Source organism: Pseudophryne corroboree, chromosome 6, assembly GCF_028390025.1.
Source record: "Pseudophryne corroboree isolate aPseCor3 chromosome 6, aPseCor3.hap2, whole genome shotgun sequence".
NCBI lineage: Eukaryota > Metazoa > Chordata > Amphibia > Anura > Myobatrachidae > Pseudophryne > Pseudophryne corroboree.
This window is the reverse complement of record NC_086449.1, coordinates 364,121,153-364,265,331: the sequence shown is the minus strand read 5'-3', so window position 1 is coordinate 364,265,331 and position 144,179 is coordinate 364,121,153. Positions and strand designations below refer to the sequence as shown.

General features: G+C 46.0%; 1 protein-coding gene across 3 annotated transcripts; it reads left to right on the top strand.

Moving 5' to 3' along the window:
- The first annotated feature begins 29,606 nt into the window (after nt 1-29,606).
- GTF3C6 (general transcription factor IIIC subunit 6) lies at nt 29,607-128,146 on the top strand. 3 transcript variants are annotated; one of them, XM_063926684.1, is made up of 7 exons: nt 29,610-29,813; nt 55,710-55,889; nt 100,218-100,298; nt 114,236-114,299; nt 121,521-121,565; nt 122,562-122,669; nt 126,633-128,146. In XM_063926684.1, exons 2-7 carry the CDS (start codon nt 55,794-55,796, stop codon nt 127,103-127,105), a joined length of 867 nt encoding a protein of 288 aa, XP_063782754.1. In that variant the 5' UTR covers nt 29,610-29,813; nt 55,710-55,793; the 3' UTR covers nt 127,106-128,146. The 3 variants fall into 3 exon arrangements, with proteins under 3 accessions (XP_063782756.1, XP_063782754.1, XP_063782755.1); XM_063926686.1 differs by lacking the exon at nt 100,218-100,298 and having other exon boundaries at nt 29,607-29,813; XM_063926685.1 differs by lacking the exons at nt 29,610-29,813; nt 55,710-55,889 and adding an exon at nt 77,351-77,415.
- The last annotated feature ends 16,033 nt before the right edge of the window (nt 128,147-144,179 follow it).

Here is a 144,179-nt window from a genome sequence, read left to right as displayed (position 1 = left end):
AAGTGCCAGATGTGCCAGATATGCCCCACAGTGCCAGATATGCCCCACAGTGCCAGATATGCCCCACAGTGCCAGATATGCCCCACAGTGCCAGATATGTCCCAAAGTGCCAGATGTGCCAGACATGCCCCACAGTGCCAGATATGCCCCACAGTGCCAGATGTGCCCCACAGTGCCAGATGTGCCCCACAGTGCCAGATATGCCCCACAGTGCCAGGTGTGCCAGATATGCCCCACAGTGCCAGGTGTGCCAGATATGCCCCACAGTGCCAGGTGTGCCCCACAGTGCCAGATATGCCCCACAGTGCCAGGTGTGCCAGATGTGCCCCACAGTGCCAGGTCTGCCAGATATGCCCCACAGTGCCAGGTCTGCCAGATATGCCCCACAGTGCCAGGTGTGCCAGATATGCCCCACAGTGCCAGGTGTGCCAGATATGCCCCACAGTGCTAGATACTTACCCTCCGTCGCTCCCGCGCTGTCTTCTGAAGGAGGGACACAGAGAGCGCAGCGCGCAGCTCTCCTGTGTCCCTCCTGCATCTCCAGCGGCGTGTGTTAAAGGAAGTGCCGGTTCGTGCACTTCCTTTACCACTCAGACGCCGCTGCCGCTGGAGATGCAGGAGGGACACAGGAGAGCCGCGCGCTGCGCTCTCTGTGTCCCTCCTTCAGAAGACAGCGCGGGAGCGACGGAGGGTAAGTATCTAGCACTGTGGGGCATATCTGGCACAGTGGGGCATATCTGGCACTAAAGCTGACTCGAGTATAAGCCGAGGTGGCTTTTTCAGCACAAAAAAAAGTGCTGAAAAAGTCGGCTTATACTCGAGTATATACGGTATATATATATATATATATATATATATATATAGATATATAGATATATATACACATACACATACATTTTGAGAGGTGTACAAAAAAATGTACAGTGTAATAAAATATTTTAATGAGACGAAAACACACAGATAAAATTGTTTTCATAAATTTGCAGAATAATGAAAAGGATGAATGCATGAAGATAATGGGCTGAGGAGGTGATATAAAAAGGAACTATGGTGGTCATTCCGAGTTGTTCGCTCGTTGCCGATTTTCGCTATATTGCGATTAGTCGCTTACTGCGCATGCGCAAGGTTCGCAGAGCGCATGCGGTTAGTTATTTTACACAAAAGTTAGGTATTTTACTCCCGGCATAACGAGGATTTTTCATCGTTCTGGTGATCGTAGTGTGATTGACAGGAAGTGGGTGTTTCTGGGCGGAAACTGGCCGTTTTCTGGGAGTGTGTGAAAAAACGCTGGCGTTTCTGGGAAAAACGCGGGAGTGTCTGAAGAAACGGGGGAGTGTCTGGGCGAACGCTGGGTGTGTTTGTGACGTCAAGCCAGGATCGAAACTGACTGAACTGATCGCAATGGCTGAGTAAGTCTGGAGCTACTCAGAAACTGCTAAGAAATTTCTATTCGCAATTCTGCGAATCTTTCGTTCGCAATTCTGCTAAGCTAAGATACACTCCCAGAGGGCGGCGGCTTAGCGTGTGCAATGCTGCTAAAAGCAGCTAGTGAGCAAACAATTCGGAATGAGGGCCCTTATGCATACTTGCCTAGTTTCAAAAAATCCTTTCTGGGACATTGTGTAATCAATACCTACCAGCGTGGTGGTAAAGTGGAATATGGTCAGGATCCCGGCAGTGGAAATTACCGATGCCAGAATCCTGACACTACTCAGAATTCCGGCACCATGATCCCGACATTGATCACTATCCCAGATCACTATTCGGAATCCCGAACGTTGATTACATGGGACACCGGAGAGGTAAGCCGCGGGGGAAGGGAGGTTAGGTATAGGCAACAGGAGTGTTGGGTTAGGATTAGGGGGGCTAGGGATCAGGGTTAGCTTAGTTAATTAGTTTATGTCTGTATTTTAAACATCGGGATGCCGCAGTGGGTATTTTCTCAGCTGGCAACCCACCCGTCAGGAACCCGATACCAACCCGTTAAAGTGAATGTGCCCTGGCATGACATACATGCAAAAGTAAATGAGCCCCACAGCAGTTATAGATTTATATGTAGAAAGAGCACTCACCAGTCTCCTTATAAATACAATGAACACATTTTATTTACTCATATAAAGTCACATCCAAAAAAGTTACTTTTTTGGATGTGACATGTGAGTAAATAAAATTTGATTGTTGGAATTATAAGAAGACTGGTGAGTACTCCCTCTATACATGACTATAATATGGCCTCATGTGGAATGGATTAACTGTGATGCCTGCACCCAAGCATTAAAGATTAATGAATTTTGTGAGTGCCCCTATATACCTTAGATCTTATTATTGTTATATCTATCTATCTATCTATCTATCTATCTATCTATATATATATATCTATATATATATATATATATATATATATATAAAGTAGGTAGCTTCAAAAGAGACAGAGGCACTCCTTGGACTTGTAATAAGTTGCAACCGCAAACAAGTTATGACTCTAAGATTATAACTTGTTTGCGGCTGCTACTTATTACAAGTCCAAGGAGTGCCTCTGTTTCTTTTGAAGCTACCTACTTATGGATATACCATGCTGAGGACACCCAGGCAAATTGCATAAAAGAGTGGAGTACCGGTCTTTTGGACGTATATACTGTATATATACAGTGCATCCGCAAAGTATTCACAGCGCTTCACTTTTTCCACATTTTGTTATGTTACAGCCTTATTCCAAAATGGAATAAAGTCCTTTTTCCCCTCAAATTTCTATACACAATACCCCATAATGACAACGTGGAAATGTTTTTTTGGGACTTTTTGCAAATTTATTACAAATAAAAAATGAAGAATTCACATGTACATAAGTATTCACAGCCTTTGCTCAATACTTTGTTGATGCACCTTTGGCAGCAATTGCAGCCTCAAGTTTTTTTGAATATGATGCCACAAGCTTGGCACACCTATCTTTGGGCAGCTGCACCATTCCTCTTTGCAGCACCTCTCAAGCTCCATTAGGTTGGATGGGAAGCGTCGGTGCACAGCCATTTTCAGATCTCTCCAGAGATGTTCAATCGGATTCAAGTCTGGGCACTGGCTGGGTCACTCAAGGACATTCACAGAGTTGTCCTGAAACCACTCCTTTGATATCTTGGCTGTGTGCTTAGGGTCGTTGTCCTGCTGAAAGATGAACCATCGCCCCACTCTGAGGTCAAGAGCGCTCTGGAGCAGGTTTTCATCAAGGATATCTCTGTACATTGCTGCATTCATCTTTCCCTCTACCCTGACTAGTCTCCCAGTTTCTGCCGCTGAAAAACATCCCCACAGCATGATGCTGCCACCACCATGCTTCACTGTAGGAATGGTACTGGCCTGGTGATGAGCTGTGCCTGGTTTTCTCCAAACATGACGCCTGGCATTCACGCCAAAGTGTTCAATCTTTGTCTCATCAGACCAGAGAATTTTGTTTCTCATGGTCAGAAAGTCCTTCAGGTGCATTTTGGCAAACTCCAGGCAGGCTGCCATGAGCTTTTTACTAAGGAGTGGCTTCCCTCTGGCCACTCTACCATACAGGTCTGATTGGTGGATTGCTGTAGAGATGGTTGTCCTTCTGGAAGGTTTTCCTCTCTCTACAGAGGAATGCTGTAGCTCTGACAGAGTGATCATCGGGCTCTTGGTCACCTCCCTGACTAGGGCCCTTCTCCCACGATCACTCAGTTAAGACGGCCGGCCAGCTCTAGGAAGAGTCCTGGTGGTTCCTAACTTCTCCATTTATGGATGATGGAGGCCACTGTGCTCATTGTGACCTTCAAAGCAGCAGATATTTTTCTGTACCCTTCCCCAGATTTGTGCCTCGAGACAGTTCTGTCTCGGTGGACTACAGACAATTACTTTGACTTCATGCTTGGTTTGTGCTCAGACATGCACTGTCAAGTGTGGGACCTTATATAGACAGGTGTGTGTCTTTCCAAATCATGTCCAATCAACTGAATTTACCACAGGTGGACTCCAATTAAGCTGTAGGAACATCTCAAGAATGATCAGTGGAAACAGGATGCACCTGAGCTCAATCTTGAGCTTCATGGCAAAGGCTGTGAATACTTATGTGATTTCTTAGTTTTTTATTTTTAATAAATTTGCAAAACTCTCCAAAAAAACCCCTGAGGGAATGAGGGTAAAAAATTGAATGTATTCCATTTCGGAATTAGGCTGTAACATAACAAAATATGGAAAAAGTGAAGCGCTGTGAATACTTTCTGGATGCACTGTTTTTTTTAGATGTATTAGTGATTCATACTTAGAAATCTATATACCTCCAATAATGTGTATTGGATATATATTTTTGTTGCTGGCTCTATTGTAATGGAATTTAGACTGTTAGGACTGGAGATTAGACTAGCGCTTGAGTGAAAAATATTACTGATTGACAGTGCTGTTATCTTCAATTGTGGGCAGTGACATTGTGAGTGGCAGTACTGGCTAACATGTGAGTTATTTTCCACGTAATGTGTGCAGTATGATGACTAGCAACCTAGGTGCGCTCTGATTGTCTGGCGAAAGTAGAATGTGGCATTCTAACATAAGGGCGGAAGTGATGTCCGGTTCGGTCCCAGCCGACGGCACATACCCTGGAGCGCTCGGACGCTAGTTGGTAAAGGTAGTTTGCTGGTTATTAAGAGATGTTTTTGCTGGCTAAATGCCAAGACTAGTACTGAGTTAAACAGTGTGCATTACATTAGGACTTATTTTGATTAAGTAATGTAACACGTGTGATGTCACTTCCGGTGATGTTCCCCGTGGTTAGAGGTGGGAATTTGAAGCAGGATAAAGATGTCTAAGGTATAAGGGTATGGTGTTTGTTCGTGGTGGTTGATTTGGACATGCTGTAAAGTCTTGATAAAGGCCACTGAGGTTAGCCGAAACGTCAACTTTATATAATAAATTTCTGTGATTTTTTGCATCTATTCTTGAAGACTGATGAGTGCACTTCATCTACCCACACTGTGTGTGTGTGTGTGTGTGTGTGTGTGTGTGTGTGTGTGTGTGTGTGTGTGTGTGTGTTACAGTTGTTGCTCAATAAGATCTAGTTGATGAAATCAGACTGTCACTTTTCACATAAGTAGCCTTGAGAAACCTTATTTGATAATGCATGTAGCCATAGGGATCACTGTATCTTAAAACTAAAGAACGGAAATGGGAACGGAAATGGCACTGATGATCCCATTTGAGTGTCCATATCTCTGGTTTCTTTATCAGTTTTTTCCTTTTTAATTTTTGCAAGTACATAACAGCTACATACAGTAATGAGGGTAAAGTTCAATCGGGGACATTGCTAGACACAGGGAGTCAGGGAGATTGTTACTATTTCACAGTGATGTGCGGTGAGATAAGGCAGAGCCTTTCCTGTCATCCTAATGTATACACAAGAGTTTTGACTATATAAAGTATATGAAATATACAAAGAATTTATCAGTAATATCTTCTCTGTATTATTGTGATCATTGTTATAGTCAAAACTCTGGAGTAAAAAGTCTATTGCAGGTGAGGCAGCGTACCGGGTCCCAAGTCTTCTGTTGCCGGCCCTGGTAAAATGCTAACAACCATTATTTTCACATCAATAACCATTTTCATCATAGAACAATTTTTGAATGATTTGCAGAGGGTAGAATAAGCATAAGTATCTGACATGCAGTGATTAAAAGTCAGCATCCATTATTCACACAAGACATAAATTGCTATCTTGGAGGTTCCATATTCAGTAACATATATGGTATCTGTTGGTAAGTTCGCCAATGCGACTGTATAGGGTATTAGACTAATTTCTCCATAGCATTATGCATTTAGAATAAAACCAGTGATATCTTGAGTAATGCGGGCTGTGACAGGTGTATCAAAAATAAATTACTTGAAGTCAGGTCACATATATAACCACTATTCAGGATATTAAATGTTTATTCCTGCAGTGTGAAAGTGGGTATTTATTCCCCTTCAGCAAATGCTGTTTACTAAGTATATTGGTCTATTTTGTACTGGGTATAAGAGGTCTGTAGTAAATGTCACAGTACGTGTGCACAGTCTGGAATGAATTATGGTTATGTAATGGATGACGTGGTCTGTGTGTATAGCAATGTAATGGTTGTCAGCTGTGTGTGATTGTAAATGTGTTTGTTGATAAGATGTGTATAAAATTAGATAAGTTAGTCAGTGGGTGAATGTGGACGTGGGTCACTGATTCCAGTAGTCAGCGCTGCCGTTTATTTTCTGGGAAGTCAGTGAGGGGAGCATCCATCTATCTCCTGAGTCAACCGCATATAACATGTGTTTTGCCTTCCTGGCTTGATCACATGGCCGCCACCATGTGATGGTGACAGGTTGTTCTATGGGTCCAGTGTACAGCAAAGACATGGTACAATAGCATCGAATTACAGATGGGAGTAGTCCTCTGACTAGTTTCACCTCTAGGAAGGCTTTATCGCTCTTTGAAAAAGCCCCCTCAAAGGCAAAACTAGTCAAAGGACTGCTCCTATCTGGCGTTCGGTGCTGTTGTACATGGCTGAGGAGGCACTGGCTAGCAGCAGAGACAGATTTACACATAATATATGAACCAAGGGGTTCTTGTGTACATTATACACAAGTGCAGAGGTATAAACTCCTAGAAATTTGTTGCATTTTGATCAGAGATGTGTGGAAAAGGTAGACTCACCTGTCATAGACTTTTACTCCAGAGTTTTGACTATAAAAATTATTAGAATAATACAAAGAAGATATTTCTAACATATTCTTTTTATTTTCCATATATTTTAAACAGTCAAAACTCTGGTGCAACCGTTAGTATGACATGCCTCACCTCACCGCACGCCACTGGTACCACCTCCGTGCTGTACATTGGACCCAGAGAACAATGTGTCACCACTGGTTTGCATTTATGCTGCTGCAGGACTGGTTTGTTAGCTCACATCATCACTATTTCCCTTGATCCTATTGGTACAGAGCTTACACTCTTGGGGATTGTGCTCCGCATGGATTTCCACTATCTCATTATACAGGTAATCTGAGACATATACACCATTTTGGAGCATATAATATAACCAGTAAGCAGCATTATGATTTTGATTAGTCCATCACCTGTTGCAGATATACGGACAGTTTTTATTTTGTATACAGACAGAGATTCTATTTACTGATCCCATTAATTTTAAACAGCGGATTATTGAACACCTTATTTTAGATATTGATATTAATATGAGAACTCTATTTGTTATATGTTGTGTGAATTGTTGCAAAGTATTACCTTTGTTCTCACATTATAAGCACAGCACCACTCTATTGCTTGTATACTGTTCACTTTCTTTGTTAAAAAGGTATTTTATTAAGTGCCCACAAATGCATTATCAAGGTGCTACAGCTGGTTTTATTATATGTTGTATATTATATTCAGAGGCGTAACTAGGGTTTTCAGAGCCCAGGGCAAGATGAGGAGTGGCACCCCCCCCCTCCCCCCCCCAAAAAAAAAAACCCCACACACAAAAAGAAGTATGTGCGCGCACCGAAGGCGCGCACCAGAAAAATGGGCATGGAAAATGGGGCGTGCCAACATGACTATCACCTACCCCGTGTCGCCTCTCACCACACTGTCACCTACCCCTTGTTTTGTCTCTCAGCACACCTTCATTCAATTTTTGCACAGTACGCATGCAGAGTCCCCTTTTTACACAGTGCCAGATACACAATTGCCCCACAGTGCCAGATACACAGTGCCCCACAGTGCCAGATACACAGTGACAGATACAGCACCCCACAGTGCCAGATACATATTGCCCCACAGTGCCAGATACAATGCCCCACAGTGCCAGATACAATGCCCCACAGTGCCAGATACAAAGCCCCACAGTGCCAGATACAATGCCCCACAGTGCCAGATACATGCCCACAGTGCCCTGGCCGGCGGCGGCGCCCCCCTCTGCTGGGCCTGCCAAGGCACTCAGGTCACGTGCCCCACTCGCCCTGCCTTAATTACGCCTCTGATTATATTTAATGTCTTTATTAAGTAATATTTTTACCTCATACGGTCATTCATTAGTGCTTGGACCTGTAGGTTTTTGACTAGTTTACATCAAATTATTGATGCTTTTGGTGGTTGTTCACACATCGCTGCTTTATGTTGGCTTATAAATAATAAAATCTGTTTTAGGCTATTTGTCACGTGAGATCAAATTATTACATTTACTAACTGTTAGGACTTGATGATGACTAGATGACGCTTAATTAAGTTCCACTTAGTGAAAGGACAGATTTGAGAAGTGAGTGTACTCTTTTCATATACCTGTAAATAAATCGACCTGTGTTTTATGATGTTCCTAAGTGAGCCTTTCTGACTGTATCCTTGTCACGATCCGGGTATCTGGACGCCATTACTTACCCTTCAGATGCCTCCTAAGGCGGGCTCAGCGTTCCAGGACCAGATTCCGCTGTTCCTGAGTTTCCACATGCAGAGTGTCAGAGTGGTGTTTTCATCAGCCGCGGCCTCCGCTGTGCCCGCGTGGTTAAATGTGCATCTATCAGCCTGGCGTCTCCTGTCTCCGGTGGCCGGCGCCGCCATTACTGTTTCCCAGACCACATGGATTACAAACCAAACTTCCCTCCAAGTGTCTGCATGGGCGCAGCCATCTTGGATTCTGTCATCTGATCATTTCCACCAATCTGCTGTTTGTATTGTTGATTTGCATAATTGCCTAGCCAACCCCTTCCTTGCTGCAGGTATAAGTAAGCTGTGCCTGAGCAAGGAAGACGTCAGTGCTTTGGTTGTCAAACCTAGTTCCTGTTTGTCTCTCTTCTATGATTGTCTTCCAGGTTCCAGCTCCTGTCTCAAGACTTCCACCATAGAGACCCGCACCAGCATTCCACCTGCGGTGTAGCCTGACTCTCCAATCCAATGTGGATTCATCTGTTTCCAGCTACAACACTACCTGCTTCCAGCCTCAGCTTCCAGCAGAATACAGCTTCCCTTAAAGGGCCGGTGTCCTTTCTACACTTTACCACTCTCCACCGGAATTATTATTTCTCCGCTCTCAAGTTCTACATTTCAGTTCACATTTCATCGCTCCCAAAGTTCATTTATTATTTAACTGGTTCCAGCCAGTATCCACTCCGTGCTAACAACAGTCTGGTTCCAGCCAGTATCCACAGCAGCTGTTTTACCTTCAGCAACCCAGCTCTTCCTGGAACACCAGCTGGTACAATCCTGGGTTATCTCCATTGCTACAGCCGGGCCTGGTAAGGACTTTCCATCTAGAAGATCATAAGAACTATCTCACACTACCAGTGCTCTGTGGCTCCTGCCATGCTGTAGTACTCAGGAACTGTATTTATTCTTTGCTGACTTTTACGTTTTCTTTTATTGCTGCTGTGATGCGGAGTTGTCATAATAAACATCATTGACTTTTATCTAAGTTGTCGTGGTCACGCCTTCGGGCAGTTATTATTCATGTTACTTACATGTCCAGGGGTCTGATACAACCTCCCAGGTTCCGGTACATCTCAGCCCCTACAACTGAGGCTGCCTCCCGTCAGCTCAGGCCCTCAGTTGTGACAGTAAGCACTGACCTAATGAATCCAGCCGGAGGCCAGGATCAAGCGGCCAGGCCGATGCAAGAACTGGCAGCCCGACTAGAACATCAGGAGGCTGCACAGGGCCACATCATCCGCTGTCTCCAGGATCTCTCTACTCGGCTGGATGGGATTCAGACCACTCTCCGTGGATCAGGCGCGTCTGGTGCGTCAACCACAGTGACTCCAGCTATAACCCCACCCACCTTACCCATTCCTGCTCCACGTCTTCATCTTCCAACGCCAGCAAAATTTGACGGATCTCCAAGATTCTGCAGGGGATTTCTCAACCAGTGTGAGATTCAGTTTGAGCTACAACCTGGCAATTTCCCCAGTGACCGTACAAAAATTGCCTACATTATTTCTCTTCTCAGTGGCTCAGCCCTCGATTGGGCATCACCGTTATGGGAGAGGTCCGACACCCTGCTATCTTCTTACACTGCATTCGTGTCAACATTCAGGCGCATCTTCGACGAGCCAGGCCGGGTAACTTCAGCTTCGTCTGAGATTCTCCGTTTACGCCAGGGATCACGTACTGTAGGACAATATCTTATACAGTTCCAGATCCTGGCATCCGAACTGGCATGGAACGACGAGGCCCTGTATGCTGCATTCTGGCATGGTTTATCCGAGCGTATTAAAGATGAGTTAGCTACCAGAGACTTACCCTCCAAGTTAGATGAGTTAATCTCACTTTGTACGAAAGTTGACTTACGTTTCAGAGAGAGAGCAACTGAGCGTGGAAGATCATCTGCTCCAAAATCTTCTGCTCCTCCTCCTCGCCAACTGTCACCAACTAAAGATGAACCCATGCAAATTGGCCGTTCCCGTTTAACTCCTGCTGAGCGCCGAAGACGTCTCTCCGAGTTTCTCTGTTTGTACTGTGCAGCTCCGTCTCACACCATTAATGCCTGTCCCAAACGTCCGGGAAACTCCAAATCCTAGCTCGCCAAGGAGAGGGCCGGCTAGGAGTAATGATCTCCTCTCCATCTCCTCAAGATTGTAACCTCCCAGTCTCGCTTCAAGTTGCTCAACGTTATCAGAACGTCATTGCCCTCCTGGATTCCGGAGCAGCTGGGAACTTTATTACCGAAGCCTATGTTAAACGGTGGTCCCTACCCACCGAGAGACTTCCTTCGTCCTTTTCCTTAACTGCTGTGGATGGCAGTAAAATTTTTGATACAGTTATTTCTCTAAGGACTCTACCAGTTCGTCTGAGAGTGGGAGTTCTTCATTCCGAACTTATTTCACTTTTAGTGATTCCAAGAGCCACACATCCTGTGGTCCTGGGCCTTCCATGGCTCCGTCTTCACAATCCTACAATTGATTGGACGACTACGCAAATCCTGGCATGGGGTTCCTCCTGTACTAAGACATGTTTGTTTAAAGTGTTGCCTGTCTGTTCCTCCTCCCCCAGGTCGTCTGATGTTCCACCTCCTCCATATCAAGATTTCACGGATGTGTTCAGTAAAGCTTCTGCTGATATCCTTCCCCCTCATAGAGAATGGGACTGCCCGATTGATCTCGTTCCAGGGAAGGTTCCACCTCGAGGCCGAACTTATCCGTTGTCTCTCCCCGAGACGCATTCTATGGAGGAATACATAAAAGAGAACCTAGCAAAGGGGTTCATTCGACCTTCTTCTTCTCCAGCCGGCGCAGGCTTCTTTTTTGTAAAGAAGAAAGATGGTGGTCTGCGGCCGTGCATCGACTACAGAGGTTTGAACGACATTACCATCAAGAACCGTTATCCTTTACCCCTGATTACTGAGCTCTTTGACAGAGTTAGCGGAGCTACCATCTTTACAAAGCTGGACCTGAGAGGTGCATACAATCTCATCCGGATCCGTGAGGGTGACGAGTGGAAGACCGCATTTAACACCCGTGACGGACATTATGAGTACCTCGTCATGCCCTTCGGATTGAGCAATGCTCCAGCTGTCTTCCAGCATTTCGTCAATGAGATCTTCAGAGACATTCTATACCGTCATGTCGTGGTCTATCTAGATGATATCCTCATTTTTGCCAACAATTTAGAGGAACATCGTTTCTGGGTAAAGGAGGTTCTGTCCCGTCTCCGTGTCAATCGTCTCTACTGCAAATTAGAGAAATGCGTCTTTGAAGTCAAGTCCATTCCGTTTCTAGGGTACATTGTGTCCGGTTCCGGACTAGAGATGGATCCTGAGAAACTACAAGCAATCCAGAATTGGCCAGTACCCTTAACCCTCAAAGGGGTCCAGAGGTTCTTAGGGTTCGCCAATTATTACCGAAAGTTTATACGAGACTTTTCCACCATTGTGGCGCCTATTACTGCTTTCACCAAGAAGGGTGCTAACCCGTCCAAGTGGTCTGAAGAAGCCATGCAAGCTTTTCATCTTTTAAAACAGAGGTTCATCTCTGCACCTGTCCTGAAACAGCCTGACGTCGACTCTCCTTTCATCTTAGAGGTGGATGCCTCCTCCGTTGGAGTAGGAGCGGTGTTATCTCAGAGGGCTAAAGATGGTCATTTACATCCTTGCAGTTTCTTCTCACGGAAGTTCTCCCCAGCGGAGCGCAACTATGCCATTGGCGACCAGGAGTTGCTAGCCATCAAGCTCGCTCTAGAGGAGTGGAGATATCTGTTGGAGGGAGCTTCTCATTCAATCACCATCCTTACAGACCACAAGAACCTTCTATATCTAAAAGGCGCACAATGTCTCAACCCTCGTCAGGCCAGATGGGCACTTTTCTTTTCCAGGTTCGACTTTAAACTCCAGTTCTGTCCGGGCTCTCAGAATCGCAAGGCCGATGCCCTTTCCCGCTCATGGGAGCAAGAAAATGAGTCAGAGTCTTCAGACAAGCATCCTATTATAAATCCGTTGGCATTCTCCACGGTAGGGATGGACTCTACGCCCCCATCAGGGAAAAGTTTTGTGAAGCCGACACTAAGGAAGAAGCTCATGCATTGGGCCCATGCTTCCCGTTTTGCCGGACATACAGGTATCCAAAAAACCCTGGAGTTTATCTCTAGGTCCTATTGGTGGCCAACTCTGAAAAAGGACGTTTTGGAGTTTATTGCATCTTGCCCAAAGTGTGCTCAACATAAAGTATCCCGCCAGTCGCCTGCGGGGCAACTGGTTCCACTATCTGTTCCCCGTCGACCATGGACCCATTTGTCGATGGATTTTATTACAGATTTGCCCATGTGCAACAAGTTCAATACCATCTGGGTGGTAGTTGACCGGTTCACCAAGATGGCACACTTCATTCCTCTCACCGGTCTTCCGTCAGCTTCCAAGTTGGCTCAAGTATTCATACAAGAGATCTTCCGACTCCACGGTCTTCCAGAAGAAATTATCTCAGATCGAGGAGTTCAATTCACAGCCAAATTCTGGCGAAGTTTATGTCAAGTCCTCCAAGTCAAGTTAAAGTTTTCCACGGCTTACCATCCTCAGACCAATGGTCAAACTGAGAGGGTGAATCAGGACTTGGAGGCCTTCCTCCGCATCTATGTGTCCTCCTCTCAAGATGACTGGGTTCAATTACTTCCCTGGGCCGAGTTCTGTCATAACAACCAGTATCATTCTTCATCTTCTTCAACACCATTCTTCACCAACTTTGGATTCCACCCTAAAGTCCCTGAGTTCCAACCGCTTCCAGCAACTTCTGTTCCCGCAGTGGATATCACCTTGCATCAGTTTGCCAATATCTGGAAGAGCGTACGATCAGCTCTGCTCAAGGCATCGTTCAGGTACAAGAAGTTTGCGGATAAGAAGCGTCGAGCAGTTCCTGCTCTCAAGGTGGGTGATCGGGTATGGTTATCCACGAAGAATTTGAGGTTAAGAGTTCCCAGTATGAAGTTTGCACCTCGCTACATCGGTCCTTTTAAAATTGATCAAGTCATCAATCCTGTTGCTTACAGACTCCAGTTACCTCCCTTCTTAAAAATACCCAGGACATTCCATGTTTCCCTGTTGAAACCGCTAATCTTGAATCGGTTTCATTCCTCACTTCCACCAACTCCGAAAGTCCAAACTCAACGAGGCGTTGAGTATGAAGTGGCCAAGATCCTGGACTCACGTCACCGTTACGGTCAACTTCAGTATCTCATTGACTGGAAGGGCTATGGTCCTGAAGAACGCTCTTGGACCAATGCCTCTGACGTCCATGCTCCTGCCTTGGTCCGAAATTTCCACGCAAAGTTTCCTTTAAAGCCTAAGAAGTGTCCTGGGGCCACTCCTAAAGGGGGGGGTGCTGTCACGATCCGGGTATCTGGACGCCATTACTTACCCTTCAGATGCCTCCTAAGGCGGGCTCAGCGTTCCAGGACCAGATTCCGCTGTTCCTGAGTTTCCACATGCAGAGTGTCAGAGTGGTGTTTTCATCAGCCGCGGCCTCCGCTGTGCCCGCGTGGTTAAATGTGCATCTATCAGCCTGGCGTCTCCTGTCTCCGGTGGCCGGCGCCGCCATTACTGTTTCCCAGACCACATGGATTACAAACCAAACTTCCCTCCAAGTGTCTGCATGGGCGCAGCCATCTTGGATTCTGTCATCTGATCATTTCCACCAATCTGCTGTTTGTATTGTTGATTTGCATAATTGCCTAGCCAACCCCTTCCTTGCTGCAGGTATAAGTAAGCTGTGCCTGAGCAAGGAAGACGTCAGTGCTTTGGTTGTCAAACCTAGTTCCTGTTTGTCTCTCTTCTATGATTGTCTTCCAGGTTCCAGCTCCTGTCTCAAGACTTCCACCATAGAGACCCGCACCAGCATTCCACCTGCGGTGTAGCCTGACTCTCCAATCCAATGTGGATTCATCTGTTTCCAGCTACAACACTACCTGCTTCCAGCCTCAGCTTCCAGCAGAATACAGCTTCCCTTAAAGGGCCGGTGTCCTTTCTACACTTTACCACTCTCCACCGGAATTATTATTTCTCCGCTCTCAAGTTCTACATTTCAGTTCACATTTCATCGCTCCCAAAGTTCATTTATTATTTAACTGGTTCCAGCCAGTATCCACTCCGTGCTAACAACAGTCTGGTTCCAGCCAGTATCCACAGCAGCTGTTTTACCTTCAGCAACCCAGCTCTTCCTGGAACACCAGCTGGTACAATCCTGGGTTATCTCCATTGCTACAGCCGGGCCTGGTAAGGACTTTCCATCTAGAAGATCATAAGAACTATCTCACACTACCAGTGCTCTGTGGCTCCTGCCATGCTGTAGTACTCAGGAACTGTATTTATTCTTTGCTGACTTTTACGTTTTCTTTTATTGCTGCTGTGATGCGGAGTTGTCATAATAAACATCATTGACTTTTATCTAAGTTGTCGTGGTCACGCCTTCGGGCAGTTATTATTCATGTTACTTACATGTCCAGGGGTCTGATACAACCTCCCAGGTTCCGGTACATCTCAGCCCCTACAACTGAGGCTGCCTCCCGTCAGCTCAGGCCCTCAGTTGTGACAATCCTCTTCTTACCTATAAAGTGGTAGATAGTCATGCAGGGTACAATTTCAATGCATCCGGGTGCTGTGCTGTTGCACTGCAGAATGTCTTTAGTACGTGAGCGTCCAACGTATCCATAAGGCCCCCGAAGTACTAGGAATCAACGATTAGCCAGTCGTGGAAAGAACAGCTCAGCCTCACCTAATTAGAAGAGGGGACAGACATTTTTGTTACATATTCTTGAAAAGAATAATGTATCAGAATATAATGCACTGATTTCTTTACCTGCATCTTCCTATGTGCGGTACTACAGAATCCTTGTGGTGCCATATGAATAAAATGTAATACTAAAAATAATAAAATGAAGTAGTGTTCGATACATTCTGATATGTGTGTGTTGTATTGTACAGAATTAATGTGTTGTATAGGTATGCTGTCAGCATACTGATGGACGGAATCCCGGCTGTCACAATGCCGCCGCCGGGTTCTCGTCAGGGGCATCATACCGCCGCCGGAATACCGGCGAGGTAAGTGATTCCCCCTCTGTGGGTGTCCACGACACCCATAGAGGGAGAATAGAACCTGTGGCGAGCAAAGCTATTCTCCCTCTTCGTTGCCCTCAACCCCCGTCAATATCAATAGTCCTGTAGAGGGGCAGAGTGTGATGGAACAGGCAGAAGAAAATCCTAAATAGGTATACTAATGCACTAGGCTGTGTGCTTAGGCAGTCTGTGTAAGTGCTACCAAATATGCTTTCTCCACAGAGTAAGACTAGAAGAAGTATTACTAGACTTACAGCTAAAGATGGATTTTACAGCAACATTTGAATAAGAGGAAAATCATTCTTAACTGGCATTACTGTCTTTACCACAATATAGTCAGTCGGGCAGACATTCAGATATGCATCATTACAAGCACAAAGAGAAATTCTTCAAGAACGCCACTGGACTTTGAAAGATGTTTCTTTCTCAGATTTCTGTCCATTAACACGTATGATGTCTTTTCTTCTCTGTATTGGTCATATAAACAAACTGAATCAGTGTAACAGGAGAAATTAGAATAATAAGTCACAGAAACTTCTGATTAAAGTAAGACTATATTTATATATCTGCAATGCTGGGCATACACTATATGGCTGATCCGCCAGATAATTGAACAGTGTATGCTCATAATCGTTTCCCTTTTCTGTATAACTTAGCCCCGTCACTTTGCATACAATAAGCACCCATATAAGATATAAGGTATATAACCCCGGTTTGCCGTTAAGAACCTGGCAGGGCCTTATTGTGATAGGACATATAGCCTTGTTAATAGGGAGGATAAGTGTGAACTTGGCTTATTTTTATTTATACTTATATTTAAATTTTAAATGTAGCACTAATACGCTGTATAATTTACACTACTATTTTTTTCACATTTATTGTATTCTTGCAGAACCCGGCGCGCAAGCGCATTGGCAAACGGCACGGGTTGCTATGGACACCACGGCCGGGACCCAATCGATACGTCACAACTGCGGGACACCGGAAGCGGGCGGGCGCCTTCGCGTGACGAGGAGTCCACGAGACGCCGGAAGTTCCCCGGCAACCGGCAGCGGTGACGGCGCGGGTGAAGCTCCTCCTCACTGTGGGTGACACGGATCTTTAAAAGGTAAGGCTTTTCCTTCTTTACACTGCACACACCTTGACAAAGGGGCTACGGGCCCCGAAACGTTGGCTTTTGTGATGTTTATTTGAATTATACTACTACCATTTGAAAGACCTGGAGTGACGCCGTCTTTTTTCTGAATACATGTCTTAATCAACACGGAGGGCACCCAGGCAATTTGCATCAGCAGGACCAGGAGTGCCGGGCACCATTGGTACAAATATATATATATATATATATATATATATATATATATATACTGTAAGGATTATATCTCTGAACCACCTCGATTTGATGACCCCTTAGGTACCCGTGAGAGTAACTCTTAACACAAAGAGTAAGCACGCAGCTGTAGTTAAGAATCACTCTGTTTATTGTAAAAATTACAGCGTACTATATAGATAAGAAACATGGGTGTATACAATATGTGCAAGCATATGATTGGATAAATAGAAGTAGCATACGACATTACATGCAGGATATTTAGTAACACACAGAAGTAGAAGTAGCAGGTTTGATCTGGTATGTAACTGTCCTTGAAGATAAGACACAAACAAGCCTTATATTGTATGAACAGACAAGGGCATCCTGTAGAGAGTGCGTACGTGTCTATTCAAGCACATAACAGTTCATATAGCATGTTTAACCCTTCAATCCCCTCTTAGAATCATATATTTATATAACATGATTCTTTACATGGAGCTTTTTATTTCTATATTCAGTTAGGTATTGCTTATAGGCTGCAGGGGAGTTAGGAGGGATTGTAAGGACGGCTTTATACATAAGCGAGTTTTCAATACCTTTTGTGGCGAGTTTTCTGCAGCAGGGTATAATGCAAAAGAAAACAACACAAAAAATTGCTATCACAATCAATATGTAGATTCCTAGTTGAACAAGACCCTGTTTCCAATTTTCAAACCAATCAAAGTATTGGCTCCAGGGGTTGTCAATACCAGAATTTCTTTTTTAGCTCTATGGATAAATCATCTAGTTTTTTTATGGCTAGGGTAACTTTACCATTTGGCCCTGTGTTGTCAGGGATAAAGGTACAACATCCTTCTACCTGTTTTATGTAGACACAAACTCCACCCTTTTCAGCCAGTATCATGTCTAAGGCCATACGGTTTTGGAATGTCATTTGAGAGGTGGCTTCTAATTGTTCAGCTATACCTTTGAGTGCAACTTTGGTATCATTAATGAATCTCTGTTGGTTATAGTAGATATAATTGATCCATGCAACATTTTTATTGGCAGTTATTATAGGGATTAAGGATTCAAATCCTGCAGCTACTTCATCTCTAGCTTTGAATTCGTCTGGCACCCCTCTTGGGACCCCAATAGTGTCAATATAAACATGTGGATCGAAGCTACCTATTGGAGTTTCCCTTTTTCTTCTATGTGTGGGAGCAGTGTTTGAGGTAGGGGAACCTTCATTAGTTGGGAGTATGTGTAATGGCATAATTATTTTGGCTAAGGCACATTGACCTTTCCATGGGATATTTAATCTAGTTCTGAGTTTTAAATCTCCACAGATATAATAAATGTCCCCTAGGGACTTGGTTTGATTAACTAGGATGGTGTTACGTGTTTCTGAGCAGTATCCAGGAGGAAAATTTTTAAAATCCTTGCCAGAGTGGCTAGTGGAGTTGTAGCAGGTGTAGTTACCTGGGTATATGGTTATTGTGTTACCAGGGTTGGGGGTTTTTGAGAGTATGGGGTATTCCTTTTTCCACATTTCACATTGGCTGTCATTGGTTTTGGTGCCGTTGTAAAGGCTGAAAAAACAACTTTCTTGTTCTAGGGGTATATTAAGGGGCACGGTGCCTAGGTGAGGCCTAGATCTGCCACAAACATAGCAGTTACTTTTATTATGTTTATTGGCGCTATATTTCATCCATTCTAACCAGAAATTGATGTCAGAGAAACCAGTTTCAATAGCTAGGATGTCTTCAAAGGTGGGATTGTTAATGGCTATCATATCCTTGAAGGTAGCTATATGAGGCCTTAGGGGTTTACCTTGGGGGATAGCCTTAGACTGATACGCTGGATTGTTAAACATGTCCCATAAATGAAAGCTTTGCCTTTCGCTATAGTACCCTGTTCCCCACCATATTCCAACTACATAGGTACCTTTATCTGCTCTGCTGGGGCGTTCTATGTTTAATCTGAACCTATATGCACTTGGGCCCTCGTCCATCTTAAAGATAGACATTCTAGAGAGTAGAGGTATTCCACCAGGTTGGCTCCATCTATTTAAGGCATCTGATGGTCTGTACCCCCAGTCAATTCCTGTGTTCCACCCCACAGATCCCCAGGAATCACAGTTGTATACCCACCATGAATCAGTAACACAAATATAAACTGTCTCAGATATTCCTGATTTTCTTTTTTTGTGTATAGAGTGTTTTGCTTCAGCAAGCTTGGAGAACATAAAGTAATCTAAGACATAGGTGGCTACGTGTGTGTTGGAGGAGTTATACCATAAGGTGGTCACCCCTTCCTTTTGTGAGATGTCAACCTCAGTTCTACAGGGAAGTGTTAGGACTGTGATGAGGGTTAGGATAACACATGCCCAGCGGGGTCCGTGGTTCACAATCATCTTCTCCATGTGTGAGGTCATCTTGGTTGGAGGTCAGGGCTGTCTGCCCCCGTTAGTACCTCTCCTCGTTGGAGGTCAGGGCTGTCTGCCCCCGTTAGTACCTCTCCTGGACTTGCTTCGCGGTTTGGGCTGGGTATCTTCTTTACTCAGGATGCATGGATCCAGGTGGGCCCCTCCTCAGTAAGGACAGCTGTTCTGGTCACTGCTACAACTTCTGTCTCTGGACCATAGGCAAAATCTCCTGGACCTTTGTTCCTGGGGAGCACTTTCACAATGACCTTGTCTCCGACCTGGAAAGGATGTGCTGGTTCCTGTGGGTTAGAAGGATTTTTACAAGCAACCTTATGTTCAATCTCATCTAGTTTTGTTATGAGGGACCTGACGTATTCTTCCCTTATGAGCTCTAAGTCTCCTTCCTGTACTACTAATGGTTTCTTAGCCCAGGGTGTGGGGAAGGGTCTTCCCATGAGTATTTCAAAAGGTGAATAACCTAGGGTTTTCTGGGGAGTCATTCTGATTTCTGCTAGTATGATAGGGAGGGCTTGCTTGAGGTATACATGGTTTCCCCTCTTTGCAGATTAATCCTGTTTTAGGATTATTCTGCATTATTGGAAACAACCAATCAGCTAAATCTTTGGGGGAGGCAGAAACTTGGAGTTCAGTAAATAGATACTGATCATCTATCATGGGTGGGGTCATGACGGCCATGGCTTGGTATGTGGAGTCATTTGGTCTAGCACAAGAGCCGTCAACAGAAACATGGTCAGAGCCAGGAACAGGTATGGGGGACATGTCCAGTCTGGGAGATGTCTCAGTCTCTATGGTCAGACAGCAGTCATGGTCGTCGGGCAAGTCATCTTGGGGACCTTTGAGACCAAGAAGAGCGTTTAGAATAGGGGCAGGACCTGAAGTTGTATTAGCATACTTGATGGTGAGGGAGGGATTTCCCAGCAATTGTACTTCATAGCCACTAAGGCGTTGGGCAGACATGTGTTGTGTATGTAATCCTTTAAGAATGGCCAAAACATCATGGGTTGTGTGAAGTACAGTGGTGTGTCCTAGGGTGAGTGTAGTTGCCATTTCAGCTACCATTGCACAGGCCGCTAGTGCCCGAAGACAGGCAGGCATACCTTGGACCGACACAGGCATTACTTTGGAAAAGAATGCCACGGGGTGCAGCTTGCCTCCATGAAATTGAGTCAGTACCCCCGCCATGGTTTTACAGTTGTCCCTTGCATATAAATGAAACGGCAGTACATAGTTTGGGAGGCCCAGTGCCGGACTTTTTACCAACATACATTTTAGACTTTCATATGCAGTTAACATTTCTTGTGACCATTGAATCTGTTTAGGTTTGTCATTGAGAGTGGCTTGTCTCAAGATATTGTCATAGTAGGAACAATCAGATATCCACTGTCTGCAATAATTAATCATGCCCAGAAAGGATAGCATTTCCTTCTGAGTAGTTGGGGTGACCAGGCCCAATACAGACTGAATGCGTTGTGGACTGATTTTCCTTTCTCCCTCTGTGAGTACAAAACCCAAATAATCGACATGCTTTTTACACCATTGCATTTTTGTTTTAGACACATTCACAGAGCCAGTTTAACAGTGATATACCATCCTCTCGGCAGGCCTCCTCCGTTTGACTACAGAGAAGCAGATCATCTGCATACTGTAGCAGGACAGAACCATAGGGGGGGTGCCAGGGAACTGCTTGCCCTCAAAAGAAAAAGCAAAAAGTAATTGTGTCTGAGGGTCCACTGGTATGCTGAAAAATGCATTTTTTTAAATCAATTACTGGGAAAAATGCAGCGTGTACAGGGATGGCTGAGATGAGTGAGTTTACATCAGGTACAATAGGTGCAATGGGAACAATTAGCTGATTAATTGCCCTAAGATCTTGTACAAACCTTATAGTCCCATCTGATTTAGCTACAGGGTTAACTGGTGTGCAGTATGGGGATACTACATGTTTGAGAATGCCTTGCTTTAAAAATTGTTGTACCATGGGTCTAAGACCCTCTATCTTTTCTTGTGACAAAGGGTACTGTTTGTGGTACACTGGCTGTGAGTCTGGTTTGAGTGTGGCCTTGTATGGTGTGCAAGATATCAGTCCTGTGTCGAAGGGACCTTCTGCCCACACAAGGGGGTCTATTGTATCTAGTTCAGTGGTCTCAGTGAGCACGGGGAAGTGTGGTGAGGTTATGTCCATACCCCCACCAGTAGGGGTGATGGTTATCTGTAGTTCAGTAAGGAGGTCTCTTCCCAGCAAGTTAACTGGACAGTCAGGTATGACAGTGAATGAGTGAGTCCCTATGTAATGTCCCCGTGGTGTGTCAATAGGGATAGGTACAGTGGAGTAAGCTTTTGTGGGTATCCCATTGATTCTTATTGCATGAAAGTCGGGACACCCTCCTCCGGGCCCCGTCAGCGGGGCTGTCCCTACCAGTCAATCTGGAACCTTGGGGGGTCCCTGGGAACGTTGCTAAGGGGGGCAGATTCAGTTGATGGCTGCCTAGGTTTGTTAAGGGGGTAGGCGCAGTCCCTAGCCCAGTGTCCATCCTTGCCACAGTTAAAGCAGGATGTATGTCGTCTGTTTGGAGGTGCAGGGGGACCCCTATTATGTGGGGTGTCCCGCTGGGGGCGAGGGTTCCTGTGTTGCCTCCGGAGGTTCTGAAAACTGTGGGTCAGTACGTTTTGAGTAGTCTTTTTAATGTCAAAACAGCCTGCTGCTTCCTTCTCATATAAATGTTTACTGAATTCCTCAATGTTGTCTGAGGTCCAACTAGAAACACTTTGTTTTACTGTCAAGGTCACAGAAGGCAGCAGGTTGTTTATAAATGTGGAAATAAGTAAGCTGTCAGTATTTACTAGGGTGAGACCTGCTTCCTCTGACCAGCATTTTTTTTAAATCTCTTCCAGAATTCAGTCACATTCTCACTAGGTTTCTGTTTGCAAGCTACTGTTAGGGACGAGCGGGTTTTAAACACTGCGTCCAGATGTTCACTCAGTTCATCCCACTAAATTGTCTAGCCAGGGGTTAACAAGGTAGTAATTTGTAGGGGAGACACGAGCAACATATTCCTTGCAGGTCTCTCCCGGGAGGGGAGGGGGGTATTCAGTCTCTTTACTCTGATCTGATCCCATATTACCAATAAGTAACTAACGTGTCTAAACTGAATTAATAACAATCTTTATCATAAAAAAAAACATAGATTGTTCCAAACACAGTGTCATATAGTGCGTGTACACTTACCACCCACGCAATATATTTCTAAAAGAATTCACAAATAACAGGGAAGGGGAACAATAGTCTATGTATGCATTCAGCTGATCTGATCATAGATCATTGGTAACATGTGGGAGTGCATATTTCCTACACAAACTACCGGGAACAGAAAACAACAACAGTACAACTTGTGATACCAAATGTACGTACACTTACCACCCGTACAATTAATATCTCTGCAATCGTGGACAATGTTATTTGTTACAAATCAACTTTCAAATGTACTTAAAATCACTGTAAACAACAATGTCCTCTGGCACTCAGCGTCCGTGCACTTACCACCCGTTCACTGAGTGTCCTTAATAGAAAAATTACAATATGAGTACTTATAAGACAGACATACAAATATTTAGGTGATCAAATCGAGGAGGCGTTGTTATTTGGACCCCTGGTCCATCTATGGTATCCCGGATACCTGTGCCTTTATAGATTATATGGACCCCTGGTCCTTCTATGGTATCCCTGATACCTTTGCCTTTAAAGATTATATGGACCCCTGGTCCTTCTATGGTATCCCTGATACCTTTATGTGGCGCCCGGCGCCTTTAAGAAAACAAGTTTCTTTTCTGCCAAGTCCCGGACTTGGATTGTATTTCTTGTCACGTGTTCCCGGAACACGAAATGAGTTCAGATCTAGTAGTAATCGCAATCCCTGAACGGAAAAGACAGACAATAAAATTCTCTATCTTACCGGGCAGGGGACGATCGCCTAGATTCCGGCTACGAGCCCCCAAACTGTAAGGATTATATCTCTGAACCACCTCGATTTGATGACCCCTTAGGTACCCGTGAGAGTAACTCTTAACACAAAGAGTAAGCACGCAGCTGTAGTTAAGAATCACTCTGTTTATTGTAAAAATTACAGCGTACTATATAGATAAGAAACATGGGTGTATACAATATGTGCAAGCATATGATTGGATAAATAGAAGTAGCATACGACATTACATGCAGGATATTTAGTAACACACAGAAGTAGAAGTAGCAGGTTTGATCTGGTATGTAACTGTCCTTGAAGATAAGACACAAACAAGCCTTATATTGTATGAACAGACAAGGGCATCCTGTAGAGAGTGCGTACGTGTCTATTCAAGCACATAACAGTTCATATAGCATGTTTAACCCTTCATATACCAAAGAGACATTAGTCTACTGGGTTCTAGAGTCAACGCTATGTCGATTTCTGCTAGACGTGTCCTGTGGAACATGCAATGGACAGGTGATGCCGACTAAAAGAGGCATATGGAAGGTTTACCTTACAAGGCTGAGGAATTGTGTGGAGAAGGGCTCTCGGACCTAGGCCCTCATTCCGAGTTGTTCGCTCGGTAAAAATCTTCGCATCGCAGCGATTTTCCGCTTAATGCGCATGCGCAATGTCCGCACTGCGACTGCGCCAAGTAAATTTGCTATGCACTTAGTAATTTAACTCACGGCTTTTTCATCGTTCTGGCGATCGTAATGTGATTGACAGGAAATGGGTGTTACTGGGCGGAAACAGGCCGTTTTATGGGCGTGTGGGAAAAAACGCTACCGTTTCCGGAAAAAACGCAGGAGTGGCCGGAGAAATGGAGGAGTGTCTGGGCGAACGCTGGGAGTGTTTGTGACGTCAAACCAGGAACGACAAGCACTGAACTGATCGCAGATGCCGAGTAAGTCTGGAGCTACTCAGAAACTGCTACGAGGTGTGTAATCGCAATATTGCGAATACATCGTTCGCATTTTTAAGATGCTAAGATTCACTCCCAGTAGGCGGCGGCTTAGCGTGAGCAACTCTGCTAAAATCGCCTTGCGAGCGAACAACTCGGAATGACCTCCCTAGTCTCCACAGCTATAGCTGGTAATTCTGATCTTTTGCCTTATATTCCCTCACAGCCTAAAAAAGCACAACATTATCAAATGCAGTCCTTTCGGTCGCAGAATAACAAGAAAGTACGAGGAGCGTCCTTTCTTACCAGAGGTAAGGGCACAGGAAACAGCTAGTTCCCAGGAACAGAAGTCCTCCCCGGCCTCTACTACATCCACCGCATGACGCTGGAGCTCCGCTAAGGGAGTCCGTCCCAGTGGGAGCACGTCTTCGACTCTTCAGCCACATCTGAGTTCACTCACAGGTGTATCCCGGGGCAATAAAAATTGTTTCTCAGGGTTACAAGCTGGAATTCGAAAGGTGCTTCCTCGCCTGTTTTTCCTTATCGGACCTACCGGCTTCTCCCCCAGAAAGGGAGATAATATTAAATACAATTCACACATTGTATCTCCAACAGGTGGTGCTCAAGGTTCCCCTCCTGCAACAAGGAAGGCGATATGACTCAACCTTGGCTGTAGTCCCGAAACCGTACGGTTCGGTCAGACCTATTTAAAATTATAATCTCTGAACCTATACGGGAAAAGGTTCAAATTTAAAGTGGAATCGCCCAGAGCGATCATCGCCAGCCTGGAAGGGGGGGATTTGATGGTGTATCTAAACATAAAGGCTGTATACCTTCATGTTCCCATTTATCCACCCCATCAGGCGTACCTGACAATTGCGGTACAGGATTGTCATTACCAATTTCAGGGTAATTGGCGGATATAATGGTGCTCCTATGCAAGCAAGGAGTCACAGTTATCCCATACTTGAACGATCTCCTAATAAGGGCGAGATCAAAAGAGCAGTTGTTGAACAGCGTGTCACTTTCGCGGAAGGTGTCACAGCAACACGGCTGGATTCTCAATTTCTCGAGGTTACAGTTGGTTCCTATGACTCGTCTGCCCTTCTTGGGTATGATTCTGGATACAGACCAGAAATTGGTTTACCTTCAGATAGAGAAGGCCCAGGAACTCATGACTCTAGTCAGGGACCTATTGAAACCAAGACAGGTGTCAGTGCATCACTGCACTCGAGTCCTGGGAAAAACATTCCCTTCGGCAGGTTCCATGCGAGGACTTCAAATGGGACCTACTTGACAAGTGGTCCGGGTCACATCTACAGATTCATCAGTTGATCACCCTATCCCCCAGGGCCAGGGTATCTCTCCTGTGGTGGCTGCAGAGTGCTCAACTTCTAGAGGGCCGCAGATTCGGCATTCAGGACTGGATCCTGGTGACCACGGACGCGAGCCTCCGAGGCTGGGGAGCAGTCACACAGGGAAGAAATTTCCAAGGTCTTTGGTCAAGTCAAGATACTTGTCTTCACATCAACATATTGGAACTAAGGGCCATATACAACGCCCTACGTCAAGCGGAGACCTTTCTTCGCGACCAACCAGTTCTGATCCAGTCAGACAACGTCACCGCAGTAGCTCATGTAAACCGCCAAGGCGGCACAAGGAGCAGAGTGGCGATGGCGGAAGCCACCAGAATTCTTCGCTGGGCGGAGAATCATGTAAGAGCACTGTCAACAGGGTTCATTCCGGAAGTGAACAACTGGGAAGCAGACTTCCTCACCAGACATACGTCCTGGAGAGTGGAGACTTCATCAGGGAGTCTTCGCACAGATTGCAGTTCGGTGGGGACTGCCACAGATAGACATGATGGCGTCTCGCCTCAACAAGAAGCTGCAGAGTTATTGCGCCTGGTCAAGAGACCCTGAGGCAGTAGCGGTAGACGCCCTAGTGACACCGTGGGTGTTCCAGTCAGTCTATGTATTTCCTCCTCTTCCTCTCATACCCAAGGGATGAGAATAATAAGAAAAAGGAGGAGTGAGAACAATCCTCATTGTTCCAGATTGGCCACGAAGGATCTGGTATCCGGATCTGCAGGAAATGCTTACAGAAGATCCGTGGCCTCTTTCTCTAAGGCAGGACCTGTTGCAACAGGGCCCATGTCTGTTCCAAGACTTACCGCGGCTGCGTTTGACGGCATGGTGGTTGAACGCCGGATCCTAGCGGAAAAAGGCATTCCGGATGAGGTAATTCCTACGCTGATAAAGGCTAGGAAGGACGTGACATCTAAACATTATCACCGTATATGGCGAAAATATGTTTCTTGGTGTGAGGCCAGGAATGCTCCTACGGAAGAATTCCATCTGGGCCGTTTCCTTCACTTCCTACAAACTGGAGTGAATTTGGGCCTAAAACTTAGGCTCCATTAAGGTTCAGAATTCGGCCATATCCATTTTCTTTCAAAAAGAATTGGCTTCTCTCCCAGAAGTTCAGACTTTTGTGAAGGGAGTGCTGCATTTTCAGCCTCCTTTTGTACCTCTGGTGGAGCCCTGGGACCTTAACGTGGTGTTAAGTTTCCTTAAGTCACACTGGTTTGAACCACCTAAAACGGTAGAGTTAAAATATCTCACTTGGAAGGTGGTCATGTTATTAGCCTTGGCTTCGGCTAGGCAAGTGTCGGAATTGGCGGCTTTGTCTCATAAAAGCCCCTTTCTGGTTTTCCATGTCGATAGAGCGGAGTTGCGGACACGTCCTCAATTCCTGCCTAAGGTGGTATCATCCTTTCATATGAACCAGCCTATTGTGGTGCCTGTGGCTACGCGTGACTTGGAGGACTCCAAGTCCCTGGATGTGGTCAGGGCTTTGAAAATTTACGTAGCCAGAACGGCTAGAGTCAGAAAAACAGAATCACTGTTTGTCCTGTATGCTGCCAACAAGCTTGGCGCTTCTGCTGCAAAGCAGACTATTGCCCGCTGGATTTGTAACACCATTCAGCAGGCTCATTCTACGGCTGGATTGCCGTTGCCTAAATCGGTTAGGGCCCATTTCACTAGGAAGGTGGGCTCTTCTTGGGTGGCTGCCCGAGGGGTCTCGGCATTACAGTTGTGCCGAGCTGCTACTTGGTTGGGTTCAAACACTTTTGCTAAGTTCTACAAGTTTGATACCCTGGCTGAGGAGGACCTCTTGTTTGCTCAATCGGTGCTGCAGAGTCATCCGCACTCTCCCGCCCGTTTGGGAGCTTTGGTATAATCCCCATGGTCCTTACGGAGTCCCCAGCATCCACTAGGACGTTAGAGAAAATAAGATTTTACTTACCGGTAAATCTATTTCTGGTAGTCCGTAGTGGATGCTGGGCGCCCGTCCCAAGTGCGGACTTCTTCTGCAATGCTTGTATATAGTTATTGCTTCAATAAGGGTTATGTTATGGTTGCATCAGGGGTTGACCTGATGTTCTGTTATTTGTCATACTGTTGACTGGTTGTTATAAACTCATGTTATACGGTGTGATTGGTGTGACTGGTATGAGTCTTGCCCTGGATTACCAAAATCCTTTCCTTGTACTGTCAGCTCTTCTAGGCACAGTTTCTCTAACTGAGGTCTGGAGGAGGGGCATAGAGGGAGGAGCCAGTGCACACCAGGAACTAAATTCTTTCTTAAAGTGCCCATGTCTCCTGCGGAGCCCGTCTATCCCCATGGTCCTTACGGAGTCCCCAGCATCCTCTACGGACTACGAGAAAAAGATTTACCGGTAGGTTTAAAATCTTATTTTTCTGTTTAAAATGGACTGGATGGAGGCGCTTTTACATTAAAAAAATGAAGTGGAAGGGTTGTTTTCACTCTGGGAATTGTACATAGACACACTCCCACTCACAACTAGAAACCAGATACATTATAGTCTTAAAGATACCACCTGGTATCTAACCAGAATGATATCACATGATCCCCTGATTGCCTTGACGTGAGGAGGAGAGGGGTTCTCACTTTCTGCATATTCACCTCCATCGGGCTTCAAGACTCGCAGCCCTACTTTTGTATGTTTATATATATATACCTTTGAGATATTGTTATTAACAGTTATTGATTTTTACTAATGTATAACAAATTTTACTCAGAATCAAGAGATACATACTACTTGACCATTACTGTTTAGCTCAATGTTACAGGTCTATCTGACTCACCCTTCCGCTACGAGGGTTTGGACTAACGTATGACATCTGCTTTGTTCCCCCTCTGTAACCAGATCTGTCAAAATTGCATTGTAACCAATGTTGTTTATTTTATCAATTTTATGTTGCCTCAATAAAAAGATTAAAAAAAAAAAAAAAAGTCCAGGAGCAGAGCATTCTGTCCCTCCTGGAGGGTCATGTTGGGAGGTATGGCCATGTGTGACGTCACGCGGCCACCCCGAACATGCCCGTTTCTGATGCCATGGCGCCACAACACCACGTAGGCGCCGTCCTGCGAACGCCTCTGCTTGTAAATCAGACAGAGGCATTCACATCAATGTGATCCCATTGGCTGTCCTGCGCAGATCGGGACCGGCATGTGCACACTGGCCCGAAAATGGTGTAATCCAAGCTGAATAGGGCTCATAAGGGCCCTACACATTTGGCGATCCGCCGACGGCGGATACAGCCGACCCAGAGGCGGGGGGGGGGGGGGGGGGGGGTTAGTGAAGTTTCTTCACTCCTCCCGTCACCTGGCTTCATAGCAGTGCAGGCAAATATGGACGATCTCCATATTGGCCTGCACGCACAGACGACGGGGCACCAGCGATGATCGAGCGCGGGGCCGCGCATTGTTCATCGCTGGTGCCTCCACACTCAAAGATATGAACGGGATCTCGTTCATTAATGAGATCTTTCATATTTATCTTCGAGTATTATTTTCCATTGTGTAGGGCCTAATAGACTGCTACATAGAGCTATGTAATGATGTGCAGCTGCAGGATCTCTGCGTCTAGCACCCCTCACTGCAGCAATCATTTATTATCACTATTATACATAACTGTAATAAAGATATTACTCACAGCTTCTGTTTACAAGAATACTTTAGCTGTACAGTATATTCGGTCTCCTGGCTAATCTACGTGCTTCCATCAATTCAAAACAGTCCCCTCCAGTATTCTTCGAGCGCTACAAATTGTCTTTAAACCCAGAGCACCTTAAGGTGATTGCTGCATGTGCCATTTCGCGCTATTTTTATCAATTTATAGTAATGCTCAGTGCTTTTATTCTACGAGAAAAAATTGGCGGCAGTAACAATACACGTTGAGGAAACGTATTATCGGGCTACCATATGGCGTGCAATACTTATATACCGCCAGTAATAGCGCAGGCGGCGCGCAGCCTGTACGCAATACGCGCGTTCATGAGAACTGTCACCCCTTAACCGCCAGCCAATCAGACACCTCTCACACCAGTAGCCGCTTCCGCTGTGGGCGGAAGTTAACAAAAGCAGAGAGCGAGGTATGGGCAGCTAGTAAACAGAACAGCGTGCTTCACACGCGTGCTGGGTATTATAGCAGTACGCGATTCGTGTCTCCTCTGCTGCTGTGGAACCACTGCTTCCAGAATGTCCTGCTTGTTGTAATTCCAAAAAAAGCTGGAGATACAAGATGCCTATGCGCTAGGTATGTTTCTGATCAGTAAGTGTGCGTATGCTGTGGGTGTTGGTGCGCTAGATTGTGGCGTGTTTAATATATGTCATGCTGTGTGTATCCAGCACCGTATAGTGTGCAAATGCTACAGTAATAAGTAACAATTGTCAGCTATCACACTGTTGTTATGATAGCATAGCTTTCTTTTTTTATTATCACAGCAACTGGGTGTTTGGTTTTTTTTTTTGTTTGGTCCCTATTTGAAAAAATAATGGGGCAGATGTATTAATCTGGAGAAGGGATAAAGTAAGGTGATAACGCACCAGTCAGTCATTACAGATTTGAAAAATGACAGGAGCTGATTGTCTGGTGTGTTATCACCGTGCACTTATCACTGCTTTATCACTTCTACAGACTTAATACATCTGCCCCAGTGTGTGAATGTGCTGTACAGTCGGCAGCTATAGAGCAATAGCTATGTGTAATAATGTACAGGATGGAGTCATCACATAGACAGATTCTTAATTTACTGTTCATGAAATGTCATGGTTTCTGCAGATTATATACTCTGCCTCCTGTGTACTAGAGCACAGCTCTAAGGGGTCTATTCATGAACAAATGCGTTGTTTTGGTCTTACCACCAAACATCACATTTTTATGTGTGAGCTTTTACCATATCTTTTCTCTATCGTCCTAGTGGATGCTGGGGTTCCTGAAAGGACCATGGGGAATAGCGGCTCCGCAGGAGACAGGGCACAAAAAGTAAAGCTTTAGGATCAGGTGGTGTGCACTGGCTCCTCCCCCTATGACCCTCCTCCAAGCCTCAGTTAGGTTTTTGTGCCCGGCCGAGAAGGGTGCAATCTAGGTGGCTCTCCTAAAGAGCTGCTTAGAAAAGTTTAGCTTAGGTTTTTTATTTTACAGTGAGTCCTGCTGGCAACAGGATCACTGCATCGAGGGACTTAGGGGAGAAGAAGTGAACTCACCTGCGTGCAGGATGGATTGGCTTCTTTGGCTACTGGACATTAGCTCCAGAGGGACGATCACAGGTACAGCCTGGATGGTCACCGGAGCCTCGCCGCCGGCCCCCTTGCAGATGCTGAAAAGAGAAGAAGGTCCAAAATCGGCGGCAGAAGACTCCTCAGTCTTCTTAAGGTAGCGCACAGCACTGCAGCTGTGCGCCATTGCTCTCAGCACACTTCACACGGCAGTCACTGAGGGTGCAGGGCACTGGGGGGGGGCGCCCTGGGCAGCAATGAAAATCCTTTTTTTTGGCAAAAAATACCTCACATATAGCCTCCGGGGCTATATGGAGATATTTAACCCCTGCCAGAATCCATTTTTAAGCGGGAGACGAGCCCGCCGAAAAGGGGGCGGGGCCTATCTCCTCAGCACACAGCGCCATTTCCTCACACAGTTCCGCTGGTCAGGAAGGCTCCCAGGCTCTCCCCTGCACTGCACTACAGAAACAGGGTTAAATCAAGAGAGGGGGGGCAAAATTTGGCGAAATTGTGATTTTATAAAAGCAGCTATAAGGGAGCACTTATTATAAGGCTATCCCTGTAAAATATAGCGCTTTGGTGTGTGCTGGCAAACTCTCCCTCTGTCTCCCCAAGGGGCTAGTGGGGTCCTGTCCTCTATCAGAGCATTCCCTGTGTGTGTGTGCTATATGTCGGTACGTGTGTGTCGACATGTATGAGGACGATGTTGGTGAGGAGGCGGAGCAAATTGCCTGTAATGGTGATGTCACTCTCTAGGGAGTCGACACCGGAATGGATGGCTTATTTATGGAAATTACGTGACAATGTCAACACGCTGCAAGCCGGTTGACGACATGAGAGGGCCGGCGAACAAATTAGTATCTGTCCAGGCGTCTCAAACACCGTCAGGGGCTGTAAAATGCCCATTTACCTCAGTCGGTCGACACAGACCCAGACACGGACACTGATTTCAGTGTCGACGGTGAAGAAACAAACGTATTTTCTTTTAGGGCCACACGTTAAGGGCAGTGAAGGAGGTGTTACATATTTCTGATACTCCAAGTACCACAAAAAAGGGTATTATGTGTGAGGTGAAAAAACTACCTGTAGTTTTTCCTGAATCAGATAAATTAAATGAAGTGTGTGATGATGCGTGGGTTTCCCCCGATAGAAAATTATTGGCGGTATACCCTTTCCCGCCAGAAGTTAAGGCGCGGTGGGAAACACCCCTCAGGGTGGATAAGGCGCTCACACGCTTATCAGAACAAGTGGCGGTACCATCTACGGATAGGGCCGTACTTAAGGAGCCAGCTGATAGGAGGCTGAAAAATATCCTAAAAAGTATACACACACATGCTGGTGTTATACTGCGACCAGCGATCGCCTCAGCCTGGATGTGCAGAGCTGAGGTGGCTTGGTCGGATTCTCTGACTAAAAATATTGATACCTTTGACAGGGACAGTATTTTATTGACTATAGAGCATTTAAAGGATGCATTTCTATATATGCGAGATGCGCAGAGGGATATTTGCACTCTGGCATCAAGAGTAAATGCGATGTCCATATCTGCAAGAAGATGTTTATGGACACGACAGTGGTCAGGTGATGCAGATTCCAAACGGCACAAAGATGTATTGCCGTATAAAGGGGAGGAGTTATTTGGGGTCGGTCCATGGGACCTGGTGGCCAGGGCAACTGCTGGAAAATCCACCGTTTTTTACCCTAAGTCACATCTCTGCAGAAAAAGACACCGTCTTTTCAGCCTCAGTCCTTTCGTCCCTATAAGAGTCATATCTGCCCAGGGATAGAGGAAAGGGAAGAAGACTGCAGCAGGCAGCCCATTCCCAGGAACAGAAGCCCTCCACCGCTTCTACCAAGTTCTCAGCATGACGCTGGGACCGTACAGGACCCCTGGATCCTACAAGTAGTATCCAAGGGGTACAGATTGGAATATCGAGAGGTTTCCCCCCTCGCAGGTTCCTGTAGTCTGCTGTACCAATGTCTCCCTCTGACAGGGAGGCAGTATTGAAAACAATTCACAAGCTGTATTCCCAGCAGGTGATAATAAAATTACCCCTCCGACAACAAGGAAAGGGGTATTACTCCACACTATATGGTGGTACTGAAGGCTAGGTGAGACCTATTCTAAATCTGAAAAATTTGAACAATTACAAGGGTTCAAATCCAGATGGAGTCACTCAGAGCAGTGATAGCAAAGAACAAGGGGACTATATGGTGTCCCGGGACATCAGGGATGCTTACCTCCATGTCCCAAAATTTGCCTTTTCTCACCAAGGGTACCTCAGGTTCGTGGTACAGAACTGTCACTATCAGTTTCAAGACGATGCCGTTGGATTGTCCAAGGCACCCCGGGTCCTTACCAAGGTAATGACCGAAAGGAGGATTCGTCTTCAAAGAAAATGGACGACCTCCTGATAAGAACAAGGTCCAGAGAACAGTTGGAGGTCGGAGTAGCACTATCTCAAGTAGTTCTACGACAGCACGGGTGGATTCTAAATATTCCAAAACCGCAGTTGTTCCGAGTCCGACGACACGTCTGCTGGTCCTAGGGATGATTCTGGACACAGTCCAGGAAAAGGTGTTTCTCCCAGAGGAGAAAGCCAGGGAGTTATCCGAGCTAATCGGGATCCTCCTAAAACCAGGAAAAGTGTCAGTGCATCATTGCACAAGAGTCCTGGTAAAAATGGTGGCTTATTACGAAGCGCTTCCATTCGGCAGATTTCACGCAAGAACTCTTCAGTGGGATCTGCTGGACAAATGGTCCGGATCGCATCTTCAGATGCATCAGCGGATAACCCTATATCCAAGGACAAGGGTGTCTCTCCTGTGGTGATTACAGAGTGCTCATCTTCTAGAGGGCCGCAGATTCGGCATTCAGGATTGGATGCTCGTGACCACGGAGGCCAGCCTGAGAGGCTGGGGAGCAGTCACACAAGGAGTGTGATCAAGTCTGGAGAATTCTCTCCACATAAATATACTGGAGCTAAGAACAAATTTATAATGCTCTAAGCTTAGCAAGACCTCTGCTTCAAGGTCAGCCGGTATTGATCCAGTGGGATAACATCACGGCAGTCGCCCACGTAAACAGAAAGGGCGGCACAAGAAGCAGGAGGGCAGTGACAAAACTGCAAGGATTTTTCGCTAGGCGGAAAATCATGTGATAGCACTGTCAGCAGTGTTCATTCCAGGAGTGGACGACTGGGAAGCAGACTTCCTCAGCAGGCACGACCTCCACCCGGGAGAGTGGGAACTTCATCGGGAAGTTTTCCGCATGATTGTGAACCGTTGGGAAAGACCAAAGGTGGACATGATGGCGTCCCGCCCGAACAAAAAAATGGGACAGGTATTGCGCCAGGTCACGAGACCTTCAAGCGATAGCTGTGGACGTCCTGGTAACACCGTGGGTGTAACAGTCGGTGTATGTGTTCCCTTCTCTGCTTCTCATAACCAAGGTATTGAGAATTATAAGACATAGAGGAGTAAGAACTATATTCGTGGCTCCGGATTGGCCAAGAGGGACTTGGTAACCGGAACTTCAAGAGATGCTCACAGAGGACTAATGGCCCCGGGAGCTAAGAAGGGATTTGCTTTCAGCAAGTACCATGTCTGTTCCAAGAGGAACCGTGGCATCGGCCTTTAAGAAAGGACCTGCTCCAGCAGGGACCTTGTCTATTCCAAGACTTACCGCGACTGCGTTTGACGGCATGGCGGTTTGAACGCCGGATCCTAAGGGAAAAGGCATTCCGGAAGAGGTCATACCTACCCTGGTCAAAGCCAGGAAGGAGGTGACCGCACAACGTTATCACCACATGTGGTAAAAATATGTTGCGTGGGTGAGGCCAGGAGGGCCCCACGAAAAAAATTTTAACTAGGTCGATTTCTGCACTTCCTGCAAACAGGAGTGTCTATGAGCCTCAAATTGGGGTCCATTAAGGTTCAAGTTTCGGCCCTATAGATTTTCTTCCAGAAAGAATTGGCTTCAGTTCCTGAAGTCCAGACGTTTGTCAAGGGAGTATTGCATATACAGCCCTTGTGTGCCTCCAGTGGCACCGTGGGATCTCAACGTAGTGTTGGGATTCCTCAAATCATATTGGTTTGAACCACTCAAATCTGTGGATTTGAAATATCTCACATGAAAAGTGACCATGCTGTTGGCCCTGGCCTCGGCCAGGCGATTGTCAAAATTGGCGGTTTTGTCTTACAAAAGCCCATATTTGATTTTCCATCCGGACAGGGCAGAACTGCGGACTCGTCCCCAGTTTCTTCCTAAGGTGGTGTCAGCGTTTCACCTGAAACAACCTATTGTGGTGCCTGCGGCTACTAGGGACTTGGAGGACTCCAAGTTGCTAGACGTTGTCAGGGCCCTGAAAATATATATATATATATATATATATATATATATATATATATATATATATATATATATATATATATATATATATATATATATATATATATATATATATATATATATATATATATATATATATATATTATATATATATATATATATAATATATATATATATATTTCCAGGACGGCTGGAGTCAGAAAGTCTGACTTGCTGTTTATATTGTAGGCACCCAAAAAGCTGGGTGCTCCTGCTTCTAAGCAGACTATTGCTCGTTGGATTTGTAGTACAATTCAGCTTGCACATTCTGTGGCAGGCCTGCCACAGCCAAAATCTGTAAATGCCCATTCCACAAGGAAGGTGGGCTCATCTTGGGCGGCTGCCCGAGGGGTCTCTGCTTTACAACTTTGCCGAGCAGCTACTTGGTCAGGGGCAAACACGTTTGCTAAATTCTACAAATTTGATACCCTGGCTAAGGAGGACCTGGAGTTCTCTCATTCGGTGCTGCAGAGTCATCCGCACTCTCCCGCCCGTTTGGGAGCTTTGGTATAATCCCCATGGTCCTTTCAGGAACCCCAGCATCCACTAGGACGATAGAGAAAATAAGAATTTACTTACCGATAATTCTATTTCTCGGAGTCCGTAGTGGATGCTGGGCGCCCATCCCAAGTGCGGATTATCTGCAATACTTGTACATAGTTACAAAAATCGGGTTATTATTGTTGTGAGCCATCTTTTCAGAGGCTCCGCTGTTATCATACTGTTAACTGGGTTCAGATCACAGGTTGTACAGTGTGATTGGTGTGGCTGGTATGAGTCTTACCCGGGATTCAAAATCCTTCCTTATTGTGTACGCTCGTCCGGGCACAGTATCCTAACTGAGGCTTGGAGGAGGGTCATAGGGGGAGGAGCCAGTGCACACCACCTGATCCTAAAGCTTTACTTTTTGTGCCCTGTCTCCTGCGGAGCCGCTATTCCCCATGGTCCTTTCAGGAACCCCAGCATCCACTACGGACTCCGAGAAATAGAATTATCGGTAAGTAAATTCTTATTTTCCGCAATTCATTAATCCCTGCCTGTACTCTGTTACGAACTGCTAACCCTCCCGTCCACGATGCCCTCTTCTCTGCTGCTGCCGCGCCTTCTTCGCTGGTCTGTCTCTTGCGCATGCGTCTAGCATAGAAAACGAGCAGCCCGTCAAGTAGTTGCTAAGGAGTTTCCTTACAAGCCGGAAGCAGTGCAAGCTGGGTAAAACGGACGGAGCCGCCAGGACTAGAGCAGAGGAATCCAGGGGAAAGAACAGGGCTTATCGTCGGGCAGGTAGATACACCATCCTCAGGTGGCGAAGCAGCACAGAAGAGCGAAGCGGAAAGCTGGGCTTTCCGCTTTGACATTAATTGCAGATACCATACAAGTGTATGGTACTGTGATTCCAGCACAGAGCAGGGATACTGCTGGAGAAGTAATAACGTTCTCCACGGTAACCTGCGGGAAGTGGAGTAAAGTCCTGTTTTCCGCAAAATGGGGCTTTTCTCTGGCTGGGTCCACAGGATCATCCACAGGATAACATTGGGATATTGTCGAGCGACAGCGAAAATGGCACCAACACGGTCACAAGCTTTCTGGCCTCCCAGGATGCATTGGGGCCTCCACTATATAGTCCCGCCCACTGAATCAGTCAGATCAGTTTTTTGCTTGGTGCGGCAGGAAGCCGCATGGTCACAGGGCTGCTGTGAAAGCAGCCTCAAGTTTTCATTACTTTATTTTTATAGACTTACTGTTTTGGTTTGAGCGACTTCTCTTAATAGCGTCTTAAACGTGTATTAGAAAGAGTCGCTCCAACAACTCCCCACCGGGTCGCAACAACGCTTACCTTCGCGGTACAGTGCTGTCTCGACGGGCGTCTGTGTCGGATGTTCTAGCAGGTCCAGCAGACGTTACCAGGCTGTGGCCGGAGCATGGGGAGACAGTGAGTATATGGACTTCCTCTTACTAGAGGGGTCAGGACACAGCTACGCTGATTTGGTGGAGACTACAAACAGCGTGTTGATGCGCCGAACATCTCGAGTGTGACAGCGCTACGCTCCGGGGATCATAGGCGCCAGGACTAGGTGAGGCCGCGATCCTGGGAGTTTAAGTCAACAGGGGGTTTCGGACGCTCTCCTGGCCGTCCCTCCTCCGAGTTCATGGCCAGTTCCCGCGGGTCTCTCGTTTCATGAACTGAATGACCTCACTTCCGGCTCAGACGCTACCACGAGGGTACTCGGTCGCAGCTTAGACACTGCGGTTGTGTACACTGGATATAAACCCGCCCAGACCGAGTCGCAGGCCTTTAGTGTCTGCATGCACGTGGAGTCGCTCCGTGTCCGTTGGTGAGCTTCCGTGTCCGTTATCAGTTACCAAGAGCGGCAGTGTACACCAGTAGCATCTGAATCCACTCAGCGTCTTTCGAGCGTCTTTGCTTGGATATGGAAGTGTGGTGAGTCTCCCTGTATCCCGCTCCCTGGAGGCAGGGTATACAGTACTAAAAATTCCTTCTACTTCTTAGTGTGCACTGTTAATTTCTCTAACGTCCTAGTGGATGCTGGGACTCCGTCAGGACCATGGGGAATAGCGGGCTCCGAAGGAGACAGGGCACATCTAAAAAAGCTTTTAGGTCACATGGTGCGTACTGGCTCCTCCCCCTATGACCCTCCTCCAAGCCTCAGTTAGGTTTTTGTGCCCGTCCGAGAGGGTGCAATCTAGGTGGCTCTCCTAAAGAGCTGTTTAGAAAAGTTTTTTTTTTAGGTTTCAATCTCAGTGATTCCTGCTGGCAACAGGATCACTGCATCGAGGGACTTAGGGGAGAGATTTCCAACTCACCTGCGTGCAGGATGGATTGGAGTCTTAGGCTACTGGACACTTAGCTCCAGAGGGAGTCGGAACACAGGTCAGCCTGGGGTTCGTCCCGGAGCCGCGCCGCCGATCCCCCTTACAGACGCTGAAGAGACGGCAGAACGGAGGTCCGGAAAGCAGGCGGCAGAAGACTCCTCAGTCTTCTTGAAGGTAGCGCACAGCACGGCAGCTGTGCGCCATTGTTGTCACACGGCTCACTGACTCAGTCACGGAGGGTGCAGGGCGCTGCTGGGGGCGCCCTGGGCAGCAATATAATTACCTTTAGTGGCAAAATAAATACATCACATATAGCCATTAAGGCTATATGTATGTATTTTAACCCAGGCCAGTTTCTTAAAAACCGGGGAAAAGCCCGCCGAAAAAGGGGCGGAGCTTATTCTCCTCAGCACTCAGCGCCATTTTCCTGCTCAGCTCCGCTGGTGAGGAAGGCTCCCAGGTCTCTCCCCTGCACTGCATTACAGAAACAGGGTAACAAAGAGAAGGGGGGCATAAATTGGCGATATTTATATATTAAGAGCGCATATATAGTAAACAACACCTTCTAAGGTTGTTTATATACATTTATAGCGCTTTTGGTGTGTGCTGGCAAACTCTCCCTCTGTCTCCCCAAAGGGCTAGGGGGTCCTGTCTTCGATTAGAGCATTCCCTGTGTGGCTGCTGTGTCGGTACGTGTGTGTCGACATGTATGAGGACGATGTTGGTGTGGAGGCAGAGCAATTGCCGATGATGGTAATGTCACCCCCTAGGGAGTCGACACCGGAATGGATGGCTTTAGTTATGGAATTACGTGATAATGTCAGCACATTACAAAAGTCAGTTGACGAAATAAGACGCCCGGCAAACCAGTTAGTACCGGTTCAGGCGTCTCAGACACCGTCAGGGGCTGTAAAACGTCCTTTACCTCAGTCAGTCGACACGGGTACCGACACAGATGAATCTAGTGTCGACGGTGAAGAAACAAACGTATTTTCCAATAGGGCCACACGTTATATGATCACGGCAATGAAGGAGGCTTTGCAGATCTCTGATACTGCTGGTACCTCAAAAAGGGGTATTATGTGGGGGGTGAAAAAACTACCTGTATTTTTTCCAGAATCAGAGGAATTGAATGACGTGTGTGATGAAGCGTGGGTTAACCCCGATAGAAAACTGCTAATTTCCAAGAAGTTATTGGCATTATACCCTTTCCCACCAGAGGTTAGGGCGCGCTGGGAAACACCCCCTAGGGTGGATAAGGCGCTCACACGTTTATCAAAGCAAGTGGCGTTGCCGTCTCCTGATACGGCCGCCCTCAAGGATCCAGCAGATAGGAGGCTGGAAACTACACTGAAGAGTATATACACACATACTGGTGTTATACTGCGACCGGCAATAGCCTCAGCCTGGATGTGCAGTGCTGGGGTAGTGTGGTTGGATTCTCTGACTGAAAATATTGATACCCTGGATAGGGACAGTATTTTATTTGACTCTAGAGCAATTAAAGGATGCTTTCCTTTATATGCGAGATGCTCAGAGGGATGTTTGTACTCTAGCATCAAGAGTAAGCGCGATGTCCATATCTGCCAGAAGAAGTTTATGGACGCGACAGTGGTCAGGTGATGCGGATTCCAAGAGGCATACGGAAGTATTGCCATATAAAGGAGAGGAATTGTTTGGGGTCGGTCTTTCGGACCTGGTGGCCACGGCAACTGCCGGCAAATCCACTTTTTTACCTCAGACCCCCTCCCAACAGAAAAAGACACCGTCTTTTCAGCCGCAGTCCTTTCGCTCCTATAAAAAGCGACCAAAAGGACAGTCTTATCTGCCGCGAGGCAGAGGAAAGGGTAAGAAAGGGCAGCAAGCAGCCCCTGCCCAGGAACAGAAGCCCGCCCCGGCTTCTACAAAGCCATCAGCATGACGCTGGGGCTTTACAAGCGGACTCAGGAACGGTGGGGGGTCGACTCAAGATTTTCAGCAATCAATGGGTTCACTCACAAGTGGACCCGTGGGTCCTGCAGATAGTATCTCAGGGTTACATGCTGGAGTTCGAAAGGTCTCCCCCTCGCCGGTTCCTAAAGTCTGCTTTACCAACGTCTCCCTCAGAAAGGACGTCGGTTTTGGAAGCCATTCACAAGCTGTATTCTCAGCAGGTGATAGTCAAGGTACCCCTCCTACAACAGGGAAAGGGGTATTATTCCACACTATTTGTGGTACCGAAACCGGACGGTTCGGTAAGGCCTATTCTAAATCTGAAATCCTTGAACCTGTACATAAAGAAATTCAAGTTCAAGATGGAGTCACTCAGAGCAGTGATAGCGAATCTGGAAGAAGGAGACTTCATGGTGTCCTTGGACATAAAAGATGCTTATCTACATGTCCCGATTTACCCCTCACACCAAGGGTATCTCAGGTTCGTGATACAAGACTGTCATTATCAGTTTCAAACGCTGCCGTTTGGGTTGTCCACGGCCCCTCGGGTCTTTACCAAGGTAATGACCGAAATGATGGTTCTTCTACGAAGAAAAGGCGTATTAATTATCCCTTACTTGGACGATCTCCTGATAAGGGCAAAGTCCAGAGAACAGCTGGAAGTCGGTGTAGCGCTAACACAAGTAGTGCTTCAGCAACACGGGTGGATTCTAAATCTTCCAAAATCTCAATTGACCCCGACAACACATCTGCTGTTCCTGGGCATGATTCTGGACACGGTTCAGAAAAAGGTATTTCTCCCGGAAGAGAAAGCAAGGGAGTTATCCGAACTTGTCAAGAACCTCCTAAAACCAGGAACTGTGTCAGTACATCAATGCACAAGAGTCCTGGGAAAGATGGTGGCTTCGTACGAAGCGATTCCATTCGGCAGATTCCATGCACGAACATTTCAGTGGGATCTGCTGGACAAATGGTCCGGATCGCATCTGCACATGCATCAGCGGATAACACTGTCACCGAGAACAAGGTTGTCTCTCCTGTGGTGGTTGCAGACTGCCCATCTGTTAGTGGGCCGCAGATTCGGCATACAGGACTGGGTCCTGGTGACTACGGATGCCAGCCTACGAGGTTGGGGAGCAGTCACAAAGGGAAGAAACTTCCAGGGCGTGTGGTCAAACCTGGAGACGTCTCTTCACATAAATATACTGGAGCTAAGAGCGATCTACAATGCTCTAAGCCTGGCAAAATCGCTGCTTCAGGGTCAGCCGGTGTTGATCCAGTCCGACAACATCACGGCAGTCGCCCACGTAAACCGACAAGGCGGCACGAGAAGCAGGAGTGCAATGGCAGAAGCTGCAAGGATTCTGCGCTGGGCGGAGAATCATGTCGTAGCACTGTCAGCAGTGTTCATCCCGGGAGTGGACAACTGGGAAGCAGATTTCCTCAGCAGACACGACCTTCACCCGGGAGAGTGGGGACTTCATCCAGAAGTTTTCCACATGATTGTGAACCGTTGGGAAAAACCAAAGGTGGACATGATGGCGTCTCGCCTCAACAAAAAATTGGACAGGTATTGCGCCAGGTCAAGAGACCCTCAGGCAATAGCTGTGGACGCTCTGGTAACACCGTGGGTGTACCAGTCAGTGTATGTGTTCCCTCCTCTGCCTCTCATACCAAAGGTACTGAGAATTATACGGAAAAGAGGAGTAAGAACAATACTGGTAGCTCCGGACTGGCCAAGAAGAACTTGGTATCCGGAACTTCAAGAGATGCTCACGGAGGATCCGTGGCCTCTACCTCTAAGAAGGGATCTGCTTCAGCAGGGACCTTGTATGTTCCAAGACTTACCGCGGCTGCGTTTGACGGCATGGCGGTTGAACGCCGGATTCTAAAAGAGAAGGGCATTCCTGAGGAAGTTATTCCTACTTTAATTAAAGCCAGGAAAGAAGTGACCGCACAACATTATCACCGCATTTGGAGAAAATATGTTGCGTGGTGTGAGGCCAAGAAGGCTCCAACGGAAGAATTTCAATTGGGTCGATTCTTACATTTCCTGCAAGCAGGATTGTCTATGGGCCTCAAATTGGGGTCCATTAAAGTTCAAATTTCGGCCTTATCAATTTTCTTCCAGAAGGAATTGGCGTCAGTGCCTGAAGTACAAACTTTTGTCAAAGGTGTACTACATATACAACCCCCAATAGTGCCTCCAGTGGCACCGTGGGATTTGAACGTGGTTCTAAATTTTCTCAAATCTCATTGGTTTGAGCCTTTAAAATCGATAGATTTAAAATACCTTACATGGAAGGTAACCATGCTGTTGGCCCTGGCTTCAGCCAGGAGAGTTTCGGAGTTGGCAGCTTTGTCATACAAAAGCCCATATCTGATATTCCATTCGGACAGGGCAGAATTGAGGACACGTCCTCAATTTCTCCCTAAGGTGGTTTCGGCATTTCACTTGAACCAGCCTATTGTGGTGCCTGCGGCTACTAGCGACTTGGAGGACTCCAAGTTACTGGACGTTGTCAGAGCATTAAAAATATATATTTCAAGGACAGCTGGAGTCAGAAAATCTGACTCGTTGTTTACATTGTATGCACCCAACAAGTTGGGTGCTCCTGCGTCTAAACAGACGATTGCACGTTGGATATGTAGTACAATCCAACTTGCACATTCTGTGGCAGGCCTGCCACAGCCTAAATCTGTAAAGGCCCATTCCACAAGGAAAGTGGGCTCATCCTGGGCGGCTGCCCGAGGAGTCTCGGCATTACAACTTTGCCGAGCAGCTACGTGGTCAGGGGAGAACACGTTTGTAAAATTTTACAAATTTGATACTCTGGCTAAAGAGGACCTGGAGTTCTCTCATTCGGTGCTGCAGAGTCATCCGCACTCTCCCGCCCGTTTGGGAGCTTTGGTATAATCCCCATGGTCCTGACGGAGTCCCAGCATCCACTAGGACGTTAGAGAAAATAAGAATTTACTTACCGATAATTCTATTTCTCATAGTCCGTAGTGGATGCTGGGCGCCCATCCCAAGTGCGGATTGTCTGCAATGCTTGTACATAGTTATTGTTACAAAAATCGGGTTATTACTGTTGTTGTGAGCCATCTGTTCAGAGGCTACTTCGTTTGTGTTATCATACTGTTAACTGGGTTCAGATCACAAGTTGTACGGTGTGATTGGTGTGGCTGGTATGAGTCTTACCCGGGATTCAAGATCCTTCCTTATTGTGTACGCCTGTCCGGGGACAGTACCTAACTGAGGCTTGGAGGAGGGTCATAGGGGGAGGAGCCAGTACGCACCATGTGACCTAAAAGCTTTTTTAGATGTGCCCTGTCTCCTGCGGAGCCCGCTATTCCCCATGGTCCTGACTGAGTCCCAGCATCCACTACGGACTATGAGAAATAGAATTATCGGTAAGTAAATTCTTATTTTTTAGTACCTATTGCATATGAGACCTGTATATTACTGTGTTTTCTGCATGTTATGTTGAAAAAGAACCAGTTAAACAGAAGTACAATTTTCCTACTTATGTATAAGTTATTATGGAGGTTGTATTCTCATATGACAATGTCTAATGCTTTAACATGTGACTGACTGCTAGTATGTGTGCTGACTTTTCTGTGTAATGTCAGTCCTGTTCTGACCCTCAAATCAGGTGCACTGTGGTCAGATTGATTTCACCTCTATATACTGATTAATGGGTGTGGTTCAGTCACAAAATTGTGTAGTCAATATCAGAAAAAATGTCTGTGAGCGGCAAAAGTGATGAGGAGAATTTGTCAAGCACTCCTACAGCCCTAACATGCTTATCTTGTAAGTCAGGGTTAATTGATATGATTCAATTGGTCACTTATGAGGGTTTGTGTGCAAACTGTTTAGCTTTTCAGCGAAGTAAAAAACAGGAGTTAGTTCAACCTCCAGTAGAGCCACCATGGAATATGTTCGCAAAGACTCTGTCTTCAATAGCGGACAGGTTAGCTCCAGTAGCACCACCTCAAGGGTTAGGTTACACTATGAACCCATACATGCAGCTCCCTTCCTATGGTTTGGTTCCAGTAGCCTCTACAAGCAACCAAGGGGTAGGTAAGACTAAGACAGATACGTCTGTATGGCAGACTACACAAGAGGATACATCGGATGATGATGCGGAAACAATAGATTCAACTCCGTATGATGATCAGTCGCAGAGCTTTAGTTCAGATGATGTAGCTGAACTCATTAATGCAGTAAAGGCTGTGCTTTCTCTGGAAGAACCAGCCAAGACAGCGTTAAAAGCAAAAGCACCTGTATTCAAACGAACAAAGTCAGTGAAAGCTGAATTTCCAGCGTCAGAGGAGTTGACGGAAATGATGGATGAGTCTTGGGCAGCGCCCGGTAAAAAGTATAAGATTCCTAGGAGATGGGATTCTTATTATCCATTTCCTGCTGGAGATTGTTCGAAGAGAGAAGTTCCTCCAAAAGTAGATGCACATGTTCTGCGACTCGTGCACAAATCTGCTTTGCCACTGTCATCTACCTCTTTGAATGATGTCACAGACAGGAGGGTAGAGAGCCTATTGAAAAATATTTTTTCTCTTGTGGGTGCAGTGGTAAGACCTGCTATGGCTTCGGCCTGGGTAGCAAAGGCAATGGGCGAATGGATAGAGGAACTAGAGAATGACATCCCCTCTCCTACTAGGGAGCAAGAGGATCGTCTTTGCTGTTTAAGACAATCTGCCCAGTATTTAGAAGAAGCAGCCATTGATGTAGGCACTGTTGCTTCTAAAGCTTCAGCCCTGGCAGTAGTCGCTTGCAGAGCAGTCTGGCTACGGACCTGGAAGGCAGATGCGGAGTCCAAGAAGGAATTGGAAGCATTGCCTTTCGTGGGTAATATATTATTTGGAAAACCTTTATCGGATATCCTAGAGTCAGAGGCTGAATCGAAGAAGGTCAGATTTCCGGCTACCTACAACCCTAAGTCCAAGGGTTTAAAATTTCGCTCATTTCGCTGGCAAAGCAAAGCGAAAGGTAAAGAGGAGCCTAAACAACCCCAGTTTAAATCCAGGGGTAGGAAGCAGTGGGCTAGCAAAAAGCCAGCTTCCAAACCTGAACAAAAGCCCTCAGCCTGAAGAGACGGGCCTCCGCCTGGAGGATTCCAGGGTTGGGGGCCGACTCCTGCAATTTGCACACACATGGCAACCGTCAACAACAGATGCCTGGGTGCAGAAGGTAGTATCTCAGGGGTATGGGTTCCCATTCAGGAGGCAGCCTCCTCAAAGATTTTTTTGCACCAGCCCGTCTCGTATAGAGTCGAAGGCCAATGCCCTGCAAGAAGCAGTCCAAAAATTACTGCAGTCAGGTGTGATTGTCCCAGTACCTCCATCACAAAAGGGACAGGGGTATTACTCCAATCTGTTTCTAATCCAGAAACCAAATGGGTCATATCGACCAATTCTAAATCTGAAGATGTTGAACAATTACATATGGATCCCGAAGTTCCACATGGAGACGTTACGCTCCATAATGTTGACTATGGAACCGGGAGACTATATGGTATCTCTGGATGTGCGGGATGCTTACCCACATGTGCCTATAGCACTATCACATCAGTGTTACCTCAGGTTTGCCATCCTCAAGGAACACTTCCAGTTCCAAGCTCTGCCCTTCGGGCTAGCTACAGCACCCAGGGTGTTTACCAAGATCATGGTGGTTATGGCAGCTTGTCTGCGCAAACAAGGGATAAGGATATTCCCATACCTAGACGACCTATTAATCTTAGCACAGTCGCAAGATTTACTGTTGAGCCATCTCCATCAGACGATAGTTTGTTTACAGAGACACGGGTGGCTCATAAATTGGGAGAAGTCGTCCCTGAATCCATCACAGCGGATGGTTAATTTGGGAGCCATATTGGATTCAGACCTACAGAGAGTTCTCTTACCAGAGAAGAAAATAGTCAAGGTGCAGGTCATGGCTCAGGAAGCGTTGCAAGCCCAGACAATGTCAGTCCATGCAGCAATGCGACTGTTGGGTCTGATGGTATCAACGTTCGACATGGTGGAATATGCGCAATTCCACTCCAGACCATTGCAGCATCTCATTTTGACAAAATGGAACGGAAATCATCAAACAATAAAGAAGCAGATGATAAAGATTCCAGTAAATGTAAAAAGGTCTCTAGCATGGTGGCTACAGACAGACCATTTAAACAAGGGGAGACCCTTTTGGATAAAAGAGTGGCAAGTCCTGACGACAGATGCCAGCCTGCAAGGTTGGGGGGCGGTACTCGGAAGCCTATGGTTCCAGGGAAAATGGACCGCAAGGGAAAGTCGCCTGCTGATAAATCTGTTAGCAATAAGAGCCATTTACTTGGCCCTAGTTCAGGCAAAGGACAATCTACAAGGAAGACCAGTCCAGATCCGCTCAGACAATGCGACGGCAGTAGCATACCTAAATCATCAAGGAGGGACTCACAGCAAGAGTCTGATGGAGGAAGTAACTCCCATTCTAAAGTGGGCAGAACTCCATCTCCCAGCATTGTCAGCAGTATTTGTCCCGGGTGTACTAAATTGGGAAGCGGATTTTCTCAGTCCGCACACCATTCAGGAAACCGAATGGGCACTACACCCAGAAGTGTTTCAGACACTGGTGAACAGATGGGGTCTACCGGAGATGGACCTTATGGCGTCTCGTCTAAACAACAAAGTTCCGAGGTACGGATCAAGAACAAGGGACCCAGGAGCAGTCCTGGTAGACGCACTGTCGGTAGAATGGAGGTTTCAGCTGGCATATCTGTTCCCTCCAATATCTCTGTTACCCAGAGTAGTGAGAAAGATAAAACGGGCAAAAGGGGCAATCATTCTAATAGCTCCAGCTTGGCCAAGAAGGCATTGGTACACAGATCTGTGGAGAATGTCCGTGGAAGCACCGATACTGCTCCCTCAACGTCCAGATCTGTTAATGCAGGGTCCTTGTTGTCACAGTCATCTGGATCGCCTGTCTTTGACGGCGTGGCTGTTGAAACCTCTATCTTAGAGGCTAAAGGATTTTCAAAGCAAGTAATCCAAACCATGCTTAGAGCAAGAAAGCCTTCTTCGGCCCGTGTATATCATAGAATATGGCAAGCCTATATTCATTGGTGTTCTGGAAAAAATTACAATCCAAGAGCCTTTAAAGTAGCTAGAATTTTGGATTTTCTGCAGGCAGGATTGGATAAGGGGTTGAAGGTTGCTTCCTTGAGGGTGCAAGTCTCAGCGTTGACTGTATGGTTTCAGCAGAAGATTGCTGACCTACAGGATGTACGTACGTTTTTCCAAGGAGTAGTACATATTCAACCTCCATTTGTTCCTCCTGCAGCTCCCTGGGATTTGAATTTAGTTCTTAAATTTCTCCAGGGTCCTTTGTTTGAACCACTTGAGAGAGCGGATCTTAAGTGGTTAACGATTAAAGTTCTTTTTTTACTGGCAATGGCGTCAGCCAGAAGAGTGTCAGATTTAGGAGCATTATCATGTAAGTCTCCTTTCCTAAGTTTTTTTCCAGACAGAGCAGTTCTCAGAACGAGATCTAGTTATCTTCCAAAGGTGGTGTCAAAGTTTCACCTGAATGAAGAGATTGTAGTCCCAGCTTTTCAGGTATCGGGACTATCTGCGGGAGAAGCGTCACTGGACGTGGTCCGGTCTTTAAAAATCTATATAGATCGTACTAGTGCCATCAGGAAAACAGATTCCCTCTTCATCCTCTACGGATTCCATAGGAGAGGTTGGCCTGCTAGTAAACAGACGCTGGCGAGATGGCTCCGAGTGGTAATATCTGAAGCTTATTCTCATGCAGATCTCCCTATTCCGGCTAATGTCTCTGCACACTCTACACGTAAGGTAGGTCCTTCTTGGGCAGCACAACAGGGTGCATCAGCAGAACAGATATGTAAGGCAGCCACATGGTCTTCCATAAACACATTCATCAGACATTATGCCTTGGATACTTTTGCCTCTCATGACGCAGACTTCGGGCGAAAGGTCCTCCTGTGCAATCAGGAGCGTCCCCACCACTAAAATGGCTTTGGGAATCCCAATGTTATCCTGTGGATAATCCTGTGGACCCAGCCAGAGAAATAAACGTTATGGTAAGAACTTACCGTTGATAACGTGATTTCTCTTATGTCCACAGGTATCCACAGGGATCCCACCCGGACGCATCTGATTTGAGGATCTAGACAAACACTAAAAACCTCTTCCTTCTTGTATGGAAGGGTGTGCATGTGTGTTCTTATCGCCTGTACAGGTCTCTACCTAATGTTCCTGCCTATAATCGCTGTGGAAAGAACTGATCTGACCGAGTCAGTGGGCGGGACTATATAGTGGAGGCCCCAATGCATCCTGGGAGGCCAGAAAGCTCGTGACCGTGTTGGTGCCATTTTCGCTGTCGCTCGACAATATCCCAATGTTATCCTGTGGATACCTGTGGACATAAGAGAAATCACGTTATCAACGGTAAGTTTTTACCATAACGTTTATTTCTCTGCTTCATGAATAGCCCCATTTTGTGGTAAACAGGGCTTTACTCCGCTTCCCGCAGTGCATAGAGCGAGTTACCGCGGAGAACATTACTTCTCCAGTGGTATCCCAGCTTTGTGCTGGAATCGCAGTACCATACACTTGTATGGTATCTGCAATTCATGTAGAAGCAGAAAGCTCTGCTTTCCGCTGCTCTCCTCTGTGCCACTTCGCCACCAGAGGATGGCGTAGTATCTACCTGCCTGACGCTAAGCCTGTTCTTTCCCCTGGATTCCCCTGCGTCGGTACTGGCTGCTCGGTCCCGCAAGCTCCACTCCTTTTTACCTAGCTCGCACTGCTTCCGGCTTGTGAGGAATCTCCTGAGCAACTACTTGACAGGCAGCTCGCCAAGCGTGAGGTGCGCATGCGCAGGAGACAGATCGGCGAAGCAGGTGTCTCCGCAGCAGAGAAGAGGGCATCGTAGATGGGCAGTTTAGCATTACGCAACAGAGTTCAGGCAGGGATTTATGAATTGCGGTAAAGATAAGCTAAAAACCCAGAAATACAAATGCGATGCTTGGTGATAAGTAACGGGCCCCATACACTAGGACGATAATGCACAATTTCATCCGATTTGGGCATACGGCCCGATATATTGGATGAAATCGGGCATTTTGGAGGTGTTTCTGATATGATCCGATGCGCGTTCCCGTGAGCATAGGATCAAATCCTCCAGATTAAATGTGCTGCACATTCAATCATGTCCGACCCCGCAGGCATGGCTGGGATCGCCCAGGATCACCCAAGATACATTGTATGCTAAAGGACAGCATACGATGTATCTTGGGTGATCACCTGCGACATGTCAGACGGACATGTCGCGTAAGTGTATGGGGCACTTTAGACCAAAACATCGCATTTGTACATGAATAAACCCCTAAGTGAGCAATTAATGCGTCATGATAACGTACTTCTAATGGGACAGTATAACAACTCTGCGTACTAACTTAAACTGAGCGGGATTGGCAATGCACTATATCCTAATCATGAGATAATGTGTCTGATTAATTAGTCCTGTTCATCAGAGGATTTCAGCATGTCATTTGGTATCTAGTGGTTTCCTTTCTATTGGCTAAACATCAGTCTAATGATGATGATGTGTGAATTACCAAACACTTAGAATATCAGTGTAATTAATACCTTTTATGACCAGACTACATTGCAGTTTTGGTATGTATCAGTTAAAACAAGTATATTTTTCAGGATATATTTCAAATCACTATCAATTTACAGTGCGCAAAGGTTAAAAATGGGGGTTGTACTTAAAAGTTTACAATTTTTGTGATCATCTATCTTATCTGACTTTCCCATTGTTACGCACACCCATGTTTATGTATAAACAGTGGCTCTATAATTGGTGACAGACATGAATTTGAAGTGTGAATTTAATTGTTTATACACAGTAGTGCTCGCTAGTAATGAAAATAACGTGTTCTGGGAGACTTGACCTGAAATATGTTCCAGTGCAAAATGGCTAACCCTATACAGCCGTAAACTTTCTAGCAACTAATGCATGTATGTAACTTGCGGTTGAACCAAAGTAAATTTCTCTGACGTCCTAGTGGATGCTGGGAACTCCGTAAGGACCATGGGGAATAGACGGGCTCCGCAGGAGACTGGGCACTCTAAAAGAAAGATTAGGTACTATCTGGTGTGCACTGGCTCCTCCCACCATGACCCTCCTCCAGACCTCAGTTAGATTTCTGTGCCCGGCCGAGCTGGATGCACACTAGGGGCTCTCCTGAGCTCCTAGAAAGAAAGTTTATTTTAGGTTTTTTATTTTACAGTGAGACCTGCTGGCAACAGGCTCACTACATCGAGGGACTAAGGGGAGAAGAAGCGAACCTACCTGCTTGCAGCTAGCTTGGGTTTCTTAGGCTACTGGACACCATTAGCTCCAGAGGGATTGACCGCATGGAACTGGCCTTGGTGTTCGTTCCCGGAGCCGCGCCGCCATCCCCCTTACAGAGCCAGAAGCAAGAAGAGGTCCGGAAAATCGGCGGCAGAAGACTTCGGTCTTCACCAAGATAGCGCACAGCACTGCAGCTGTGCGCCATTGCTCCTCCTGCACACTTCACACTCCGGTCACTGAGGGTGCAGGGCGCTGGGGGGGGGGGGGGGGCGCCCTGAGGGCAATATGACACCTTGGCTGGCAAATCTACATCATATATAGTCCTAGAGGCTATATAGATGTAAAATTACCCCTGCCAGTATTCCAGAAAAAGCGGGAGAAAGTCAGTTGAAAAAGGGGTGGGGCTTCTCCCTCAGCACACTGGCGCCATTTTCTCTTCACAGTGCAGCTGGAAGACAGCTCCCCAGGCTCTCCCCTGTAGTTTTCAGGCTCAAAGGGTTAAAAAGAGGGGGGGCACAAAATTTAGGCGCAATATTGTATATACAAGCAGCTATTGGGAAAAATTCACTCAATATAGTGTTAATCCCAAAATTATATAGCGCTCTGGTGTGTGCTGGCATACTCTCTCTCTGTCTCCCCAAAGGGCTGTGTGGGGTCCTGTCCTCAGTCAGAGCATTCCCTGTGTGTGTGTGTGTGTGTGTGTGTGTGTGTGTGTGTGTGCGGTGTGTCGGTACGGCTGTGTCGACACGTTTGATGAGGAGGCTTATGTGATGGCAGAGCAGATGCCGATAAATGTGATGTCGCCCCCTGTGGGGCCGACACCAGAGTGGATGGATAGGTGGAAGGTATAAACCGACAGTGTCAACTCCTTACATAAAAGGCTGGATGACGTAACAGCTATGGGGCAGCCGGCTTCTCAGCCCGCGCCTGCCCAGGCGTCTCAAAGGCCATCAGGTGCTCAAAAACGCCCGCTCCCTCAGATGGCAGACACAGATGTCGACACGGAGTCTGACTCCAGTGTCGACGAGGTTGAGACATATACACAATCCACTAGGAACATCCGTTACATGATCCCGGCAATAAAAAATGTGTTACACATTTCTGACATTAACCCAAGTACCACTAAAAAAGGGTTTTATGTTTGGGGAGAAAAAGCAAGCAGTGTTTTGTTCCCCCATCAAATGAGTGAATGAAGTGTGAAAAAGCGTGGGTTCCCCCGATAAGAAACTGGTAATTTCTAAAAAGTTACTGATGGCGTACCCTTTCCCGCCAGAGGATAAGTTACGCTGGGAGATATCCCCTAGGGTGGATAAGGCGCTCACACGTTTGTCAAAAAAGGTGGCACTGCCGTCTTAGGATACGGCCACTTTGAAGGTACCTGCTGATAAAAAGCAGGAGGCTATCCTGAAGTCTGTATTTACACACTCGGGTACTAGACTGAGACCTGCAGATAGTGCTGCTGCAGCGTGGTCTGTAACCCTGTCAAACAGGGATACTATTTTGCGAACATAAGACGTCGTCTTATATATGAGGGATGCACAGAGGGCTATTTTGCCGGCTGGCATCCAGAATTAATGCAATGTCCATTCTGTCAGGAGGGTATTAGAGACCCGACACTAGACAGGTGATGCTGACTTTAAAAGGCACATAGAGCCTTATAAGGGTGAGGAATTGTTTGGGGATGGTCTCTGGGACCTCGTATCCACAGCAACAGCTGGGAAGGAGAAAAATTTACCTCAGGTTTCCTCACAGCCTAAGAAAGCACTGTATTATCAGGTACAGTCCTTTCGGCTTCAGAAAAGCAAGCGGGTAAAAGGCGCTTCCTTTCTGCACAGAGACGAGGGAAGAGGGAAAAAGCTGCACCAGTCAGCCAGTTCCCAGAATCAAAATTCTTCCCCCGCTTCCTCTGAGTCCACCGCATGACGCGGGGGCTCCACAGGCGTAGCCAGGTACGGTGGGGGGCCGCCTCAAAAATTTCAGCGATCAGTGGGCTCGCTCACAGGTGGATCCCTGGATCCTTCAAGTAGTATCTCAGGGGTACAAGCTGGAATTCGAGGCGTTCCCCCCCCCCCCCCCCCCCCCCCCCCCCGCGCCGTTTCCTCAAATCTGCCTTGCCGACAACTCCCTCAGGCAGGGAGGCTGTGCTAGAGGCAATTCACAAGCTGTATTCCCAGCAGGTGATAGTCAAGGTGCCCCTACTTCAACAAGGACGGGGTTACTATTCCACACTGTTTGTGGTACCGAAACCGGACGGTTCGGTGAGACCCATTTTAAATTTGAAATCCTTGAACACATACATAAAAAAATTCAAGTTCAAGATGGAATCGCTCAGGGCGGTTATTGCAAGCCTGGAGGAGGGGGATTACATGGTATCCCTGGACATCAAGGATGCTTACCTACTTGTCCCCATTTACCATCCTCACCAGGAGTACCTCAGATTTGTGGTACAGGATTGCCATTACCAATTCCAAACACAGCCGTTTGGACTGTCCACGGCACCGAGGGTCTTTACCAAGGTAATGGCAGAAATGATGATACTCCTTCGAAAAAAGGAAGTTTTAATTATCCCGTACTTGGACGATCTCCTTATAAAGGCGAGGTCCAAGGAGCAGTTGTTGGTCGGAGTAGCACTATCTCGGGAAGTGCTACAACAGCACGGATGGATTCTATACATTCCAAAGTCACAGCTGGTTCCTACCACACGCCTACTGTTCCTGGGGATGGTTCTGGACACCGAACAGAAAAAAGTGTTTCTCCCGCAGGAGAAAGCCAAGGAGCTGTCATCTTTAGTCAGAGACCTCCTGAAACCAAAACAGGTATCTGTGCATCACTGCACACGAGTCCTGGGAAAAATGGTAGCTTCTTACGAAGCAAAATTCCATTCGGCAGGTTCCATGCAAGAACCTTTCAGTGGGACCTCTTGGACAAGTGGTCGGGATCGCATCTTCAGATGCATCGGCTGATAACCCTGTCTCCAAGGACCAGGGTATCTCTACTGTGGTGGCTGCAGAGTGCTCATCTTCAAGAGGGCCGCAGATTCGGCATACAGGACTGGGTCCTGGTAACCACGGATGCCAGCCTTCGAGGCTGGGGGGCATTCACACAGGGAAGAAATTTCCAAGGACTTTGGTCAAGTCAGGAGTCGTCCCTACACATAAATATTCTGGAACTGAGGGCATTTACAATGCCCTAAGTCTGGCAAGGCCTCTGCTTCAAAACCAGCCGGTACTGATCCAATCAGACAACATCACGGCAGTCGCCCATGTAAACCGACAGGGCGGCACAAGAAGCAGGATGGCGATGGCAGAAGCCACAAGGATTCTCCGATGGGCGGAAAATCACGTCTTAGCACTGTCAGCAGTGTTCATTCCGGGAGTGGACAACTGAGAAGCAGACTTCCTCAGCAGACACGACCTACACCCGGGAGAGTGGGGACTTCATCCAGAAGTCTTCCAACTGTTGGTAAACCGTTGGGAAAGGCCACAGGTGGACATGATGGCGTCCCGCCTAAACAAAAAACTAGATATTGCGCCAGGTCAAGGGACCCTCAGGCAATAGCTGTGGACGCTCTAGTGACACCGTGGGTGTACCAGTCGGTTTATGTATTCCCTCCTCTGCCTCTCATACCAAAGGTACTGAGAATAATAAGAAAACGAGGAGTAAGAACGATTACTCGTGGTTCCGGATGGGCCAAGAAGAGCTTGGTACCCAGAACTTCAAGAAATGATATCGGAGGACCCATGGCCTCTACCGCTCAGACAGGATCTGCTACAGCAGGGGCCCTGTCTGTTCCAAGACTTACCGTGGCTGCGTTTGACGGCATGGCGGTTGAATTCCGGATCCTAAAGGAAAAGGGCATTCCGGAAGAAGTCATTCCTACGCTGATAAAAGCCAGGAAAGAAGTAACCGCAAACCATTATCATCGTATTTGGCGAAAATATGTTGCGTGGTGTGAGGCCAGGAAGGCCCCAACAGAGGAATTTCAGCTGGGTCGTTTTCTGCACTTCCTACAGTCAGGGGTGACTATGGGCCTAAAATTGGGTTCCATTAAGGTCCAGATTTCGGCTCTGTCGATTTTCTTCCAGAAAGAACTGGCTTCACTGCCTGGAGTTCAGACATTTGTAAAGGGAGTGCTACATATTCAGCCCCCTTTTGTGCCTCCTGTGGCACCTTGGGATCTCAACGTGGTGTTGAGTTTCTTAAAATCACATTGGTTTGAGCCACTTAAAACTGTGGATTTGAAATATCTCGCGTGGAAAGTGGTCATGTTATTGGCCTTGGCTACGGCCAGGCGTGTGTCAGAATTGGCGGCTTTGTCATGTAAAAGCCCTTATCTGATTTTCCATATGGATAGGGCAGAATTGAGGACTCGTCCCCAGTTTCTCCCTAAGGTGGTATCCGCTTTTCACTTGAACCAACCTATTGTAGTGCCTGCGGCTACTAGGGACTTGGAAGATTCCAAGTTACTGGACGTAGTCAGGGCCTTAAAAATTTATATTTCCAGGACGGCTGGAGTCGGGAAAACTGACTCACTTTTTATCCTGTAGGCACCCAACAAAATAGGTGCTCCTGCTTCTAAGCAGACTATTGCTCGCTGAATTTGTAGCACAATTCAGCTGGAGCATTCTGCGGCTGGATTGCCGCATCCTAAATCCGTAAAAGCCCATTCCACGAGGAAAGTGGGCTCATCTTGGGCGGCTGCCCGAGGGGTCTCGGCTTTACAATTTTGCAGAGCTGCAACTTGGTCAGGGGCAAACACGTTTGCTAAATTCTACAAAATTGATACCCTGGCTGAGGAGGACCTTGAGTTCTCTTATTCGGTGCTGCAGAGTCATCCGCACTCTCCCGCCCGTTTGGGAGCTTTGGTATAATCACCATGGTCCTTATGGAGTTCCCAGCATCCACTAGGACGTCAGAGAAAATAAGATTTTACTCAACGGTAAATCTATTTCTCGTAGTCCGTAGTGGATGCTGGGCGCCCATCCCAAGTGCGGATTGTCTGCAATACTTGTATGTAGTTATTGCCTAACTAAGGGTTATTGTTGAGCCATCTGTTGAGAGGCTCAGTTATATTTCATACTGTTAACTGGGTGTAGTATCACAAGTTATACGGTGTGGCTGGTATGAGTCTTACCCGGGATTCAAAATCCTTCCTTATTGTGTCAGCTCTTCCGGGCACAGTATCCTAACTGAGGTCTGGAGGAGGGTCATGGTGGGAGGAGCCAGTGCACACCAGATAGTACCTAATCTTTCTTTTAGAGTGCCCAGTCTCCTGCGGAGCCCGTCTATTCCCCATGGTCCTTACGGAGTTCCCAGCATCCACTACGGACTACGAGAAATAGATTTACCGGTGAGTAAAATCGTATTTTTTCTTTCTGCTAACAAACATCAAGGTAATCAAGACCTGTGTAGCTGCTGCCACCTTGTGTCCTGGGACCAGTAACTGCAACTCATTTAGCTGATCATTGCTTTCAAGTATGACTTCCAACAGCAATACATCCTCTCACCTACAACACCTCAGTCAAGAAGCTGTGGGATTGTCTGAAAATGATGAGACTGATGAGGAAGAGGAGGTAAAAGATAATCCTAAAGTGCCAGATACCACATAACACCTGCAGATGTCTTGAGTCCAATTCCAGAAGTCTAGCATTACTTGTATACACAGTAGTATGTTTCTCTTTGCTTCTAGGCTGAATTATTATTATTATTTCTCTAACGTCCTAGTGGATGCTGGGGACTACGTAAGGACCATGGGGAATAGCGGCTCCGCAGGAGACTGGGCACAGCTAAGAAAGAATTAGGACTACCTGGTGTGCACTGGCTCCTCCCACTATGACCCTCCTCCAGACTTCAGTTAGAATCCTGTGCCCGGCCGAGCTGGATGCACACTAGGGGCTCTCCTGAGCTCCTAGAAAGAAAGTAAATGTTAGGTTTTTTATTTTACAGTGAGATCTGCTGGCAACAGACTCACTGCAGCGAGGGACTAAGGGGAGAAGAAGCGAACCTACCTAACTGGTGGTAGCTTGGGCTTCTTAGGCTACTGGACACCATTAGCTCCAGAGGGATCGACCGCATGGAACCGGCCATTGGTGTTCGGTCCCGGAGCCGCGCCGCCGGCCCCCTTACAGAGCCAGAAGCAAGAAGAATCCGGAAAATCGGCAGCAGAAGACATCAGTCTTCACCAAGGTAGCGCACAGCACTGCAGCTGTGCGCCATTGCTCCTCATACACACTTCACACTCCGGTCACTGAAGGTGCAGGGCGCTGGGGGGGGGCGCCCTGAAAAGCAATAAATACACCTTGGCTGGCAAATATATCACAATATGTAGCCCCAGAGGCTATATATGTGATAAATACCCCTGCCAGAATCCATAAAAAAGCAGGAGAAAAGTCAGCGAAAAAGGGGCGGAGCTATCTCCCTCTGCACACTGGCGCCATTTTTCCCTCTCTGTTCCGCTGGAAGGAAGCTCCCTGACTCTCCCCTGCAGTCTACACTACAGAAAAGGGTAAAAAAGAGATGGGGGGCACTAAATTTAGGCGCAAAAGACATATATAGCAGCTATAGGGGATATAATTTAGTTAATCCCTGTATTATATAGCACTCTGGTGTGTGCTGGCATACTCTCTCTCTGTCTCCCCAAAGGGCTTTGTGGGGTCCTGTCTTCTGTCAGAGCATTCCCTGTGTGTGTGCGGTGTGTCGGTACGGCTGTGTCGACATGTTTGATGAGGAGACTTATGTGGAGGAGGAGCAAGTGCCTATAAATGTGTTGTCACCCCCTGCGGGGCAGACACCGGAGTGGATGGACTTGTGGAAGGAATTACGCGAAAGTTTCGACTCCTTACATAAAAAATTTGATGACATGCCAAATGTGGGGCAGCCGGCTTCTCAGTCCGTGCCTGCCCAGACGTCTCAAAAGTCATCAGGGGCTCTAAAACGCCCGCTACCTCAGGTGACAGACACAGATGTCGACACGGATACTGATACCAGTGTCGACGACGAAGAGACTAATGTAATGTCCAATAGGGCCACTCGTTATATGATTGAGGCAATGAAAAATGTTTTACACATTTCTGAGGTGACCCCAGGTACCACAAAAAAGGGTATTATGTTTGGGGAGAAAAAACTACCAGTAGTTTTTCCCCCTTCTGAAGAATTCCCCTGATAAAAAATTTGTAATTTCAAATAAAAAAAAATTACTAATGGCGTACCCTTTCCCGCCAGAGGATAGGTCACGTTGGGAAACACCCCCTAAGGTGGATAAAGCACTTAAGCGCTTATCAAAAAAGGTGGCACTGCCGTCCCAAGATACGGCCGCCCTAAAGGAACCTGCTGACAGACAGCAGGAGGCTCTCCAAAAAGCTATATATACACACACTGGTATTATACTGAGACCAGCTATTGCCTCAGCATGGATGTGCAGTGCGGCAGCTGCATGGTCAGACTCCCTGTCAGAGAACATTGACACCCTAGACAGGGACACTATATTGCTAAACGTAGAGCATATTAAAGACGCTGTCTTTTACATAAGAGATGCACAGAGGGATATTTGCCGGCTGGCATCAAAATAAGTGCACTGTCCATTTGTGCCAGGAGAGGGTTATGGGACCCGGCAGTGGACAGGGGATGCAGATTCCAAAAGGCACATGGAAGTTTTGCCTTATAAGGGTGAGGAGTTGTTCGGGGATGGTCTTTCAGACTTAGTTTCCACAGCAACAGCTGGGAAGTCGGCATTTTTGCCACATGTCTCCTCACAACCAAAGAGAGCACCGTATTATCAGGTGCAGTCCTTTCGCCCCCAAAAGAGCAGACGGGGTAGAGGCGCGTTCTTTCTGCCCAGAGGCAGAGGTAGGGGGAAAAAGCTGCAGCATACAGCCACTTCCCAGGAACAAAAGTCCTCCTCCGCTTCTTCTGTTAAGTCCGCCGCATGACGCTGGAGCTCAGCAGGCGGAGCCAGGTACGGTGGGGGGCCGTCTCAAAAACTTCAGCAATCAGTGGGCTTGCTCACAGGTAGATCCCTGGATCCTTCAAGTGGTATCTCAGGGGTACAGGCTGGAATTCGAGACATCCCCCCCCCCCCCCCCGCCGTTTCCTCAAATCTGCCTTACCAACGACTCCTTCAGAAAGGGAGGCTGTGTTAGAGGCAATCCACAAGCTGTATTCCCAGCAGGTGATAGTCAAGGTGCCCCTACTTCAACAAGGACGGGGTTACTATTCCACAATGTTTGTGGTACCGAAACCGGACGGTTCGGTGAGACCCATTTTAAATTTGAAATCCTTGAACACATATTTTAAAAAAATTCAAGTTCAAGATGGAATCGCTCAGGGCGGTTATTGCAAGCCTGGAAGAGGGAGATTACATGGTATCTCTGGACATCAAGGATGCTTACCTGCATGTCCCCATTTACCATCCTCACCAGGAGTACCTCAGATTTGTGGTACAGGATTGTCATTACCAATTCCAGACGTTGCCGTTCGGCCTGTCCACGGCACCGAGGGTATTTACCAAGGTAATGGCCGAAATTATGATTCTGGACACGGTCCAGAAAAAAGTTTCTCCCAGAGGAGAAAGCCGAGGAGCTGTCGTCTCTAGTGAGAGGCCTCCTGAAACCAAAACAGGTGTCGGTGCATCATTGCACGCGAGTCCTGGGAAAGATGGTAGCTTCCTACGAAGCGATTCCATTCGGCAGGTTCCATGCCAGAACTTTTCAGTGGGACCTGTTGGACCAATGGTCCGGATCGCATCTTCAAATGCATCGGTTGATAACCCTGTCTCCAAGGACCAGGGTGTTTCTGCTGTGGTGGCTGCAGAGTGCTCATCTCAGAGAGGGCCGCAGATTCGGCATACAGGACTGGGTCCTGGTGACCACGGATGCCAGCCTTCGGGGCTGGGGGGCAGTCACTCAGGGAAGAAACTTCCAAGGACTTTGGTCGAGTCAGGAGACTTCCCTACACATAAATGTTCTGGAACTGAGGGCCATTTACAATGCCCTAAGTCAAGCAAAGCCCTGCTTCAAAACCGGCCGGTTCTGATCCAGTCAGACAACATCACGGCGGTCGCCCATGTAAATCGACAGGGCGGCACAAGAAGCAGGGCGGCGATGGCAGAAGCCACAAGGATTCTCCGTTGGGCGGAAAATCACGTGTTAGCACTGTCAGCAGTGTTCATTCCGGGAGTAGACAACTGGGAAGCAGACTTCCTCAGCAGGCACGACCTCCACCCGGGAGAGTGGGGACTTCATCCAGAAGTCTTCCAACTGATTGTAAACCGTTGGGAAAGGCCACAGGTGGACATGATGGCGTCCCGCTTAAACAAAAAGCTGGAAAAATATTGCGCCAGGTCAAGAGACCCTCAGGCGATAGCTGTGGACGCTCTAGTGACTCCGTGGGTGTACCGGTCGGTTTATGTGTTCCCTCCTCTTCCTCTCATACCCAAGGTACTGAGGATAATAAGGAGAAGAGGCGTAAGAACTATACTCATTGTTCCGGATTGGCCAAGAAGAGCTTGGTACCCGGAACTTCAAGAAATGATCTCAGAGGACCCATGGCCTCTGCCGCTCAGACAGGACCTGCTGCTGCAGGGGCCCTGTCTGTTCCAAGACTTACCGCGGCTGCGTTTGACGGCATGGCGGTTGAACGCCGGATCCTAAAAGAAAAGGGTATTCCGGAGGAAGTCATTCCTACGCTTATTAAAGCTAGGAAAGATGTAACCGTACAACATTATCACCGCATATGGCGAAAATATGTTGCGTGGTGTGAGGCCAGGAAGGCCCCAACGGAGGAATTCCAGTTAGGTCGATTTCTGCACTTCCTACAGTCAGGGGTGACTATGGGCCTAAAATTGGGTTCCATTAAGGTCCAGATTTCGGTTCTGTCGATTTTCTTCCAAAAAACTGGCTTCACTGCCTGAAGTTCAGACATTTGTCAAGGGAGTGCTGCATATTCAGCCTCCTTTTGTGCCCCCAGTGGCACCGTGGGACCTCAACGTGGTGTTGGGTTTCCTAAAGTCACATTGGTTTGAGCCACTCAAAACCGTGGATTTAAAATATCTCACGTGGAAAGTGGTCATGCTTTTGGCCTTGGCTTCGGCAAGGCGGGTGTCAGAATTGGCGGCTTTGTCATGTAAAAGCCCTTATTTGATTTTCCATATGGATAGGGCAGAATTGAGGACTCGTCCCCAATTTCTTCCTAAGGTGGTATCCGCTTTTCACTTGAACCAACCTATCGTGGTGCCTGCGGCTACTAGGGACTTGGAGGACTCTAAGTTACTGGACGTAGTCAGGGCCTTGAAAATTTATGTTTCCAGGACGGCTGGAGTCAGGAAGACTGACTCGCTATTTATCCTGTATGCACCAAACAAGATGGGTGCTCCTGCTTCAAAGCAGACTATTGCTCGCTGGATTTGTAGCACAATTCAGCTTGCGCATTCTGTGGCTGGCCTGCCACAGCCTAAATCTGTAAAAGCCCATTCCACGAGGAAAGTGGGCTCTTCTTGGGCGACTGCCCGAGGGGTCTCGGCTTTACAACTTTGCCGAGCTGCTACTTGGTCAGGGGCAAACACGTTTGCAAAATTCTACAAATTTGATACCCTGGCTGAGGAGGACCTTGAGTTCTCTCATTCGGTGCTGCAGAGTCATCCGCACTCTCCCGCCCGTTTGGGAGCTTTGGTATAATCCCCATGGTCCTTACGGAGTCCCCAGCATCCACTAGGACGTCAGAGAAAATAAGATTTTACTCACCGGTAAATCTATTTCTCGTAGTCCGTAGTGGATGCTGGGCGCCCGTCCCAAGTGCGGACTGTCTGCAATACTTGTATATAGTTATTGTTAACTAAAAGGGTTATTGTTGAGCCATCTGTTGAGAGGCTCTGTTATGTTCATACTGTTAACTGGGTATAATATCACGAGTTATACGGTGTGATTGGTGTGGCTGGTATGAGTCTTACCCGGGATTCAAAATCCTTTCCTTATTGTGTCGGCTCTTCCGGGCACAGTATCCTTACTGAAGTCTGGAGGAGGGTCATAGTGGGAGGAGCCAGTGCACACCAGGTAGTCCTAATTCTTTCTTAGCTGTGCCCAGTCTCCTGCGGAGCCGCTATTCCCCATGGTCCTTACGGAGTCCCCAGCGTCCACTACGGACTACGAGAAATAGACTTACCGGTGAGTAAAATCTTATTTTATTATTATTTCTCTTGCGTCCTAGAGGATGCTGGGGACTCCGTAAGGACCATAGGGGGTATAGACGGGCTCCGCAGAAGACATGGGCACTTTAAGACTTTAAATGGGTGTGAACTGGCTCCTCCCTATATGCCCCTCCTCCAGACTCCAGTTAGATCCTGTGCCCAGAGGAGACTGGTCACACACTAGGGGAGCTCTACTGAGTTTCTCTAGAAAATAGACTTTGTTAGGTTTTTTTATTTTCAGGGTGCACTGCCAGCAACAGGCTCCCTGCTTCGGGAGACTGAGGGGAGAGAAGCAGACCCACTTTCCTAGACTGTTGGGCTCTGCTTCTTAGGCTACTGGACACCATTAGCTTCAGAGGGTCTGAACACTGGTGTCGTCTAGCTGTACGTTCTTGGAGCCGCGCCGCCGTCCTCCTCACAGAGCCAGAAGATAGAAGCCGGGTGAGTATAGGAAGCAAGAAGATTCCAGAGGCGGCAGAAGACGTCAGATCTTCGTGAGGTACCGCGCAGCGGTTGTGCTGCACGCCATTGCTCCCACACACACACAAGGCACTACAGGGGTGCAGGGGGGGGGGCGCCCTGGGCAGCAAAATTTACCTCAGATACTAAACTGACATAGTATATACACTGCATAGGCAGAATATACAAACCCCCGCCAGTATAAATAATAGCGGGACCGAAGCCCGCCATTAACGGGGCGGGGCTTCCCTCAGCTCTTACCAGCGCCATTTTCTCCACCGCTTGCTGCAGAGACGCTGCTTCCGGACCCTGCCCTGCTATATACAAGTAACAGGGTGCAAAACGAGGGGAGGGGGCACAACAATTTGGTGCTGATTTTTATATATATATATATATAATATATATATATATATATATATATATATATATATATATATATATATATATATATATATATATATATATATATATATATATATATATATATTATACACACATACGCTTACAGGTCTGAGGTATTGTTAATATTTCAGACTGTGGCGGCGCTGGGTGTGAACTGGCAAACTCCCTCTCTGTCTCTCCAAAGGACCTCCATTGTGGGTCTGTCCCCTATAATTCAGTGTGTTTGGGGGTGTCAGTCAGTATGTGTGTGTCGACATGTCTGAGGTGGAAGGCTCTTCGAGGGAGGAAGCGGAGCAGAATATGGTAATGACTCCGTCGGCACCACCGACTGCTGATTGGGTAGACATGTGTAATGTTTTGAATGCAAGTGTGGCTTTATTGCATAAAAGGTTGTACAAATCTGAGTCTCAGAACCAAGCATGGGGACAATCCATGGATATTGCTGTATCACAGAACCCATTAGGGTCCCAGAAACGTCCCTTTACCCAGATAGCGGACACGGATTCCGACTCCAGTGTCGACTATGATGATGCAAGGTTACACCCAAGGGTGGCCAAGAGTATTCAGTACATGATTATAGCAATAAAAGATGTCTTACATATCACAGATGACCCCACTGTCCCTGACACAAGGGTCTGTATGTTTAAGGAGTAGAAACGTGAGGTAACGTTCCCCCCATCTCATGAACTGAACGCTCTATTTGAAAAGGCTTGGGAAACTCCAGACAAGAGGCTGCAGGTTCCCAAGAGAATTATTATGGCGTATCCTTTCCCCTCACCGGACAGGTTACGGTAGGAATCATCACCTACGGTGGACAAAGCCTTGACGCGGTTATCCAAAAAAGTGGCCCTACCGTTCCCGGACACGGCGACCCTAAAGGATCCTGCGGACCGGAAGCAGGAAACCACTTTAAAATCAATTTATGCGACTCCGGGAGCCCTGCTTAGACCGGCGGTTGCGTCGGCATGGGTGAATAGCGCAATTGCAGGTTGGGCAGATAACTTGTCATCTGACATGGACACCCTCGACAGGGATACTGTTCTGTTAACTTTGGGTCACATCAAGGACGCAGCATTATACCTAAGGGAGGCTGCGAGAGATATTGGCCTCTTGGGATCAAGGGCCAATGCCATGGCAATTTCAGCTAGGAGGTTGCTGTGGACCGGTCTATGGACTGGTGATGCTGACTCCAAGAGACTTATGGAGGCTTTGCCTTACAAAGGTGAAGTTTTGTTTGGGGATGGCCTCGCGGACCTGGTTTCCACAGCTACCGCGGGTAAGTCTTCTTTTTTGCCTTTTGTTCCCCCACAGCAAAAGAAAACGACTCCATACCAGATGCAGTCCTTTCGGTCTCATAAATTCAGAAAGGGGCGTGGATCATCTAGAGGAAGAGGAAAAAGAACACCAGCTATGGCTAGTTCCCAGGAGCAAAAGTCCTCTCCGGCTTCTGCCAAATCCACCGCATGAAGCTGGGGCTCCCCTGCGGGAGTCCGCACCAGTAGGGGCACGTTTTCAGCTCTTCAGCCAGGGCTGGGTTCAGTCGGATCTGGATCCTTGGGTGCTAGGAATTGTGACCCAAGGGAACAAACTGGAGTTCGAAGGCGTGCCTCCACACCGATTTTTCAAATCGGCCTTACCAGCTTCTCTCCCAGAGAGAACAATAGTTTCAGCGGCAGTACAAAAGCTGTGTCAACAGCAAGTTATTATCATGGTTCCCCTGTTACAACAGGGAAAGGGTTTTTATTCAACTCTTTCTCCTTCATCCACTAGGGGCCACTGGAGCGCAGTTACAATGGGGAAATAGTAGGCAGTAATTGGGAGCTGGCACTTTAAAATTCTAATACTGTGGCTAGCTCCTCCCCTACTATCTCCCCTCCAAGCCAGTCTTAGTTAGTGCCCGAGGTGAGCTGGTCACTTGGGTCTTCTCTGAAGAATTTTTTTCTTTTTTTTTTAATTATTTTATTTTTTCTTTCTTGCATGCACAGACTGGCAGCTCTGCCACTGCCAGTCTGCACCGCGGGAGCTGCCGGCGGGGTCCCATCGCAGCTGCGTGCGGCTCGGGATGGGCCCCGGCTGAGGGAGACACTGAGCTCTCCTGAGTTGGCCGGACTCCGCTGCGTGCGGCGCGTGTCGGGGCCGCTCCACCAGCAGAAGATTCCGGCAGCATGGCAGTGGTGAGTATCAAAAAGTGGCCGGACACCGCTGTGCGTTTCGGGGCCACTTCACCACAGAAAAAGTGAGTGTGTGCAATCCTCACCCAACCCCAGCCTCTCCCCCCCCCCCCCCCCCCGTCCCCCCTCCTCTCTTCCCCCCCAGGCTCTCTGCAGGGTTGAGATCACAGGGTGGCAGGGGGGTTTGAAGCTACAGTGATTTTATTATCCCGCTTCAGCAATTGCGGCCCGCAGAGCTCTCTGGCTACGGCAATGGCAGGCGGATACGGAATCCAAAAGGGGGGCAGAAGCGTTGCCCTTTACGGGTGAGTTTGTTTGGTAAGGATCTGGATGCCTGGATCTCTCAGGCCACCGGAGGTAAGTCGACTTATCTTCCATCTGCTGCTCCAGCCACTCGCAGGCCATATAGAGGTCCCTCTTTTCGATCCTTTCGTGCCCCTTCCAGGTTTCGAGGCCAGGCCAGGGGTGGAGCTTCTACCTTCTGTGGCCATAGAGGTAGTGGCGGCAGGGGTAGAGGTTCCGCAACCTCAGCCCAGTCAGAGGTTAAGTCCTCTACCACTGCCACCGCATGACGGGCTTCTCTCCCACCTGGGAGATCACAGGGTGGGAGCTCGTCTGTGGGATTTCAAGGAGGCCTGGATACAGTCCTGCCCAGACGCTTGGGTCCGGGATCTAAATCTAATCACTTGCGGTTACAAGCTCGATTTTCAGGAGCAGCCGCCCCAGCGGTTTTTTACCACTGGTTTGCCAGTTTCCGACAACCAAGGACTTGCCTTACAGGCAGCGGTCCAGAAGCTTCTATCCGCAAGGGTGGTGATCCCTGTTCCCTCTCATCATCAGAAACAGGGCTATTACTCAAGCTCGTTTCTGGTACCGAAGCCGGACGGCTCGGTCAGGCCAATCCTGAACTTGAAAGATCTCAATCCGTATTTGAAGGTATTCAAGTTCAAGATAGGGTCCCTCCAGTCGGTTATTGCGGGGTTGGAAAAAAACGAGTTTCTGGCATCCTTAGGCATCAAGGATGCATACTTGCATGTTCCCATTTGGCCTCCTCATCAGGCTTTTCTCCGGTTCGCAATACAGGACGCTCATTTACAGTTCCAGGCCCTTCCGTTCGGTCTCTCTTCTGCTCCCAGAGTGTTCACAAAGGTCATGATGGCCCTACTTCGGAAGCAGGGTGTGACAATTGTTCCCTATCTGGACGATCTGCTAATAAAAGCAAGCTCAGCAGAACGGTTACTTCAGAATATCCGGATCACACAGGACCTTCTGATGCGACACGGGTGGATCCTGAATTTCCCGAAGTCTCACTTATGCCCTCACAACTGCTGTTGTTTCTGGGGATGATTCTCGACACGGTCCGTCAGAGGGTTTTCCTTCCGCAGGACAAGATACTGTCTCTGCAGACAATGGTAAGATCGATTCTTCGACACCGTCGGGTGTCAGTGTATCTGTGCATTCGCCTTCTGGGAAAGATGGTAGCAGCGTTCGAAGCTCTCCCGTACGGTCTCTTCCACTCTCGACCGTTTCAGCTGTGTATTCTACATCAGTGGTCAGGATCTCATCTGTTCCTTCATCAGCGGGTGACGCTATCTCCAAAGGCACGGTCGTCGCTGCTCTGGTGGCTTCAGTCGACATATCTGTTGGAGGGAAGACGGTTCGGTATATGGGATTGGACTCTCCTCACCACGGACGCCAGTCTGAGAGGTTGGGGGGCAGTGACCCTGGAACATCGGTTTCAGGGGCGCTGGTCAATCCACGAATCCGCTCTCCCCATAAACATTCTCGAGCTAAGAGCGGTGTACAACGCCCTACTTCAGGCACATTACCTACTGAGCGGTCAGAGTTCAGTCCGACAACGCCACGACGGTAGCATACATCAACCGTCAGGGCGGCACTCGCAGCCGTGCGGCGATGAGAGAGGTCACCAACATCCTTCTCTGGGCGGAGAAGTATGCTCTGTCCTTCTCGGCAATATTCATTCCGGGAGTGGACAATTGGGAAGCCGATTATCTAAGCCGCCAGGACATGCACCCGGGAGAGTAGTCACTACACCCCTAGGTGTTTTGGCAACTGGTACGCCGGTGGGGAAAACCCACAGATCGACCTCATGGCGTCCCGCCGGAACCATCAGTTGCCTCTTTATTACTCTCGGACAAGGGACCCGGCGTCGGCGGGCGTGGATGCCCTCACGGCTCCTTGGAATTTCCGGTTCGTTTACCTCTTTCCTCCTTTCCCGCTGTTGCCGAGGGTTCTGCAACGCATCAAGAGGGAAGACTCTCTGGTCCTCCTGGTGGCTCCGGATTGGCCACGCAGGGTTTGGTACTCCACCCTGCACCTGTTGTCGGTGGCCGAGCCTTGGCCCCTGCCACTACGAGACGACCTTCTACAACAGGGTCCTTTTCTTTATCCAGACTTACGCAGGCTACGTTTGACGGCGTGGCTGTTGAGAAAGCCATCTTGAAAAGGAAGGGGATTCCTCGTACAGTTATACCTACTATGCTTCGGGCTAGAAAGTCAGTCACATCTTCTCACTACTACCGCATTTGGAAGGCTTATGTAGCATGGTGTGAACGTCGAGAATTTTCTACTTCTGAGTATAGCTTAGCCCGTCTTCTCCGTTTTTTGCAGGCGGGTTTTTCAGCAGGCCTAAGACTGGGTTCACTAAAAGTGCAGGTCTCTGCTCTTTCGGTTTTCTTCCAGAAAAAGTTAGCCTTGCTGCCTGAGGTTCAGACTTTCTTTCAAGGGGTTCTTCGAATACAGCCTCCCTTCCGTCCTCTGACAGCGCCATGGGACCTCAGTCTGGTCCTGTCTTTTCTGCAGTCTTCATTGTTTGAGCCCCTGGAATCAGTAGAGATAAAATATCTCACCTGGAAGGTGGTTCTTCTCCTGGCGCTGGCTTCAGCTAGACGGGTGTCTGAACTTGGGGCTCTCTCTTGTAGGTCTCCTTACCTGGTGTTTCATGCGGATAGGGCCGAGCTTCGTACTCATATGTCCTTTCTACCTAAGGTGGTGTCTGATTTTCACATCAATCAGCCGCTTGTGGTCCCGGCCCTCTCGGGGGACTCTCCGGATTCGAGATCATTGGACTTTGTAAGGGCGCTCAAGATCTATGTGGATAGGACTTCAGCTATTCGGAAGTCAGATTCATTATTTGTTCTATACGATGCTGCCCGCCGTGGTTGGCCGGCTTCTAAGCAGACCTTGTCTCGATGGATTCGACTGACCATCAGACAAGCTTATTTGGCAGCTTCTCGGGAACCTCCATCTTCCATTTCAGCGCACCCCACGCGCTCTGTGGGACCTTCGTGGGCGGCTGCCCGTGGGGTCTCCATGACTACTTTATGTCGGGCGGCTACTTGGTCGGGCCAACATACGTTTGTCAAATTCTACAAGTTTGACACTTTTGCAGCCTCGGCATCTGTTTGGTCGAGCGGTTTTACAGGACTCTCAGCGCTCTCCCACCCATTTTGGGAGCTCTGGGACGTCCCCATTGTAACTGCGCTCCAGTGGCCCCTAGTGGATGAAGGAGAAATCAGGATTTTGGTACTTACCAATAAATCCCTTTCTCCGATTCCACAGGGGCCACTGGACGCCCGCCCAGCGCTGTTTCCTCCTTGTTTTTTGCTTAACGGTTTGCAGTTCACTATGTAACTGCTTGTTGAGTTCAAGTTAGCCTGTTTTTGGTTAGGTTCTGTTCCAGGTTTGGTTTGTTTTATCCTGGTTTACAGGGCGTCATTAACCTCCTCTACCTTTTTAAGGTTTGTTTATTACAGCTCTCCTCGGGCACAGTTTTACGTAGACTGGCTTGGAGGGGAGATAGTAGGGGAGGAGCTAGCCACAGTATTAGAATTTTAAAGTGCCTGCTCCCAATTACGGCCTATTTCCCCATTGTAACTGCGCTCCAGTGGCCCCTGTGGAATCGGAGAAAGGGATTTATCGGGAAGTACCAAAATCCTGATATTCGTGGTCCCGAAGCCAGACTGCTCGGTCAGACCGATTCTGAACCTAAAATCCCTAAACCTGTATTTGAAGAGATTCAAATTCAAGATGGAATCTCTCCGAGCAGTGATCTCCAGTCTGGACGGGGGGGATTTTATGGTGTCACTAGACATAAAGGATGCATACCTTCATGTCCCCATTTATCCCCCTCATCAGGCATTCCTGAGATTCGCTGTGCAGGATTGTCATTACCAATTTCAGACGTTGCCATTTGGGCTTTCCACGGCCCCGAGGATTTTCACCAAGGTAATGGCAGAAATGACGGTGCTCCTGCGCAAGCAGGGTGTCACAATTATCCCGTATTTGGACGATCTCCTGATAAAAGCGAGATCAAGAGAACAATTACTGAAAAGCGTGGAACTCTCTCTGAGGGTGCTACAACAACACGGCTGGCTTCTAAATTTGCCAAAGTCGCAGTTGGTTCCGACAACTCGGCTGTCGTTTTTGGGCATGATTCTGGATACGGAAAGACAGAGGGTTTTTCTTCCAGTGGAAAAAGCTCAGGAAATCCAGAACATGGTCAAGGATCTGCTGAAACCAAAAAGAGTGTTGATTCATCAATGCACTTGAGTGTTGGGAAAGATGGTGGCGGCCTACGAGGCCATTCCGTTTGGCAGGTACCATGCAAGAACTTTTCAGTGGGACCTACTTAGCAAGTGGTCAGGGTCCCATCTCCAAATGCATCGGATGATGAGCCTGTCCCCCAGGGCCAGGATCTCTCCTGTGGTGGCTCCAGAGTGCTCACCTTCTAGAGGGTCGCAGGTTCGGAATTCAGGATTGGGTTCTCGTGACCACAGACGTGAGCCTCCGAGGATGGGGAGCGGTCACACAGGGAAAAAACTTTCAGGGAATATGGTCAAGCATGGAGGCTTGTCTACACATAAATGTGCTGGAATTAAGGGCCATATACAATGGCCTGAGACAGGCGGAGCATCTTCTTCGCAACCTACCCGTTCTGATCCAGTCAGACAACATCACAGCCGTGGCGCATGTAAATCGACAGGGCGGAACAAGGAGCAGAGCAGCAATGGCGGAAGCCACCAGGATTCTTCGCTGGGCGGAAAATCATGTGAGCGCTCTGTCAGCAGTATTCATTCCAGGAGTGGACAACTGGGAAGCAGACTTCCTCAGCAGGCACGATCTCCATCCAGGAGAGTGGGGACTTCATCAAGAGGTCTTTGCAGAAGTGACAAGTTGCTGGGGACTCCCTCAAATAGACACGATGGCGTCACGCCTCAACAAGAAGCTTCGGACATATTGTTCCAGGTCGAGGGACCCTCAGGCGATAGCAGTGGAGGCGCTAGTAACACCATGGGTGTATCAAGCGGTCTGTGTTCCCTCCACTTCCACTCATCTCAAAAATATTGAGAATCATAAGAAGAACAAAGGTTCAGACGATACTCATTGTTCCAGATTGGCCTCGAAGGGCCTGGTATCCAGATCTTCAGGAAATGCTCACGGAAGATCCTTGGCCTCTCCCTCTCAGAGAGGACCTGTTACAACAGGGGCCGTGTGTGTTCCAGGACTTACCGCGATTACGTTTGACGGCATGGCGGTTGAACACCAGATCCTAGCTAGGAAAGATATTCCAGGGGAAGTCATCCCTACTCTACTAAAAGCTAAGAAGGAGGTAACGGCGAAGCATTATCACCGTATCTGGAGGAAGTATGTGTCTTGGTGTGAATCCAACAATGCTCCTACGGAGGATTTCCAGCTGGGTCGTTTTCTCCATTTTCTACAGACAGGAGTGGATATGGGCCTAAAGTTAGGCTCCATTAAGGTGCAGATTTCGGCCTTATCAATATTCTTTCAGAAGGAATTGGCCTCTCTTCCAGAAGTACAGACTTTTGTGAAGGGAGTACTGCACATCCAACCTCCTTTTGTGCCCCCAGTGGCACCGTGGGACCTTAACGTGGTGTTACAGTTCCTTAAATCACATTGGTTTGAACCTCTTCAAACTGTTGACTTGATATTTCCCACTTGGAAAGTGGTCATGTTATTGGCCTTGGCATCTGCAAGGCGGGTGTCCGAATTGGCAGCCTTGTGTCACAAGAGCCCCTGTCTGATTTTCCATGTAGATAGAGCGGAATTGAGAACTCGTCCTCAATTTCTACCCAAGGTGGTTTCGTCATTTCGCATGAACCAACCTATTGTGGTGCCTGTGGCTACGGATGTCTTGGAGGATTCCAAGTCCCTTGATGTGGTCAGGGCTTTAAAAATCTATGTAGCCAGAACGGCTCGTATTAGGAAAACGGAGGCACTGTTTATCCTATATGTGGCCAACAAGATTGGCACGCCTGCTTCCAAGCAGACTATTGCACGCTGGATCTGTAACACAATTCAGCAGGCTCATTCTACGGCTGGATTGCCGTTACCAAGATCGGTAAAGGCCCATTCCACTAGGAAGGTGGGTTCTTCTTGGGCGGCTGCCCGAGGTGTCTCGGCGTTGCAGCTTTGCCGAGCAGCTACTTGGTCAGGTTCAAACACTTTTGCAAAATTCTATAAATTTGATAACCTGGCTGATGAGGACCTCATGTTTGCTCAATCGGTGCTGCAGAGTCATCCGCACTCTCCCGCCCGGTCTGGAGCTTTGATATAAACCCCATGGTCCTTACGGAGTCCCCAGCATCCTTTAGGACGTAAGAGAAAATAAGATTTTAAACCTACCGGTAAATCTTTTTCTCCTAGTCCGTAGAGGATGCTGGGCTCCCGTCCCAGTGCGGACTGAGATCTGCAATAATTGTACATAGTTATTGATAAGGTTACACAAGGGTTGTGTTACAGTTGAGATCAGGCTGGTGCTGATTTTTGTTGTTCATACTGTTAACTGGTTTGCTTATATACCATGTTGTACGGTGTTTGTGGTGTGAGCTGGTATGTGTATCACCCTTAATTAACAAAATCCTTTTCCTCGTTATGTCCGTCTCCTCTGGGCACAGTTACTATAACTGGAGTCTGGAGGAGGGGCATAGAGGGAGGAGCCAGTTCACGCCCATTTAAATTCTTAAAGTGCCCATGTCTCCTGCAGAGCCCGTCTATACCCCCCATGGTCCTTACGGAGTCCCCAGCATCCTCTACGGACTAGGAGAAAAAGATTTACCGGTAGGTTTAAAATCTTATTTATTATTATATGATTGTGTGAGAACATACTTTCCCTTACGTCCTAGAGGATGCTGGGGTTCCATTTAGTACCATGGGGTATAGATGGGACCACTAGGAGCTACTGGCACTTTAAGAGTTTAATAGTGTGGGCTGGCCCCTCCCTCTATGCCCCTACTTCCAGACTCCGCTTAGAAAATGTGCCTGGAGGAGCCGGTCACAGCTAGGGGAGCTCCTAGGAGTTTTCTTAGTTTTTATTGTTTTCTAGAGTTTATTTTTGCAGGGAGGCTGCTGGCAACAGCCTTCCTGCTTCGTGGGACTTAGGGCGGGGGGGTAGGAACCAACTTAATGGAGAGTTAATGGTTCTCTACCCTGCTGACAGATCACTGAGCTGCTGATCGCAAGGCCACGAGGCGACCGCTCACTCCCGCAGCACGGCCGCCACCCCCTAACAGAGCCAGAAGATTGAAGAGTGGTAAGTACAGCGCCGGCGTCGGTTAGTGGGTCACCGGTGGGTATGGCGGCACAAGGGTTGGAGCGCAGTAGACGCTGGAGGAGCGTCCATAGCCAGCGCATTAACCCTACACTGGTCACATAGTTAACAGGGGCTAATCCTGCTGTTAACACACACAATCCTCAGGCCAGTATAAAGAATAAGTGCGGGAAGCCGCGTGCCATTACAGGGGGCGGGGCTTCCTCTCAGAGCAGATCCAGCACTCACCAATGCCATTTTCTCCCTGCAGATCATAAGGACAGGACGCTGACAGGGAGCGCTGCCCTCCACATAATTCCAGTAATACCTCTGTGGTACCAGGGTGTTATAGACAGGGGGAGAGTGTGATAACCGTACTAACTACCCTATTAAGGATAGTTAGTCAGCGCCGGACTTTTATCATAATAACTGCCTACAGGGACGCAGTGTGGCTGGCTCCTTATACTCTGTGACTCTCGGAAGGTACTCTGGGGGGGAAACTGTCTGACATTTTCCTGTGTGTGTAAGTGTGAATATCCCACATTACCATGTCCAAGGACTCTGTGTCCTGTGCTGCAGAGTGTTGATCTTCTCCTGAGGAGTCTATTCCATGTGCTCAGGACTGCAATATACTTTCTCAGCCATCTGAATTTGAACCCGCATGGATGGATTCTTTAAGGGGAATGATATCTCAGATATCAACAAGGATGTCACATACTGAGAAAGAAACGCATTTTTTGAGAAAATCTGTGGAGGGTTTGAAGTATTCAGCCCCCACTACTTCGTCTCAAACCCCACCTACATACCCGCAAAAACGCCCAGATAATGCACTGATACCGACTCTGATTCAGGGGACGGTGATGGGTATATGCGGGGGGGTGCAACCCTTGCTAAAGGTGTGCAGTTGATGATTGCAGCCATTAGGGATGTTTTGCATATTACTGAGTAGGTACCTGAGCATGAAGAGGAGACTTATTTTAATGTAAATATGAATTCCTCGCTTGCCTCCCTGCTTCTAAGGAGTTAAACTCCTTGTTTGAAAAATCCTGGGAAAACCCCAAAGAAAAAATTCCAGATCCCTAAAAGAATTCTCATTGCTTTCCCCTTCCCTGAAGAGGACAGGAAAAAGTGGGAAAACCCACCTATAGTAGACTCTTCTGTATCTAGGTTGTCTAAAAAGGTGGTTTTACCAGTCCCTGGTTCAACTGCCTAAAAGGAGCCTGCTGACCGCAAGATTGAGACTACGCTCAAATCACTATACACTGCTACAGGCGTGGCTTTAAGGCCCACTGTTACTTGTGCGTGGATTTCTAAAGCCATAGTAAAGTGGTCGGGCACATTACTAGAGGAATTGGATACTATGGCTAGGAGTGACATTGACTTGTTTTTACGTCACATACAGGATTCTGCAGGTTTCATGGTGGAGGCCATGAAGGACATTGGCCTGCTTAATGCTAGGGCTACAGCCATGGCAGTGTTGGCACGCAGAGGACTCTGGCTACCCCAATGGATTGCGGATGCAGAATCCAAGAAATGTGTGGAGAACCTACCCTTCACAGATCAGGCCCTGTTTGGGGATGCACTGGATGCGTGAATATCCACGGCAACTGCGGGTAAGTGGACCTTTATTCCCTCCGCTGCTCCACCGGCTCAGAAATCTTATCCTACTCCTTCACTGCAGTCCTTTCGGACCGCAAAATTTTAAAAATCCAAAGGCTCCCCCACTTCTTTAGAGGAGGTCGGGGAAAATCCAGAAAACCTCCACCAACAGGTTCCCAGGAACAGAAACCAGGTTCTGCTTCCTCAAAATCTTCAGCATGACTGTGGACCTCCCAGCCTGGAGATCTGGCAGGTCGGAGCGAGACTAAGATTTCAGTCACGTTTGGGCGTCATCGTGACTAGACCCCTGGGTAAGGGATATTGCTGCCCAGAGGTACAGACTGGGGTTTCAGGAAATCCCACCTCACAGATTCTTCAAATCAGGCTTACCAGCTTTGCTGACAGAAAGTACTATCCTACAGGAAGCCATTTAAAAGTTTGTATGAACAAATGTCATTGTTCCAGTTCCACCTCACCTAACAGACAAGGGTTATTACTCCAACATGTTTGTGGTTCTGAAATTGGCCGGTTCGGTAAGACCAGTATTGAATCTAAAGTCATTGAACCCCTACTTAAAGGTATTAAAATTCAAGATGGAGTCACTGAGAGCGGTGATCTCTGGTCTGGAGGAGGGGGGAATTCCTGGATATCAAGAATGCGTACCTTCACATGCCACCTCATCAGGCTTACCTACGGTTTGCACTACAGGACTGTCACTATCAGTTCCACACATTGCCATTTGGCCTCTCCACAGCACCAAGGGTATTCAACAAGGTCATGGCGGAGATGATGTTCCTCCTCCGCAAGCAGGGAGTGAACATAATTCCATATCTGGACGATCTACTGATAAAGGCATCTTCCAGGGAGAGACACTTACAGAGTATTGCTCTCTCGACTCAACTACTTCAGGGTCACGGGTGGATCCTGAACCTTCCAAAGTCACATTTGGAGCCGACAAGGAGACTGCCCTTCCTGGGGATGATTCTCGACACAGAAGTGCAGCGGGTGTTTCTACCGGTGGAGAAACCGTTGGTGATCCAATCAATGGTCCGGGATGTCCTGAGGCCAGCCCGGGTATCGGTTCATCAGTGCATTCACCTTCTGGGAAAGATGGTAGCCTCCTACGAGGCTCTACAGTACGGAAGATTTCATGCTCTGTCTTTCCAACTGGATCTCCTAGACAAGTGGTCGGGATCTCACCTACACATGCACCAGCGAATAAGTCTGTCCCGAAAGCAAGGATTTCACTCCTCTAGTGGCTCCAAACTTCTCACCTACATGAGGGACGGAGATTGGGGATTCAGAATTGAATTTTTCTAACCACGGATGCAAGTCTCAGAGGTTGGGGAGCAGTCACCAAAGGGGAGCATTTCCAAGGAAGATGGTCAAGTCAGGAAGCCATGCTTCCAGTCAACATCCTGGAACTAAGGGCCATATACAACGCCCTTCTTCAGGCATCGCATCTTCAAGATCAAGCCATTCAGGTTCAGTCGTACAACGTCACAGCGATGTCCTACGTAAACAGGCAGGGCAGAACGAAGAGCAGAGCTGCGGTTTCAGAAGTAACAAGAATCCTCCTTTGGGCAGAAAGACACGCGGTGGCATTGTCGGCGATCTTCATTCCGGGAGTGGACAACTGGAAAGCGGACTTCCTCAGCAGACACTCTCCATCCAGGAGAATGGGGCCTCCACCCGGAGGTATTCGCAGAGGTAACAAGCCGATGGGGCGTACCTCAGATAGACATGATGGCCTCTCGCCTCAACAAGAAGCTTCGGAGGTACTGTTCCAGGTCACGAGACCCACAAGAAGTGGGTAACTCCGTGGGTGTTCCAGTCAGTGTATGTGTTCCCTCCTCTTCCACTCATCCCAAGGATTCTCAAACTAATAAAAAGAACGAGAGTTCAGGCGATCCTCATTGCTCCAGACTGGCTTGGTACGTGGATCTTCTGGAATTACTGCTGGAGGATCAGAGGCCTCTTCCTCTTTGCGAGGACTTTCTACAACAGGGGCCGTTCGCCTATCAAGACTTACCGCTGCTACGTTTGACGGCATGGAGGTTGAACGCCAAATCTTAGCTCGAAAGGACCTTCCAAACAAGGTCATTACTACTCTGATCCAAGTTAGGAAGGGAGTAACGTCTAAGCGTTGCCATCGGATTTGGAAGAAGTATGTGTCTTGGTGTGAATCCAAGAGGTTTCCAACGGAGTTTCAACTAGGACGTTTTCCCCTCTTTCTGAAAGTGGGTGTGGATGTGGGCCTACTCTTGGGCTCCATAAAGGTCCAGATTTCGGCCTTGTCCATTTTCTTTCAGAAAGAATTGGCTGCTCTCCCTGAGGTTCAGACATTCTTGAAAGGAGTTCTGCACGTCCAACCCCCCTTTGTGCCTCCTACGGCACCATGGCATCTTAATATGGTGCTGCAGTTCCTGCAATCAGATTGGTTCGAACCTTTACAGGAGGTTGACGTGAAGTTTCTTACTTGGAAGGCGGTCACACTGTTTGCATTGTCATCTGCAAGACGTGTGTCGGAATTGTGGCCATTGTCACACAAGCCCCTACTTGATTTTCCATGAAGATAGAGCTGAGCTTAGAACGCGTCAACAATTTCTTCCGATGGTTGTATCGGCTTTTCATATCAACCAACCTACTGTGGTGTCGGTGGCTACTAACACCTCCATTACCTCAAAGTCCTTGGATGTTGTGCGGGCTTTGAAAATATATGTGAAGCGAACTTCTCGTCACAGGAAGTCGGATGCACTATTTGTCCTTTATAATCCCAACAAGATTGGGTGTCCTGCTTCTAAACAGACAATTTCTCGCTGGATCAAGCGCACTATCCAGCATGCATATTCTACGGCTGGACTGCCGTAAAGTGGGTTCTTCCTGGACGGCTGCCCGGGGTGTCTCGGCTCTTCTGCTTTGCCGAGCAGCTTCTTGGTCAGGGTCGAACACGTTTGTTAAGTTCTACAAGTTCGATACTTTGGCCTCTGAGGACCTAAAGTTTGGTCAGTCTGTTCTGCAAGAACCTCAGCACTCTCCCTCCCATACTGGGAGCTTTGGTACATCCCCATGGTACTAAATGGAACCCCAGCATCATCTAGGACGTAAGAGAAAATAGGATTTTATATACCTACCGGTAAATCCTTTTCTCGTAGTCCGTAGAGAATTCTGGGCGCCCGTCCAGTGCTTCGTATTCCTGCATTGTTACTTGGTTAAATATTTTTGGTTCAGCCGTTGCTGAATCATTTCATATTGGTTAGCTTGGCTTTTCTTTCGTTATGTGTGAGCTGTCGTGAATCTCACCACTATCTGTGTATTCCTTCTCTTGAAGTATGTCCGTCTCCTCGGGCACAGTTTCTAGACTGTCTGGTAGGAGGGGCATAGAGGGAGGGGCCAGCCCACACTATTAAACTCTTAAAGTGCCAGTGGCTCCTAGTGGACCCGTCTGTACCCCATGGTACTAAATGGAACCCCAGCATCCTCTACGGACTACGAGAAAAGGATTTACCGGTAGGTATATAAAATCCTATTTTCATAGACATGGGTCCAATACCTTTAATGAAGAGTTATCATGAAATTACAAAATCTGCTTCCTCCCCTCTCTGTGTGTCTATTTCATTTTCAGATTATGCTGTTGCACCTCATTACTGTTATGCCTTACTAATGGAATAATTTAGCAGCAGACGTACTTAACGGACATGCTATACAGCACATACGTAAGCATTCCAAAGGGATTTCCCACTTTAAAAAAACAAACTTCCCAATAATAGTAATTTGGTAGTGAATAAACAGAATTAACTTAATTTCACTTACGTCCTAGAGGATACTGGGCCCCATTTAGTACCATGGGGTATAGACAAGTCCTTTAGTAGCCATGGGCACTTTAAGAATTTGATAATGTGGGCTGGCTCCTCCCTCTATGCCCCTCCTACCAGACTCAGTTTAGAAACTGCACGGAGGAGCCGGTCACGCTGAAGGAAACTCCTGCAGAGTTTTCTGTATTTATTTTCTGTTTGCTATTTTTAGGCAGGGCTGGTTGGCACCAGCCTGCCTGCTTCGTGGGACTTAGGGGGGGAATGGCCCAACCTCTTTAAGGGTTAATGGTCCTGTTCCCTGCTGACAGGACAGTGAGCTCCTGGGGGAACTATTCACAAGCCCCACCAAGCGTACATTGCCGCAGCACGCAGCCAGCCCTAACAGAGCCAGAAGAATGAAGAGTGGTGAGTACTGAGCCGGCGTCCCGGTTAGCGGGGCGCCGGCCATTATGGCAGCATGAGGGTACGGAGATGCGTGGCTTCTAAACGGGGCAGAATGCGTCTCCAGACACAGTACACAACTGCTTCTCAGTACACAGTACCCAAACTGGCAAACACAGCCTTAAAATGGTTCTGCTCCATTTTAAGCACAAAAATTAACTCTGCCAGTATAGAAAAAATGGGAAGACCGTGTGCCATTGAAGGTGCGGGGCTTCACTATGAGAGGATCCAGCAGCTCCCCAGCTCCATTTTCCCTTTGCAGTGATCACAGAAGCTGACTGACGGACGCGCAGCTCCTCCAGTTTGACTCCAAATTACCTCAGCGGTACCAGTGGGTCATAGCAGAGGGGGGAGCGACTATTCGTGTATTAGGTCCCCTATCGGGGTACAGTCTGCGACCCACCTAAGCTTGGCATTAGCGGTAAGGGCTGGCTCCAAACTACTGTGTCAGTCGAAAAATATTGCAGTACAAACTACACACAGATGGCCTCCGCGCGCGTGCTTGCTCTGCCTTGCGTGCACCTATTCGCAGTTTGTGTATGGTCGCTCCCGCGGTCCTGCGTATTAGAGCATGGTATGAGTAATTACGGTAGTGTTTGTAATCGCATGGAAAAGCCATAAAAACACATTACATATTTAATCCAAATAGTGCACAATGTACACATAGTCTCCCTGCACCACACTAGTTTAAATGATATCAGAACAAAGGGATTCACCTTTACAGGATAGGAGGGGACAGAACTAGGTTATAAGGTGGTGTTTGGTATCCAGCTGTAGGGTATATTAAGGGCAATATTCCGGTGTAGGTTTGCAGAAGATCGCACGCTCCTGCGAATAGTTATGTATAGGAGCAGAATATAAATATTAACTGTACTTACTGTACACTTGGTATGCAGCGGGAACCCAGTGGAGACAATCTGCAAGTGCACCTGGAACAGACATCGCCCACCTATTCAAACCGACCTATGACCTCTCCTGTTCTGTAAATGACCATCCCTGTGTCCAATGGACAAAGATTACAGTATCCATTGTGTTAGGTTTTGGACTATTGTATGAAAAGCCAGTTGCATGCCTGGTCTCACAGACTCTGAAGGTCATCTCCCTTGATGACTGAGGACCGGCCGGGAAGCGCAGACGAAACCAAAAATGTATGTACCATTGACTGTAGCCATTTTTCTATTGTATTGTATTGTTGTTTATTGTAACCCCCTTTTCAGCAATTATATGTTGGTGTCGGAACCCAGCATCTTAAATACAAACTGGTGTCGTGTTTCTTTTCCCTTCTAAGGTTATAAGTGTATTTCAGTCACACGTGTAGCTGCTAAGTGCTCACGGAGTATCTTTGGGTGTGTACGCACTTGCGCGTGTACTTTGTACGGCCAGCGCGGCGTTTGTACGCAAAGTACGTACACGGTACCGGGCTTTGTACGCTAATGGTGTAAAAAGTACGTAGGCTAAGGATTGATTATAGCGGCCGCAGCGGCTCCATTTAAAGTGTATTGAAAGTGTCTTTTTAAAGTGTTGCTTTTAGTCCTGTAAGTAAATCAACGTTTACATGTGTCTCCCTGAAGGGCTCATTGTGGGTTACTTCTGCTTTACCTCTTCCTGTGTGTGTGTGTGCTGTCACACTTACATTGTCAGGCAAAGAGTGTGTTTTTTGTACAGCAGAGTGTTCCTCTTCACTACTGGGTACTCAGGGTTCACAGAATAGCGGGGCTGAACCTGAGTGGGTTAATTCTCTTAAAGGAATGATCTCCACTCTTTCTACAAAATTGTCCCGCAATGAGAAAGAGACACAATACTTAAAACAGACTGTGGATGAGTTTATGAACAGAGACGCAGTCCCCAAACGGCGTCTCAATCCCCTCCCAACTGGTACAGACTCGGGTCATTGTTCCAGTTCCACCACCTCTACAAAACAAGGGGTACTATTCCAACTTGTTCGTAGTACCAAAGCCGGACGGTTCGGTAAGACGAATTCTGAACCTCAAGTCTTTTAACCCGTACTTACGAATGTTCAAATTCAAGATGGAGTCTCTGAGAGCGGTTATTTCAGGTCTGTAGGAGGGGGAATTCCTAGTGTCTCTGGATATCAAGGATGCGTACCTTCACATTCCGATCTGGCCACCTAATCAGGCTTATTTCAGGTTTGCACTGCGGGACTGTCCCTACCAGTTCCAGGCCCTGCCATTTGGTCTCTCCACGGCACTGAGTATTCACCAAGATAATGGAAGAGATTATGTTTCTACTCCGCAAACAGGGAGTGAACATAATTCCGTACCTGGACGATCTCCTGATAAAAGCACCGTCCAGGGAAAGGTTGCTGGACAGTATTGCTTTCTCAACCATACTCCTCCAAAATCACGGGTGGATTCTGAACCTTCCGAAATCTCACCTAGAGCCAACACCGGATGCTCCCATTCCTGGGAATGATACTGGACACAGAGTCGCAAAAGGTGTTCCTTCCATTGGATAAGGCATTGGTAATCCAGTCAATGGTTCGGAATGTCCTGAAGCCAACCCGGGTGTCCGTGCATTCACCTTCTGGGGGAAATGGTGGCCTCTTACGAGGCAGTTCAATACGGAAGGTTTCACGCAAGACCCTTCCAGCTCGAGCTGTTGTACAAATGGTCCGGATCGCATCTTCACATGCACCAGAGGATCTGTCTGTCGCCAAAGGCCACAATCTCCCTTCTGTGGTGGCTACAGTCTTCTCAACTCGTTGCAGGATGGAGGTTCGGAATTCAGAACTGGATTCCATTAACCACACACGCTAGCCTCAGAGGTTGGGGAGCAGTCACTCAGGGGGTGCAGTTTCAGGGAAGATGGTCAAGTCAGGTAGTCATCCTTCCAATCAACATTCTGGAACTCGGGGCCATATACAACGCCCTTCTGCAGGCCTCACATCTTCAAGATCGGGCAATTCGGGTCCAGTCGGACAGTGTGACGGCAGTAACATACATAAACCGACAGGGCGGAACGAAAAGCAGAGCAGAGGGTCAAGAATTCTCCTCTGGGCAGAAAACGCTGTGGCATTGTCAGCGGTCTAAATTCCGCGAGTAGACAACAGGGAAGCGGACTTCCTCAGCAGACACGACCTGCACCTGGGGGAGTGGGGCCTTCACCCGGAAGTGTTCAGGTGATTGACAAGTCGATGGGGATATCCACAGATCGACATGATGGCCTCTCATCTCAACAAGAAGCTCAGGCGGAATTGTTCCAGATCGAGAGACCCACAGGAGGTGGCGATAAACTCCCTGACCACTTCATGGGTTCTATCAGATGGTGTATGTGTTTCCTTCACTTCCTCTGATCCCAAGAATTTTAAAACAAATAAAAAGGGAAAAGGTTGAAGCAATACTCATTTCTCCGAACTGGCCAAGAAGGGCCTGGTACGCAGACCTTCTGGAGACGCTCCTCGAAGATCTGTGGCCTCTACCTCTTCGCGAGGATCTCCTGCAACAGGGCCTGTTAATCTATCAGGACTTGCCGTGGCTACGTTTGACGGCATGGAAGTTGAAGGGCTGATTCTAGCCAGAAGAGGGATCCCTAATAAGGTTATCCCGACTATGATCCAAGCCAGGAAGGGGGTAACGTCTAAGCATTACCATACTGTTTGGAAGAAATAAGTCTCTTGGTGTGAGAGCAAAAATTATTCTGCGGTGGAATTTCATCTGGGGCGTTTCCTGGTTTTTGGGGTTGTTGTTTTTTGTTTTTGTTTTTTTTTTTCAGGCGTGGATGTGGGCCTGCATCTGGGCTCCATAAAAGTCCAGGTTTCGGCCTTGTCAATTTTTCTTTCAGAAACAATTGGCTTCCCTGAGGTCCAGACGTTCTTGAAAGGTGTTCTGCACATCCAACCTCCCTTTGTGCCTCCCATGGCACCTTGGGATCTCCATGTGGTGCTGCAGTTCCTCCAATCGGGATGGTTTAAACAGTTACAGGAGGTGGACATAAAATATCTTGCCTTGAAAACCGTCACATTGTTGGCCCTGGCTTCAGCAAGATGTGTGTCGGAGCTGGGGGCTTTGTCTCCCAAAAGTCCCTATTTAATTTTCCTTGAGGACAGAGCTGAACTCTGAACTCGTCAGCAATTTCTTCCTAAAGTGGTGTCCACATTTCACATCAACCAACCTATTGTGGTTCCAGTTGTCACCGACACCTCTGCTGCTTCATAATCTTTGGATGTTGTGAGGGCTTTGAAGGTGTATGTGAAAAGAACAGCTCGTCACAGAAAGACGTACTCGTTGTTTGTTCTTTATAATCCCAATAAGATTGGGTGTCCTGCTTCAAAGCAGACAATTTCACGCTGGATCAGACTTACTATCCAGCATGCTTATTCCACGGCAGGTTTGCAGATTCCAAACTCTGTACAGGTCCACTCTACAAGGACGGTGGGTTCCTCCTTGGCGGCTGCTCGGGGTGTCTCTGCTCTACAGCTCTGCCGAGCAGCTACTTGGTCGGGTTCGAACATGTTTGTTAAGTTCTACAAGTTCGATACTTTGGCCTCCTGGGGACCTTCAGTTTGGTCAATCAGTTCTGCAGGAACCTCAGCACTCTCCCATCCGGTTTGGGAGCTTTGGTATTTCCCCATGGTACTAAATGGATTCACGGTATCCCCTAGGACGTAGGAGAAAATAGGATTTCTCTTACGTCCTAGAGGATGCTGGGGACTCCGTAAGGACCATGGGGTATAGACGGGCTCCGCAGGAGACATGGGCACTCTAAAGACTTTAGAATGGGTGTGCACTGGCTCCTCCCTCTATGCCCCTTCTCCAGACCTCAGTTAGATCCTGTGCCCAGAGGAGACTGGGTGCACTGCAGGGGAGCTCTACTGAGTTTCTCTGAAAAATACTTTTTGTTAGGTTTTTTATTTTCAGGGAGCACTTCTGGCAACAGGCTCTCTGCATCGTGGGACACCATTAGCTCCAGAGGGTCGGAACGCAGGTCTCACCCTCGCCGTTCGTCCCGGAGCTGCGCCGCCGTCCTCCTCACAGAGCCGGAAGATAGAAGCCGGGTGAGTATTGAGAAGAAAGAGGACATCAAAGGCGGCAGAAGACTTCAGATCTTCACTGAGGTAACGCGCAGCGGTAACTATGCGCGCCATTGCTCCCACACATGCACACACAGCGGGCACTGTAAGGGTGAAGGGTGGGCGCCCTGGGCAGCAATATTAACCTCAAGGGACACTGGCATATGGATTAGATACTGCGGAGGCGGTATATTAAAAAAAACCCGCCCCAGTATAAAAAATTTGAGCGGGACCGAAGCCCGCCGCTGAGGGTGGAGTTCGATCCTCCAGCACTAACCAGCGCCATTTTCTCCACAGCACACTGCAGAGAAGCTGGCTCCCCGGACTCTCCCCTGCTGAACACTGTTACAGAGGGCAAAACAGAGGGTGGCACATTTAATTGGCGCAGTGAGTGTACTTATATATATATTTCTGTAAAAGCGCTGTACTAAATGGGATTTTATTCCGGTGGCGCTGGGTGTGTGCTGGCATACTCTGTCTCTCCAAAGGGCCTTATTGGGGGACTGTCTCCATATAGATATATCCCTGAGTGTGTGGGGGTGTCGGTACGTGTGTGTCGGCATGTCTGAAGCGGAAGGCTCATCTAGGGAGGAGGTGGAGCAGATGATTGTGGTGTCTCCGTCGGCAACGCCGACACCCGATTGGTTGGATATGTGGAATGTTTTTAATGCAAATGTGTCTTTATTACATAAGAGATTGGACAAAGCAGAGTCCAGGGATAAAACAGGGAGTCAATCCATGGCTTTGACTGTGTCACAGGGCCCTTCTGGGTCTCAGAAACGTCCACTGTCCCAAGTAGCAGACACTGATACCGACACGGATTCTGACTCCAGTGTCGACTACGATGATGCGAGGTTACACCCAAGGGTGGCCAAAAGTATTCATTATATGATTATTGCAATAAAAGATGTTTTGCATATCACAGATGACCCCTCTGTCCCTGACATGAGGGTATGCATGTTTAAAGAAAAGAAACCTGAGGTAACTTTTCCCCCATCTCATGAGCTGAATGAGTTATTTGAAAAAGCTTGGGAAACTCCAGACAAGAAACTGCAGATTCCCAAGAGAATTCTTACGGCGTATCCTTTCCCGGCGCAGGACAGGTTACGGTGGGAATCCTCACCCAAGGTGGATAAGGCTTTAACACGCTTGTCCAAAAAGGTGGCGCTACCATCCCCAGACACGGCAGCCCTCAAGGATCCTGCTGATCGCAGACAGGAGACTACCCTAAAATCAATGTATACACATACGGGTGCCTTGCTCAGACCGGCAATAGCGTCGGCTTGGGTTTGTAGCGCTGTAGCAGCTTGGGTAGATACCTTGTCAGCTGACATTGATACCATAGATAGGGATACCATTTTATTGACCTTGGCTCACATTAGAGACGCAGTTCAAGAGCCAACGCCATGGCGATTTCTGCTAGGCGAGCCCTGTGGACGCGCCAATGGACGGGTGATGCTGACTCAGTCATATGGAAGTTTTGCCTTACAAGGGTGAGGTTTTATTTGGGGAAGGTCTCGCGGACCTGGTTTCCCAGCTACCGCGGGTAAATCTACTTTTTTTTTTTACTTTTTATGTTCCCCCACAGCAAAAGAAAACACCACAATATCAGATGCAGTCCTTTCGGTCGCATAAGTCTAGAAGAAGTCGGGGCTCTTCCTTCCTCGCCAGAGGCAAGGGTAGAGGGAAAAGAATGCCTGCTACGGCTAGTTCCCAAGAGCAGAAGTCCTCCCTGGCTTCTACTAAATCCACCGCATGACGCTGGGGCTCCTCTGAGGGAGTCCGCGCCGGTGGGGACATGTCTTCGACTCTTCAGCCACGTCTGGGTTCAGTCATTGTATCCCAAGGCTACAAGCTGGAATTCGAATTCGAAGACATGCCTCCTCGCCGGTTTTTCAAATCGGCTTTACCAGCTTCTTCCCCAGAAAGGGAGATAGTTTTAGCTGCAATCCAAAAACTGTCTCAACAAGTGGTTGTTGAGGTTCCCCTAGTTCAACAGGGGTACTATTCAACCCTATTTGTGGTCCCGAAACCGGATGGCTCGGTCAGACCCATTCTAAATTTAAAATCCCTAAACCTGTACTTGAAAAGTTAAAATTCAAGATGGAATCGCTCCGGGCAGTTATCTCCAGCCTGGAAGGGGGGGGGATTTTATGGTGTCACTAGACATAAAGGATGCATACCTTCATGTCCCCATATCCCCCTCATCAGGCGTACCTTAGATTCGCTGTACAGGACTGTCATTACCAGTTTCAGACGTTGCCGTTTGGGCTTTCCACTGCCCCGAGGTTTTTCACCAAGGTAATGGCGGAAATGATGGTGCTCCTGCGCCGGCAGGGAGTCACAATTATCCCGTACTTGGACGATCTCCTGATAAAAGCGAGATTGAGAGATCAGTTGCTGAAAAGCGTGTCGCTCTCCCTGAGAGTGCTGCAGCAACATGGCTGGATTCTGAATCTACCCAAGTCACAGTTGGTTCCAACGACTCTGCTATCTTTCTTAGGCATGATTCTGGACACGGAACAAAAGAGGGTTTTTCTCCCGATGGAAAAAGCCCAGGAACTCCAGAACATGGTCAGAGACCTGTTAAAACCGAAAAGAGTGTCAGTCCATCAATGCACTCGAGTACTGGGAAAAATGGTGGCAACCTACGAGGCCATCCCCTTCGGCAGGTTTCATGCGAGGACATTTCAGTGGGACCTTCTGGACAAGTGGTCCGGGTCCCATCTTCAAATTCATCAGAAAATAAGCCTGTCCCCCAGGGCCAGGGTGTCTCTCCTGTGGTGGCTGCAGAGTGCTCATCTTCTAGAGCAGGGGTTCTCAAACTCTGTCCTCAGGACCCCACACAGTGCATGTTTTGCAGGTAACCCAGCAGGTGCACAGGTGTATTGATTACTCACACATTTTAAAAGGTCCACAGGTGGAGCTAATTATTTCACTTGCAATTCTGTGAGGAGACCTGCAAAACATGCACTGTGTGGGGTCCTGAGGACCGAGTTTGAGAACCTGTGTTCTAGAGGGTCGCAGGTTCGGCATTCAAGACTGGGTTCTGGTGACCACGGACGCGAGCCTCCGAGGATGGGGAGCAGTCACACAAGGAAGAAATTTTCAGGGAACATGGTCAAGCCAGGAGGCTTGTCTACACATCAACATACTGGAATTAAGGGCCATATACAACGGCCTACGACTAGCGGAGAACTACCGGTTCTGATTCAATCAGACGACGTCACAGCCGTGGCTCATGTAAACCGCCAAGGCGGGACAAAGAGCAGAGTGGCAATGGCGGAAGCCACACGGATTCTGCGCTGGGCGGAAAATCACGTAAGCGCTCTGTCAGCAGTCTTCATTCCGGGAGTGGACAACTGGGAAGTAGACTTCCTCAGCAGACACGATCTCCATCCAGGAGAGTGGGGACTTCATCAAGAAGTTTTTGCAGAGATAAGTCTTTGGGGACTTCCTCAAATAGACATGATGGCGTCACGCCTCAACAAGAAGCTTCGGAGGTATTGTGCCAGGTCAAGGGACCCTCAGGCAGTAGCGGTAGACGCCCTGGTGACACCATGGGTGTTTCAGTCGGTCTATGTATTCCCTCCTCTTCCTCTCCTCTCTAAAATATTGAGAATCATAAGAAGAAAAAGAGTGCAGACAATACTCATTGTTCCAGATTGGCCTCGAAAGTATTCAGATCTTCAGGAGATGCTCACAGAAGATCCATGGCCTCTTCCTCTCAGGGAGGACCTGTTACAGCAGGGGCCCTGCGTGTTCCAATACTTACCGCGGTTACGTTTCACGGCATGGCGGTTGAACACCGAATCCTAGCTGGAAAAGGTATTTCGGAGGAAATCATCCCTACTCTGATAAGGGCTAGGAAGAAGGTGACGGCGAAACATTATCACCGTATCTGGAGGAAGTATGTTTCTTGGTGTGAAGCCAAGAATGCTCCTACGGAAGATTTCCACCTGGGCCGTTTTCTCCACTTTTTACAGACAGGAGTGGATATGGGCCTGAAGTTAGGCTCCATTAAGGTACAGATTTCGGCCCGATCTATATTCTTTCAGAAGGAATTAACATAGAAACATAGAATTTGACCGCAGATAAGAACCACTTGGCCCATCTAGTCTGCCCCTTTTTTTTTTTTTTTTTATCCTTTAGGTAATCTCAACCCTTTTTGAACCTTAATTCTTTGTAAGGATATTCATATGCCTATCCCAAGCATGTTTAAATTGCTCTACAGTCTTAGCCTCTACCACCTCTGATGGGAGACTATTCCACTTATCCACTACCCTTTCTGTGAAGTAATTTTTCCTTAAATTTCCCCTGAACCTCCCCCCCCCCCCCCCCCCCTCCAGTTTCAGTGTATTTCCTCGAGTTCTAATATTTCTCTTCCTTTGAAGAATGTTTCCCTCCTGAACTTTAAAACCCTTGATATATTTGAAAGTTTCTATCATGTCCCCCCTTTCCCTTCTCTCCTCCAAACTATACATGTTAAGAGCTTTTAGCCTTTCCGGGTACATTTTGTGATGTAGGCCATGCACCATTTTAGTTGCCCTTCTTTGTACACTCTCTAATGTATTTATATCCTTCTGGAGATATGGTCTCCAGAACTGGACACGGTATTCCAGATGGGGCTGCACCAATGACCTATACAGTGGCATTATCACTTCATTTTTCCTACTACTGATTCCTCTCCCTATGCAACCAAGCATCTGACTTGCCTTTCTCATTGCTTTGTTGCATTGCTTTCCTGCCTTCAAGTCACTTGAAATAGTGACTCCTAAATCCCTTTCCTCCTCAGTAGTTTACATTATAGTACCCTTGATACTATATTTAGCCTTTGGGTTTTTGAGACCCAAGTGCATGATTTTGCATTTTTTAGCATTAAACTGTAAGTTGCCACGTTCTTGACCATTTCTCAAGCCTACCTAGGTCATCAATCATTTGTTTTACCCCTCCCGGTGTCTACCCTGTTGCATATCTTTGTAGCATCTGCAAAAAGGCATACCTTCCCTTCAATACCATCTGCAATGTCACCAACAAAGATATTAAAGAGAATTGGACCAAGTACAGATCCCTGGGGTACTCCACTGGTAACATTTCCCTCCATAGATTGCACTCCATTAACTACAACTGTCTATTTCCTATCCTGCAACCAGGTTCTTATCCATTTAACTGTTTTATAATCCACCCCCACGCTTTCAAGTTTATTTAGCAGTCTGCGATGTGGGACAGTGTCAAATGCCTTACTAAAGTCTAGATATGCTACATCTACAGCTCCCCCTTGATCTATTATTTTTGTCACAGAGTCAAAAAAGTCAATAAGATTTGTTTGGCATGATCTACCACCAGTAAATCTATGCTGTTTTGGATCCTGTAAATGGTTTGATTTAAGATATTCCACAACTCTTTCTTTTAGTTTTCCATTACTTTCCCCACTACTGATGTAAGGCTTACTGGTCTGTAGTTACTTGCTTCTTCCTTGCTTCCACTTTTGTGCAGTGGAACTACATTTGCTCTTTTCCAGTCCTCTGGATTAGCACCTGTATTTAGTGACTGGTTAAATAATTCTGCTAACGGTGTAACCAGCACATCTTTTAGCTCTTTGAGTATCCTTGGGTGTATCCCATCTGGTCCCATTGATTTATCCACTTTTAGTTGTGAAAGTTCTGTTAGGACCTTCTCCTTTGTAAATGTACTTTCAACTACCTTATTTTTATGAATGTCCTTGCAACTTAACTGTGGCCCCATCCCTTCTTCTGTAGTAAATACTGAGCAAAAATAATTATTTAGGTGATCTGCTATTGCCTTGTCACCCTCCACCAAATGCTCACTCTGTCTTAAGTCTTATTATTCCTCCATTTGATTTTCTCCTTTCACTTATATACTTAAAAAAAAGTTTTGCCCCCTTTATCTACTGACTGGGCCATTTTTTCCTCCGCTTCTGCCTTTGCACGTCTGATCACTTTCTTAGCATCCTTCCGTCTGTCAAGATATACCTCTTTGTCATTATTATTTTGAGTCTGTTTGTATTTCCTAAAAGCCATCTTTTTTGCTTTCACACTAGTTGATAGTTCTTTTGTGAACCACACTGGCTTCCTTTTCCTGGTGCTTTTCCTAACCCTTCTGATACAAAGATCAGTTGCACTTAGTATTGCACTTTTCAGTTTTTCCCACCTCTCCTGCACTCCTTCCAAGTTCCACCAGTCCGCCAATGAATCACTTAAACATCTCCCCATTTTTGCAAAATCAGCATTTCTAAAATCCAGCACCTTTGTTTTTCTGTGACAGGAGTTGGATCCTGTCTTTATACTAAACCATACTGCTTGATGATCACTGGATCCCAGGTGCTCACCCACATATATGTCGGATATCCTATCACCATTTGTAAGAATTAAATCTAATATTGAATCTTTGCGAGTGGGCTCCATCACCAATTGCTTGAGAGATGCTCCCTGTAAGGAATGTAGAAATTTGCCACTTGTAGCTGAACTTGCAAAAGACCCCTCCCAATTTACATCAGGTAAATTAAAGTCTCCCATGATTATGACTTCTCCCTTTTAAAGCCATTTTAGTGATGCCCAACAATAGGTTCCTGTCCAAATCCTGCCCCTGGCCTGGTGGTCTATAGATCACCCCAATGCGAATAACATCCTTCTCCCCGGTTTCTATGGTGACCCAAAGGGCCTCAGTTTTGTCTTCAATATTTTGTATTAAAGTAGCATTTATGCTTTTTTTCACATACATTGCTACCCCTCCTCCTATTCTTTCTATTCTATCCTTCCTAAATAAATTGTATCCTGGTATAGCTATGTCCCAGTCATGATTCTCATTGCACCATGACTCTGTAATTGCCACAAAATCCAGGTTATCCCTTGTCATTATCGCAATTAGCTCTGGAATTTTGTCTCCTAAGCTCCTAGCATTTGCACACATAGCTTTAAGAATTTTGCCTGTGCATTTGTTATTAGTAGCCATGTCCAGACTGTACAAAATAAATGACAAGTTTAAAGTTGAAATTACCTGTTTGGGGAAAAAAAATAAAAAAATAAAAAAATAAAAAAAAAATAAAAAAAAAAATATATAAATATATATATATATATATATATATATATATATATATATATATAATATAACGAAAGAGAAGTGGAGGGCGCAGGTATGAGTAAAAGATTCACAATTTCATTTATTTAGAAACAAATGCTCACATACATCTCAGCTTAAAATGTTGCGTTCCGTCCTTCACATAGCAGTCAAGCCACGGATCCGCTCTCTCACACAGCCGGTCTTCCGTCTCTTATCCGAGAAACGCCAGCAGTTGATTTTTCTCACCGGGACTGGGATCAGGTTGTGACCGTCTCTCACCAGCTCCACAGGCCACGCCCAACGCGTTTCGTCTACGGACTTCGTCAGGGGGTGTGGCTATGCATCATCTTACATTTCATTTATACCATCAGAAACACCTGTTTATTATAATCATCTGGGCCTATGCAATCTACAATAATTAAAAGCAACTGGACTAACCAATTATATACACACATATAGATACTAAAACCTTTATACGTTTCCAACACATTTGCTCCCAATTTGATTTCTTTACTAACAAGTTATCATATAGTTACCCGTATAACATTATTTCACAAATCATTGTTTATACAATAATTATCATATAAAAATACATTAACCAGCAGAGAAAATCTAAAAATGTAACAATATAAACACTATAAACAGTACAGATACTCCCAAAATTCGTACATTGACATATTATACCCTGAAAAGAGAGTGAAAAAAGTAATGAATACTAAATAGAATAAGCTGAATAGCATCCATAAAACGGAACATTAATTGGCAATAGATACTTCATAATAAATCCTTTCAATGGGTACCAGCACGCATAACCATTTAAAGATACTACTATTTGTCTCAAGCAGTTTTTTCTTATTAACCCATTCCAACCTACACTTCAATATACCATACAGAACTCAGCTCACAATGAGGCAAAGGGATCAATGATCCGACTACAGTGCCGCAAAGAGCGAGCTATCCACAGTACAACTAATGTAAGAAGGGGGTTATATCATAATTCTCGTTCAATCCTGATGGACTTATTGTTTCTAGCGCATGGATCCAAAAGACCTCCCTCTTACTAAGCTGTTTTAATATATCCCCCCCTCTCTCATCCAGCCTCACATGCTCCAATGCTTTGAAACTGAATTTATTTAAATCACCACCATTACACTTAAGAAAATGCCTCGGAACACTATGTTCCTGGCATTTATTCATAATACTTCTTGTGTGTTCTAACATCCGGATTTTTAACTGGCGCTTTGTTTTACCTATATAGCGTGCCCCACAGGCGCACTCCACCATATATATCACACAGGAGGTTTGACAGTTAATTATTTCTTTAATAACCCAATGCTTACTTTTATCCCTGTTCCAGATTTTCTTTCTTTCTTTACTCACAAAGGAACACATTTTGCATCTACCACAAGGAAAAAAACCAGTGGTTTTCTTCAACCAGGAATCATCTTTTATTCTTGGTAGATTACTAGGTGCCAGGGTACTTTTCAGGTTCCTTGCCTTTCTTAAAACAACCTGAGGTTTTTCTGGTAGCAACCCTTTGAGTACCGGATCTACTAACAGAACATCCCAATGTTTAGCAAGAATATTCTTAATCTCCCTACTTTTAACATTATAACCAGTGACAAATGGTATCAAAGTATTTGTACTTTCATTTTTATTTTTATATGACAGAAGACTATTTCTATCCGCCTTATCTGCTTTTTCCTTACATTTATCTATTAGGTGCAAAGGGTACTTCTTTTCCAGGAATCTATTTTTATATAATGCTATTTGTTGCTCATACATTACTCTATCTGTACAATTACGTCTCACCCTCAGGAACTGAGAGTAGGGTATATTCGAAATCCAGTTTTTATAATGGCAGCTATTGTAATGCACGTAATTATTACTGTCGACCTTTTTTATATATGTATAAGTACTAATAGTATTTCCCGGCTCCCATCCACCAGTGTCAATTACCAAGTCCAGGTACTCTATTTTCTCAGTTTGAAAGTTAGATGTAAATCTTAAATTAAGACCATTATCATTTAAATATAACATAAACGTGTCAAATTCATCTTTACTGCCCCTCCAAACCAATAGTATGTCATCTATATATCTATGGTACGTAACAAGTGATCCAGAAAAAGGGTTATTACTATATATTACCTCATTCTCCCATTTGCCTAAATACAAATTCGCTAGGCTCGGCGCATAGGGCGTCCCCATCGCGCTGCCACGCTGCTGTTTGAAGAACTGACCTTGAAATTTAAAAAAATTATTTTCAAGCACAAATTTTACACATTGGACCAGAAAAATCCTCATCTCTTCTGTAAGAGATAAATCCAGAGTGAGGAAGTGAGGACAACAACAAAAATTTTTTCAGAGAGGAGTGGGAAGGAGAGAGAGGTGGGGGCTGACAGGGATGGAGGATTCTGGCAGTCCGAAAGTGGGTCAAAAAAGGAAAATGCAAGAAGAACCAAGAGAGGGAAGAGAGGAGGTAAAGGAAAACAAACAAAGGAGGCCAAATTAGTAACAGGTATTTTCAATCTATCTGATCACAGATTAACTCCAAGCGAGATCAGATTGCTACAGAAAGGATTATCCTTTGCACCTAACAAAAATCCGAATAGTTTTGAACTGTTTATTGATGCAAATAAATTTATAAGAACACTGACGTTAAAACGTCATTTTGTAAAAAATAAAAGTGGTGTTATAAACAGTTCAAAAGAATCGGAGAATAAAACTGGCCTGAAAGTAGGATCAAACTACTATCCCCTTGAATCTAGAGGAAGTTACCTTGAGACCTTCTCAAAATTAGTGATGAGGGATTTTGATGAATTATGTAAGAATAATGAGAAGTATATGGACAACTTAGGAAGGGACGAGAGGAGTGCCATTAAGTCCTTAGAAAAGAATTTTGACTTAGTCATAAAAATGGCGGATAAGGGGGGGGGAGTAGTATTGATGAATAGAACCGATTATTTGGAGGAAGCTAATAGATTACTTAATGATGATATTACATACTCCAAATTAAAGATGGATCCAAGTGAGAAGGTACTTAATGAATTGAGGACATTATTAAATGTAGGGTTGCAGGATGGATGTATTAGTAATGAAGAGGTTAACTATGTGTACAACTTAAATCCAAGGGTGGCAATATTCTATTTTCTCCCAAAAATCCATAAGCGGCTTGAAAAGCCGCCGGGGAGACCAATAATATCGGGAATAGAGTCTGCCACATCTCGACTTTCCGAATTTGTTGATATACACATAAAAAAATATGTCCCCCAGTTAAAATCATATATACAGGATTCGACACATATATTAAGAATATTGAATAGTATGGAATGGGAAGAGGGTTTATGCTGGTGTACAATTGATGTTGAGTCATTGTACACCAGCATACCCCATAAAGAAGGATTGGAAGCAGTGTATCACTTCCTCACTCTGGATTTATCTCTTACAGAAGAGATGAGGATTTTTCTGGTCCAATGTGTAAAATTTGTGCTTGAAAATAATTTTTTTAAATTTCAAGGTCAGTTCTTCAAACAGCAGCGTGGCAGCGCGATGGGGACGCCCTATGCGCCGAGCCTAGCGAATTTGTATTTAGGCAAATGGGAGAATGAGGTAATATATAGTAATAACCCTTTTTCTGGATCACTTGTTACGTACCATAGATATATAGATGACATACTATTGGTTTGGAGGGGCAGTAAAGATGAATTTGACACGTTTATGTTATATTTAAATGATAATGGTCTTAATTTAAGATTTACATCTAACTTTCAAACTGAGAAAATAGAGTACCTGGACTTGGTAATTGACACTGGTGGATGGGAGCCGGGAAATACTATTAGTACTTATACATATATAAAAAAGGTCGACAGTAATAATTACGTGCATTACAATAGCTGCCATTATAAAAACTGGATTTCGAATATACCCTACTCTCAGTTCCTGAGGGTGAGACGTAATTGTACAGATAGAGTAATGTATGAGCAACAAATAGCATTATATAAAAATAGATTCCTGGAAAAGAAGTACCCTTTGCACCTAATAGATAAATGTAAGGAAAAAGCAGATAAGGCGGATAGAAATAGTCTTCTGTCATATAAAAATAAAAATGAAAGTACAAATACTTTGATACCATTTGTCACTGGTTATAATGTTAAAAGTAGGGAGATTAAGAATATTCTTGCTAAACATTGGGATGTTCTGTTAGTAGATCCGGTACTCAAAGGGTTGCTACCAGAAAAACCTCAGGTTGTTTTAAGAAAGGCAAGGAACCTGAAAAGTACCCTGGCACCTAGTAATCTACCAAGAATAAAAGATGATTCCTGGTTGAAGAAAACCACTGGTTTTTTTCCTTGTGGTAGATGCAAAATGTGTTCCTTTGTGAGTAAAGAAAGAAAGAAAATCTGGAACAGGGATAAAAGTAAGCATTGGGTTATTAAAGAAATAATTAACTGTCAAACCTCCTGTGTGATATATATGGTGGAGTGCGCCTGTGGGGCACGCTATATAGGTAAAACAAAGCGCCAGTTAAAAATCCGGATGTTAGAACACACAAGAAGTATTATGAATAAATGCCAGGAACATAGTGTTCCGAGGCATTTTCTTAAGTGTAATGGTGGTGATTTAAATAAATTCAGTTTCAAAGCATTGGAGCATGTGAGGCTGGATGAGAGAGGGGGGGATATATTAAAACAGCTTAGTAAGAGGGAGGTCTTTTGGATCCATGCGCTAGAAACAATAAGTCCATCAGGATTGAACGAGAATTATGATATAACCCCCTTCTTACATTAGTTGTACTGTGGATAGCTCGCTCTTTGCGGCACTGTAGTCGGATCATTGATCCCTTTGCCTCATTGTGAGCTGAGTTCTGTATGGTATATTGAAGTGTAGGTTGGAATGGGTTAATAAGAAAAAACTGCTTGAGACAAATAGTAGTATCTTTAAATGGTTATGCGTGCTGGTACCCATTGAAAGGATTTATTATGAAGTATCTATTGCCAATTAATGTTCCGTTTTATGGATGCTATTCAGCTTATTCTATTTAGTATTCATTACTTTTTTCACTCTCTTTTCAGGGTATAATATGTCAATGTACGAATTTTGGGAGTATCTGTACTGTTTATAGTGTTTATATTGTTACATTTTTAGATTTTCTCTGCTGGTTAATGTATTTTTATATGATAATTATTGTATAAACAATGATTTGTGAAATAATGTTATACGGGTAACTATATGATAACTTGTTAGTAAAGAAATCAAATTGGGAGCAAATGTGTTGGAAACGTATAAAGGTTTTAGTATCTATATGTGTGTATATAATTGGTTAGTCCAGTTGCTTTTAATTATTGTAGATTGCATAGGCCCAGATGATTATAATAAACAGGTGTTTCTGATGGTATAAATGAAATGTAAGATGATGCATAGCCACACCCCCTGACGAAGTCCGTAGACGAAACGCGTTGGGCGTGGCCTGTGGAGCTGGTGAGAGACGGTCACAACCTGATCCCAGTCCCGGTGAGAAAAATCAACTGCTGGCGTTTCTCGGATAAGAGACGGAAGACCGGCTGTGTGAGAGAGCGGATCCGTGGCTTGACTGCTATGTGAAGGACGGAACGCAACATTTTAAGCTGAGATGTATGTGAGCATTTGTTTCTAAATAAATGAAATTGTGAATCTTTTACTCATACCTGCGCCCTCCACTTCTCTTTCGTTACATGTGTATTGGAATTGGTGGTTACAATTCCTAAACGGAGGAAGCGGCAGCATACATCATTAAGAAAACGGGACATGGGACTTTTCAAATCTTTTATTGGATATGAGAAAAAGGAAAGTGTATCTACTGCGCAGCTCTTTTATTGAAATGCATATATATATATATATATATATATATATAATATTTTTTTTACTAATCAGGAATACACCTCCCTAAATGTAAAGATATAGTACACCTGACCACAATGATCAAAGGAGGTAAACACCAGAGAGCATGCAATAATAAGTTTCATTGTGCAACTTCCCCACACATGCAATGCCAATTACAAACCAATCATTACATCAAAAAACATACATGAGTTTGCATAAAAGAGAGCTGTAGTGAGCAGATTGGGGATGTCTTTTCATAGTGTAAAAAGACAGATAACATTGGTACAGGTGAGAATTCAGATGGTTTTGGTAAGCTATAGCCATAAATTTGAGTAGTTGCGGATGAAGTGGAAAGGTCTAGCAGCGTTCCGAACACAGATTTAAGTTCTAATTATGGGTTACTCAGGCTGGAGTAGTTTGATGTGTAGAGAAACTGGACTCACATTTGTTTGAAAGCTGTCCTTCAGTGGTCCAGATTGTGGATTGATTGTTGTCCTTCTGTTTTCCTTCGGTTTAACATCGGTGTAACGTCGAAATTATTTTTAAATTTGTAGTTATCCTTTGAATAATGTCCTTTGAAGTAATGGCCCACAAGCCTACGGCCTAAGCCTTCCTCATGCTCTTTAAGTAATGGACCAAGCATGTGAATACACTGATTACACCCAAACTCCAATGAACCCTCCCCCAGCAATGACTAATAATAAAAGTTTTAAGAAAACACGCGAACAAACCAACCGAGATTTATCACAGTCATGCCCTCATGCCTATACTCAGGAGATAACATGCCAATTTATCAATAGCAACCCATCATGTGCATAAGTAATCTAATATAAAAGCAGATGCCTTATGCCTATAGCAATACTATAATTCTTAACACCCAATTTGCTAATTACTATTTCAGTGCAATCAGTAGTGATAATCTGCAGCTCTCATTTACAATAAACCTAGACAAGTATATATTCACCAGCAGTTATGAGTGCAATGTTCTGCAGGAGGGTAGAAGATGGAATTACCAGCAGTTATTTGAGTGCAATGTTCTGCAGGAGTGTAGAAGATGGAATTACCTGTTGAAGAAAAGGAAGGAGGAGGAGTCACTTCACAATCCATATCAGTTGAAGAAGTGACCAATATATCTAATAACATCGGTGTAACGTCGAAATTATTTTTATAATTTGTAGTTATCCTTTGAATAATGTCCTTTGAAGTAATGGCCCACAAGCCTACGGCCTAAGCCTTCCTCATGCTCTTTAAGTAATTGGCTTCTCTCCCAGAGGTCCAGACTTTTGTAAAGGGAGTGCTGCACATCCAGCCTCCTTTTGTGCCCCCAGTGGCACCATGGGCCTTAACGTAGTGTTACAGTTCCTTAAGTCACACTGGTTTGAACCTCTTCAAACAGTTGAGTTAAAATTTCTCACTTGGAAAGTGGTCATGTTATTAGCCTTGGCATCTGCGAGGCAGGTGTCCGAATTGGCGGCTTTGTCTCACAAAAGCCCCTATCTGATTTTCCATGTGGATAGAGCAGAGTTGAGAACTCGTCCTCAATTTCTGCCTAAGGTGGTTTCATCGTTTCATATGAACCAACCTATTGTGGTGCCTGTGGCTACGGGGGACTTGGAGGATTCCAAGTCTCCTGATGTAGTCAGGGCCTTAAAAGTTTATGTAGCCAGGACGGCTCGGATTAGGAAAACAGAGGCACTGTTTGTCCTGTTTGCAGCCAACAAGGTTGGCGCCCCTGCTTCTAAGCAGACTATTGTCCGCTGGATCTGTAACACGATTCAGCAGGCTCATTCTACGGTTGGATTGCCGGTACCAAATTCGGTAAAGGCCCATTCCACTAGGAAGGTGGGCTCTTCTTGGGCGGCTGCCCGAGGTGTCTCGGCATTACAACTTTGACGAGCGGCTTCTTGGTCAGGTTCAAACACTTCTGCTAAATTCTACAAGTTTGATACCTTGGCTGAGGAGGACCTCATGTTTGCTCAATCGGTGCTGCAAAGTCATCCGCACTCTCCCGCCCGGTCTGGAGCTTTGGTATAATCCCCATGGTCCTTACGGAGTCCCCAGCATCCTCTAGGACGTAAGAGAAAATAAAATTTTAAACCTACCGGTAAATCTTTTTCTCCTAGTCCGTAGAGGATGCGGGGCGCCCGTCCCAGTGCGGACTAAATTCTGCAAGACTTGTATATAGTTTTTGCTTGCATAAGGGTTATGTTACAGTTTTGATCAGTCTTGGGCTTATGCTGTTTTGTTTCATACTGTTAACTGGTTCGTATATTCCATGTTATACGGTGTGGATGGTGTGGGCTGGTATGAATCTTGTCCTTAGATTAACAAAAATCCTTTTCTCGTACTGTCCGTCTCCTCTGGGCACAGTTTCTCTAACTGTGGTCTGGAGGCGGGGCATAGAGGGAGGAGCCAGTGCACACCCATTCTAAAGTCTTTAGAGTGCCCATGTCTCCTGCGGAGCCCGTCTATACCCCATGGTCCTTACGGAGTCCCCAGCATCCTCTACGGACTAGGAGAAAAAGATTTACCGGTAGGTTTAAAATCATATTTTTAATTACCCACTGGTAAATCCTTTTCTCATAGTCCGTAGGGGATACTGGGCGCCCGCCCGGTGTTTTGTTCTTCCTGTACTGTTACTTTAAGTATTCTGGTTTGGTTCAGCTGTTGCTGTTCCTGTTTTCAAGTAGGGTTAGCATAGCTATCCTCCTTGTTCTGTGTGTGCTGGTTCATATTCTCACCCCTTTCCTTATCTATATCCTTCTCTTAAAGTATGTCCGTCTCCTCGGGCACAGTTTCCTAGACTGAGTCTGGTAGGAGGGGCATAGAGGGAGGAGCCAGCCCACACTATCAAACTTCTATAGTGCCCATGGCTCCTAGTGGACCAGTCTATACCCCATGGTACTAAATGGATTCCCAGTATCCCCTACGGACTACGAGAAAAGGTTTTACTGGTAGGTAATTAAAATCCTATTTTAACAGGATCTTGTACTATCCTGTATCTGTGACCTCTTCTTTGGCACTGCTTAGCTCTCTCCTGATAGTACACTGCATAGCAGAGAAGTCTAGATACATCGCCACTAATTGTAAGGGAGATAATTTACTGAATATATTAAATCAAGTGCAAAACATCTTAAATGTGTAATGCTTACTGTTATGTACTTGGCCCCTAAACTGCTGAAGGTTTTCTCACCTTTGTGTTGACACCATTTTTTGAGACTCGTCCTCTGCCGTTTAGCTCTGTCAGGAGGATGAGCCCCACTTGGCCTTCACAGCAAAGGGGTTAAAGTGATTTACTCTTTTCAAATGTTTCACTTAACCTGTTATCTGTAATGTATACTGATGTCTTCATTTCCCACCATTATGTTCAAGTAGTTCTGCCTCATTATTCTATACTCTGGGCTATATTACACAATGTATGTCTAGAAAAAGAAGCAAATCTAGAGTTATGTCAAGACACTTACACCCCTTTCACACCGCAGCTTTAACCCGGTAAATTGCCGATTTTTAAGACTTCTAAAACGGTTCTAGCTGCGGTGTGAAAGGGCCACCTTGAATTTACCGTTTTCAAAATACCGGTATTTTGAAACGGTTAAAAAGCAGGGTCCTACACGGTTCAGACTCGTTTCATTATGCAGTGTGAAAGGCTCAAACGATATTTCCAAGCCACAGAAGGTGATAGGCTGTCTCCATGTGTGATGTCACCAGGCAGAAGCAGGAAATAAACTGGAGGAAACACATGCGAGTGAAGAAGCATTTTATTATACAGAATACAGTTTAAAATGGCAAATTGGAGTGATGAGGAGGTTAGGGAGCTGCTTAGGATCAGAGGGGATGAAGAAATATGTAGACAAATCACTGGGACAGTGAAGGATGCAGTAATCTACAAAAACATGGTAAAGATGCTTGAAGCTGCTGGGTTCCATCGTACGACTAGCCAAATTATTAATAATTAATTAATAATGTGTGGGCCAGAAAAGTCCATTTATAATGACAACCACTGTTTTCTATGGGTGAAACGGGTTCAGTGTGAAAGGTACCAAAACGGTAATGAAATGGTAATATACTGGTTACAACATGCGATGTGAAGCGGGTTTAACTGCTCAGACCAGTTTGAAGAACCGTTTAAAAAGCAGGGTTTGCGATGTGAAAGCAGCATTAGCTACAGTATTTGATGTCTAATAGAGAAATCGTGGAATCGCACCTACAGTCTATAAAAGTAAAGTAAAACTGACAGCACGTAAGACTGCTTTTATGAAGAAAAAAAAACATATATTTATATTGTTTCTTTCAGGAACAACTGGTGTTAGTCGAGTTAACCGGTATCATCGATTCAGACATTCTTCAAAAATGTGACAATAAATGTAAAATTTTGGTAAGCTGCAATTGTGAGTTTTGTATGTTCATTTTGTTTTACCATGTTCACTTTACATTTCCTTTTTTTTTTTTTTTTTTTTTTTACCATGAAACCGCTTCGAAACTTTTTTATTTTGTCTTTTTATACTGTATTAAGTTTAATAGTTAATCATGCTTATCTACATTTCAAGATTTAGACTACCGTACAGTATATAACTTCTGCTTTATGTAAAAAAAAAATTGCTGGTTGATGTGAAAAGCAGAGCTTAACACATTTTTCTAAAATATAGGAGCCAGAATGAAAGTGTAAGCGCTACACTAGTGCCCCCCCCAAATAACCTGAACTCGCGCTCTCTCGCGCTCTCTCTCTCTCGCGCTCTCTCTCTCTCGCGCTCTCTCTCTCGCGCTCTCTCTCTCTCGCGCTCTCTCTCTCTCGCGCTCTCTCTCTCTCGCGCTCTCTCTCTCTCGCGCTCTCTCTCTCTCTCGCGCTCTCTCTCTCTCTCGCGCTCTCTCTCTCGCGCTCTCTCTCTCGCGCTCTCTCTCTCTCACACCCGCGCAGCTACATTACTGAGCAGTTTTCACCTCGCCTCCCAAGCAAACCAACCCCCACGACCACACAACTAAGGGAGTACCCCCAGGCAAACCAGCCTTCTGGCATATCCCCCAGGCAAACAATCCCCTCCACCGCATCACTACCCCCTCAGATGCTGCAATCCCTGGCCATGCAGAGACCCTCTTATCGGAGAGCTCTTTTTAGCTAGAGTTTGTAGGCTGGGACAGACGGGCACAACGTTCAGCACAGTCCAGGATGGACATTCAGCACATATATTCACGTGCATAAAATGGCTGCTGCAATAAGGCACGCCCATGAATCTCTGCTGGGGCTCACGAGGATCTGCTTCCTCCCTCCCTGCATCATCTGGTAGCCAGGCAGAAAAATTCAGGGGCCATAGTGACCTGGCCCCTGGTATTTGTCATGCCCTGGTGAAAAATATTAGAAAATATTAGTGCTGCAGTAACAAAAGTAGATAAATCTATACCCAACTGCCACAACATTAAAACTACCTCTGTAATATTGTGCAAGTCCCCCTCATGCAACCAAAACGGCTTTCACCCAGACCTCTGAAGGTGTCCTGTGGTATCTGGCAGCAAATCCTTTTAAGTCCTATAAGTTGCTAAGTGGGGTCCCCATGGCTCAGACTTGAGATCTGGGCAATTTGGGGCAGTCAATACCTTGAACTTTGTCCTGCTCCTCAAACCATTACTGAACAATTTTTGCAGTGTGGCCGTATCCATTTCTGCTGAAAGCGGCCACTGCCATAAGTGACTACCGTTGTGATGAATGGGTGTGCTAGGTCTGCAACAATGTTTAGATAGGTGGGACATGTCAAAGTAACATTCACATGACAGGACCTAAGTTTTCCCAACAGAACATTGCCCAAAGCATCACACTGCCTCTGGCAGCTTGCCTTCTTCCCATAATGTATCCTGGTGCCATCTCTTCTCCAGGAAAATGATGCACACGCAATGTGCTACACACATAATGTAAAAGATAACATGACACATCAGGGGTGTAGTATGGTATGCCGGTGGCCGTGCTCCTGGCGGCCAGCATACCGGCGCCGGAATCCCGACCACTAGCATACTGACAGCTGGGTGAGCGCAAATGAGTCCCTTGCGGGCTCACAACGCTGATGGCACGCTATCTATTCTCCCTCCAGGGGGGGCCGTGGACCCCGAAGAGGGAGAAAAGTTGTCGGTGTGCTGGGTGTCGGGATTCCGGCGCCAGTATACTGTGCGCGAGGATCCCAACAGCCGGCAAATTAAATACCACCCCACATCAGACCAGGCCACCTTCTTCTATTCTCCATGGTCCAGTTCTGATGCTCACGTGCCCAATGTTGGCACTTTTGGCTGTGGCCAGGGTGCAGTCTGGCCAGTCTGCAGCTACACAGCCCTGTACACAGCAATCTGAGAATGCAGTATGTGTTCTGACACCTTTCTATCATAGCCAACATGAACTTTTTGAGCAGTTTGTTCAACAGTAACTTTTCTGTGGCATCTGTCCAGATGGGCTAGTCTTCCCTTCCCATGGTTCACTGGTTGTCTTTCTGTGGAAAGTTTTTTTTTTTTTTTTTTTTAATAGGTAGTAACCACTGCATTCCAGGAACACCCCACAAGACCTGCCATTTTGGAGATGCTCTGACCTAGCCATCGAGCCATCACAATTCGCCCCTTGTCAGTGTTGCTCAGATTCTTACACTTGCCCACTTTTCCTGCTTCCAACACTTCAACTTCAAGAATAGAGTCTTCCTTTGCTGCCTAATATATCATGCCCCTTGACAGGTGCCAGATCAATGTTACTCACTCCAGTTGTCAAGGGTTTTAATGTTTTGGCTTATGGGTGTATATCAATGTATATCGATCTGCACTGTAAGAGTGATGCAAAGTCAATGACGTGGTCACTAACAAAGTTGTGATCCAGAAAAAGACAAAATATCCTTAAGGAGAAGGCATAATGGATTAATTGTTTAAAATACTTGGCCCTAATAGCTTTTATGAAGTGTTTTATGCTCCTATCATCAGTTAATGTAAAATAACGATTACATTCCGTTCTCATATGGTGTATCACGGACCCAGGCCGCCCCACTCTCCAGATACACCAATCCGAGAGTTGCGCCAGCACCGTGCAAATCTCTGCTGCCACCAGCACAGACTTTTCAACTTACTACAGACGTTGCAGGCATCTTTAGCTTTACCTGTAACCACAAATCTCAATAGCTCATGAAAAAATAGGTAACATGTAATTCACTTGACTTGTGTTCAAGAACACAGCAGTCAGAAACTCATTTATTTTTTTTATTATAATTAAGAAATATCTTCGGGTTTACAAGGGTAAAAAGATTACAAAGAATTTAAGGCGTTTTAGAAAAGATATACAGGTTACTAGCAGTCTCCATAAACAAAAAGGGAATAAAGAAAATCAGAACCTAATTACTCTTACGTAGTGCATTAAGATCTGTGTGAGGAAGTTTCTCAAAGAAAATAGACATCCATCCAGGCACTGGGAGCCACTTCCATCAGAATGAACAACCCATTGTGTGTGAGAGGGGCATATATAACCCCCTCATAGCTGCGGCCCCCACCCATTCCTTAACTCTCTCAATACTGTGTACCTGGGCTGTGAGAAACCAGATTTACTTTGGTTTCACTTTCAACAGCTGTCTTTCTTTTTAAGTTTCAAGAGACCAGGTTTCTTGACCTGGCCTGGCTTTCTGTAGTTTATAGCTTCTTAGATAAGTCTAATGGGCTCTACACACTAGGCGATAATATTCAAAGATATGAACGATCTTGTTCATTAATGAACGAGTTACCGTTCATATCTTTGAGTGTGGAGGCACCACACTCATTCATCACTGGTGCCCCGTCGCTTGTGCATGCAGATCAATATGGACGATCTCGTCCATATTTGCCTGCACTGCTATGGAGCCGTGGGAAGTGACGAAACTTCATTGCGCCGCCGGGTCGCCCGTCAGCCATATCCGCCGTCGGTCAGCTCAGCAGAAGCGGATCGCGCAATGTGTAGGGCCCATTAGGGCCATAAACTAACCTCTGAATCCCCACTATCCATCAGTGTGTCCTACTCCCATATCTATGTAGCTATGGGTTCACTTAGAGGACAGGCTGGCAACCATGTTGTGTCACAGACTCCATTACAATATACACGTAAACATTACATACAAGTCTTATATCGCTGGATACAAATGAACGTCCCATTTGCCACAGTGTACAATCCACATTAGATGTTCAAATTGGAGGTTCTTCACATACTATTTTACTTTTTTTAATAAGACGAAATCGATGCTGTACTAAACAGAAAACCACCAAAAATGCTAATGATGAAATAAATAGAACCAGGTTTCAGAGCTTAATAATAATAATAATAAAATCAGAATCGCATGTGGCACACAATGCTTCGAAAATAAAAATTAAATTTACCAGTGCTGAATATATTCGTCCCATGTTGATCGTTATCAATCATCAACATTAATGGATCTGTTGTTCTATTTTGTAGTGGATACTATGTAAGTCCGTTATTATTTATTACTTAGTTTAAGGTATTGTCCAGAGAACAGTTGAGATACATACAGCTTTAGTGGCATTATTTTGTGCTGGGACTTAAGTCCTCAAATTATTTCTTATGTTGACATTTTCCAATTCCACAGCTGATTGTAGGGACTGATTCAAAGATGGACGCTATTGCACAGCCGCTGTGAATTTGTACGCAGCTGTTGTACGATATGTTAATTCCACAGAAGGCCTCTAGTGTAAATATATGCCTCTTGATGGCTTCTTTGATCTGCTGCTGTGTCAATAGGCGCAGCATCTGATCATTTGTGTGAACATCGGTCATCTGAGTAATCCTCAAATTACTGAGAATGGCCGATGTTTTCATGCTGCGTCCAAGGATGCAGCCACTGGCCTCTGCATGCCCAGAAAATGTGGTTAACACGTCCTTGTGTTCTAAAACGCAGGCCATCATCGCCCCTTGTAAACACTGCAACCGGTGTTGCAGAAACATCTGCACATGCATAGATCACCTAACATCGGAGATGTACATGAACCATCGAATTTGCACACATCTCTGAATTAAACCCATAGTCCTTTAGGTGACTAAACTTATCCACTTCTTGAGTTCAGGAATGGTATTTATTAATTTTCTTTACAGATGTGTCCTACTACAACTAGCATCAATATGATGTGTGCAGTATGTATATCTGTGTGCAACTGAGTCTACATACGTAGTACAACGGAGTGTAGGGCAAAGCAGTGGCTGTTGCATGTTCTTGACTGCAACTTTGTCCACCTATGAATCAGTCCAGTGTTTCTGGATAGCATTAGAAGTTGTGATAATGTGGCCGGTTTGATCTGTATCTGAGGAGTGTGGAAACAGCATAGTTTGTGATGTTGGTAATATTTATTTTATTGCTGTTCGCAGTAGATTAGCGTCGGTATTTGTTGAATGATATGTTAGGTGATAAGTACTATACTGGATGGGTCTGGGACTCCAGGTCGACACCAATTGGTCGACACACCTTAGGTCGACATGGGCAAAAGGTCGACATGGACAAAGATCGACATGAGTTTTTAATGTTTTTTTGGTGTCGTATTCTTCGGAGTGACCGGGAACCCCAATTTGTGCACTGTCCCCTCGCATGGCTCGCTTCGCTCGCCATGCTTCGGGCATGGTGCCTTCGCTCGGCACAGATTACCGTTCCAATCGTAGTCCACGTGGAGCGTTAAGTATGAAAAGGTTCCAAAAAAGAAAAAAATTGTGAAAAACTTATGTCGACCTTTTGTCCATGTCGACCTAAGGTGTGTCGACAAATTGGCGTCGACCTAAGGTACCGTGTTTCCCCGATAATAAGCCCTACCCCGAAAATAAGCCCTACCCTTGCTTTTGGAAACTGGTCCAAAATAAGCCCTACCCCGAAAATAAGCCCTATCAAAATTCCCATTACCCAAGTCCGTGCCCCCAGCTCCACCCCCGCTAACCCCCTTCACCGCCGCCCTGCTTGAGGGATGCTGTACAGTACTGTATCAGCCGTTGAAGACTCCAGCTCCCAGTCCCAGGGATGCATTGCGCCCTGCGCATGATGTCACCGCGCACATCACGCGGCTTCTGTACACGGCGGGAGCGGAGTAGCAGCGGCGCCGGCGGAAAGCATGAAGAAGAACTGGAAAGTGCTGTAGGTGAGGAGCAGGACTGGGGGCATGGTGGCTGTAAAAGGAGGACTGGGGGCTGTAAAAGCAGGACTGGGGGCATGGTGGCTGTAAAAGGAGGACTGGGGGCTGTAAAAGCAGGACTGGGGGCATGGTGGCTGTAAAAGGAGGACTGGGGGCTGTGAAATTTGCTGTCACTGTTAATTAAAATAAGCTCTACCCCGAAAATAAGCCCTATGGTGTTATTTGTTGAAAAAAATAAAATAAGACCGTGTCTTATTATCGGGGAAACACGGTATGTCAACCTTTTTTGTTGTCGACCTGGAGTCCGGATACCTACTGGCTAATGGTGATTGTTAGTTGAGATATGCGGTTTTAAATAACCGTATCTCCTGCTTTTGCTTCTGTAGCAGGATATATTGGTTTCCACAGAAAAACATCAAGGTGTAGAGTGGATCTTGATCCAGAGGCACAAACAGGCTAAAGCTTTAGGCTGTCCCAGTATACATTGGGGCCTCCTCTATAAACCCCACCTCCAGGCACTGGAGCTCTGTTTCGAGTTGGTGCTTACAGCAGCAGGTCACATAACAGGAGGGCTGCACTGGGCAACCCTGAAAAAGCTTCTAAGAATTCTTCTCTGGGCTGTCAGCGCTGTATGTCAGGGTGACACTTCAGCGCTGCAGCTTCATCACCTCCCAAGCGGCTTGGCATACTCCCGTGGCTTAGTTCCCGGGTACTTGCGGCAGAGACGCTCCAGCTTGGGCACATGGTCGCAGATGCTCTCCTGGTTCGCGTGGCTCCTAAGGGAAGGTAAGAGGGTTCCCCAGGCGGGACCCGTCATTAAATTGCGCTCCGTCTGCGATATAGGAAGACTGGTCGCGGCGGTGGTGTGGACACTGCCTCCAAGCAGGGATACCACTAGACCGCCAGGGCATCTGGGTACAGGTCGGGTGTACTAACACCTTATTTAATAAGATTCAGTACCTGCGGTGGAAGTCCAGCAAAGGGAGGTGGCGCTTGACCTGTAGCCCCTCCCCTGGCCCAGGCCGCCCTCTCTGAGCAGATTTTCCCGCCCTGGTGCTGCCTCACACTATCCCTCCCCCACTCCCTGACTGAAACGCTGGGCGCCATTTTCTGAGCATAGCTGCGGCTGGTCTCCGGGACTACAGGGCAAGGTCCCCTTTTTAAAGCCGCCTGTATACAGTGCTGTGACTTTACAAACACTTGAGTATTCTACATGTCTAGATATAGATAGATATATATATAGATAGTGAGAGAGATTTTATATATATATATATAATATATATATATATATATATATATATATATATATATATTTCTCTGACGTCCTAGTGGATGCTGGGAACTCCGTAAGGACCATGGGGAATAGCGGGCTCCGAAGGAGACTGGGCACTCTAAGAAAGAATTAGGACTACCTGGTGTGCACTGGCTCCTCCCTCTATGCCCCTCCTCCAGACCTCAGTTAGAATCTGTGCCCGGCTCGAGCTGGATGCACACTAGGGGCTCTCCTGAGCTTCTAGAAAAGAAAGTATATTTAGGTTTTTTATTTTCAGTGAGATCTGCTGGCAACAGACTCACTGCTACGAGGGACTTAGGGGAGAGAAGCGAACCTACCTGCTTGCAGCTAGCTTGGGCTTCTAGGCTACTGGACTCCATTAGCTCCAGAGGGATCGAACACAGGCCCAGCCTCGGTCGTCCGGAGCCGCGCCGCCGTCCCCCTTGCAGAGCCAGAAGCAAGAAGAACGTCCAGGAAATCGGCGGCTGAAGACTCCGGTCTTCATTAAGGTAGCGCACAGCACTGCAGCTGTGCGCCATTGCTCCCCATGCACACCTCACACTCCGGTCACTGATGGGTGCAGGGCGCTGGGGGGGGCGCCCTGGGCTGCAATAAGATTTACCTTACATTGGCAAAAAATACACATAATATAGTCATTAAGACTATATATGTGTAAAATCCCCTGCCATATATCCATAAAAAAAGCGGGAGAAGACCGCCGTGAAGGGGGCGGGGCTATCTCCCTCAGCAGACTGGCGCCATTTCCTCTCACAGCTCCGCTGGAAGGACGCTCCCCAGGCTCTCCCCTGCAGTTTCCAGGCTCAATAGGGTAAAAAAGAGAGGGGGGGCACTAAATTTAGGCGCAAATACTATATATATATATATATATATATATATATATATATATATATATATATATATATACACACATAGCTGCTATAGGGTAAAATGACTCATTATAGTGTACATCCCTGTGATTTATAGCGCTGTGGTGTGTGCTGGCATACTCTCTCTCTGTCTCCCCAAAGGACTTTGTGGGGTCCTGTCCTCAGTCAGAGCATTCCCTGTGTGTGTGCGGTGTGTCGGTACGGCTGTGTCGACATGTTTGATGAGGAGGCTTATGTGGAGGCGGAGCAGGTGCCGATAAATGTGATGTCACCCCCTGCGGGGTCGACACCTGAGTGGATGGATATGTGGAAGGAATTACGTGACAGTGTGAACTCCTTACATAAGAGGTTTGATGACATAGCAGATGTGAGACAGCCGGCTTCTCAGTCCGTGCCTGCCCAGGCGTCTCAAAAGCCATCAGGGGCTCAAAAACGCCCGCTACCTCAGATGGCAGACACAGATGTCGACACGGATACTGACTCTAGTGTCGACGACGATGAGACTAGTGTACATTCCAATAGGGCCATCTGTTACATGATTACGGCAATGAAAAATGTGTTGCACATTTCTGACATTAACCCTGGTACCACAAAAAAGGGTATTATGTTTGGGGAGAAAAAGCAACCTGTGGTTTTTCCCCCTTCTGAAGAGTTAAATGAAGTGTGTGATGAAGCGTGGGTTTCCCCCGATAAGAAACTGGTAATTTCCAAAAAGTTACTAAGGGCGTACCCTTTCCCGCCAGAGGATAGGATACGTTGGGAGACATCCCCTAGGGTGGATAAAGCGCTCACACGCTTGTCAAAGAAGGTGGCACTACCGTCTCCGGATACGGCCGCCCTAAAGGAGCCTGTGGATAGAAAGCAGGAGGCTATCCTGAAGTCTGTATATACACACTCAGGTTATACTGAGACCGGCTATTGCTTCAGCATGGATGTGCAGTGCTGCAGCTGCGTGGTCAGATTCCCTGTCTGATAACATTGATACCCTTGACAGGGACACTATATTGCTAACTGTAGAGCATATTAAAGACGTAGTCTTATACATGAGAGATACACAGAGGGATATTTGCCAACTGGCATCTAGAATAAATGCAATGTCCATTTCTGCCAGGAGAGTATTATGGACTCGGCAGTGGACAGGTGATGCGGATTCTAAAAGGCACATGGAGGTTTTGCCTTACAAGGATGAGGAATTGTTTGGGGATGGTCTCTCAGACCTCGTTTCCACAGCGACGGCTGGGAAGTCGACATTTTTACCCCATGTTCCCTCACAGCCAAAGAAAGCACCGTATTATCAGGTACAGTCCTTTCGGCCCCAGAAAGGCAAGCGGGTTAAAGGCGCGTCCTTTCTGCCCAGAGGCAGGGGGAAAAAGCTGCACCAAACAGCAAGTTCCCAGGAACAAAAGTCCTCTCCCGCTTCCTCTAAGTCCACCGCATGACGCTGGGGCTCCACAGGTGGAGCCAGGTGCGGTGGGTGCCCGTCTCCGGAACTTCAGCGACCAGTGGGTTCGCTCACGGGTGGATCCCTGGATTCTACAAGTGGTATCTCAGGGGTACAAGCTGGAATTCGAGACGTCTCCCCCTCGCCGTTTCCTCAAATCAGCCTTGCCAACTACTCCCCCTGACAGGGAGGCGGTGCTGGAGGCGATTCACAAGCTGTACTCCCAACAGGTGATAACCAAAGTACCCCTCCTTCAACAGGGACGGGGTTACTATTCCACAATGTTTGTGGTACCGAAACCGGACGGTTCGGTGAGACCCATTTTAAATTTGAAATCCTTGAACACTTATATAAGAAGGTTCAAGTTCAAAATGGAATCGCTCAGGGCGGTTATTGCAAGCCTGGACGAAGGGGATTACATGGTATCACTGGACATCAAGGATGCTTACCTGCATGTCCCCATTTACCCTCCTCACCAGGAGTACCTCAGATTTGTGGTACAGGACTGTCATTACCAATTCCAGACGTTGCCGTTTTGTCTGTCCACGGCACCGAGGGTATTTACCAAGGTAATGGCCGAAATGATGATACTCCTTCGAAAAAAGGGAGTTATAATTATCCCGTACTTGGACTATCTCCTTATAAAGGCGAGGTCCAGGGAACAGTTGTTGATCGGAGTAGCACTGGCTCGGGAAGTGCTACAACAGCACGGCTGGATCCTGAATATTCCAAAGTCGCAGCTGGTTCCTACAACGCGTCTACTGTTCCTGGGGATGGTTCTGGACACAGAACAGAAAAAGGTGTTTCTCCCGGAGGAGAAGGACAAGGAGTTGTCATCTCTAGTCAGAGACCTCCTAAAACCAAAACAGGTGTCGGTGCACCACTGCACGCGAGTCCTGGGAAAGATGGTAGGTTCTTACGAAGCAATTCCATTCGGAAGGTTCCATGCAAGGATCTTTCAGTGGGATCTGTTGGACAAGTGGTCCGGATCGCATCTTCAGATGCATCGGCTGATAACCCTGTCTCCAAGGACCAGGGTGTCGCTGTTGTGGTGGCTGCAGAGTGCTCATCTTCTAGAGGGCCACAGATTCGGCATACAGGACTGGGTCCTGGTGACCACGGATTCCAGCCTTCGAGGTTGGGGGGCAGTCACACAGGGAAGAAACTTCCAAGGACTATGGATGAGTCAGGAGACTTCCCTACACATAAATATTCTGGAACTAAGGGCCATTTACAATGCCCTAAGTCAGGCAAGACCCCTGCTTCAACACCAGCCGGTGCTGATCCAGTCGGACATCACGGCGGTCGCCCATGTAAACTGTCAGGGCGGCACAAGAAGCAGGATGGCGATGGCAGAAGCCACAAGGATTCTCCGATGGGCGGAAAATCATGTGTTAGCACTGTCAGCAGTGTTCATTCCGGGAGTGGACAACTGGGAAGCAGACTTCCTCAGCAGGCACGACCTCCACCCGGGAGAGTGGGGACTTCATCCAGAAGTCTTCCAAATGATTGTACACCGTTGGGAAAGGCCACAGGTGGACATGATGGCGTCCCGCCTCAACAAAAAGCTATTGCGCCAGGTCAAGGGACCCTCAGGCGATAGCTGTGGACGCTCTAGTGACACCGTGGGTGTACCAGTCGGTTTATGTGTTCCCTCCTCTGCCTCTCATATCCAAGGTACTGAGAATAATAAGAAAGGATTCCAAGTTACTGGACGTAGTCAGGGCCCTGAAAATATGACTCGTTATTTATCCTGTATGCACCCGCTATTTATCCTGTATGCACCCAACAAGCTGGGTGCTCCTGCTTCTAAGCAGACTATTGCTCGCTGGATCTGTAGCACGATTCAACTTGCACATTCTGCGGCTGGACTGCCGCATCCTAAATCTGCATAAGCCCATTCCACGAGGAAAGTGGGCTCTTCTTGGGCGGCTGCCCGAGGGGTCTCGGCTTTACAACTTTGCCGAGCTGCTACTTGGTCGGGTTCAAACACACTTGCAAAATTCTACAAGTTTGATACCCTGGCTGAGGAGGACCTTGAGTTTGCTCATTCGGTGCTGCAGAGTCATCCGCACTCTCCCGCCCGTTTGGGAGCTTTGGTATAATCCCCATGGTCCTTACGGAGTTCCCAGCATCCACTAGGACGTCAGAGAAAATAAGAATTTACTCACCGGTAATTCTATTTCTCGTAGTCCGTAGTGGATGCTGGGCGCCCATCCCAAGTGCGGATTGTCTGCAATACTTGTATATAGTTATTGCCTAACTAAAGGGTTATTGTTATGAGCCATCTGTTCGTGAGGCTCAGTTGTTGTTCATACTGTTAACTGGATATAGTATCACGAGTTGTACGGTGTGATTGGTGTGGCTGGTATGAGTCTTACCCGGGATTCCAAATCCCTTCCTTATTGTGTCAGCTCTTCCGGGCACAGTTTCCCTAACTGAGGTCTGGAGGAGGGGCATAGAGGGAGGAGCCAGTGCACACCAGGTAGTCCTAATTCTTTCTTAGATGTGCCCAGTCTCCTTCGGAGCCCGCTATTCCCCATGGTCCTTACGGAGTTCCCAGCATCCACTACGGACTACGAGAAATAGAATTACCGGTGAGTAAATTCATATATATATATATTAAAAAAAATTCTAGTGCAGTGCAGCTTTATTGTTTAATAATTTCTGCATTGCCTGTGACTGTGTGTTCCTGTATCTGCGTGTGGTTTCACTTTCAGTGTTTCCCAGATATAAAGGTCTCTCTATTCTGTACCCTAAGAGGTTATGTGCGTCTGGGTCTGCTAATATAGTCCGTCACAGTATTTATCCATTTATTTATTGTCCTAGCAGGTATCCAGGATAGGCTGATAGCTTAGGCACTTAAGCTGGTTTACAGGACTGTGCTATAGCTGAAACACTACAGCAGGTCAATAGACCAAAGTTGAAGGAATTTTACCCAGTGGATGTATTACCGAAATTGAAGGAACCGGAAATCCATTGCGATAAAGTGTTGGTTACTGTTGACTGATTGGACTTCTTCATGGACACAGCTAACAGGTTTTATGAACTGCATATTGTCTAAATAGACAAACCATTATCACTGCCACTTAATAGTGCTATTCAGACTGGTTTATGATTATAACCCATTGATGAATTTTGTTTAATCTACCTTTGGGAGAGTGCGCAGGAATAATTTTGTTATTAGTTTTATCTGCCTTTGTGGTATTGGTGCGATCCACACCTGAATCCAGCATCCTCTCTGCAACGAGGTGCGCTAGTGTACTGTTTTTACTAGTAGACCTCATGGCATCTCGACACAATCACAAGGTACCGATCTTCGGACCAGGGATCCTCAAGGCAGCATTTGTGGACGCTCTGGCGATTCCATGGAACTTTCGGCTGCCCTATGTGTTCCCTCCAGTGTCACTCCTGCCCAGGGTACTATGGAAGTTCAAACCAGGAGGAATACTACTTCTAGTCTCTCCTTCAGTGTGGCCTCGAAGGAATTGGTTCTCAGACCTGCAGGGTCTATCAACAGAGAGACCCCTTCTACTTTCGCAGCGCTCGGACCTTCTCGTACAGGGCCCTTGTCTTTACCATGACCTGGCCAGACTGGCTTTGACGGCGTGGCTCTTGAAGCATCACTCCTGAGTGCCAAAGGATTTATTCAGGTTATTCAGACTATGTTGAAAGCCTGCAAACTGGCATCTGCCTGGATTTATTACAGAGTATGGAATTTTACTTCACATGGTGTGCTGATAAGAATTATGATGCATATCAATTCAGACCGTCCAGAATCCTGTTTTTTGTGCAACAAGGCCTTGACCTAGGTCTTCGTCTGGACACCCTCAAGGCTCTCATATCTGCCTTGTCTGTATGGTTTCAGAGAAAAATTGCGTCTATACCTGACTTTCATACTTTCACTCAGGGCGTACTTAGGAGTCAGCCTCCCTATGTCCCTCCTGTGGCTCCGTGGGATTTTACTGTTGTTCTAAAGGCCAAGGAAGAGTCTCCATTTGAACCTCTTGGAGTTGGCGTACCTTAAATGGCTCACAGCCAAGGTCCTGTTTTTGCTGGCTTTTGTCTCTGTGAGACTGGTATCGGACTTGGGCGCTTTTTTCCTGTCGTCCACCCTATTTGATTTTTCAGTGACCGGGCAGTTTTACGAACTCGACTGGGTTATTTGCTTAAGGTGGTGTCATCTTTTCACCTTTAACCAAGGGATTGTGGTTCCGTCCTTTATCTCTTCAGACTTGTCTTCCAAATAGTGTTCTTTGGATCTGGTAAGGGCACTCCGTATTTATGTGGAGAGGACTGCCTCTATCAGGAGGTCAGATTCCCTTTTTGTACTGTTTGTGGAAACCAAACGTGGCTGGCCTGCGAATAAGCAAACCTTTTAAGTTGAATTACTGAGAAAAAAAAAATAACTTTTGCATGATGTTCTAATACTCTGAGTTTCACCTGTATTTCAAGTTTATTTTAATATTTGTCTAAAGTCATTTTCTTTGTATTACTACTAATTTTGCCAGCAGGAGAGTCCTAAATGACCAATGTACATTTGCAAAATTAATCTTTTAGCAAAAGACTTAAAATAAACATTAACCCTGTTTTCTGCTCTAATGCAGGGGATAAACACAGAAAGGCCTTTCTTACAAGTTGATAAATATGTGTTTGCCGGAGAATATGAAGGTAATACGATTTTTTTTTTTTATATTAATTGCCATCACTTCTCACTCTACAGGAGCCTATTACCAATCATTTATCTGTTATGGCATTCTTGTTTTCACAAACACCATAACTGCTGAGCACTATGTACCACAGCCATCTGTTATGGGTCATTTAAAACTAGGCCCTGGTTTACTTTTGTCATTTCCATTCTCTTAACAAAAAGTGTGTAATCACTAATTTATCAGTTCATCTTATCAAGCTATAAAGTCCACATGTATCATTATCCCTATATCCTTGTAGTTCATTTTTATATCGCTCCTATAGCCATTGACCCCCACCACACACGCACTCCTGTTACCATGTACAGTAGATAACTGTAGTGTTGTCCTACTACCTTTGTTTAAAAAATAAAAATGAAAAAAAACAACGAAGAGGGCAGCGCTCCTATAAATCCTAAAAATCAACTGCAAATAAGTCAAGACACGATAGTTATATTTTAAAAAATCTAATATTTTAATATCTACAAATGCAATGTATAAATCCAATTCACAGATATACACAGAATGTTAGCCCTTAAGACTAAATCACGCTGTTTATATATGAAATCTGTGCCAGTTCAAAAAGTCCAAAAGTGTATACAGGTGTAAATCTTGACATATACTCCTATAAACAGTACCTATTTAAAAAGTCACATTAAAATCCACAAATTTATGAAGGTGTCAATGAAGAAATATTCCCTGTGTTAACTACAGGTCCCAGAGTATGCTTACACTTCAGAAGCTAGTGCAGAGCTGGTAATAGAGCCGAGCAATCTAATTTCATACTGCTTAACAGAGGACAGCAGGAGGCAGGTGTATACCTGATAATGAGTGTCCACACACCAATGCAAATGCAGTCTCTTCCCTGGGCACAACAACAGTCTGATGACTTGTGATAGCTCCATATCTAGTCTCCAAGCTCACTCTCCGCTAGAATGCAGCATTTCCGTCACCTGTTAGTGTGGAGAAAGGCAATGACGCCCAGATGCAGCTCCATGGGACTCTTGTGCAGACACACCAATAAGCCCTTCTGGTCTTCCAGAATAAAATATAACAGAATGAAAAGTCTCTGAGGCAGAGATACGGAGCCATCACTGACCCAGTGGCTATTACTAGTCCTCAGACGGCTGCTGTGCCCAGGGAAGAGACCGCATTTGCATTGGTGTGTGGACACTCATTATCGTGTATACTCCTGCACCCTGCTGGCCTTTATTATGCAGTATGAAACCGAATTGATTGGCTCTATTACCAGCTCTCCACTAGCTTCCTTTTTCTTTTTTTCTCTAACGTCCTAAGTGGATGCTGGGGACTCCGTAAGGACCATGGGGAATAGCGGCTCCGCAGGAGACTGGGCACATCTAAAGAAAGCTTTAGGACTATCTGGTGTGCACTGGCTCCTCCCCCTATGACCCTCCTCCAAGCCTCAGTTAGATCTCTGTGCCCGAACGAGAAGGGTGCACACTAGGGGCTCTCCTGAGCTTCTTAGTGAAAGTTTTAGTTTAGGTTTTTTATTCTCAGTGAGACCTGCTGGCAACAGGCTCACTGCATCGAGGGACTAAGGGGAGAAGAAGCGAACTCACCTGCGTGCAGAGTGGATTGGGCTTCTTAGGCTACTGGACATTAGCTCCAGAGGGACGATCACAGGCCCAGCCATGGATGGGTCCCAGAGCCGCGCCGCCGGCCCCCTTACAGAGCCAGAAGACAGAAGAGGTCCGGAAAATCGTCGGCAGAAGACATCCTGTCTTCACCAAGGTAGCGCACAGCACTGCAGCTGTGCGCCATTGCTCCTCAGCACACTTCACACTTCGGTCACTGAGGGTGCAGGGCGCTAGGGGGGGGCGCCCTGAGCAGCAATAAAAACACCTTGGCTGGCGAAAATACATCACATATAGCCCCCAGGGCTATATGGATGATTTTTAACCCCTGCCAGAATCCATAAAAAAGCAGGAGAAAAGTCCGCGAAAAAGGGGCGGAGCCTATCTCCTCAGCACACTGGCGCCATTTTCCCTCACAGCTCAGTTGGAGGGAAGCTCCCCTGGCTCTCCCCTGCAGTCACTACACTACAGAAAGGGTTAAAAAAGAGAGGGGGGCACTAATTAGGCGCAGTATTAACAATACAGCAGCTATAAGGGGAAAAACACTTATATAAGGTTATCCCTGTGTATATATATATATATATATATATATATATATATATATATATATATATATATATATATATATATATATATATATATATATATAGCGCTTTGGTGTGTGCTGGCAAACTCTCCCTCTGTCTCCCCAAAGGGCTAGTGGGGTCCTGTCCTCTCAGAGCATTCCCTGTGTGTGTGCTGTATGTCGGTACGTTTGTGTCGACATGTATGAGGAGAAAAATGATGTGGAGACGGAGCAGATTGCCTGTAATAGTGATGTCACCCCCTAGGGGGTCGACACCTGAGTGGATGAACTGTTGGAAGGAATTACGTGACAGTGTCAGCTCTGTATAAAAGACAGTGGTTGCCATGAGACAGCCGGCTACTCAGCTTGTGCCTGTCCAGACGTCTCATAGGCCGTCAGGGGCTCTAAAGCGCCCGTTACCTCAGATGGCAGATATAGACGCCGACACGGATACTGACTCCAGTGTCGACGGTGAAGAGACAAATGTGACTTCCAGTAGGGCCACACGTTGCATGATTGAGGCAATGAAAAATGTTTTACACATTTCTGATAATACGAGTACCACCAAAAAGGGGTATTATGTTCGGTGAGGAAAAACTACCTGTAGTTTTCCTGAATCTGAGAAATTAAATGAGGTGTGTGATGATGCGTGGTTTTCCCCCGATAACAACTGATAATTTCTAAAATGTTATTGGCATTATATCCTTTCCCGCCAGAGGTTAGGGTGCGTTGGGAAACACCCCCTAGCGTGGATAAAGCGCTCACACGCTTGTAAGGGCTTTACCCGCTCCTGAGATGGCCGCCCTTAAGGATCCTGCTGATAGAAAGCAGGAGGGTATCCTAAAATGTATTTACACACATACTGGTGTTATACTGCGACCAGCAATCGCCTCAGCCTGGATGTGCAGTGCTGGGTTGGCGTGGTCGGATTCCCTGACTGAAAATATTGATACCCTAGATAGGGACAGTATATTTTTGCCTATAGAGCATTTAAAAGATGCATTTCTATATATGCGTTATGCACAGCGGAATATTTGCTGACTGGCATCAAGTCTAAGTGCGTTGTCCATTTCTACCAGTAGAGGGTTATGGACACGTCAGTGGTCAGGTGATGCGTATTCCAAATGGCATTTGGAAGTATTGCCTTAATAAGGGGAGGAGTTATTTGGGGTCGGTCTTTCAGACCTGGTGGCCACGGCAACAGCTGGGAAATCCACGTTTGTACCCCAGGTCGCCTCTCAACATGAGAAGACGCCGTATTATCAGGCGCAGTCTTTTCGTGGACAAGCGGGCAAAATGTTCCTAATTTCTGCCCCGTGACAGAGGGAGAGGAAAAAGGCTGCAGAAATCAGCCAGTTCCCAGGAACAGAAACCCTCTCCCGCCTCTGCCGAGCCCTCAGTATGACGCTGGGGCTTTACAAGCAGAATCAGGCACGGTAGGGGGCCCGTCTCAATGAATTTCAGCGCGCAGTGGGCTCACTCGCGTGATATCTCAGGGGTACAAATTAGAATTCGAGACGTCTCCCCCTCGCCGTTTTCCTAAAGTCGGCTTTACCGATGTCTCCTTCTGACAGGGAGACAGTTTTGGAAGCCATTCACAAGCTGTATTCCCAGCAGGAACGGGGTATTATTCCACACTGTTGTGGTACCGAAGCCGGGCGGCTCGGTGAGACAGATTCTAAATCTAAAATCTTTGAACACTTACATACAGAGGTTCAAATTCAAGATTGAGTCACTCAGAGCAGTGATTGCGAACCTGGAAGAAGGGGACTACATGATGTCTCGGGACATCAAGGATGCTTACCTTCATGTCAAAATTTACCCTTCTCACCAAGGGTACCTCAGGTTTATGGTACAGAACTGTCACTATCAGTTCAGACGCTGCCGTATGGATGGTCCACGGCACCCCGGGTCTTTACCAAGGTAATGGCCGAAATGATGATATTCCTTCGAAGGAAGGGAATTTTAGTTATCCCTTACTTGGACGATTCCCTGATAAGGGTAAGATCCAGGGAACAGTTGGAGGTCGGTGTAGCACTATCTCAGGTAGTGTTGCGGCAGCACGATTGGATTCTCAATATTCCAAAATCGCAGCTGGTTCCGACGACTTGTCTTCTGTTCCTAGGGATGATCCTGGACACAGTCCAGAAAAAGGTGTTTCTCCCGGAGGGGAAAGACAGGGAGTTATCCGAGCTAGTCAGGAACCTCCTAAAACCGAGCCAAGTCTCAGTGCATCAATGCACAAGGGTTCTGGGTAAAATGGTGGCTTCCTACGAAGCAATCCCATTCGGCAGATTCCACGCAAGAACTTTCCAGTGGGACCTGCTGGACAAATGGTCCGGGTCGCATCTTCAGATGCATCAGCGGATAACCCTGTCACCAAGGACAAGGGTGTCCCTCCTGTGGTGGTTGCAGAGTGCTTATCTTCTAGAGGGCCGCAGATTCGGCATTCAGGACTGGGTCCTGGTGACCACGGATGCCAGCCTGCGAGGCTGGGGAGCAGTCACACAGGGAAGGAATATCCAGGGCTTATGGTCAAGCCTGGAGACATCACTTCACATAAATATCCTGAAGCTAAGGGCCATTTACAATGCTCTAAGCTTAGCAAGACCTCTGCTTCAAGGTCAGCCGGTGTTGATCCAGTCGGACAACATCACGGCAGTCACCCACGTAAACAGACAGGGTGGCACAAGAAGCAGGAGGGCAATGGCAGAAGCTGCAAGGATTCTTCGCTGGGCGGAAAATCATGTGATAGCACTGTCAGCAGTATTCATTCCGGGAGTGGACAACTGGGAAGCAGACTTCCTCAGCACGACCTCCACCCGGGAGAGTGGGGACTTCACCCAGAAGTCTTCCACATGATTATAAACCGTTGGGAAAAACTCGACAGGTATTGCGCCAGGTCAAGGGACCCTCAGGCAATAGCTGTAGACGCTCTGGTAACACCGTGGGTGTACCAATCAGTGTAAGTGTTCCCTCCTCTGCCTCTCATACCCAAGGTACTGAGATTGATAAGATGGAGAGGAGTAAGCACTATATTCGTGGCTCCGGATTGGCCAAGAAGGACTTGGTAACCGGAACTTCAAGAGATGCTCACGGAGGATCCTTGGCCTCTACCTCTAAGAAGGGACCTGCTCCAACAAGGACCCTGTCTGTTCCAAGACTTACCGCGGCTGCGTTTGACGGCATGGCGGTTGAACGCCGGATCCTGAAGGAAAAAAGGCATTCCGGATGAAGTCATCCCTATCCTGATCAAAGCCAGGAAGGATGTAACCGCAAAACATTATCACCGCTTTTGGCGAAAATATGTTGCGTGGTGCGAGGCCAGTAAGGCCCGACGGAGGAAATTCAACTGGGTCGATTCCTACATTTCCTGCAAACAGGAGTGTCTATGGGCCTGAAATTGGGGTCCATTAAGGTTCAAATTTCGGCCCTGTCAATTTTCTTCCAAAAAGAACTAGCTTCAGTCCCTGAAGTTCAGACGTTTGTAAAAAGGGGTACTGCATATACAGCCTCCTTTTGTGCCTCCAGTGGCACTTTGGGATCTCAATGTAGTTTTTTGGGTTCCAAAAGTCACATTGGTTTGAACCACTTAAATCTGTGGAGTTAAAATATCTCACATGGAAAGTGGTCATGCTGTTGGCCCTGGCCTGGGCCAGGCGCGTGTCAGAATTGGCGGCTTTATCCTGTAAAAGCCCTTATCTGATTTTCCATTCGGACAGGGCGGAATTGAGGACTCGTCCTCAGTTTCTCCCTAAGGTGGTTTCAGCGTTTCACCTGAACCAACCTATTGTGGTGCCTGCGGCTACTAGGGACTTGGAGGACTCCAAGTTGCTAGACGTTGTCAGGGCCCTGAAAATATGTTTCCAGGACGGCTGGAGTCAGAAAATCTGACTCGCTGTTTATCCTGTATGCACCCAACAAGCTGGGTGCTCCTGCTTCTAAGCAGACTATTGCTCGTTTGATTTATAGTACAATTCAGCTTGCACATTCTGTGGCAGGCCTGCCACAGCCAAAAATCTGTAAATGCCCACTCCACAAGGAAGGTGGGCTCATCTTGGGCGGCTGCCCGAGGGGTCTCGGCTTTACAACTTTGCCGAGCAGCTACTTGGTCAGGAGCAAATACGTTTGTAAAATTCTACAAAATTGATACCCTGGCTGAGGAGGACCTGGAGTTCTCTCAATTGGTGCTGCAGAGTCATCCGCACTCTCCCGCCCGTTTGGGAGCTTTGGTATAATCCCCATGGTCCTTACGGAGTCCCCAGCATCCACTTAGGACGTTAGAATTATCGGTAAGTAAATTCTTATTTTCTCTATTTCTCGTAGTCCGTAGTGGATGCTGGGCGCCCATCCCAAGTGCGGATTGTCTGCAATACTGGTACATAGTTATTGTTACCAAAAAATCGGGTTATTGCTGTAGTGAGCCATCTTTTCTAGAGGCTCCTCTGTTATCATGCTGTTAACTGGGTTCAGATCACAAGTTGTACAGTGTGATTGGTGTGGCTGGTATGAGTCTTACCCGGGATTCAAAATCCTTCCTTATTGTGTACGCTCGTCCGGGCACAGTATCCTAACTGAGGCTTGGAGGAGGGTCATAGGGGGAGGAGCCAGTGCACACCAGATAGTCCTAAAGCTTTCTTTAGATGTGCCCAGTCTCCTGCGGAGCCGCTATTCCCCATGGTCCTTACGGAGTCCCCAGCATCCACTACGGACTATGAGAAATAGAATTATCGGTAAGTAAATTCTTATTTTTTGTGTGTGTTTTGCTTCCATTTTTGTTGAAATTTCACCTATTCAACAGTAGGGGGTTGGCAACAGAGTTCCCCTCTGTGCCCTTTTGCATTTGGTGCCTCAGAATGGGAATTGCAGGCATTCTAGGAAGACCATATGATATGTGGTGTTGGCGGTCAATGACCGGGAGATAACTGCCCTACTCTCTTTTGAGCTATTGCATAATAATCAAACTGAGCCTGCTGGAAGTCAGTGTTCAGAAGTCTAGGTGACTACCAAAATAAAATCTTCATGCTGTTTGCTGTATTTCTAGATGTGCTGGGTACCTGTGTGATCTTTGAAGAAACACCAGACCAAGGTAATTATTTGAATATGAACTCCCTTTTCTCTAATGCTGAGTACACACTGAAGCGACCGCTAATCTTTCCGACTTTACTATTTCCCTTGAGCCCGGAACAAGTGATATTAAGCGTACACACACTGCAGTCTTGCTAACAACTAACTATATATCTCATTGCTTGCTTGCTATTGATTTATTGTTTCTTCTATACACACTAGAACAGAGGTTCTCAAACTCGGTCCTCGGGGGCCCACACAGTGCATGTTTTGCAGGTCTCCTCATAGAATCGCAAGTGAAATAATTAGCTCCACCTGTGGACCTTTTAAAATGTCAGTGAGTAATTAATACACCTGTGCACCTGCTGGGTTACCTGCAAAACATGCACTGTGTGGGCTCCCGAAGACCGAGTTTGAGAACCTCTGCACTAGAACAACCGTCGTTATGATCCCCATAGAAACCTATAGGGACTGCTTGGGATAGCTGCAGATATCTCCCAATACCTGCTGTGTTCCCTCAGACAGACTTCCTTCCACCCTGGTGGCAGTAAGGTGCAGCATACGGTCACCTCTTTCTGCGTTCTCCCTTAATTGCTTATCTTGTGTGGTCGCATGGGATGTTGCCGCAGCCAGCTGACACGGATGCGACCTCACTGCTTCAGTGTATCCCCTAGTTTGCAAAGAGGAGCTGCAGGTCACACCCTATACATATTTTTTTTTTAAAGAAAATATTTACATTTTTTCAAAAATAGGTTTTTAACTTCATTCCATGTAAAATATATTATTTGAAGGCACTTTTGGTGAAAAAAAAAAAAAAGAATAAGTGGTTAAAGACCAGTATTATTTGGACATATGCCAATAGTGTTACTCGTACAAACCTGGACTGTAGTTATAAGCAAACGTTTCTGGGTTCGGTAGTATATTAGTTTACCAACCACGATGGAGTTACTGGTATGTAATATTAAACTTTTCATTTTTTTTTATTTTTTTTTATTTTTTTATGTTATCTTCTCATCAGGTGATGGTGACAATGCAAAAGCACAGCTGAAGTACAAATGCCATACTGTAAAGAAATTGAATATGACCAGAACATTTTTGACAGAAAAGAAAGAAGGGGATGAGGGTGGTGAGTATTTAAGTTGGATATATAGATATAGATAGATAGATATCTCTACCTATCATAATAGAGTTGCCGTCGCTGGCTACTAAATTCAACCCTGCATTTCTCCCAGCCACAAAGCCTTGAATCCTTTTCATAAAACTCCTTGTTTCCTCATGCACAGCTGGTGCCTGTGTCTTAAACTCCCAACAGAAGAAAAGAGATATAGAAAACAAATTAATAATGCAGGTCAAATATTTAATGACCTTAACACGTAAACACAAAAATCAATACTTACATTAAAAATAATAACATACATGACAATAAAACACTATTTTGTGTATTAAAGTGCATAATACCTAAAACTGGTGTAGGGTGGCACACCTACCAGATTGCCGTTGGAAATGGCAATATGAGCAGTCAAATTCTGGGCCCTGAGTTCATCACACTGCTTATTAGATAGAAAATAGCCACAGCAACCGCTCCCCCACTAGGCAGAAAATCACAATCACACCTGCCAGCTAAATGCATTTCAGACCTCCCTGGGTCCTCAATCAGAAGCACCTTCTGATATTTCTGTTAAATGGCGGATGCTGTGGCTATTTTTCATCTGACAAGCGTTGTGACAAAATTGGGGCCAATGGCCATGTGTGCAACCAGCTTAAGACACAGGCATCATCTATGGATGAGAAAACAAGGAGCTTTATCAAAAAGGATTTATAAGGCACTATTATTGATATGACTTGGTTCAGTTTTTATTGGGACTAATTCAGACCTAATCCTAGCAGTAAATTTGTTAGCAGATGGGTAAAACCATGTGCACTGCAGGAGGGGCAGATATAACGTGCAGAAAGTTAGATTTGGGTGGGGTGTGTTCAAACTAAAACCTAAATTGCAGTTTAAAAATAAATATTTACCCTGCACAGAAACAATATAACCCACCCAAATCGAACTCTCTGCACATGTTACATCTCCCCCCCACCCTCCAGTGCACATGGTTTTTCCCATCTGCTAACAAATTTACTGCTACGATCAACTCTGAATTACCCCCATTGTCAGCGCGCAATCTAAGGATGAATCTTTGTGAACACATGGTTTCTGGAAAGCGCCTGTAGGAAAAATTATTATTAACAAATCCTTCTTTGGGATTCCTTTTTATTATTATTATTAATTTTTTTTTTCTTGGCTACACTTTCAGAATGAGTGTGCATGGGCTAAAGATGGGCATGCACTATACAATTATCTGGCAGACCATCTGTCCATTTTGTCTGGTGGGAACAAAAATCTGATACCATATGGGATTAAATGACTAATGCTCCCAAACACTGGAAAATGGACAAAAACTGACGTTCAAACAAGTTAGTTAAATCACAGATTTGATCAATTTTGTATGAACAACAGGTTTTGTCCATTGTCCAGTGTTTGGGAGCAAATGGTTGATTGTCATTTGCTCTTATCCATTACCAGATTTGCATTCCAACCATCCATATTGGACAGTCTGCCAGATAATTGTATGGTGTGTGCCTAGCTTAACTATTACACTGTTGTAACCACAAATACTTCAAACTGCCTCAAAATTACATTGAGACCAATGACAATATACGGTAGTTGTCTGAAATGTCACATTTTTTACGTTAATATAGGAGGAAAATGGGCAAAAAGAAAGAAGGATGGGGTTAGGGAAAAGGGAATGGGGAGAAGTTTATACTGTTATGCATCTATACTTTGCATAGCATCAAGAAGGGGCAACACATCAAACACATAAACTCACTTATTGTACAAAGGACATATAACAATGAACAACATCATTACAGGTGGGAGACGGGGCATAATAACCTATAGGGACTTTTGCAAAGTTGTGTTGTCAAACTAATCTTAAGGCAGTTTGGTACAGTAAGTACCATGTAGTTGATTCAAAGACCCTAGAAATTTTGGATTGGACACTAGACAGGAGAGCATTAATATAAAGTTACCATTTCTTACAAAAACGCTGTACTCCACATTCTTATTTAGAAAAAGTATCTCTTTAATCAAAATGCATAAAGCCCAGGAGGGCAGCCTGCATCTCACTGATCAAATGTGAGTTTCTTTAGCCAGTTATGGTGAAGTATTAATTTGTCTGTTGTGACAATAAGTGAGAATGGAATCAAATGAATAATGCAAGAATCTGCTGTCAATATGGGAAAAATTGCAAACCATAACTATGTAAGATGGAAGGGTAAGTGGAGCATAAACAGTTGATTGATAAAAGCAACACTTTGTTCCAAGAGCCAGATCTCTGGACACACGTGAATCTAGTCTGCATGGGTAGCGTTACACTTCGGGCAGTGACTAGATTCACCTGGGAACATATGCTGACGTGATTGTGAAACATATGTTCTATGAAGAAATGTAAGGTGAACCTTCACTGAAGTAGGGGCAATAATATCTTGAGAATCAGTAAATTTGGGCAAATCCTTGGACCAAGTCAAACTAAGGGAGCTCTGTAATTTAGCTGTATCTTTTGCCACCGAGTAAAGACCTCTAATTCTAAATGTATATGAGGTGAAAAAACCTAAAAGTTCTAAACGTGTCAGTAGGGTGGGAATTGTGGGTAGAAAAGGGGATTTAGATAGCACAAAATACCGTAACTGTAAAGTAGATAGTGAGAGAGAAAATTTGTCCCATAGTTGTTAGAAAGAGAATATGTGGCTCCCGATCAAAGACCTCTGAAATGACTCTGATTCCCTAGCACTTCTATTCAAGAAACCATGCGTTATGTAGAGACGGCAGAAAGTCAGGGTTCCCCCAAATGGGAATGTAACTGGGACTAGTGTAGTTTCTCCATAATTTTTTGTTGACCACCAGTCATGCTGCATAGGTATCTCTGAAAATGAGGTGATTCTGTATGTGAGGGGGGATAAGTGCTCTATAGAGGTAAAGTAGTGCTGCCAGGGCATATGGGGTGAATAAAGCCTCATCTTAGGGCATGTTAGTGATGGCCGCGATTCAACTGCAAATCCTTAATATAACAGAATAAGGTTGCTTGATAAAAAGTTTTGATATTGGGAAGACTCATACCACCCACTGCCTTTGTATTAGATGGAATTGGGATATTTTTTTTACATTTTGATTGCCAGATGAATTTGGGAAATGCCCGGGAGCATGTTAGGACATTTGCTAATGGGAGCATTTTCATACAATAAGCTTGGGGAATATCACCCTTTTCATTAATGGTACACTACCAAGTAGTAATAGGGGTAGGTGTGTTCAGTTGTTTAATTGGGTGAGAATGGTCTGAATAATAGGAGAGAAATGAAAGTCATATAGGCTATAAATCTTATAGGCCCAACACACGATGATCGTTGAACGATATCGTCTAAATTGGATTGGTATGTTGAACGATGACAAACTAACGATTAACGACCACGGGGAAGCGCATCGTTCATCGTCTGTGCCTCCACACTAAACGATATATCGTTCATTTCTGAAAAATATCGTTCTTAAATGTCAGCCAGTGTTTAAGGCCTATAAGCCACGATAAAAATGACAGAGTATTGTCAAGAGTGGTTGGCGATATGAAATTTGATAGCACATGTATTGAAGGGAATTGATGGCAAGAAGGAACTAAAGGCAGGGTCTCAGATTTTGGAGTATTAATGCATCCTGCAAAAGAACTAAATAAGGGAACAGTTTCCATTTAACTGGTGTACATGTTGCTGGGTTAGAGACCAGAAGGATCATATAGTCTGTGCCTTTATGTGATTAAGTATAAGCAGTGTCAGAATAGCACGATAGGAAGACATTAGCTGCATTTATTGAATGCTGCCGATTACACATCAGTTGCTGAGCTGATGCACCTTCTGACTGCTCTCATTTACTTACATATTCCACAATATCAATTTTCCAACCACTTGTGGTTCATGTCAAAATTCAACACATGATGTTTTGGTAGCACACTTAATACTACTCCAAGCATAACTAATTATCAATAATCCTTATCGCATGCAGGAGGAAAAATAGAATGGTTCCATGTTAAAGATGAAAGTTCTCCCAGCTGGCCTCAAATGATATGCAGCTTTGCACAGGGAATTGAAGACCAAGATGAATCTCAAAGTGAAGAAGAAAGCCAAGGACAGTTGGACAGACCAACTGAGGAGACTGTAGAGGCAGACCAGAGCTTTGATTCTGAGGGCAAGAGGCGCTCTAATTCTGAGAAAGGACCTTTTGACTCTGAGGGGAAGAGGTGCTCTGATTCTGAGAAAGGACCTTCTGATTCTGAGAGAGGACCTTCTGACTCTGAGGGGAAGAGGCGCTGTGATTCTGAGAAAGGACCTTCTGACTTTGAGGGGAAAGGATGTTCTGCATCTGAGGGGGAGCAGCATTTTAATAAATTAGACAATGACACAGACATGCCTTTATCTACAGTGGAGCATGACAGACAGTCAGCAAAGGAAGTTAGTTCAGCACAACCAGAAGACTAAATCTGCCAGGATGTGACTCCTTAAAAAGTGCATGAGATTATAGTAAATCACAATGTGTAGTTTTTACTCCTTTTCCTCTTCCTACACAAATCCCATAATATTATGTTCTAATGTCTGCAAAACCTAAACAAGACATACACAAAAAAGTTCTATACTTTTTTTTTTTTTTTTTTTAGATCATTCAAGTTCACTTAAAAGTACATTCTGAAATTGCAGATCCACCAAAAGATGCATTTTGCAGAACATGTAGGAAAGTGGGATATATAGTTGTATTTATATATCGGTCTGATTCCCCTGTAGGCAGTTATGTGCCTTTCTAGACTGAATACAGCAATGTTACCATGAAGATCTCGATCTCAAATTGAGATCAAAGGCAACATCTACTGTATGTAGAATCTGGATTTCCACTTTAGGGTTTGTGTAGAGGAGCATCATGAACACCCCTTTTCCATTACGGAGCACGGGTCACAGCCGGGAGCCTGACACGGGTGCTACCCGGCTGCGGCCCGTGCTCAGCCCCCTTTCCTACTGCGCTCACCAACCCGGCATATTGCCTGGTTGGTGACGTGGCAGGGGTGTCGCTGGAAGATCACATGATCTCCCAGCACCGCCCTTCCATACAGTGTAAACTGGAGCCGTGTCGCATCGACGCGGCCTCCGTTTACACTACAACCCTACCCGGATCATTCCCGTGTCCTACCCGGGTAGGATTCATGGGTCACTTGATCCGGGTTTTTGTGGGTGGACCCTTTTCCACTTGCAAAAAACACGGGTAAATGCGCGCCCCTGTGCATTTACCCGTGTTTTTTGAGCTAGTGGAAAAGGGGTATTAGATGCACTAATCCTGAGTTCTGTGAAGCACTGCTACTGAACGGTTTTGGTAATGGGCAAAAGCTGTTTAGTCTTCTATGTACATAATATTTGACTGGCCACAGCACTGTTTTTGTGAGCACTAAGAAGGCATATATAAAATGGATTGTATACTATTGTGCAAATTGTTTATAATTTTGTAGTATGATAATTAAATGGTGTATAACCGTGTGTTTATAAAGTTTTATTTGGTAAATGCAAAAAATTTCATTATGTACAACAATTAAAAAAACATTTCTATAAAACGATATCCTGTAATGACACTAAAAATGTCTGTTTTACAGAATTATTTCGTCTTTGTATTGTCGTTTCTGTCCGACATTTAATTATGCTACACTGATCAAAATTTAATACAGGTCACGGTTTATGCCAAATGCGGAAATGCGGTATACAGGGAGACTTAAACCCTGCTTCCATATTCAACCATGCTGCTAATAGATGGCTGAGAGAAACATACTCACTAGTGAATACAGCCGCACAGTGACTCTGACTAAACATTAATGTTTAAGTGTCTCAGATGGAAGCAGAAATATCCGTTCATGACTGGAAGCTGGACATGAACTGGGGGTAGGGACAACTAGGGAGAGTCTTATTCCCCACTGCTGACATCAATCCCAGGGATCGCGACCTCTACTAATAACCATGACCTAGGATCCCTGAGGCCTAGCGCTGGTGCCCCCGAGGTGACCGCGTAAGCGACTGCTTGGTAGTCTCCACTGGAGACAGTAAGGCTGCGTTATATGCGTCTTAAACTGCTAACTGGAAAAAGACACCTTACCTTCTCCGGCCGCAGCTTGGGATCGTCAATATGGACTTGCTAGTACATCCAGCTGGTGCCCGCCGAAACACCAGTGTTTACACTGATGTAACCATTGTCGCAACCCAGCTGAGAGTTGTTGAGTATCTTTCTACTATGTGTTTAAGACGTGTAGAAAGACTGCTCCACAAAAGAAAAAATACTATATAAAATAATAAAGATTGTGTCTGCAAAAAGGACAGCCACACAGTTTTCATAGTGGTCCGGCTCCTGCCACAACAAACAAAAAACTGAATGCGGGGTTCTAGGGGGCTGGCCCGTTGCATCTTGGGACTCCAAAAGCTTTTGACCCTTTGGTGCCCATTCCTCAGACGCCACCTATTACCCAAGGTAGATACTGTGGACCCAGGTTGGCGTCTCTGTGGTAAACAGGTCTCACTGCTGCACATTCAGTGGTCTTGCCCTGTCTATGACGTAATTGGAAAGAAATGATGGTCTCATTAGAAAATTAATCTGTATTCGTATGCCAACTTCCCCACTATATACCCTCCTAACTCGACCCATCCCCCGACCAACATTTTTAAATTGATCACTCCTATTTTAAGTACGGCTAAATGCTAAATTGCATCATTGTAGAAATGCACCACTGCTTAGTCACTACCAGCCACCATTAACAATGTGTGGTCAGCTTATAGGATGGAACGTATTTCTTCAGTTAACGACACCTATTCACTTAATAATAAGTGGGGTGATGATGGTGGCTTACAGGGAGCTGGTACTTTAAATAATCTAAGAAGTGAAACAGGCTCCTCCCCCCCCCCCCTCTAACCCCAATCATCCCTCAGTTATGAATTAGCCGAGAAGAGACGGGAACAAGAGAACAGAAACTATACAAGGGAAGAGAGCATATAACAATTAAACACAAGAACAACAAGGAACGCAAGAGAACAGTGACAGGTGGACGGCCAGTGTCCCCTATGGCTTCCGAAAAAGGGATTTATCAGTAAGTACTAAAATCTTCCTTTTTCTGTCAGACACTAAGGGACACTAGCACAACTTCAAGACTATGGGCCCGTCCCAAAGTTTCCCCCCTGGGCGGGAGATCGCTGAGGACCTTGCGAAACAAGATGGCCAAACGTGAAGATGAAGCCACAAAAGTATCAAACTTGTAGAATTTAGCAAATGTATGAATACTGGAAGTGGCTGCACGACTGAGTTGAGATGTGGTAGCCCCCCTACTAGCGGCCCATGAAGACCCAACTGAACATGTAGAGTGGGCAGCAATGGATACTGGCGGTCGCCTAGACTGGTGGAGATAGGCCTGATGAATATTCCCAGCGCTTCTAAAACAAAAATTAATATACAGGTAGTAATTTAAAAATATATATTTATTATTTTGAAAAGAAAAAATTATCCTTAGGCATATAATACAAATATACAATGGTTTTTAGAGTATTAATAACTAAATATACGATATAAGAAAAAGAGGAAAAAATTAATGTACAAATGAACAATACAGTCCCTAATTCTTATTGGGTTAAAAATAAATTATAATAAAAAGAACATAATTTTTTATTTTATTTTTGTATATATGAGTATGTTTGGTCCTAAGATTGATGTATGTTCCTAATACCGGTATACATAAACAATTGGACACTAGACAACATATAAGTAGAGTAAAGAAATTGAATAGAATAGAAGAGATATCAATTAAAATAAATAAATAGATGTGCAGTGTTCAGTAGAAACGCTTCCATGTATCACTTTGTGTCAATTGGAATTCAGAGTATAATTCGATCCTGACGAAGCCTGTGGTATACAGGCGAAACGTGTCGATCGCCGAGCTACGGATCGGTAACAAGCTTTCAAACGCTGAATACCGCCGCTGCTTTCATTCTGTCTGCCGGCAGACACCCGCCTGGACCCGCTAATACAAGACCCTTATATTGGACCCATACACCACCAGCAAAATTGATGTTTAGTGGTGAGTGATTTTTTGGAGCCTGTATCTGAATTGACTACTTCTGCCTGACTGGAACGAATTATACTCTTAATTCCAGTTGACACAAAGTGATACATGGAACTGTACATAGTATCAATCAGAAGCTAAACTTACACTCCTAGAAAACTGTGTTTCAGTAGAGTAAACTGCAGAAGCGTTTCTACTGAACACTGCACATCTATTTATTCATTTTAATTGATATCTCTTCTATTCTATTCAATTTCTTTACTCTACTTATATGTTGTCTAGTGTCCAATTGTTTATGTATACCGGTATTAGGAATGTACATTAATCTTAGGACCAAACATACTCATATATACAAACAAAACAAGAACAAAAATTTTTTATATGTTCTTTTTATTATTTATTTTTAACCCAATAAGAATTAGGGACTGTATTGTTCATTTGTACATTCATTTTTTCCTCCTTTTCTTATATCGTATATTTAGATAGTAATAATCTAAAAACCATCGTATATTTGTATTATATGCCTAAGGATAATTTTTTATTTTCAAAATAAATATATATATTTTTTAAATTACTACCTGTATATTCATTTTTGTTTAAGAAGCGCTGGGAATAACCTTTTTTACACAAGTCAAATAGGGCCAGTGGAAGCCTTAATTCTCTTTCCCTTAGCAGCTTTTTAAACATAAGGAGTTAGCGCAGCCCTCACAATACACCTTTCAGGCCTGATGAATAGTCAACTTAATCCAGCGGGCCAGGGTCTGCTTAGCAGCAGGCCACCCGCGACGAGGGTCATCATAAAGCACAAATAAAGCATCAGCCTTCATGAAAGGTGCAGACCATTCAAGGTTCTCACTACATCCAGAGAAGGTGTCCCAGAATCGTCCTGCAAAGATGGAACCACAATAGGCAGATTGATGTGAAAAGCCGACACGACCTTTGGAAGCAAGCAGCACGTGTTCTCAACTCCGCGCAATCAGGATTAAAATCATAAAGGGGGGGGGTCTGCAAGACAAGGCACTTAATTCAAAAACCCTCCGGGCTGAAGCTATGGCTAATAAAAAAAAGCAGTCTTCCAAGTAAGCTATCGAAGGTCAGCTTCCAAAGGTTCAAAACAGGTTGACACTAGAAATCCCAGCACCAGATTTAAATTCCAAGGAGCTGTAGGTGGAACAAACGGAGGCTGTACCCATAGAACCCCTTGTAGAATTGGTCATCCGCCAGGAGTGCTAGGCGTTTCTGGAAAAAAAAAAATCATAAAGCAGATACCTGAACCTTCAGGGATCCTAGACGAAGTCAGGAATCCAATCCTGTTTGAAGAAACATTGAGCCGTGAGAGATGAAAGAATCCGATGGAAATCCTCTTCGATCACACCAAGCTATATAGGATCGTCGGATGCGATGGTAATGGGCTGACGTAACCGGTTTTCGTTCCTGCAACATATTGGGGATCACACATTCCGGAATTCCTTTTCAGGATGCCTGTCTCGATAGCCGTCCCCGTTAAACGTAGCTGTGGTAAATCTGGACGCATGAAGAGGTCAAAGATCGTCCGCTCGAAGAAAGCGCAGGTCTGAATACCATGCCCTCCAAAGTTAATTTGGTGCCACCAGGATCACCGTGATTGACTCCCGTTTGATTCTCTTGAGATTGAGAGAACGAAGGAAACACGTAAACTAGGTTGTACAGCCAAGGCATGCCCAGAGTGTCCACTGCTTCCGCTTGAGGATCCCCGGGATCTGGAGATGTATCTTGGAAGCTGATGATGGAGACTGGTTGCCATGAGATCCACATCTGGACACCCCCAGCATTGTATCAGATCGTTGAACACCTCCGGGGGAAGTGCCTATTCTCCCAGATGTAGAATCCTGATGGCTGAGGTAGTCCGCTTCCCAATTGTCCACTCCTGGAATGAATACTGCAGAGAAAATGACTGGGTTGCGTTCTGCCCATTGGAGAATACGCGACACCTCTTGCATTGCCTGGTGACTGAGTTCTGCCTTGTCAGTTTACGAACGCTACAGCAGTCGTGTTGTCCGATTTTTAACGCCTTGGATCGAAGAATGTGGACATCTTCCACCAGCGCATTGTAGATCGCTCTCAGCTCCAACACATTTATTGGCAACAGCAATTCTTGTGAAGACCAGTGGCCCTGAAGATGGGAGTCCAACACAACGCCGCCCCATCCTCTAAGGCTGGCATCTGTTGTGAGGAGCATCCAGTCCCACACACCGAACCGCCTGCCTGCAGTGAGATTGTGCAGCTGAAGCCACCAAATAAGCGAAAGTCGGGTCTCCGGAGTTGGACAAACTGTTGAACGTGTAGATGCGACCCCGACCATTGATGTAACAGGTCCAGCTGGAAAGGATGTGAATAAAAACGTCCAAACTCCACAGTTTTGAAAGCAGCTACCATCTTCCCAAACAGACAAATGAATAAATGGACTGATAGCCGTCGTGGCTTGAGAACAGCCCGGACTAGTTTCTGTATACTCAGAGCTTTTGTCTTGTGGCAGAACATCTCTGTATATTGGTGTCCAGGATCACACCGTGAAACTGGAGACACTGTGACGGCTGAAAGTTGGATTTTTTTAAAATTTGATTATCCATCCATGTTCTACCAACACATGGTATGTTAATAGAGCATGCTCCTGGAGAATGAGGTCGTCTAGGTATGGTATTATTGGGATTCCCAATGATCTGAGGTGAGTAATCATCATATGACCTTGGTAAACATTCTGGGTGCTGTGGACAGTCCAAATGGTAAGACTCTGAACTGAAAATGATCCTGTTGAATCACGAACCTGAGAAACGCTTGCTGAGGTTCCCAGAGTGGAATGTGGAGATACACATCCTTTATGTCAAGGGATATCATGAATTCCTTGGGTTCCAGGTTCAAAATCACTGAGTTGAGCAACTCTATCTTGAACAGGTAATAAGGCAGAAACTGATTTAATGCTTTCAGGTTCAGGATTGGTCTTAACGTACCGTCTGGATTTGGAACTACGAAAAGATTGGAATAAGTAACCCATTTTCCTTGACTCAGTGGTACCGGCATTAGCACAGCTGATTCTACGAAGGTCTGTATTGCACCTTGAAGGACTAAATGTTTGTCCAGAAGGATGGGAAGATTAGTCGTAAAATATTTCTTTGGCGGTAAAACTTCAAAATCATCTAACTTGCACCATTGGGAGATGATGTTGCTAATCCACACATTGTCAGATATTTTGAACCAGGCATACTGGAAATTTCGAAGCCACACTCGCACCATACCTGGGCCCCAGTCGGAAGGGAGACCATCATGCCAGTCTTTTCAGTAGGCTTTGGGTCTTGACGACGAGCAGCGACTGGTTGCTTGCTGCGACCTTTACCTCACAAGGGTGTAGCTCTTCTGCTTCCTGTAAAAGAGTGAGTGGAACGAACGGGTCAAAAGGAGGTTCCAGTATAGGAGCGTTTAAACGGTGGTGGAAGGGTCGGTAAGAAGGTAGATTTACTACCCGTAACTTGTAGAATTAATGTGTCTAGTTCTGTTTACAGGTGACATTCTGTTTTGAATAGAAGTACCTCTGCTGCTCTTTTTGATTTTGTGTCTACTTGCCATGACCTCAGCCAAAGGGCTCTTCTGGCTGCAATAGTTGCTGCTGAGATCCTCGAGTTAACTTGTCTGATATCTCTAGCCACTTCTCCTAAGTATACAGTGGGGCAAAAAAGTATTTGGACAGCCACCGATGGTGCAAGTTGACCCACTTAAAAAGATGAAGTCTGTAATTTCCATCATATGTACACCTCAACTGTGAGAGACAGAATTTAAAAAACAAAAACTAGGGATTCACGTTGTAGTCCAAATACTTTTTTGCCCCTCTGTATAGTTGATTCTTTAATGTGTTCCGCTAGGATAACTACGTCCTCTAACGGAACCCCCTCTTGTAAATCTTTAATCAACTTAGTGGCCCAATGCTCCACTGCCTTGTTCACCCAGGAACTCACCAAGGTTGGTCTAAGTGCAACCCCAGCAACCGAATAGATGGACTTCAACATGGTGTCCAACTTCCTGTCAGAAGGGTCTTTCAAAGAATTTGCTCCCGGAACAGGTAATGCCGTTTTCTTTGACAACCTGGCAAGAGAGGAGTCCACTCGAGGTGACTTCTTCCATTTATCCGTCATAGCTGATGGAAACGGATATATACTAAGGAATCTTTTGGGCATATGAAATCGCTTGTCTGGGTTTTTCCAAGCCTCAGTCAGCTGATCATCCAGCTTCTTTCAAAAGGATACGTGACCAAAGAATGGTGTTTTCTACCAAATAGCGCAGTATCTGGCGACTCGGGTGTTGTAGTCTCGGAAATGTTCAAAACTTGTCTTATAGCTAAAATAAGAGGTTCAACCCCGTGAGAAGGTTCTGGTAGAATGTTGTCATCTGCGTCTGTAATTTCGCCCAACTCACAATCGTTCTCCGCAGCTTTGTTCTGAGAGAGAAATTCTCCGTATTCATCGGACTGAAGAATTAAGAGCACTCAACGTTTCTTAGCCTTGGACACTGTTTCCGGCTGTTTACTAGACGAGTCCAAGCGTTTTGTGAAACCCTCTACTAACCTGGCTAATCCTGACACCCTATTGTAGCAATAGAAGGTACATCACTTTGAGGAACCTCCCCTAACCGTCTCACGAGTCTTCCGTAAAGCAGCCTCCTCAGTATGTAATTGTGAGATCCTGTTAGCGCTACCGCCCAGGATGGAAATTTAGCGTCTTGTAACGGGTTAACTAACGTAACCTCCAAAACACATGCCTTACACAGGGAGGAATCATCTGTGTGAGCTTTTTTGTGTTACACTTCGCACAGACAAACAATTTTTGTGATGCCTTATTCGCTAGTCTCTTGCCTGCCATTGTAGCGACACATACAATTTTCCACCAGCACTCAATAATATAGAGAAAGAGAGAGCGAGGAAAGTCAGAAGGATAGAGGGAGGTATTTGACAGACTCCCCTATTCTAAATCCCCTCGGCAACCAGCCTGTAGTTTGTGCAGGCTTCTAAGTTTCTGGCACTCTGTAGCAGTGTGCACCTGTCTTTGCTCTGCAGTGCAGATTCCTGAGGAGAAAGAAACAATTATTGCCATTAATGAGCTGCCTAGCTGAGGAAGGAGTTTGACTGACACATTGAAAACCCGCCAACTCTGCCCCCATCCCCTAGGCACCCATCTCACCAGGTCCCCGCCATTTTGAGTGGGTGCCTCAATTAAACAATAAGCTCATGTCTTCCTCCCCCTCTATAAATTAGACTTTAGCCTTACTGCACTGGAGTGGTTGACTCTCTCTCCAGTTCCAGATTAAGTTTGTGTTTAATGCTGATAAACACTGCCGCGCTGTGTAATGTCAGCATAGCAGTGCAGGGAGATGGCTACTACATACATGATACCGGTGCTGCACGGGATGTGGCTGCTCCACAATGTACAGAGGAACCACTCATTCCCCACACGCCATGTCGCGGACCAGATACAGCGGGGAGAGGAGGACAAACAGGAAGCGGGTGCTGCACTCTTCCCCCACACTGCCGCGCTGTGTACGGTCAGTGCAGGAAGACCTCAACGCCATAGCTGGAGAGAGAGTGCACGCCTGCTCCCAGCTATTTCCCCACGCTGCTGCACTATATTTGTCAGCGCAGCGGTGCAGTGGGAGTCCCGCTGCTATCGCGGCCAGTGTGACCGGGCAGAGGAGGGGATGGAGGCCAGCCGCTGTGCCTACGAGGAGGCTCACTCACCAAACCGAAGCCACAGGATGCAGTTGTGTTGGGAGGAACAATGCTTCTCTTGTTAAGCGGTGTTTTCCTGTGCAGCTTGCTGCTGGTGTGTGACCCGGACCCCACTTCTCTGGATAAGTGGCGAAGGGTTCCTGAGGTTAAGGGAACTAAGTCCCAAGAAAGAAGAAAAAAACATTTAAATAAAGTAAAGTAATATAACTGAGCAGGAGCTCAGTCAGCAATGACCGGCTCCCTCGGCACAAATTTAAAACTGAGGGATGATGGGGGATAGATGGGGAGGAGCCTGTTTCACTTCTTAGATTATTTAAAGTGACAGCTCCCTGTAAGCCACCATCATCACCCCACAGTCTTGAAGTTGTGCCAGTGTCCCCTAGTGGCTGACAGAAAAAAAACAAGTTTAAAATACATTTATTACATAATTATTTAATACCACACAATAGGTTTAATACACATGTACAATACAATAAATATGACTTAAAAGCCAAAGTTTTCTGTTATGAATTATTCAGTACCTTTTAATAAATTTTTTTTTTTTCCTACAAACCCTTCTCAGGCCATGGGTGGTCTGCTTTACTCACTTAAAGTTTTCTGGACTATCTCATCACATAAAACAACATTTTACTTTGCATGTATACACAGAGCATTGCTGCAGGAAGCCCGTACGTCACAGGACATCTGCTCCACCCATGTTCAACTAGTGACACCAAACAAAGGCCCTCATTCCGAGTTGTTCGCTCGTTCTTTTCCTTCGCATCGGTCTGATTTTCCGCTAACTGCGCATGCGCAATGTTCGCACTGCGGCTGCGCCAAGTAAATTTGCTAAGAAGTTTGGTATTTTACTCACGGCATTACGAGGTTTTTTCTTTGTTCTGCTGATCGTTGTGTGATTGACAGGAAGTGGGTGTTTCTGGGCGGAAACTGGCCGTTTTATGGGAGTGTGTGAAAAAACGCTGCCGTTTCTGGGAAAAACGGGGGAGTGTCTGGCCGAACGCTGGGTGTGTTTGTGACGTCCAACCAGGAATGACCAGCACTGAACTGATCGCACTGGAAGAGTAAGTCTCGAGCTACTCAGAAACTGCAAAGAAAAGTCTTTTCGCAATATTGCGAATACTTCGTTCGCAATTCAGCTAAGCTAAGATTCACTCCCAGAGGGCGGCGGCTTAGCGTGTGCACTGCTGCGAAAAGCGGCTAGCGAGCGAACAACTCGGAATGAGGGCCAAAGTCGTCTGCTCTCCTAGAAATGAACTTCACTCTGCCAGGTGAATGTTACCATACAAACCAGTCCTGGTGCCTTCCTTGTAGCAACATGCACAATTGCAGTTGCAGAAATATCAGTCAAGTGCGCCAACCAAAGAACCTGTGCAAATATTAGTGCATAACTTCATAAAATAAGAAGCATTTTCTCTAAGCTGCTTGTGAACATTTTATGAAATTGATGTGCTTTAAGCTATGGTATGTAACTACAAGAAGGTCTTATGTTCTTTTATGTACTAAATTATAACTGCTGTTTACAGAATATACGTTTAACATTATGAGATATCAAAATGCTTATATAAAATCAAGAGAGTCAATGAAATTCACCAATAATTTAATAAGATGTAAAAGGTCTTGCAAACTGTGTAGGAGCCGGACAGTCACATTTATAGTAATTTGTTACCAACGTCAATTGTCTGAGAGACGGAGGTGTTAAATTCAGTTCTGTGTTAATTGTGAAGGTAAATTAGATTAATTCCCACTACACCAAGCATATGATTAGTCAGAGACCGAGGTTCGCCAATGGCTACAGCTTTCACGATGAGGTAAAGTGAACATTGCCCAACCGATCTTGGTTCCAGTAAAGTGTGTTACTTCTGCTTTTAGCAATCCAAATAATGCAGTAACCAACTCCCCAGCGTTCTGTCTCTGCGAGTCCATTATGTTTTATAAAGATGTTACCGAGTTTCATTTCTTGAAGACAATGGGCGTAATTCCAAGTTGATCGCAGCAGGAAATTTTTTTAGCAGTTGGGCAAAATCATGTGCAATGCAGGGGGAGCAGATATAACATTTGCAGAGAGAGTTAGATTTGGGTAGGTTATTTTGTTAATGTGCAGGGTAAATACTGGCTGCTTTATTTTTACACTGCAATTTAGATTGCAGATTGAACACACCACACCCAAATCTAACTCTCTCTGCACATGTTATATCTGCCCCCCTGCAGTGGACATGGGCCCTCATTCCGAGTTGATCGGTCGCAAGGCGAATTTAGCAGAGTTACACACGCTAAGCCTACGCCTACTGGGAGTGAATCTTAGCTTCTTAAAATTGCGACCGATGTATTCGCAATATTGCGATTACTAACTACTTAGCAGTTTCAGAGTAGCTCCAGACTTACTCTGCCTGTGCGATCATTTCAGTGCTTGTCGTTCCTGGTTGACGTCACAAACACACCCAGCGTTCGCCCAGGCACTCCCACCGTTTCTCCGGCCACTCCTGCGTTTTTTCCGGAAACGGTAGCGTTTTCAGCCACACGCCCCTGAAACGCCGTGTTTCCGCCCAGTAACACCCATTTCCTGTCAATCACATTACGATCGCCGGAGCGAAGAAAAAGCCGTGAGTAAAAATACTTTCTTCATAGTAAAGTTACTTGGCGCAGTCGCAGTGCGAACATTGCGCATGCGTACTAAGCGGATTTTCACTGCGATGCGATGAAAAATACCGAGCGAACAACTCGGAATGAGGGCCAATTTTCATCGTTGAAGTGATCGGAGTGTGATTGACAGGAAGTGGGTGTTTCTGGGCGGAAACTGACCGTTTTCTGGGAGTGTGCGGAAAAACGCAGGCGTGCCAGGATAAAACGCAGGAGTGGCTGGAGAAACGGGGGAGTGGCTGGCCGAACACAGGGCGTGTTTGTGACGTCAAACCAGGAACGAAACGGGCTGAGCTGATCGCAGTGTAGGAGTAAGTCTAGAGCTACTCAGAACCTGCTAAGAATTATTTATTCGCAATTCTGCTACTCTTTCGTTCGCAATTCTGCTAAGCTAAGATATACTCCCAGAGGGCGGCGGCCTAGCGTGTGCAATGCTGCTAATGAGGGCCAATATTCCTAAAATGGACTGAATCCAGGGCTGTAGCCATCACTAATGGTCATCAGAAATCCTCTGTGCCTGCTGTCTCACACAGCCGTTGGTGTCTCTCCATCTTCAGATATCTCCTCTTTATCAGATGTGTTATCAGGCTGCTCCAGCTCAAAGTTCTGCACATACAATGGGGAAACAGATGTTCAGCCAAGGATGAAATTAAAGATCTGGAAATAATTTTCATCTATGAACTTACACATTATTCATTTATATAATGAATTGAAAATGCAAATTAATGTATTGACAATGGGAAAAAAAACATACACTCTATTTTGAAAACCATTTGGGTCAAGTATTAGGATTATACAAAGAGTTGAGTCAGTAAATGACTTCAGCAGCTGGAAACTCTTGCTCTAGTATACAGGACTTTGTGTCTCTACAGAGCATGTTATTGTATACAAAGTGGAGTTTGGTTATAAGGGTGGCTTTGGTGCTGAGGAGGTCTACCATTTATTTAATGCGAGTGTATACACTCACATTAAATAAATGGCACAGCACCTTTTCATTTATAGTTTTATTTTAATTACGATTTATTTTTCAACTGCTGACAGGCAACCAGCCACAAGGTCAGTTGTTGGGTTCTTATTACAGGTGCTACTACTTGGATGATTATAAGCACATCATTTCCCAGGTAAACGTTCCACACACATACACGTTTGTAAAAGTACAATATGGATCATGGGCATCATCGCTTCTGTGATTTCCTGCCTAGTGACCACGTGCACCTAAGCTCTCATGTGCAGGCCCATCTCTACTCTACATGTCATGTCTGCACCTTCTGTGTCAACCTAGTATATAGCAGTTCAGTTTTTATGTATTACTTATACTGGCGGCTCGAGGGTGCATAGTTGTGCCACCCTATAAGTAAATGAGGGTGAAGTGCATGTACACAGTATTTATAACAGGATTAACAAAACAAGCCCTTTTACTTTTTGTGATGTATTAACCTTAAAACAAGACTAATATGCACAAGCATACACACCCGTGTCCCAAATAATTTATTACTACATTGCCAAGCCTGTACCTCCAGCTCCTGCATCACTTCATCAAAAAATGCCTTGAGTTCCGCTTGTAAGAAATCTTACTGGCATCTGTAAATAACTAAGAGTAAAACATAAATATATGTATATATTTTCATACATTTTCTACCGTAATAAGACTGTTGCAAACAAATATTTATAATGTGGAAAACGTTGAAAAGAATATGACTGATCAGGTTTCCCACTTCAGTCCTTAAGAATCCCTAACAGTACATGTTTTCCATATCTCCTAGATAGTGTACTGTACATGTGTTTTCATTACTGACATTTTAAAAAGATCCACAGGTTTTAATTATTTCACTTGTGATTATGGAGGAGAGCTATAAAACATGCACTGTTAGGGTTCCCGAAGGACTGGAACTCGGATGCAGTGCTTATGGGTCTTCAACCTGCGGCCCTACAGCTGCTGTGGAACTAGACATCCCAGCATGCCCTGTCTCAGTTTTAGCATGCCTTAATAGTAAAACTGTAGCAGGGCATGCTGGGATGTCTAGTTCCACAGCAGCTGGAGGGCTGCAGGTTGAAGACCCATGTTTCTAGATCAATATTTCCCACCCCATTCCTCCAGAACATCTTTAGCTGTTTATGTAGTAATGTACAGGTAAATGAACTGATCAAAAGAGGAGTCACCCCTCAAGTTCACATTGGAGTCTTCAACACGTGACCAGTTTGGAGTACATCAGGAGAGTAGTGGACCAGTAGATAGCAATATGGATCACTCCATAAGAACACTGGTGGAAACTATCCATTAGCTCATAATGAGGAATACATTGCTTTAGCAAATATTAGCTAATGAGAAGACAGTTTCAAGCAATCCAAAGACCTGGCAATACCTCTAGTTAAGAATAATATAAATAAACACAATATTTAGGTCTTCAATTGGGTGAAGTAGGAAACTAATAAGAGGGAGTCAAAGTCTGGACCCACAACCCACAAAGCTTCTAATCAATAAAGGTCAATAACCAGAGACAACAAGCAGCTTTCATAAAGGATGACTTTAGGTAAATATTTGAGAGCATTGGGCACAAACAAAATAAGAGCTTGAATGATAAATGTGTCGAGCTTACAGAACTACACAAAATATATTGAGCAGATGACATAAATGGCATTCAGAAGCGGGTCACATACTGAGGACACCTAACATAAAAGGGGTAGGTGCAGCTGAACATAGAAGATGAAGCTAACACAAATGGCATATTTACTGTATACAGTATTTTAAAAATAAGTTCTAGCAATAAACAGTTAAATATAAACCAAAAATATTTATCCTATGTCCATATCAGCAAAAGAGCATTCTATATTACATCCTTTATAAAATGTTTCCAAATGTTGGAATGGCTGGTAAGTGTTCAAACATATTAAGGTCTGTAACACAGGTCCCAATAAGCCTTCTTGTGTGGTTTTGCTCACAAAGTACACAGCGAGCACTAGCCAAAGAGTTCAATTAACCATAACTTTTAGCATGCTCACTGCAGCGCACTATGGATGTTTTATTGGTACTTGTGTTTACTAGGCCTAAATCACACAGGCCTGACTCACAGTTAGGAGCAAATAAAAAAAAGGAGAAATTTGCAGATTTGCAAAAAGATTTACGGTAAGAACTTACCCTTGTTAAATCTCTCTGCGAGGTACACTGTATTCCACAGGGAATAACATGGGGGTGTAGAGTAGGATCTTGATCTGAGGCACCAACAGGCTAACATTTTGACTTCCCAAGATGCTCAGCGCCGCCTCTATAACCCCGCCTCCATGCACAGGAGCTCAGTTTTGTTAACCAGTCCAATGCAGTAGCAGGTAAAAGAGATGACAACAGTTAGTATCCACAGACACCACATTCTCACGACAGGAGAAGGTATCAGTGGCTAATGCCATACCAACCCAAAGAAGCTAAGTGCGTCAGGGTGGGGGCGCCCTGTGGAATCCAGTGTACCTCGCAGAAAGATTTAACAAGGGTAAGTTATTACCATAAATCTCCTTTTCTGTAGTGGGGTACACTGGTATTCCACAGAGAATAACATCGGGGATATCCTAAAGCAGTTCCTTGTGGGAGGGGACGCACTGTAGCGGGCACAAGAACCCGGCGTCCAAAGGAAGCATCCTGGGAGGCGGAAGTATCGAAGGCATAGAACCTTATGAACGTGTTCACTGAGGACCACGTAGCTGCCTTGCACAATTGTTCAAGGGTTGCACCACGTCGGGCCGCCCAAGAAGGTCCAACAGACCGAGTAGAATGGGCTTTGATGATAGCAGGAGCTGGAAGGCCAGCCTGTACATAAGCATGTGCAATCACCATTCTAATCCATCTGGCCAAGGTCTGCTTGTTAGCAGGCCAGCCATGTTTGTGAAAACCAAACAGTACAAAGAGAGGATCAGACTTCCTAACGGAGGCTGTCCTCTTCACATAGATACGGAGAGCCCGTACCACATCCAAAGACCGCTCTTTGGAGGATGAATCCGGAGAGACAAAGGCCGGTACCACAACCTCCTGGTTAAGATGGAAAGAAGACACCACCTTAGGTAGACAACCAGGGTGCGTTCGAAGAACCGCCCGGTCACGGTGAAAAATCAGATTGGGGGACCTACAAGACAAGGCACCCAAATCTGATATCCGTCTAGGAGAGGCAATAGCCAGCAGAAACGAGACCTTGAGGGAAAGCCACTTAAGGTCTGCAGATTCAAGAGGTTCAAACGGAGACTCTTGCAAAGCCTCCAGAACCACCGACAAATCCCAAGGAGCCACAGGTGGGACATAGGGAGGTTGAAGCCGTAAAACACCCTGAGTGAAGGTATGAACATCGGGCAGAGTCGCAATTTTTCTCTGAAACCACACCGACAAGGCAGAGATATGAACCTTGAGGGAGGCCAGCCGAAGGCCCAAGTCCAGGCCTTGTTGTAGGATGGCCAATAGTTTGGCCACACTAAACTTGTAAACGTCATCATTGTTAGATGCGCACCAAGCAAAGTAAGAATTCCAGACCCTATGGTAAATCCGAGCAGAAGCCGGCTTACGGGCCTTCAACATAGTTTGAATGACCGCCTCAGAAAACCCTTTGGCCCTCAGTACAGAAGCTTTAAGAGCTATGCCATCAAAGCCAGTCAGGCCAAATCTTGGTAAACACAAGGGCCCTGAACGAGGAGGTCTGGTCGTTGCGGAAGCAGAAGAGGACGCTCTAGCAAGAGACCCTGTAGGTCTGAGAACCAATGCCGTCTGGGCCATGCTGGAGCTATTAGAAGAAGGATTCCTCCTTGCTTGAACTTCCTCACTACTCTGGACAGGAGTGACACTGGAGGGAACACGTACGGCAGCCGAAAGTTCCATTGAATTGCCAGTGTGTCAACGAACGCCGCTTGAGAATCCCTTGTTCTTGCTCCGAAGACAGGAACTTTGTGATTGTGTTGAGACGCTATCAACTCTACATCTGGTAGGCCCCACTTGTCCACTAGGAGTTGAAATACTTCTGGATGAAGGCTCCACTCTCCGGTATGTACGTCCTGACGACTGATGAAGTCCGTGTCCCAGTTGACCCCCGGAATGAACACTGCCGATATGGCTGGCAGATGG

What these genes read in the sequence shown, in the direction of transcription:
- GTF3C6 (XM_063926684.1), top strand. Translation starts at nt 55,794, where the DNA reads ATGACTTCCAACAGCAATACATCCTCTCACCTACAACACCTCAGTCAA. An exon ending in ACAATAAATGTAAAATTTTG is followed by an intron (nt 100,299 to 114,235) that starts GTAAGCTGCAAT and finishes GCTCTAATGCAG; the next exon opens with GGGATAAACACAGAAAGGCC. An exon ending in GAAAGAAGGGGATGAGGGTG is followed by an intron (nt 122,670 to 126,632) that starts GTGAGTATTTAA and finishes TATCGCATGCAG; the next exon opens with GAGGAAAAATAGAATGGTTC.